The sequence below is a fragment of the Lissotriton vulgaris genome, unplaced genomic scaffold (assembly GCF_964263255.1).
Source record: "Lissotriton vulgaris unplaced genomic scaffold, aLisVul1.2 SCAFFOLD_211, whole genome shotgun sequence".
NCBI lineage: Eukaryota > Metazoa > Chordata > Amphibia > Caudata > Salamandridae > Lissotriton > Lissotriton vulgaris.
The window spans coordinates 1,203,491-1,347,669 of record NW_028251874.1 but is presented as its reverse complement, the minus strand read 5'-3'; the positions used below and the strand labels follow the sequence as shown (position 1 = coordinate 1,347,669).

General features: G+C 47.2%; 1 protein-coding gene across 1 annotated transcript; it reads right to left on the bottom strand.

Moving 5' to 3' along the window:
- Positions 1–35,636: 35,636 nt before the first annotated feature.
- LOC147662728 (uncharacterized) lies at positions 35,637–115,876 on the bottom strand. The gene is made up of 4 exons (XM_086950936.1): positions 115,775–115,876; positions 85,542–87,073; positions 35,751–35,809; positions 35,637–35,648 (listed from the first exon to the last, which is right to left on the bottom strand). Exons 2-4 carry the CDS (start codon positions 87,040–87,042, stop codon positions 35,637–35,639), a joined length of 1,572 nt encoding a protein of 523 aa, XP_086807062.1. The 5' UTR covers positions 87,043–87,073; positions 115,775–115,876.
- Between the last annotated feature and the right edge of the window lie 28,303 nt (positions 115,877–144,179).

The window sequence follows — 144,179 nt, the reverse complement described above, 5'->3', positions numbered from 1 at the left end:
AGACTTCACACTAATCAGGTGATATTGATTCCGTCACATTAGTTTACTTTACACTTGCATCTTAATCTTGTCTTTATTCCCTAGGCTATTGTATGTCTAATCCTTTTCTTTCAGCGGTGTGTTAAAGTTACTGCTAGTTATAGAGACCCCATAGTTTTGTATATGTGTACTTTATTATTGTTACAATAAACAACCCCCAGTTTGTAGTAAACTGAAAGGTGCCTTGTATTCTTGTTCAATCCAGGTAAATGTATCTCCTAGGTGATTATTAGTTATATGAATGGATGAGTAATCCCAATCAGGTAAGTGGTGATCACATAAATAGGGAGCGAGTGGACCTATGATGCCAAGAATAAGAGGTACATTATATTAATTGGCTAACTCCTAATATTGTAGTAGCAAGCCCTTAGTGAATAGGGAGAGAGAGACTTCCCAACATATAACTGAAGGTGCTCATAGGAATGTGGTCGTCGTTGATATACGGCGTTAGTGAGAGCGCTGGGGTGGATGACCAGCGTGTATACCCACAGGATTGTGGCTTGTGTAAGTGAGAGCGCCAGGGGGGATACTGGCGTGTAGGTTTGCCGGATTGTAAACCGTTTGGAAAAGAGAGCATTGGGTTCTGCAGGCCCATGTGTAGATGCACCGGATTGTGTGTCATATCTGCCCTGGGGTACATTAGTCTGGGTCTGAGTGGCCGCGAGACTATAAGGTATCCTTAGTAATCAGTGAGTATTCTTAGTATCCCTATAGATTTAGTGGTGTTTCTAATAATATGAGCTTGTATATTGCGAGTTCCCCATCCTCAGGTAGGTACCCAGGTGCCTGGATAGATGGTCCTGAGGAGGGAGGTGGTTATGTTCTGGCTGGGTTGGAGGGGCCCCTAGGGGCTGATCCCATCTAATCAGAAAATCCGGCCATTACAATTCACCACCGACATGAGTAGGGGATTTATTAAGATGAGATCAGTGGGATATAATGCACCCTGCCTTAGGGCTGTAAGGCCTAAAAGTAGGGGTGACTTACCTATACCTCATGCAATGTCTGTGGGCATGTAACAGAGGACAGTGTGCCATGTCAACTCTGCAGTTTTCTGTGCATCAAGACACGAAGCCTGTAATGGCAGTTTGCATGGTCTTGGTGAGGTGTCCCTAGGGCGGCACAATTTGTGCTGCAGCTCTAGTGGACCCTATGCAGTACCAATGCCCTAGGTTCCAGGGGTACCGTTTACTAGGGGCTTAGAGAGGATGCTGAAGGGTATACACCTGTTACAACGCAACTTTTACAACTACCTACCATTACAACGCAACTTTTACAACGCATACCATTACAACGCATTGCGCTGGGGGGCGCTCTAGGATAGGGAATAAGTTTAATTTACTATCCAACACCTTCCCTAGTGTCCACGGGGACTGGAGTTGGAATAGTAAATTATACTTACCACTATCCAGCACCTCTAAGCGCTATGAGTTGTAATGGTATGCGTTGTAATGGTCGCGTTGTAATGGTAGGTAGTTGTAATGGTATGCGTTGTAACGTCATACATCCTGCTGAAGTTGTGCTAATCATGGTGCAGTTTTAGGAAAGAAATCTGGCACTGGAATCCTCATTAGCAGGGACGTAGTGCAGCTGCATTCAAAATCACACCATGAATCAGGCAAAAAGTTGGGGCTAACTATGTCAAAAGCGGCCCTTCCCTACAAGTGCAATGGAGTGAGGGTGTGTGCTAAGATCGGTATATCCTGCTGCATGTTTATCTCAGGCAATGAACTGGAATAACATGACTGGGACTCTTGCTATCCAAGCTTTGCGACTTTTACAAAGAGACATGCGTGACGAGGGAGGTGTCACTGAGCAGGAGTGGTAAATGACTCTCTTTGCTCTCCTCGTGGCTGACTGGCCTGTGCATGTCATTGTTGACAATTTTCATATTTTCATTGTTTTTGTGTGGTTTCCTGCACTTTGGGGTTTCCAGCTGTAAAAATATGGTCATTAAATTGGGTGGAATGCAAGTAACTATGGAAGTAGTAATAGTCAAAACTGAAGAACAATCAGTTCCCAATAAATTGACACTGTCAAGAAGTATGGGATAGATAATGTAGCTGAAAATTCAACTAGAGGGGGAAATGTTAAAATTGATGCCAATGTTTGTAATGATACATTCGCTCATAAGAACAAAATTGCATTACTATTATCAAATTTTCCCGTCATACACTCAACCCGACTCAGAAGTACGTGATCAGGCAGGCCCTGCGACCTAGGCTTGAGGTTGCTGATTGACAAGTCACAGATAGCGTGGCACATAGCCGGAAGAGAAATGAGCCAACAGGAAACTCAGTCCATGCCCCAGATAAGCGTAGCAACACCACAATGGTCTAGGGAGATTGGCCCTAGTCAAGCACACATGGCCTGAGGCATATTCCCAAAACACCATATAGTCAGATGCCCCATGAAGTTAGGAATACACAGCCAATCGGGACACTACACACACACTGATCATGCGCCCCTCATGCAGGACATCTGGACACTTTACCCACTGGCCCACATTGTGTCCACGCAAGGTTGAGGTCCACCTGCATTTGTTATCTGGGGCCTTATTTATGACTGCACAGACAAGGCCTGCATTCTTTTACCAGACGATCTATAGAAGTACTTTATGATACCCAAAGAAATTTGTAAAATCCTGGTCAGATTGATTGTACTTTGAGATAGTCTTCAGACACGCTTCTGTAACTGTACTCCAAGCCGAAGTGTTTAATAAAATCAACTGTTCCTGTTTTGCCAAATGCCTCTTGTCTTTTGTTTTTTCAGGGTAAATTCATATTCGAGCAACAGCATAAACTTGCTACAGGCCCACTAATACCATTTAATTTACAGTCCCTGGGTACACGTAGTCTCACTTTACTAGGGACTTACAAGTAAATTAAATATGCCAGTTGGGGGTAAGCCAGTATTCACATGTTGAAAGGAGAGAGCACAAGCACTTTAGTACTGGTTAGCAGTGATAAAGTGCGCAGATTCCTAATGCCAACAACACTGAATTCATAAAACAGGAAGGGGGAAGGCAAAAAGTGTGGGTGTGACCCTGCAGAGAGGGACAACTAAAACAAATTATACAGTATTTAATTGCTATGTCACATTGTTTTGTACGTAAAAGGCGAAATTACTGAGGTTTCCACAAACCCCTTAGCTCCGAATCTGAAGGAAAGCCTCCCAGGATAGAATGACCAAGCGCAGCCTGTTTCGTCGAAGCGATCTCCACCAGGATTATTCAGTCTACCTCTATAAACATAGCTGGTGGGTCTGACAGTCTCCTGCCTAAGCAGAAACCTGTGCAGAGATTTCCAGGCTCTTTTCTCATCTTGGGGATGGAAAAGGGTGGGCGCAGATTTGGGACCTAAGGTACTGTTCCAGGGGTCTGAAAATGACGATTTATTCACAAGCAGAATCTCCTTTCTCCTCTGGGAGTAATGTACCACAAGACAGAAGAACAAAGTACAAGAAAACAAAACTACCAATAAAAAATGATGTTCTTCATTTGATTAGTTTTTTATTGTTTCTTGATGCAAAGGAATATGGACAATATTTTGGTTGAATGAATTTTTACATTAACATTTGATATTATACATCACTGTGGTTTATAGAGCACCCCGCGGGGGCCTGTGAAAAGTGTGTCGTTTTCAAACAGTTTCTGTTTGTGTTATATGTTATGTTACTGACGGGAGCCGATCAGGTCAAGCGACAGCACCTAGAAAATAGAAGCAAGAGAATACAGTTTAGAGTACTATATTCGCATTTTTAGAGTGCAGAGTGTCAATTTCAGACACATATTCTTTACCCCAGGGGCTCACTCCTGGCACTCAGCACCCACACATCATGGAGTTCGATGAAATTTCACATTTAACAACTAATCAAGCAGATGTAAAGGCATATTCAGCAGAGGAAGCAGAGAGTGTGTATGCACTGATAAAAGATGTCAGAGATTTTCAGGGAAAACCTGGGTCCACCCCACAAATGATAAAACAATTACAATACACATTAAGGAAACAAATTAACCAAAGGCTTCACGCCACTACGTTAATTCAATACCACAAAGTAAAGCGTATTCCACGCAGATTGCGTATATGCCTTAGACCACTACTTTTCAAATTCAACAAGCCGTTCATGTTAAGGTGGTATGCGATACTTAATAAGTGTTCTTTAGATTTGATTTTACTCATAGTGGAAGAGCTGTCCAACATTCTAAAAGAATTAGACACTGAGATACAAGAACTAAAGACGGAATTATCATCAAGGTTATCAGAGGAAGAATTGGCCACTACCCTTAAGAACATTAATGATCAATTGGAAGAACATACCAGGGAAGTACACGAACGTAAACTGCGCAAGTTTAAGCGCGATACAATAGACTATAAGCTAGACGAGGTCTATTCTTGGGCAGATCAGTATGCCCAAAGAAGAACTTACAAAAAACCCCAAGCTTCCTCTTCAGAAGAGAGTGTGGCAAACGAACAAGACACCTTACCCACCCGCACACCACCTGCAGCAACTCCTAGTACAAGTAGTGAGACAGGAGCTGAGGGAGGCCCGAACATTACCCCTGGGCAGGCTTTTTTAGAGGGGGGCAAAACATCCAACCACCCCCCCCCACGGAACAATCCCAGTCAAAACAAAACGGACAAGGAGGGGACAAGGTTCAACAAAAAAAGCAAAGAAACAGGAGGAACTTGTGATGAACATTTCAGACTACCAACTAAATCAAACAGAATTAAGGGTTTTGAACAAAGGCATGTCTTTTGTTCCGACGTACTCCACCAACAAATTGGAAACTGAGGTTTCATTATTTAAGTTCATGAGGAAACTTCAGTTACGGTGGTTTTTCCATACGATTAACTCAGAGTCTGCAATCTCAGCCACTACACCAGAAAAACCACAGGTCTTCAGACCCAAGAGTACCTTTATGGCTCCATTTTCACACAAGGCCTTGGATCTATTTGAAACTTTGGTAAGGAAAGATTTAGAACAGATCTCAATCACGAAGACTAGACAAAACAACTTGACCAAATTAGAACATCAAACTTTGGCAAAATTGGCACAGAACGACATGTTAAAGATCGTTCCGGCAGATAAAGGAGGAGCACTGGTTGTACTCAACCATTCTCATTACCTGGCAAAGGTCAATCAGCATGTTACCGATGAAGACACATATATCAAATTGGATACTGACCCCACAGTTCGTTTTCAAACCATTTTTAACACGATTCTTGAAAGAGCACAAGAGATGGGTTGGATAGATGAGCAAACCCGTAAATTTGTGACTGTCCAATACCCTAAGAGACCTCACATATATATGGTGCCCAAAATGCACAAGAATTCAGCAGACCCCCCATTCAGGCCAATTGTGGCGGGATGTGGGTCTCTGCATGAACCCCTAGGCAAGTTTTTAGATCATTACCTACGGGTCACTGACAGAATTTCGACCTCATAAATATCGACCTACAAGAATATCGAGTCAATAATATCGAGGGCAAAAATATCGACATCCTATCTATAACATGGTAAGTACAAAAATATCGAAAAAATAATATAAATGTAAAGAATATCGATGTTAAAAATATCGACTTTTTTTCTTTTAATATATAAATGTAAAATTAAGTATATAACACTAATAAATAATATATACATATTTAAAAATAACAAACTGACAACTGACAAACCTGCCTTGCTGTTTGGATTGCCCGTGGACTCCTTGCATCTCCACCAACGCCTCGCGGAACCCGCTGCGCGGGTCCCGCTTCGCAGAGGGGCGCTCTCCTTTGTGGGCTGTTAGCTGCTGCTGGGGTAAAACAGGGGCTGAGGGCTGCGAGCAAGAGGTCTGGGACTACATTTCCCAGGAGTTCCAGTAACCCCGCCCGTTCCACCTGGGCTGCTCTCCCTCCCCGCCCCGCCCCCAACGACCGGGTGATCAAATACCTGCCTGCCCTGCACTTCGTGGGACACCCTGACAAACCTGCCTTGCTGTTTGGATTGCCCGTGGACTGCTTGCATCTCCACCAACGCCTCGCGGAACCCGCTGCGCGGGTCCCGCTTCGCAGAGGGGCGCTCTCCTTTGTGGGCTGTTAGCTGCTGCTGGGGTAAAACAGGGACTGAGGGCTGCGAGCAAGAGGGCTGGGACTACATTTCCCAGGAGTCCCAGTAACCCCGCCCGTTCCACCTGGGCTGCTCTCCCTCCCCGCCCCGCCCCCAATGACCGGGTGATCAAATACCGGCCTGCCCTGCACTTCGTGGGACACCCTGACAAACCTGCCTTGCTGTTTGGATTGCCCGTGGACTCCTTGCATCTCCACCAACGCCTCGCGGAACCCGCTGCGCGGGTTCCGCTTTGCAGAGGGGCGCTCTCCTTTGTGGGCTGTTAGCTGCTGCTGGGGTAAAACAGGGGCTGAGGGCTGAGGGCTGCGAGCAAGAGGGCTGGGACTACATTTCCCAGGAGTCCCAGTAACCCTGCCCGTTCCACCTGGGCTGCTCTCCCTCCCCGCTCCGCCCCCAACGACCGGGTGATCAAATACCGGCCTGCCCTGCACTTCGTGGGACACCCTGACAAACCTGCCTTGCTGTTTGGATTGCCCGTGGACTCCTTGCATCTCCACCAACGCCTCGCGGAACCCGCTGCGCGGGTCCCGCTTCGCAGAGGGGCGCTCTCCTTTGTGGGCTGTTAGCTGCTGCTGGGGTAAAACAGGGGCTGAGGGCTGCGAGCAAGAGGGCTGGGACTATATTTCCCAGGAGTCCCAGTAACCCCGCCCGTTCCACCTGGGCTGCTCTCCCTCCCCGCCCCGCCCCCAACGACCGGGTGATCAAATACCGGCCTGCCCTGCACTTCGTGGGACACCCTGACAAACCTGCCTTGCTGTTTGGATTGCCCGTGGACTCCTTGCATCTCCACCAACGCCTCGCGGAACCCGCTGCGCGGGTCCCGCTTCGCAGAGGGGCGCTCTCCTTTGTGGGCTGTTAGCTGCTGCTGGGGTAAAACAGGGGCTGAGGGCTGCGAGCAAGAGGGTTGGGACTACATTTCCCAGGAGTCCCAGTAACCCCGCCCGTTCCACCTGGGCTGCTCTCCCTCCCCGCCCCACCCCCAACGACCGGGTGATCAAATACCGGCCTGCCCTGCACTTCGTGGGACACCCTGACAAACCTGCCTTGCTGTTTGGATTGCCCGTGGACTCCTTGCATCTCCACCAATGCCTCGCAGAACCCGCTGCGCGGGTCCCGCTTCGCAGAGGGGCGCTCTCCTTTGTGGGCTGTTAGCTGCTGCTGGGGTAAAACAGGGGCTGAGGGCTGCGAGCAAGAGGGCTGGGACTACATTTCCCAGGAGTCCCAGTAACCCCGCCTGTTCCACCTGGGCTGCTCTCCCTCCCCGCCCCGCCCCCGACAACCCGTCCATCACCATAACAGCCATAAAATAACGTGTGAATACCGCTGCGCGGGAGCTCGCCGGGAGAAGCCCGGGACAAGGGCGGGCCCTCTAAGGCCCTCGTAGGCCAGAGGAGGCCGGGCTGGGACACCTCCCTAACATCTGCTGCCCAGTGGCCCCTGACCTGCTTCATCGGATATGACGACAGAGGAGGATACCCCTGGAAAAAAAGGTAGATTACGCAATGGGTCATTGGAGAACTATTTTCAGAAGAAGAGTGAGGGCGAAAAGGACTCTATTCTAGCAGAGCGTAGGGCAGAGCGCCGTCGCTCTGTTGAGAGCATGAAGCATAGACCCCTCACGGATAGCTCCTTGCTTGTTATGACCCGGGAAGGAGGTTCAGTAGACTTGAGTGAGGACAATGCTAGTCTAGAAGGCGTCCCACTATTGTTCCGTGATTTTGTATCCACACCTTGTCTGCCTGTGGATAATATCACAATAGTTTCTCCTACCCCTAGTCCCAGTCGCATTAGGGCCACACCTAAACCTAGGAAACAGAAACTTAAGCCTCTACCCACGGCTCAGATTCATCGCCCACCACCTAGTAAAAAAAGGAGAAAACTTAGGGAGGCCCCAGGTAAAGCAAAAACCCCGCATACTGAGTTTGGTAAAAGGGCAAAACCCCCCATTGCAATTGAGATTACCCCAGCAGAGGTTCGGGATTCTACACCAGCAGTAGTACCATCATTGATTTGTACTTTACCTGAAGTAGCCATGCAGGTGGTGGCTTCTGACAGTAATATTAGAGATACAGCAGCTGATACTTTACCTCCCCCCACATTGATAGGAAACTTGGAGTTTTTGTTGAGATCTCTCCTTGTACCAATCAATGAGTCTATCAAAAAGGTGGAAATCAGACTTACCATATTGGAAGCAGCTATAACTAGTATGGCCACTCTGTCAAAAACCCAGGGGAGTGGGGGGGTGCATCCTACACCCCCGATAAGGCCCCCCCCTACCTCTGTCCAAAAGATCCCACCTGCCCCAGCTCAGTCGGCCAAGCAAACTATTCAGCCTCAGGGTAGAGCTGACCCTCCCTCCGAAAACCCACTGCCTCCTAAACATGTAAAGACACCAGTAGTTGAATCGGGTGGCGCCTCAAATAAATCTATTCCTAAGGTCCCGGCAAGCAACAACCAGGATGTACAAGAGGAAACTAGTAATAATAGAATACCACGCAAAAAGGTGCCACAAGTGGAGATTCCCCCTGAAGCAGTGCCCTTTGTGGTGGTCCTAACAGGGGTCCCTCAGCTAGCAGAAAATAAGAAGGAGGGATATGTTGACCTTAAGAATAAAATTATTCATTGGTTAAGGACGTATAGGCCGATAGCGCCCAACATAGATGGAGATATAGTCCATGTTAGACGGATTAACTGGCTGGGGAGTAGAACTAAAAATATGGAGGGGGATCTAGTGGTGGTCAATTTTAGAGACGCTCGGGCCGTTGATTATATCCTAAATTGGCCACCAGGAAACGGGGGAACTTGCATCATTCCTCGGGCCCTAACATACTTCTATCCTAGGCCAGAGGACACCCTATTTAGATATCCAAATAAACCTCATTCTTATAGACCACCCCTTACTTTGCCCTACAATAACAATTATACCCATTTTGGGCAACACTTTTCCTTGGTACCTGAACAGATCTCTGCCTGGTCTACTGTCCCTTATAGACATACGATGAACCATGGCACCAGGATGAATCATTTGAGGCCTTTTACCCCACTGGACACTTACAATCGGTTTTCCCAGCTTTCTGGGCTGGAAGATTGCGATTGAAGTTCAGCGCCTGGGGGGGAGGCAAGTGAACTTCTGGGTGGGGGGGCCCCAACAAGACCATGTGGTAGCATAGGTATAGGGGAAGGTAGTTCTTTTCCAGCTCAAACTATTAGTATTAATAACATTACAGAGGTTCCTTCCTTTGACGGGCCTATGACTAGCATGGTTGGTTGCCTCGTAACACCTATTCACCCGGCACAGGAGGGGGGGAGATGTAAGACCAGGCGGGTAATAAATTTCCTTTCTTGGAACATTGCGGGGCTAAAAAGGAAGTTAGACATTCCAGAGTGGCATACGTTCATTGAGGGGTTCGATGTTTGCCTATTTCAGGAAACTTGGAGCCTATCACCATTACACAAATCAGGGTATACAACCCATTTTCTGTCAGCAGTAAGTAAAGGAAAGGGTAGACCAGCGGGAGGTCTCATGGTCTGGATTAAATTTGGAGTGTAATGATATACTCCATCTCTCCTCCAGAGGAAAGTTAGAGGGTAGTAGGCTTGACATTTTCAATGTCTATGCTAGAGGGACACCTGGTGACTCTACCTCTCTGACTTTAACAGCCCTGGACTCCGCCTTAGCTAATTGCCCTTCAACAGCAAAAATTATTGTGGGGGGGGATTTTAATTGCACGTTTGAACCCCTCCTCGGAGATGACCCCTTGGGCATTGAAGAGGAGGATTCAAAATGGTCCATCCCAAGTTTATCCTTGCCCCCCATTAGGAGGTGGTCGGCTAGGGCTATTCAAATCAATACATTGACCAGGGTTCACAAGTTAAGAGCCCTCAATGGCAGGACTATATCCGACCAGGCAGGGGCATTGACCTTTAATAGGCTTACTGGGCCATCCCGAATTGACTATATCCTAATGGATATTAATTTTTGGGCAGAGCTTATTGACATGGAAGTCCTCCCAAGCCAGGATAGCGATCACAATCCCTTGTGCTGCAAGTTTTATTGGGGCACCCTTAAAGATAGGAGGATGAATGTCACCTTAAAAAAATCTAAAGAGATTATCCCCTATAATAACAACCGTAGATTAAAATGGGATAAGGCTAAACTCAAGGAGGAAGATTTAGGGGCGATAAAATTATTGGTTGAGGGCTTGTCTTCTGATCTGGAAGATTGGTGGGTGAAAATCAGACCAGCAGGGTCCCATACCCCTCCCTTGACTCAGCCTATAAAGCTAGAATTGATCATGTTGGCAAATTTTTCATCTCGAAAGGGAAAAGCAATAGGGATACTGTCAATCCCCCCTCTTCTAATAAACCTTGGTATACAGTCCTGTGTAAGGGCAAAAAGAAAAATCTGACAAAAGCCCTGATTTCTGGGGATCCTTTGCTGGTTAGAGCGGCCAGGAAGGAATACCTAAATGTATTATTATTGGCCAAGCGGGAGTGGGAGGAACAGCATTGGCAGGACTTATCCAATGCTGTAAGTAGTAGGAACCCGAACCTTTTCTGGGACCTGATCAATAGAACTAGGCAGAGGAAATCGCAACCATTGGCTGCACATATAACCAGCCAGCAATGGTTTGATAATTTCTCATCCCTTTATGGAGGTAATGAGGAAACAACTAGCCCTGGGGCAGATAGTTTGAGAGATGGAGTTTTCTCTGGGGTGGACGATCCTCCATTTACGACCATGGAAGTAGTGATGGCGATCAGGCACCTAACCCCAAAGAAAGCAGCTGGACAGGACGGGATTCCTGGAGACCTGTTGATAGCGGAGCCGCAGGCTTGGGCTAAATTAATCGCTACTATAATGAATTTGATCACCAGGGGTCACCAGGTGCGAGACTCCTGGAAAGGGGCAGAGGTAGTAACCGTGTTCAAGAAGGGGGTAAGAGACGACCCTGCGAACTACAGACCTATTAGTCTGAAAGACATAATTAAGAAAGTGGTCGGCAGGGTCATCATCTCAAGAGTAGGAGATTGGATGGAGGAGGCCAGTATTCTCTCTCACCTACAGGCGGGGTTCAGAAGAAAGGTAGGCACGATGGACCAGGTCTTTCGTTTTTTTGTTATCTATTGGAAGGCAGTTACCATCAAGAAAGGCAGTTTATATATGGCCTTCATAGATCTCAAGACGGCTTTTGACCTGGTCCCCCGGGCAAAATTATGGGAGATTCTAGGAGAGATGGGTTTCCCAAGTGGTCTCCTGAACCTTATCGTAAAGCTCCACGAGGGGAATTACGCGAAGGTTAGATGGGGACCCCAGGGACAATTGACAGAGAGGATCCCTGTGCGGAGAGGAGTACGTCAGGGATGTGTTATGGCTCCGACCCTCTTCTCCCTATTCGTGAATGGAGTGGTGGACCATCTGAAGGGGGAGGAGACGGATGCCCCATCCCTGGCGGGGGAAAGAATCCCCACTTTACTCTTCGCCAATGACACCATATTAATCTCCAAATCCCCAGTGGGTCTACAAAAACTCTTGAACCGGTTTAGCTCCTTCTGTACCGCCCGAGGCTTAACCATCAATACCTCAAAAACTAAATTGATGGCACTCTCCCCCTCTAAAAGATTCAAAAATAATTTCCTGCTTAATGGTGTCCCTTTGGAGCTGGTTGAGTCTTTTGACTACCTTGGTGTCCGGATAAACAGCCGAATGACCTGGAAGGATCACTTGGCCAAAATGTTACTCAGTCATCAAAGAGTCGATACTCTTTGATGACTGAGTAACATTTTGGTGATTCTGAGGGAAGTCCGTGAATCATGTAGTAAACCTGTCTCCCCGGCCATGGCCATATACGAGGGTCAGATTCTCCCAGCTGCATTATATGGCTCTGAACTTTGGGGGTTCGAAAATGTATCAGATCTATCGACAGCGGAAAATAATTTTCTAAGGAAGGTGGTGGCTCTTCCTGCTTCCACCCCACTAATTCCCCTGAGATTAGATCTGGGCAGAAGAGCATTTAAGGACTTGGTAAGTCTACGCCCGTTGCTCTTTTGGACCCGTTTAAGAAGAACGGAAGAGCTTGCAAAATATGCTGAGGGGCTGGACGATCTTCTTTTACTGGACACGGGAAAAAAAATTGGATGGTTGAATAAATTGAAAGACTTGGTTCTTAAGTTAGGGCTAAGAGATGCTTGGGAGTCACAATCGCCGCCACCAAAGGATGTGATCAAAAAGTTATACTGGGACTGGGTTCAGAGTAATGTGTTGAGGGCCACGGATGGGGGCTCACTCACGGACCAATTTTTGTTATTTAAATGTGTGAGGAAATTGGAACCCTTCCTCGACCTGATAACTAAACCCTTTGATCGCGCACTATACCTAAAACTGCGATATGGGACGCTTCCGGTGCATGACTTTATGGTGAGGTGGTCAAACTCTGGTGCCCCCCTGCGTTCATGCCCTGGCTGTGTAGCACCAACAGAGTCTGTGGCTCATCTATTTTTTGCCTGCCCAGCTTATAAAGGGGCGCGGAAATTTTGGCTGAAACCTTTCTGCAGGGAACTGGGGTTGAGGTGCCATAGACAGGCTCTTCGTGTACTCTCCACGGACTCATCATCTTCCTTTATGATTTGTGGGGTAGCAAAGTTCTTGGGAAGTGCATGGATGACGCGATCCCGCTTACTGAAACTGCAGTCGGGGGGCCCAACGGTCTGATGCCATATCTGCTGGTAGCAAATTGGTGATTGTGTTGCACCTTATTCTTTTACTGTATTTTAATATTTTATTGTGTATTGGAAATGTATTTTATATGTATTCTTTTATGGTGATCAAGTTGCCGAATAAAGATATTCAATATTTAAAAATATCTAATAATGTTTAAAATTAATAAATAATACATATATTAATAATACATTAATTAAATATATACACTAAATATATAATATATATGTACTGAACAATAAGTATTAATAATTATTTTACTAATTTATAAATTAATAAAATATATTCTATTTTACTAATACATTTACAAACATAAAACAATAACATAAATAAAATGTAAGTAATATAAAAATTTAAATAAACATTTAATTCTTTTACAATTAATTATATAAAACGTTGGATAGCGTAAGGGTAAAAATTACTATTCCTACTCCAGAGAGTGCAACAGTAGGGAAAGCGTTTGATAGCGTAGGGGTAAAATTACTATTCCCACTCCAGAGAGTGCAACAGTAGGGAAAGCGTTGGATAGCATAGGAGTAAAAATTACTATTCCCACTCCAGAGAGTGCAACAGTAGGGAAAGCGTTGGATAGCGTGTAGGTAAAAATTACTATTCCCACTCCAGAGAGTGCAACAGTAGGGAAAGTGTTGGATAGCGTAGGGGTAAAAATTACTATTCCCACTCCAGAGAGTGCAACAGTAGGGAAAGCGTTGGATAGCGTAGGGGTAAAAATTACTATTCCCACTCCACAGAGTGCAACAGTAGAGAAAGCGTTGGATAGCGTAGGGGTAAAAATTAATATTCCCACTCCAGAGAGTGGAACAGTAGGGAAAGTGTTGGATAGCGTTGGGGTAAAAATTACTATTCCCACTCCAGAGAGTGCAACAGTAGGGAAAGCGTTGGATAGCGAAGGGGTAAAAATTACTATTCCCACTCCAGAGAGTGCAACAGTAGAGAAAGCGTTGGATAGCGTAGAAGTAAAAATTACTATTCCCACTCCAGAGAGTGCAACAGTAGGGAAAGTGTTGGATAGCGAAGGGGTAAAAATTACTATTCCCACTCCAGAGAGTGCAACAGTAGAGAAAGCGTTGGATAGCGTAGGGGTACAAATTATTATTCCCACTCCAGAGAGTGCAACAGTAGGGAAAGCGTTGGATAGTGTAGGGGTAAAAATTACTATTCCCACTCCAGAGAGTACAACAGTAGGGAAAACGTTGGATAGCGTAGGGGTAAAAATTACTATTCCCACTCCAGAGAGTGCAACAGTAGGGAAAGCGTTGGATTGTGTAGGGGTAAAAATTACTATTCCCACTCCAGAGAGTCCAACAGTAGGGAAAGCGTTGGATAGCGTACGGGTAAAAATTACTATTCCCACTCCAGAGAGTGCAACAGTAGGGAAAGTGTTGGATAGCGTAGGGGTAAAAATTACTATTCCCACTCCAGAGAGTGCAACAGTAGGGAAAGTGTTGGATAGCGAAGGGGTAAAAATTACTATTCCCACTCCAGAGAGTGCAACAGTAGAGAAAGCGTTGGATAGCGTAGAAGTAAAAATTACTATTCCCACTCCAGAGAGTGCAACAGTAGGGAAAGTGTTGGATAGCGAAGGGGTAAAAATTACTATTCCCACTCCAGAGAGTGCAACAGTAGAGAAAGCGTTGGATAGCGTAGGGGTAAAAATTACTATTCCCACTCCAGAGAGTGCAACAGTAGGGAAGGCGTTGGATAGCGTAGGGGTAAAAATTACTATTCACACTCCAGAGAGTGCAACAGTAGGGAAAGCGTTGGATAGCGTAGGGGTAAAAAGTACTATTCCCACTCCAGATAGTGCAACAGTAGGGAAAGCGTTGGATAGCGTAGGGGTAAAAAAAACTATTCCAACTCCAGAGAGTGCAACAGTAGGGAAAGTGTTGGATAGTATAAGGGTTAAAATAACGCACTTATAAATAAACGACTTTTGTAATTATAAATAAATTAACTATTATATAATTTTAAACGATATACAATACCTATACTTAATTTTAAAACACATGCTTAGCAAAATATATTTTAACTAAAATTAATGTAAAATAATAACATTCAAAAATATTTAATTACCAATTAATAATTTATTAACAATTATATTATTAACAATACAATTAGTTTTAATACATTATTAATTAATTAAATTTACTATACTTCCCACCATATTTCCCTATAAAACCACTACCAATAATATAACACATTTATCCAATAATGAATTATTGATAAATAATTAGCAAATAATTCATATTAATTAACTTTTAATTAAAATTAATTACCAATTAATATAATTTATTTGATAATTGCTACTAATTATTAATTAATTAACCTTAATTAAATTACTCCCCACCCTATTCCCCTATAAACTCACACCCAGCTACAGAAAATATATATCAATTAATCAATTAATTTATTTTTTTCCAATTAATTATTAATAATTAGCAATTAATTATAATTAATTCATTAATCCTACTAATAATTAATCAACTCACCATAATTAAATTACTTCCCACCCTATTCCCCTATAAACCCACAACCCGCTACAGAACATATAGATCAATGCATAAATTAAATTAAATTATTTTCCTATTATTTTCTAATAATTACCAATTAATTATAATTTATTAATTAATCCTACTAATTAATAATCAATTTACCATAATTAAATTACTTCCCACCCTATTTCCCTATAAACCCACACCACCCGCTCCGGTACTAAAACATACAATTTTCTTATAAATTAATTTATTATTATATAAAATTAATACACATATAATAGTAATTATTTTAAATACTTAAATTAAACATATAACACATACATAAAAAAAACTATAAAATAAAACAAATATCGATATTAGTGTCATCGAAATTAGTAACATCGATATATATATGCTATCGATATTACTAACTTCGATATTACTGACATCGATATTAAGAATTTCGATATTACTTTCCTTGGGTCGATATTCTGTCCTACGATATTCTTGACTTCGATATTATGCTCCTTCGATATTTCAGACTCGATATTATGGTAGGTCGATATTACCAACTCTATATTTTGACTGTGTACCATTACCTACAACCATTAGTACAGCAATGGAGCACGTACATACAAGATACCACAGACTGTCTAAAAAGGATCAGTGAAGTGATTATAACACCAGAGGAAAATCTTTTGTTATGCACTGTGGATATATCAGCTTTATATACCTCCATCCCTCATCAGGAGGGTATAGAGGCGGTTGAATGGATGTTACTACAGCATGATTATGAGGAAGGCACTAATGTTTTTCTTCTAGAATTGTTGCATTTTTGTTTGTACCATGGATATTTCAGATGGCAAGACAGTTTTTACCTCCAAAGGACAGGTACCAGCATGGGTTTTACTGGGGCACCAACTTTTGCTAATATATTCATGGCAAAGTATGAGAATGAGAACATTTTGCAAAATTCCCAATGGTCACAACATCTTAAGCTTTATGTCAGGTACATAGACGACATTCTTATGGTGTGGGATGGTACACATGAGATGTTAGAGAACTTGTTGACAGAGTTGAATTGTTGCCATGACCAAATCAAGATCACATACTCTATTGATGACAAATCCATTAACTATTTGGATATACTCATAGAAAATAAGGGAGATGGCCTACATACAAGACTGTACAAAAAATCCACGGATCGCAATAGTGCATTACACTATAGCAGCTTTCACGCTCTATCTTTAAAAAATCACCTACCTTTTTCACAGTTTTTACGTGCACGCAGAATCTGTTCACAGGAGGAACAAGGTATTCAAGAGATGGAGGTTATGGTTCAGGCATACAAAGAGAGAGGCTATCCAGAAGAGGTATTACAACAGGCTAAACTTAAAGCCAGTCAGAAAGACAGACAAGAACTGCTCGCAAAAACAGTTAGACAACCACTCCAGAGGGAGGTATTTGTAATTAAACACTCCACATCGAGCAGATCCATCAAGAAAAGCATTCTGAAAAGATGGGAAGTGATTGAACAAGAGACTGATTTCAAAAATGTGTTTTTTGATAAACCATTGTTTGCACATACTAGATCTAAGAACATAAAAGAGATATTAAAACAATCCGAGATCAGTACAGGCAATGCTCGACATAGAGGCAGGGTAAAGTGCCACAACTGTGGCCACTGCGGCAACGCAATGACAGGGGATGTTTTTATACATCCACAGACAGGCAAGCATATACAACTAAGACACACGTCAGACTGCAACACCAGCATAGTAGTCTATGCCATTAAATGCCCTTGCGGGCTGGTATATGTGGGTAAAACCACAAGAAAGGTTATGGTCCGTATAACGGAGCATAAGAGCCTGATAAGAACGTGCAACCCCAAATCCAACTTAGCAATGCATTGGAAAGAGAGACAGCACACTATCCCACAATTGTGTTTCACAGTGTTAGAAAGTATAAATCAGGAGGTACATGCTGACACCAATCGCCAATTATCACAAAGGGAGACATACTGGATTTGCAGTTTGAATACGCTAGAACCGAATGGACTTAATGATAAAATTGAATTTGCATGTTTTCTGTAATAAGCATATGTATTGAGTACAACAATTGTTATTATCATTGACAGTTTGTAGAGCAACTTTGTCATAACCAGCACTCACTTAGTTGTAGATGCACGTACTAGCATCCCTTTCACATTTTTTATATATTTTGTTCACGTACTATTTTGTATATTTTTAATACATGTCCAATCTGTTTCACCACTTCTCCTGAATCCCCGATTACACGCACCATTGACTAGGTAAATATGGCGCCCGCTGCAGTGATTAGCTCATAGAGTCCGTTTATAGTGTTTACGCGGAAACGGCAGTTAACTTATAAGGATGGCGGAAAGATAGCGTCTTTGAACGCAAGACGAGAGATGTGACAAGTTCCCAGCAGCAAGGTAATGAGAGGCACGGATGCGGGTTAAGGGTGGGGAGATGACAGGACCCGTCAGCGGGACATTAATGGCACCGTGTGTGTGTTTTTTTCAGTTAAAGAAAACGAAAGGCAGGCCACATTGACGCTTAATTTCAATGGGAGAACGTTCACCGATATAGGTAGGCGGCAGTTAGTTTCTGTTTTTAGCGTTTTTCAAAAATGGTCAGCACAGATAGTAATCATCTTGTTTTAACCATTTAGGAATATCATACTTGTTACAGTACAGTCGTGAACTGCAACGAGTCAGGTACAAGGTTTTTACTATATTTTTTTGGACATGAATACAGCGTGTCACGTGGTGGTTTTCAAATTTTGCTTTTAGACACTTTGGTGAAGGCTAAGCTAAGCTGGTACTCGTTTTGACAAACTTGCATTAGAAGTGATATGCACATGAGGTGGAGTCTGGGGCTCCCTTATTTTCAATTCTGATTATTGTTACTGTGTTGATTTTGATTACAGTATTCCCCTGATGAAGGTATTGTTATACCGAAATGCATTGGGATTTACTGAAAAAGATGAATGGATGTACATGAAGTAATGTACCACAAGACAGAAGAACAAAGTACAAGAAAAGAAAACTACCAATAAAAAAGGATGTTCTTCATTTGATTAGTTTTTTATTGTTGATTGATGCAAAGGAATATGGACAATGTTTTGGTTGAATGAATTTTTACATTAACATTTGATATTATACATCACTGTGGTTTATAGAGCACCCCGCGAGGGCCTGTGAAAAGTGCGTAGTTTTCAAACAGTTTCTGTTTGTGTTATGCCTTAAAATGGTCGCCAGTGCTGAGTTGAGGTCAGCGGTCTAGTTGCCAGCCGCTATCACGGCGGAATCCAGGTGAGGCTAGCGCCTTGTCAGAACTGCGCACTTCACCAGGATTTTCACCGTGAGAGGAGCGTTTTGTGTCAGGAGCCTGAGTTTTAGTGTTATAGTTACCGAGTAAGTAAATGATTCCGAAATAGTTAAAGACATTCGGAAAGGTCTTGAGACGACGACTTTGGCATTCCAGAGGAAGGCAAATAACAAAACCTGAGAGAGCGAGAGTCAAGGTCAGCGAGGCTGAAAAGAATACTTACCCCAGTTCCAGAATAAACCGCGACAACATCATAGGTGCACCTAACGAAAAGAGAAGATAAAAGCTAAGTGATTTATAGACAAATAGTTGTTAAGCCAATGTAAATAAATGTAAATAGTATTGAGGAATATAACGCATACTTACCTGAGACCCAGCATCAAGAGAAGCAGTCAGCGTTCCTTGTGCCCATGCAAAATTAAAACCTGGGAACAAATAAAACCAAGAAGAAGAGTTAGTGAGAACAGGAAGAATGCAGAAGGAAGGAAAGGGTTAAAATAAAGTAAGTTAAGAAATAATACACAAGTAATTAGTAAGGTCAGAGAAGAGTTTTAGCGAGAGACTAATAAAACTATATGTGTTATAGGAAAGCCAGTAAAAGACAGGCAAAGAAGGACACAACGGAGCAATTGAAAATCCCAGAAGTGAGGATAACAGAGGGCGCAAAAGATAGAGAAGTGAGTAGGAATAAATAGAGAGAATTACAAGAGGAGAGGAATAACAGTGATTTTGATTATTTTTTGAATTACAGGAAGAGACTCTATCAGAGCCAGATAGCACTAAAACAAAAAGAAGAAGTTAGTGCGAAAAATAGAAGAGAAGCAAGTTCTTAGTATTAAAAGGGTAAGGAAGTCAGATGTTAAAAGTAAAAGATTAAAAGACAGAGTAAGGTTAGAATTGGTTGCTAATATTATTCATTGTCTCCAGGGTTTCGCCAATCGTCAGAGGTCTGCAGAAAAGACTTCAGGAGGAACCTACCAGAACAGTCTCTTCTCTTATTATTTGTTATTTTATCCACTTTCTCCCTTCCCCCCAAGGTAGCATATGCGGAGACTTGTGAATACCAAGCTCTGGGTTGCTGTCTAGGTGGATTTGGGATCTAGCATCTCTGTTCCTGTGTATATTATTACTAATTTTCGTAGAGTCTGACAGAGTGAAGTGCCCAAGTTGCATTTTACACCTGAACAGAGATGGCGGAGGGGATAGACTTACAAGGGCTAGGAACCATTTTAGACACAATCCAAAAGGAGTTAAGTGCAGTCAGAGAGGAGAACCAGAACCTTAGGCTAGAAGTAGTTAACTCCAGAAAAGAGACTGCAGAGTTAGCGCAAAGGCTTAGACAACCCTTTAGTACTGGGTCAGATGCTCAAAGCCCATTATCAGAAAGTGTCAATAGGATGACCACTCAGGTGATTCACTCCCTGTCACCAGGTATTCAATTGGCAGCACCGGAGCGTTTTAGCGGAGACCCACAGAAGGCGCAAATATTCATCACGCAGTGCTCATTACATTTCATGTGCCGCCCTTCAATTTTCCCGGATGCGCAATCTAGAGTAGCCTTTGTGTTGTCGTACTTGAGTGGGGATGCAGCGTCTTGGTCTTTGCCTTTGATTACCAAAGATGATCCAATATTACGAAATTACGAGAGTTTCAAAGAAGAGTTTCTTAGAATTTTTGACAGACGACGAATATCTCAAGCTGTGAACAATGAATTGCTTGACCTGAAACAGGGAAATCGAGATGTGGTCTCATATTTGACTCAGTTTAATAATAATCAGAGAGTAAGAGAGCCGCGGTATTCTACGGTGGGCTAAAGGGCGAACTAAAAGATGTGCTGGCTGGAATACCAAATAGACCGACAGACGTCTCCGCGTTAGTGGATTTAGTTTTAGAAATAGATTTCCGACAAGGGGAAAGAAAAGGCGAAAGAAGAAAAGATTTCAAATTGGTGGTTCCCAGATTTGATCGGGTCAGATCGGAAGGAGGACGAAGCTATGAAGGTCAACAAGGGACGGAACGCATGCAAATTGGAACCATCCGGGGTCCCCTCTCAAAAGAAGAGTAGGAAAAAAGAAGAAGCAGCAATCTGTGTATGTATTGTGGATCTGGAGGTCATTTTGTTAGGAATTGCCCAAAGAAACCAAAGACGAGTTTCAAGCCGAAGGAAAACTAACAGCACCATCTGTTGGAGGAGTTGAGCAGGTGGGTGCGATTTTAGACAAGACTCCATAAGAACATAGAGTGGCTAATACCTTACAATCCGCAGCACCGCATTTAATTCTATCAATGGAAGTAAGATTTAGACAAGTCACGCTGCCGGAAGTATCAGTGATGATAGATTCCGAGGCCACTGGAAACTTTTGCGATTTGAAGTTTGCAAGTAAAGTGGGAATCCAGGCTATCAAAAAACCCAAAAGTGAACCTGTGAGAGCGGTGGATGGGACCAATTTGTCTTCAGGTCCAATAGTGAGTCATACGGAACTAATTCATTTAATCTCTAATGATGGGCACGAGGAAAAGATCCAGTTTAATTTGATCAACGCTTCCCAATTCCAGCTAATACTCGGACTTCCTTGGCTCACCGAGCATAACCCAACAATTAACTGAAGTACACGAACCATTAAAATGGCATCTGATTATTGTTTGGAAAATAGTTTTGGAGGTCAGGAAATGGATCAAGAGGTTAATCCTGCGCATTCTCTGTGTCAGGCAGGAGAATTCATTTGTGTTATCCATGTCCAAGAAATACCAGAAGAATACTAGGATTTTGAAGATGTTTTTAATGAAGTGGAAGCGGAACAACTACCACCACACAGAGTCTACGACTGTAAGATAGAGATCGAACCTGGGTCGAATTTGCCTTGCAGTCGTGTATGTGCTCTAACAGAGAAAGAACACCAGCATTTACGGGAATATCTAGACAAGTACTTGGCCAATGGGTTCATTTGACCCTCACAATCCCCAGTATCTTCGCCCTTGTTTTTTGTGCCTAAGAAGGAGGGAGATTTGAGGGATTGTATCGACTACAGAGCCATCAATAAGATTACAAAGAAGAATCGCTATCCGCTACCATTAAAATCTGTCTTGCTAGATCAAGTAAAAGGAGCAAAAATATACACAAAATTAGATTTGAGAGGCGCGTACCATCTGGTAAGAATGAAGGAGGTAGACAAATGGAAAACTGCCTTTAGAACGAGATTCGGCCTGTTTGAATATCAGGTAATGCCCTATGGCCTTTGCAATGCCCCTGCTGCCTTTCAACATTTCATAAACGACGTCCTGAAGGAATTCATTGATTAGTGTGCAATTGTGTACATTGATGATATCCTTATTTACTCCGTGGATGAGGAAACGCATCAGGAACAAGTTAGAGGAGTTTTACAGTGATTGAGAGAAAACAGATTGTTTGTAAAACTAGAGAAATGCGCCTTCAACGTTACTCAAGTGGAGTTCTTGGGGTTTGTCATTTCACCAATGGGCATTCTCATGGATAAAAAGAAAATCGAGGCAGTGGTAAACTGGAAGTCCTCAGAGAGCGGAGGTTCATTAGTGAGTTTTCACACAAGATCCTACCACTCACTCGACTATTGAAGAAAGGTCTCAAATTTGAGTGGACAGCTGATGCAGAGGAGGCCTTTCAATCCCTAAAGAAAAAATTTACTACTGCCCCAATTCTACAACATGCTGATCCAAGTGAACCTTTCTTTGTAGAAACAGACGCCTCAGATCAGGCTGTGGGAGGAGTCTTGTCTCAACGGAATAAGTTAACGGGTCAGCTGCACCCAGTTGCTTATATGTCAAGGAAGTTAACTCCAGCAGAAGTCAATTATACTATCACGGAGAAGGAGTTATTGGTCATAAAAGACGCCTTCAAGGAGTGGCGACATCACTTGATGGGGGCACAACACCAAGTAACTGTATATACAGATCATCGGAACTTGAAATTCCTGAAGATGGCTAGAACTGTAACTCCGAGACAATTACGTTGGTCGCTGTATTTTGCAGACTACGACTTCTTCATAACTCATCGGCCAGGAGCGCAAAATGGAAAAGCGGATGCCTTGTCTAGAATCAACACAGAAAATCAGAAAGCTCCTTTGGAAAACCAACCAATAATCCCAAGTGAAAAAATAATTGGAGCAACAACTTCGATCAATCTTGAACATGGCATCATGGAAGTAATGGATTTGGAAACCATGCAAAGATGGTTGAAAGAGAAAGAATGTAGAAGAATTCATCACCAACTACCTTACTTTCAAGAAGCCTTGTACATACCCACCAGAGAATTGCAGCAGCAGATCATGAAAGAGTGTCATGATGCGAAATTAGCTGGACATAAAGGAGAGGCAAAGACCAAGGAACTGATAAAACAACACTTTTGGTGGCCCAAGATGGCTAAAGACATAGAGGAGTATGTCAAGACTTGTGAGATTTGCGCTCAAGGGAAATCTGAACGGCAGGCTCCAAAGGGATTGCTTTTGCCCTTGCCCACCCCACCTTCCCATGGTATACCGTTACATTAGATTATATCACTGACTTGCCGCTCAGTCAAGGTTACAACACCATTCTAGTAGTTGTAGACTCCCTTTCGAAAATGGCACATTTCACAGCCCTAAAAGGAGTGCCAACGGCTAAACAATTGGCAACTCATTTTAACACAGAGATAGTGAAAATACATGGAATCCCCAAAATCGTGATTTCTGACAGAGGCCCACAATTCATTTCACATTTCTGGAAGTCCTTTATGGAAGGGTTAGGTACTGAAGTTTGGTTTTCCACGAGTTATCACCCAGAAACTGACGGTCAAACCGAGAGGGTGAATCAAGAACTAGAACTGTACTTGAGATTGTGTTCTTTTGAAACAAGAAGGAAACTGGTCGGACCTTCTGTGGGCAGCAGAGTTCGCCCACAATAATGCCAAGAACGTTTCCACCGGGTTTTCCCCCTTTTATATCAATTATGGTAGGCATCCAAATTCAACAATCAGACAAACTGAAATTTCAGTTCCAGCAGTGGAGGAAATTGTGTCCCACTTAGAACAAGTACATAAGAGTGCGATCGAAAACCTAGAACTAGCCAAAGGAAAATATAAAATCTATGCAGACAGGAAAAGGCGAGTATGTCCCTGTTGGACTTGGCCCTTTTCCCCCAAACTTTTTTACTTTTTGCCCTCCTAATTTGAAATGTCTCCCCCATGGTAATAAACCTGTATAGGCCTTGTGTGGTGTGAGACACCTTGCTAATATGTAATGTCATGCAATGGTGTGATTGTAAAATGTACCCTGGTGAAATGTTGTGTTTTTAAAATGGCTGCCATGGCTGTGCGTTGTGCCACCTGACTGCAGGAGGTTAGCAGTCTAGTTGTTAGGTACCCAGCCACCCCTGCATTTGGAGGGAAAGCCTGGCACCCAGGGTGCTCTACTCCTCCCCCTGAGCCAGTTAGAACTAGTTTGCCTGTCTGAGGTGGGTTAGCGGTCTAGTTGTCTGGTTCCCAGCAATCCCAGCATTTGGAGGGACCTCCTAGAAGCTTCCGGCCTTTCTGGTATAAGGAGAGCAGTAGAGATGTGATGAGCAGAGACAGAGCTGGGACAGGAATGTGAGGGGACCTGCTGCCAGGGGATACCGCCACTTGGGCCTGTGTGCTGGACCCTGCACCCATCTAGGACCCCCCTACTGTCCCCAGGGCTTGTAAAGCCCCACTTCAGGAATTCAGGCTGCTGTGTGGGAGGAGGGCCTTGCTGCAGTGGGGATGGTGAAAGCCTACCACCCTGTTTTGATGATGCCCCCACTACCTGCTGACCTGGCCCAGTAGTGCTACTGCTCTGTCCCCTGGGTCCCTGAGGAAGGGGGGCCCCCCTAGGTCGCTGGAGCTGCTGGGACCCCGCGCTACGCAAGCGCTGCGCCAAGAAGCGCCAAGATGGGAAGGAGTGTTGTGGACTGGACCCCCCAGGAGGTGAGAAGAGTTCCCCTGGGACCCCTGGGCCTGTTACTGGGACTGTCCGACCCCCTTGTGCTGTGTGCCTGGAAGCGCTGGCCTGCAGAAGACTGCTTGTGTCCCCAGAGTGCTGTGACAAAGACTGCCCTGCTGATTGCCTGCCAAGCGTGATAATCTGGAAAGCGCTGTGCTGCAGAAGCGCTGTATGGGGAGGATTGTACCCCCAAGGAGCTGTGCTGTGAGGAGCTGCCTGTTAAGCACTATAACTTCAAAGCGCTGGAGAAGTGCTGTTGGTCCTTTGAGACCCAGGGCCCTGAAAGCTGTGTGGCCTGGGTGAGGCAAGTGTGGCCGTCCACAAGCCGTTCTGAACCCCCGGGCCCCCGTGAGGAGGAGGGGTCTGGGTGACGCCGCGGGAAGGAGGAGCCTTGAGGCACATTGCTGGTGCCTGCCCCTCTCCCTCTCGAAACTGCAGAGTGGCATAGGCCTGAGTGAGGCCTTGCGGGCCCCAAGTGACCGGTGCAGGTCTAAGGAGAGCCCTGCGACGAGAGTGCTGTGCAGCAGGGGCCTCGAGGCACTTTGTCGGTGCCTGGCCCCTACTGAGAGGGAGACCTCCCCAGAACCCCGGTGAGTGGGGCCTATGTTAAACTGTGTGGAGGGTAGAGTGGGCAACGGGGCACAGGGTCGGTGTCCGCCCCCCCCTATGACTTGCTGTCAGGATTGGCAGCAGCGCAAGTAATAGAAACGCCACTAACCTTCTTCCTATGCCCAGCGGAGACGATGTCAGATGCTAGATCCTTAAATCCCTTCCTGCACGACCCCCAACAGAGAATTGATATTACTCTGCCCGACTTCGTGCCCAGAAGGGAAAAAAGGAGAGAAGAAGCGTCGGAGGAGAACATAGATATAGCTGTACTTCTCTTCGTAACTCTCCAGGACGTACTGGTTCTAAGGGACGGTTCTGTGACCCCTTCAAGGTTATCTGAAAGGTGAATAAACATACAATTACCCTTAAGGTCTAATAAATACCTCCCTCTCCTTGTAACTAGGGTAATGCCACCACTCACCACGGTTTCTCCTAGTGCGGCTTTGGAGAAATGTAAACTCTCTGTTCCCATCCGCTTAAAGGGTCCAATGTCACAAAGGTTTTAGTCCCAAGGAATTTGACAGGAGACTCAACCACTAAATTAATAAACTTAACCAAAAGGAACTTAAATCATAGTCAAATGAAAATGTATCTTCTTCTCCTATTGTTGTTTAGAACACAACCTGGACTCCATTAACCATAAAGCCTTTCGTAAGGTGTAGGCAAATTGACTTCAATGATAGTTCACATCCATAACAAACGGACCTTGAATCAGGAATATCTTCTCGGCTCAGCCGCGCCGACTTCCTTGTCCTCTCTATCTATCAGCCCTTACCCTGAACGCGTCTGACTCCCAGACGCGCACAACATAAAAAGCTTCGTTTACTCACGTGTTGTCCAGTGCGTATTCGCACTGGAACAAACGCCGCGGCTATCCTTTCTGGCGAGACTCAACCCAGAGTTCAGGCAACAAGTTCACGAATAAAAGGAGGCGAGCCCGCGCTCCTTTCTTTTCACATCAAGGTTCGACTCGATAATCTCGGGCAATCCAAAAAGTCTCGAAAACAAGTACTTCTCCTCACGCTTGATTTCTTCTCGCTGGAATCCGGCGGGGAACACCATCCGCCATTCCTCTCTGATACTTCAGGATCAATTGACAAGCACCTTACTCACCTTACTCACGAGTCTCCCCCAAGGCAGTCTGGGAGTTGTAGTTCGCTGCAACATACCCGTTTTCGCAGCATTCCAGGAATGCAGCCCCCTTGTCCTCGTAATCGCTACAGAACCCCCTCTCGAGGACAGCCGTCCCGGCGGTCGACCGGGCTTACCAGGATATTGTACATGAAACAGATCAACCAACTCAGGACAATTTAGGTTGATCACAGGCTCCCAAGTCCTCTCTTCTGGGCCGTACCCCTTCCACTCAACCAAATACTGAATCCGCCCCCGAACCATACGGGAGTCAAGAATCACGTGCACCTCATACTCCTCCTGCCCATCAACATCGATTGGAAGAGGTCTATCCAACAGCCTAGTACTTGCAGGACAGGGTTGGAGTAGAGAAACATGAAAGACGGGATGAATCTTCCACGTACCAGGGAGCGACAGCCGCACCGCCACAGGGTTAATGATCTCCACGATGCTATATGGCCCTACATATCTAGGCTTCAACTTATTCTCCCCTTTCAGATGTAAATGTTTTGTGGAAAGCCACACCCTATTCCCCACCACATACCCGGGAGCAGAAGACCTTCTACTATCAGCAAAACGCTTTTGTGAAGACTAAGCGGTAACTAAACTGTGTCGTGCCTCAACTAGTACCGCCTTGAGATGTGCGTGGTGTTCATGTATGCTTGGCACCGGGGAGTGAACAGGAACCTCAAAAGGTAGTGCGTTAGGGTGATAGCCAAAAAGACAAAAAAAAGGTGAACAGCCCAAAGTGGAATGAATGGCGTTGTTATAAGCAAATTCCGCCATCCATATCAAAGTAGTCCACTCAGTATCATTTTGCAAGACAAAACAGCGCAGATATTGTTCTAACGTCTGATTTAGACGTTCCGTTTTTCCGTCCGTCTGGGGGTGGTAGGACGAAGAGAGTCGAGCATCAACATCCATGGTCTTACAGAGGGCTTTCCAAAAGCGAGAAGTGAATTGAGTACCTCTATCGGTTATAAGTACACAAGGTATCCCATGGGCTCGGACTATATGTTGCAGGAACACTTGCGCCAATTCCACAGATGTAGGCAGGCCTTTCAGGGGTATAAAGTGTCCCATCTTCGTTAAATGGTCTACGACCACCAAAATCACAGTCTTCCCTTCACAGGGTGGCATTTCAACAATAAAGTCCATTGACACTGTGTGCCAAGGTTTTGGAGGAATTGGTAGTGGTCTAAGGAGGCTAACAGGTTTAAAATGGATTGCCTTCCCTTGGACGCAAACAGCACAGTTCATGATATAGTGTCGCACTTTTTCTCTTAGTTTAGGCCACCAAAAAGTACGCTCCACACCAGCAATAGTCTTATAGATTCCCAGATGACCACCCAATGGGGAATCATGTATCCAGTTTAACACTTTCTGCTGCAGGACTTCAGTAGGGACATAGATAGCTGATCCCTGATAGGCGAGATCATCCTTTTCCGTTCGATGTTCAGGATCCTCCTGTACCCATTCCTGTAAGTCAATGTCTGCAAGAGCCACTCGAACATCATCCAAGAACTCTTGTGTGGATACCAAGGCGATCAAAGATGACTGTTTATCGGATTCTTGAAGGATAAGTGGAGGTGCCTCTTCTTTCTCAGCACTCTGCTCCTCTGTTTCTCCGATACGTGAAAGAGCATCAGCTTGCCATTTTGAGGCCCCGGTCTATATTTGATAATGAAGTCGAAATCCGAGAAGAACAGAGTCCACCTCAATTGCCGGGGAGTAAGCGCCTTTGCAGTTTTCAGAAACAACAGGTTTCTGTGATCGGTGTAGATTTCGACGGTATGAATGGCTCCCAGCAGATAATGACGCCACTCTTCACAGGCCCTTTTTATTGCAAGAAGTTCTTTATCCGTGACAGAATAGTTGATCTCGCAAGGTGTGAGTTTTCTCGAGAAATAAGCCACGGGATGCAATTGAACCGTTTCAGGGTGGCTTTGTGATAGAATTCCACCAATGGCATAATGAGAGGCGTCTGTTTCCAGTACAAAAGGTATCTGCGGATCTGGATGGCGTAAGATCGGAGCCTGTGTGAACTGTTCTTTAAGGTATTGAAATGAACTCTCCGCTTCCTGGTTCCATACAAACAAGGTGTTTTTTCTCAACAGACTAGATATGGGATGGATGATCCTGGAGAAATCTTTAATGAACCTGCGGTAGTAGTTGGCAAAACCAAGGAAACTCTGCACTGCCTTGACATTTTTGGGGGTACTCAATCCTACGATAGCCTTCACTTTACTTGAATCCATTTGGAAGCCTTGAGCTGAGATGATATAACCAAGGAAGGATACTTCCTTCACGTGAAAAAGACATTTTTCAAGTTTAGCATACAAAGAATGATGTCTTAATCTTTGAAGCACTGTTTTCACGTGGTCCACATGCTCAAGAAGTGTAGATTGAATAGATTAAAATGTCATCTATGTATACAATGCAGAATGTCTCCAAACAACCTCGCAGTACTTCATCCATGAAGTACTGGAAGGCGGCAGGAGCGTTACAGAGCCCGAAGGGCATCACACGATACTCGAACAATCCAAATTTTGTTCTAAACGCGGTCTTCCACTCATCCCCTCTCTGTACTCTAACCAGATGGTATGCCCCTCTGAGATCGAGTTTGGTAAAGAATCGGGCTCCCTTCAACTGGTCCATGAGTACAGGTATGAGCGGGAGAGGGTAGCGATTTTTTACCGTCATTCTATTGATGGCTCTGTAATCGATGCATGGTCTCAATGCCTCGCAATCCTTTTTCGGAATAAAAAACATCGGAGATGATGCAGGGGATGTTGAGTGTCGTATGAACCCAGTAGCCAGGTTTTCATCAAGGTAATTCCTCAAATACAGTCTCTTTTTCTGTTAAGGCATATACCCGGCTACAGGGAATATCAGCACCTGGAATGAGTTCAATTCTACAATCGTATACACGATGTGGAGGTAGATCGGTAGCCTTTTGTTTGTCGAACAAGGAACTGAACTCCTGGTATTCATCTGGGAGAGCGGTGGCACAACAATATTGTCCAATGGAGCATCCGGAAGCCAGACATACCGAAGGCGTAGGCTGCTGCACTTCGGGATTAGACAAGTTATGTCTACAATTCGCCTTACAGAATGCAGATGATAAGGTAATGGTGCGTGCCGCCCAACTAACCTGAGGATCGTGAAGGGTCAACCAAGGCATTCCCAATATAAGACGAAACTGGGGTGCATCTATCAAATCGAATTGTATTAGTTCTTGGTGATTCCGACTCGTCTACATCAACAAAGCTTGAGTATGATATGATACAGGGCCAGATGACAGGACTGTTCCATCCACTGCTTTGACCAGTTCAGGTTTATCCTTTTTCTCGCATACTATCTCAATTTTCATGGCGTATTCTTGGTCAATGTAGTTTCCAGTGGCACCTGAATCAAGCAGTGCGTCTATCTCCATGGCGTCACTTGAATTGACCCATAAGGTTACCTTCAGGTTCATGTGGGCCACGGCAGGATGTAAGGTATTCGCGAGCGTAGGTGAGATCATTAACGGTGAACAACCCAAGGCAGAGACCTCTTCCTGATTTGGGCGTGCTAGTTTTCCGCCGGTCTTCCTGCTTGTATGACCGCCTGATTAGGGGGCACCATGGTTCATCCAGGCAACGCATTCCGCGCTCTGTAGTCCTTTACGAAATGACCACCTTTCCCGCAATACAGACATTGTTTTAGTCTTCTTCTTTTTTCTTTCTCTTCCTTCGAAAGGGGGCCCCTCAGACCTCCTATCTGCATAGGTTCGACCCCTTCAGGCATTTTAGGATGGTCCTCGATGGTGCTCCGTGGACGAGGATAGAAAAAACGACTGTCGCCTCTACCGCGATCTCCCCGTCTTTCCAGGAGGCGATGATCCAATTGAACCGTTAAATCAATCAATTCCTCGCAGGAAGAGGGTAGTTGTACAACTTGTGCTAACACGTCCTTTAGTTCCCCTCGGAGACCCTGATAAAAGCTAGATATCCTCTTTGACGTAGGCCACTCTGTTTCGACCACAAGTCGATTGAAAGATGTAATATAAGATAACAAGTCTTGAGATCCTTGCCGCAAGGTTAACAATTCCCTATCCAGAGATAACATATGAAGTTTTCTATCAAACAGTCTTCGAAGTTCCAAACAAAAATCATCGAAAACGTGCAACACAGGATCGTTTCTCTCCAACAAGGGTATAGTCCAACTTGCTGCATTGCCTCCCATGTAGGACATCATGAACGCTGTCTTTGTTGAGTCATCTTGAAACACCCCAGGCTTGCACAAAAAGTGTAACCTACACTGATTCAAAAATGTTTCGAATTTACGGGGATCCCCGTAAAACCTTTCAGGGGGTGCCAAGGGAATCCCTGTGTTTTGTATGACTGGACAGTAGGAACTGAATCAGAAGAGGAAGGCATAGCGGGAGATGACAAAGAGAACCCACCCCCTTCAGCTCCCTGGGAAACAGGAGGTACCGTGGAGGAGGGAGGAGGTAGAGTGGCTGTTTTTATATACGAAGCCCCCCCTTGACCTTTTTGCGACAGCTCAGATACCTCTTTACTAAGGACACCCATTTCCTTATAAAGGACTTGACTCTCTGTTCGAGACGTGGTGACTTCCTGCTGCAGAGCCGCAAGGCTCTCCACCACGGAATTCAATATGCTTTCAATATTCATCGTCCAGGCCGGGCTTGTACACTTAGGCTTGTCAATCTGTCAGGATTGGCAGCAGCGCAAGTAATAGAAACGCCACTAACCTTCTTCCTATGCCCAGCGGAGACGATGTCAGATGCTAGATCCTTAAATCCCTTCCTACACGACCCCCAACAGAGAATTGATATTACTCTGCCCGACTTCGTGCCCAGAAGGGAAAAAAGGAGAGAAGAAGCGTCGGAGGAGAACGTAGATATAGCTGTACTTCTCTTCGTAACTCTCCAGGACGTACTGGTTCTAAGGGACGGTTCTGTGACCCCTTCAAGGTTATCTGAAAGGTGAATAAACATACAATTACCCTTAAGGTCTAATAAATACCTCCCTCTCCTTGTAACTAGGGTAATGCCACCACTCACCACGGTTTCTCCTAGTGCGGCTTTGGAGAAATGTAAACTCTAGGTTCCCATCCGCTTAAAGGGTCCAATGTCACAAAGGTTTTAGTCCCAAGGAATTTGACAGGAGACTCAACCACTAAATTAATAAACTTAACCAAAATAAACTTAAATCATAGTCAAATGAAAATGTATCTTCTTCTCCTATTGTTGTTTAGAACACAACCTGGACTCCATTAACCATAAAGCCTTTCGTAAGGTGTAGGCAAATTGACTTCAATGATAGTTCACATCCATAACAAACGGACCTTGAATCAGGAATATCTTCTCGGCGCAGCCGCGCCGACTTTCTTGTCCTCTCTATCTATCAGCCCTTACCCTGAACGCGTCTGACTCCCAGACGCGCACAACATAAAAAGCTTTGTTTACTCACGTGTTGTCCAGTGCGTATTCGCACTGGAACAAACGCCGCGGCTATCCTTTCTGGCGAGACTCAACCCAGAGTTCAGGCAACAAGTTCACGAATAAAAGGAGGCGAGCCCGCGCTCCTTTCTTTTCACATCAAGGTTCGACTCGATAATCTCGGGCAATCCAAAAAGTCTCGAAAACAAGTACTTCTCCTCACGCTTGATTTCTTCTCGCTGGAATCCGGCGGGGAACACCATCCGCCATTCCTCTCTGATACTTCAGGATCAATTGACAAGCACCTTACTCAGGGACAGGAGGGGCTTAGTACTCACGAGTCTCCCCCAGGGCAGTCTGGGAGTTGTAGTTCGCTGCAGTATACCGGTTTTCGCAGCATACCAGGAATGCAGCCCCCTTGTCCTCGTAATCGCTACACTTGCTTGGGATGGTAATCATACCCTGAACTGGGCGACGGCCTGAAGTGCCAACTGGTGTAGGCTGGAGGTCAAGGCTGTGCCCCTGGGTCCCCCAAGGAATTATTAAAGCCCCAAGAGCTAGGGCCAGGACTTGTGCTTTTGCTGAATTTCGCGCCCAGTGGGCTTATGGCCTAGTGTTATTGCCCCTGTTAATGGTAGGCACCCCCCATGTGTTAGTCGCCTGAGGAGATATTTAGGGTTTCCCTACTGAAATGTTTATTCCTGCACAAGTGGCCAGGTTAGAGGAAATGCTTGATTATCCCTGCCCATGAATGGTTGTGACCTGTTACTAATGTATATTGATGTTTCACGCCTGCTAAGTGATCCTACGCTGATTCCAGGCTGTTATACAACTAAGGTTGTGGGCCGATGCGGATGTTATTTACCTGCCTAAGTGAGCCTAATGTACGCACTGGTGAGGTGCGCAATGTGTTGGATACCCAGGGTATTGCTCAGGAAAAATGCGCCAGTGTTGATAGGCTTATGGTTAAATGCCTAATGTCACAGCGTAATGTGTATGCCTAAGGTTCTATTGCATACAAGGTGCCTACTACCCTGATGAGATGGTCATCTCCCTGGCATAAGGTGATGAGACTGATATCTAATGTTGATGTGCCCTTTTACTGCAGGTGTCCTGCCCCTCTGCTGGCCTGACGTGGCATTCCAGGCACTGGTTATATACCATGTTAATGAGAAAGCCTGCTGCTTGATTACAGGTGCTCCTGTCTGTTGGGATTTGCTGTGATGCCATGAGGTTTTTCCCTTACAGGGGTTGGGTTGGAGTTATAGTGCATGATGTGTACTTCTGCTAATATTGTATTTTGCAATTACAGCCTCCCACTGAAGATTAGAGCCTGAGTTGGCCCCGCCATAGTGACCCTAGGTTCAATGTTAATTTAATCACCTTCTTTATTTCAGCCATGGACTTACAGACTCAGCCCTTACTTCCCATGTAAATAATCCCCCTGATACACTTGGCTCTGGTGCCAGTTGGCGCCGGGTTGTGATACCACTGTTGATGCATTTTTGCCTTGCAGGTTGGAGATATACTAAACTACTTATTGATTTTCCAACTCAAACTGTTGTCCTGCTCTTTTGTGGTGTGCCTGGTGTGTCGTCTATGAGTACTGCGTGAGTGCTTCACATGTCCTCTGAAGTTTGGCCTGCCTGCTTGGTTCCGTGCTACCCCTTGGAGATCTGGTAACCCCATTTCTTACAGTCCTCATCTAGAAATAGGAGATTATGTTTGGGTAAGCACAAAGAACCTGAGGCTAAAAGGAAACCGGAAGTTCCAGCCGAGATTTATTGGGCCTTACCAGGTAGAAGGAAAGATAAACCCAGTAACGTACCAAATCAAATTACAACCCAAACTGAAGATCCACCCAGTCTTTCATATATCTTTGCTAAAGAAGGCTTCAGCAAATTTGCGAATTGACTCGCCACCAAAACCCCTTCAACTGGAGACAGGTACAGAATTTGAAGTTGAAGAGATATTAGACTCTAAGGGGCAAAAAGGGCAATTATACTATTTGGTGAACTGGCAGGGTTATGACCAGAAGAAAGGTCTTGGGAGCGGGACGAAGATGTCCATGCTCCAAGATTGATCAAGTAATTTCACCGGCGATTCCCAACAAAACCATGAAGGAGAGAATCTACCTTCTTGGGGGGGTACTGTCAGGACTCCAAGACTCCAAATCGGTGTAATAGCGCAGAGGAGAGAAGGTTGCAGTGCTACTCGAGTGAAGGGAGGTACCTGGACGGAGTCAACTCGGAAATGGCACCTTAAAATGGTATCAAAGGGGGCGTAGGAACATCCCACGCTGAATCTTGAGGAGCACCAATGGGCCTTGGCCTCTAAATTATCAAACGTTACTTCAATTTCAAGCTGAATGTATCTTTATTCCAATTATATCATCATTGTTGTATATTTGAACATCATATAATCAACCGTAGATTTGTCATTGGAGTCAACATTAACGTTTCAATCCTTCATGAATCCCATAATTAATCCCAATGCATTTCGGGACATGAAGTCCCTTCATCAGGGGATCTATTGAGGCGATAAACATCGTATTAGGGCGGACATAAGAAAAAGGCTCATCTAACACGCAAGTGAGTAAAGAAAAAAGGAAGTAAGTGCTCCGCGTAAAAGTTGTGATCCCTAATCGAGGTAGTGAAAACATGCAAGTGATTTAGAGCTCGAAAAATCAGAAGTTACAGGAATCTTAACACAAAAAGGAACGAAAAATCAGATGGAATCTAACAACAATCCCTGTTAAAATGCCACGGTGATAGTAAATGTAAAAACAAAGTCACGGACAGGGATAGTCGAGCGTGCAGGAACCTACACCGAATCAGTGACCAATATTGTCAGCGTGAATTCTGATTTTTCGAGCTCTAAATCACTTGCATGTTTTCACTACCTCGATTAGGGATCACAACTTTTACGCGGAGCACTTACTTCCTTTTTTCTTTACTCACTTGCGTGTTAGATGAGCCTTGTTCTTATGTCCGCCCTAATACGATGTTTATCTCCTCAATAGATCCCCTGATGAAGGGACTTCATGTCCCGAAATGCATTGGGATTAATTATGGGATTCATGAAGGATTGAAACGTTAATGTTGACTCCAATGACAAATCTACGGTTGATTATATGATGTTCAAATATACAACAATGATGATATAATTGGAATAAAGATACATTCAGCTTGAAATTGAAGTAACGTTTGATAATTTAGAGGCCAAGGCCCATTGGTGCTCCTCAAGATTCAGCGTGGGATGTTCCTACGCCCCCTTTGATATTGTTTCCAATTCGTTCTCTCACCGGCCGGGAGAGAAACATTCTTGAGGCGCCCAAAAAAGTTAAGAAAAAGCTTATTGCGCAATACTACAGGATTACACTTTAAACCCTTCGGTGTGCCACACCTCCATTCCGTTTGTAGACCTTAAAATGGTCGCCAGTGCTGAGTTGAGGTCAGCGGTCTAGTTGCCAGCCGCTATCACGGCGGAATCCAGGTGAGGCTAGCGCCTTGTCAGAACTGCGCACTTCACCAGGATTTTCACCGTGAGAGGAACGCTTTGTGTCAGGAGCCTGAGTTTTAGTGTTATAGTTACCGAGTGAGTAAATGATTCCGAAATAGTTAAAGACATTCGGAAAGGTCTTGAGACGACGACTTTGGCATTCCAGAGGAAGGCAAATATCAAAACCTGAGAGAGCGAGAGTCCAGGTCAGCGCGGCTGAAGAGAATACTTACCCCAGTTCCAGAATAAACCGCGACAACATCATAGGTACACCTAAAGAAAAGAGAAGATAAAGCTAAGTTATTTATAGACAAATAGTTGTTAAGCCAATGTAAATAAATGTAAATAGTATTGAGGAATATAACACATACTTACCTGAGACCCAGCGTCAAGAGAAGCAGTCAGCGTTCCTTGTGCGCATGCAAAATTAAAACCTGGGAACAAATAAAACCAAGAAGAAGAGTTAGTGAGAACAGGAAGAATACAGAAGGAAGGAAAAGGTTCAAATAAAGTAAGTTCAGAAATAATACACAAGTACTTAGTAAGGTCAGAGAAGAGTTTTAGCGAGAGACTAATAAAACTATATGTGTTGTAGGAAAGCCAGAAAAAGACAGGCAAAGAAAGACACAATGGAGCAATTGAAAATCCCAGAAGTGAGGATAACAGAGGGCGCAAAAGATAGAGAAGTGAATAGGAATAAATAGAGAGAATTACAAGAGGAGAGGAATAACAGTGATTTAGGATTATTTTCTGAATTACAGGAAGAGACTCTATCAGAGCCAGATAGCACTAAAACAAAAAGAAGAAGTTAGTGCGAAAAATAGAAGAGTAGCAAGTTCTGAGAATTAAAAGGGTAAGGAAGTCAGATGTTAAAAGTAAAAGATTAAAAGACAGAGTAAGGTTAGAATTGGTTGCTAATATTATTCATTGTCTCCAGGGTTTCGCCAATCGTCAGAGGTCTGCAGAAAAGACTTCAGGAGGAACCGACCAGAACAGTCTCTTCTCTTATTATTAGACTTGTGAATACCAAGCTCTGGGTTGCTGTCTAGGTGGATTCGGGATCTAGCATCTCTGTTCCTGTGTATATTATTACTAATTTTCGTAGAGTCTTACAGTTATATTGAGTCATCAAGACGTCTGGAACTGGATGCGCATTTCTTCACGTTCATTAACCTACCAAGTGAAGTGAGAACGCGGTATGAAACAAATGAATATTTGCTTTTCTCTGACATTACAATGTTTACAGCTGGTTGCCACATTCTCCTCACCTGACAGACGCAACTGTCACAACTGTCAACAAACAGCCAACCACCTTCGTCCAACTGTCTTCAACTGTCACTCAGCAACTGTGACGTTCGACCTCTACACGCATTTGGTGGCCATCTTTAATGTACTAATGTTGTTTCTATAGCGTTCCAAACCTCCGATCATCTCTGACGTAGCTATGAACGTCACGCAAACGACACCATTTTGTTTGTTTACTTCACCCATGGTCCTCACAAAACCTTCAGGTATCTACGAGGCATTTTCAACACCACTGTGTTTCTCACGTCTCATTGAGGACATCAAAGGCAATGAAGAGGAAGTACGTTTTCTTTCAATACGCCGATGCAGGCGTGCCTTTCTTCACTGATAGGCATAGCATGGTACAGCTCAGGTACATTCCATTTCTAATTAACATTCACAGTCCTGTGATGACATACACTGAATGGCATCATCTCAAAGTTCAACCTGGGGTCCACCTCCGCTTCTCCCACCTCGCTTCTCTCCCATCGCCTAGACACCATTATTGCTGCATTCGCCCTCCTAAAAAAAAATGGTTACCAGATACTTGATAAATTTGACACCCACTCAATCGTTTTTAGCTGCGGGAGGTAAACCACCCATCAAGTGGGACTTTCTGGATGATGAGGAGTGCAGAAAGGAAGTACAAGATAATCATGCATTATCAAGGGGCAGCTGTCATTAACATTTTTAAAATAATTAACAAGAAAGTAAGAGGAGTAGATGAGGGTGACATATTAAAAAAATGTTGATGATCTTAACAATTATTACAAGCCTACTGTTTTCCCTGCAGAGTGGGAGAAGGCGGTAGTAAAACCCCTGCTGAAAAAGCCCTCTCTGGATCCGGGGATCCTAAAAAACTTCCGGCCTATTTCCCTGCTCCCTGCTCCTGCGAAGATGCTTGAGACACACCTTAACAAGCATCTCGCTGCCTTTGTGGAAAGCACAGGATGCTTAGACTCCTCCCAGCATGGATTCAGGAAAGAATTTAGCACCGAGTCAGCCCTCACCATCGTGCTTGACAAGATCCGCACGACAGTAGATGAGGGCCAGACCTCTCTCCTGGTCCTGCTAGATCTAACTGCGGCTTTCGACACCCTCTCCCCCTCAGTACTTACATCGCGGCTGAGGGAGGTGGGGGTGAAGAACGCAGCTCTGGATCTCTTGACCTCCTTCCTCACGGGGAGGGAACAAAGAGTCAAGCTTGGGGAGTTTCTATCTCCATCCCGTCCTGTGCTATGTGGGGTTCCTCAAGGGTCAGCACTTAGCCCGACCCTCTTTAATATCTATGTTACCCCACTAGCCAAATGAATAAGATCATTCGCAATGGAGGTAGTCTCGTATGCAGACGACACTCAAATCCTCGTCTCTCTTCCCCATTCAGATGAACTAATCGCCTCCAAGTTTAGATCTTGTATGGAGGCGGTTGGTAACTGGATGATCCAGAACTCTCTGAAACTGAATGGGGAGAAGACGGAGGTGATGGTGTTTGGGGGGAAAGAAAACATCTGGTCAGCCAATTGGTGGCCTGACTCTCTTGGAACGTGCCCTTCCCCCACATCCTCTGCTAAAAATCTCGGGGTGCTAATAGATCCTGCCCTTGACTTAGGCAACCAGGTGAGCAGAACCATTTCCACCTGTTGGGGCCTGATTCACACCCTACGAAGGGTCAGGAAATATCTTTCCCTCCAGGCAAGAAAACAAATAGCTGTTGCTCTTATCGGCTCGCGTCTGGACTATTGCAATGCGCTGTATGCTGGACTTAATAAAGGACAGCTGCAGCGCTTACAGGTAGTCCAAAACGCCATAGCCAGATTTGTCCTGGATATCCCTAGACGCTCTTCGGCCACTGCAGCCAGGAAAACGCTGCACTGGCTGCCGGTAGAATATCGTATCCGGTTTAAGGTCCTATGTATGACCTACAGAGCCATCGCCAAAAAGAGCGACACTGGAATAGGATCCATCATCTCCCACTATGTCCCCCGAAGGAACCTGCGCTCCTCTGGAAAACTGCTTCTGGCAGCCCCCCGTGTACGAAGAGCCAAATGGGGTGGCAGAGCCTTCTCCACCCTTGCTCCTAAGTGGTGGAACGAACTTCCTCTGGATCTGAGATCTCTCCCGTCCCTACAGAACTTCCGTACTGCCTTAAAAACCCTTTTCTTCCGCCAAGCATATGTTTAGGGTCTTATGTTCTTTCCTGATCATTCTTTTATCTTTTGCTAGGTGCCTTGATACCTGCGGGTTATTGTTCTTGCGCATTATAAATTTTCTTTCAATTCAATTCTTTCTTTCAATTCAATACTGTTAGTGATGGGTGGACAGGTATAAGTTCTTCCATAGAAAGCAAGGGCATGAGGAATCCATTTATGACTATGTGGCAGTGCTAAGAAATGTAGGGGCATATCATTCGAGACACATATTGTCGCTTTTTTGGCACATAGCACAGAAAAAGAGGCGATTCTAATATCGCACAATCATCAAGGCGGCACTAACATGCATTAGTGCATGATAGCTGCCGTTTTACGAATGCCTCGCCTTGCATTACTGATTAGATGCAAAGTATGCGTTCCTCACATAGAATCCATGTAGAACATCGCTGACACAGCATCGCGATATTTACAAGATTGCCCCAGAGCCGTGAAGCGCCAATAATAGTTGCACTAATGCCCCTTAACGCTGGATCCTAACGTCTGGTATTTTCTTGACTACACTATGTGTACTATTGGAGGTGGATTCTAGGGTTGAAGACAAAATATGCGGCAAGTAGGGCACCATTCGCAAATTACATAAAGTCAGGAAAATTCCTTTCTCTATCAGAGAGGAAGTAAAGTCCCATTTAGAAAAATTACTCACGGATGACATAATTGAGATGGTGGAGTCATCCGAGTGGGTCACCACTTTGGTTGTGGTTAAACTAACCAATGGGAAATTGAGATTATGTATAGATCTACACAATCGCAAGAAAATGTCCTTGTGGATCAATATACCCTACCACGCATCAATGAGATGTTGGCAAATACCAAGGGTGCTAGGTATTTTTTCACCATAGACTTAAAGGCGGCGTACCATCAAGTTCCCTTACATCCTGAGAGCAAGAGCTTGACTACATTCATTACCACCTTTGGGGTTTTCCGCTTTAAAAGGGTTCCCTTTGACTTGGCATCAGCCGCTGCCATGTTCCAAAGGCTGGTCTCCAACTGTAGAACAGAGGCAGTTGTGTATTGAGCCTGGACGCGAAGAGGTCTATCACGCAAGGACCCCATTTGTTGTTGAGTTAGCAGACAATCCTGGGGTGAAGACGCCAGTCCCTGGATTCTCGAAGAAAACGAGAATTCCAATCCGCCACCACATTGGAGCTGCCTGGAATGTACTACGCTGTCACTGAAATGTGGTGGAGAAGGCAGTAATGCCAAAAATGCTTGGCTATTTCCACTAGTAGTCATGACCTGGTGCCCCTAGTCGATTGATATACCGTACTGTCGAGACATTGTCAATTCTCAAGAGAATGCAACAGCTCGCTTTCTGCGGGGACAGAGTCCTGATCGCAAAAGAGCCCGCCAGCAGCTCCAGACAATTTATGTTGAGACGCAGCTCCTGCAGGGACCATCTGCCTCCCGTCTCCACTGAACCACACTCCCCAGCCCCATCTGCTGGCATCCGATTCTATCACCACTTCTGGGACTGACGCAAAAATGGCCTTGCCATTCCACGCATCCATGTGCTCCAACCACCAAGACATTTCTGTCCTGGCCTCGTGACTCAACAGAATCTGTTCCGTGTAACTCAGGCCCTTGCGTAAGTGTAAGATCTTTAATCGTTGGAGTACCCTGTAATGAAGGGGACCCGGGAAAGTGGCCTGGATTGACAAGGCTAACAGGCCCATCACCCTGGCTAAAGTCCGTAATGATATCATTTGAGAGGACAGCGCTCTCCTCAATTCTCTCTTGATAACAACCCGTTTCTTCATTGGAAGTAAAAGCTGTGTCGTCACCGAGTTCACTTGTAACCCCAAAAACTCCATCGACTGAGCAGGAGTCATGATAGATTTGTCAGAATTGATGACAAACCCCAACTCTTGTAGGAGTTGTGTCGTCAATGCCAGATGTTGAAGAACTGTGCTCACACTCGGAGCCATTATCAGGATATCGTCTAAGTAGATGATAAGTAGATGATAAGCCTGACCCCTCGCTCCCTTAGGAATTGAATCACCGGTTTCAGGAGTTTGGTGAAATACCAAGGGGCCGACGATAGTCCGAATGGCAGAGCGGAAAATTTGTACCAATTGTTTCCCATTGGAACTGAAGAAATCACCTGTGGGGAAGACATATAGGGACAGCTAAGTAAGCGTCTTTGAGGTCAAACCTTACCAACCAATCCCCTTCCAAGAGCAAGTCTCAGAGTAAGTGTATGCTCTCCATCTTGAAGAGGCGATACACTACCCAAGAATTGAACTCTTTGAGATTTAATACCAGACGAAAGCCCTGATCTTTCTTCGGGACAAGAAACACTGTGCTTGTGAAACCCTGAGGGTGAAGTGTACTTTGTACAATTACCCCTCTCTGCATCAAAGATGCCACTTCGCTATCTATAAAAGACCTCTCTACTCGGGAAAAATGTAGTGGTTGTGGTCTGTATGTTTGTAAAGGTGTGGCATAAAAATCTATCTGAAAACTGACTACTGTCTGCAGTACCCATACGTTAGGGTGCTCCATTTGTGTAGAAACAAATCAATCCGATCCCCCACCTTGACACTCCCACACTGAGGCAGAATTACCTGAATAGGAGGATTCTCTGTTGCTACCCTGTCCTCAATAGCCTCCTTTCTGGAATCTGCTGTGACCCCCACGATTTCTGGTGGGTCAAAAGTTGGACATTTGGGTTCCTCTCTGCTCTGAACTTCTGGAGGCCTGATTGGTCCACGACCGGGCACTCGACCTCTGTAGCGACCGGCCCTGGTAAAAAGTCCAGCATTGAAAACCTTCTTAATATTGGCCTGGACCTTATCCAATGCATATAAAGTGGCGATGTATTTACCTAGTTCCTTCACAAACTTATCGCGAACAAAAGACCATTGGCCAAGGGACCAGCTTCCGTTGTGGCCATGTCTGCCAATGCGCATCAAGAATGACCACCTGCGCTCTGTTGAGATTGCGCAATTGGAATTACCCAAAAAACACAGGGCCCTCTGTGCCCATTCCAAAATTTCCATCACATCTAGCGGTGTGTTAGTATCTTTGGTGTGCACCGCAGCATCCAGGATCTTAGTAATGGGCAAGAGATATCTAATAATTTATCCTGGCACCCTCTCCAGGCTCCATCCAAACCCTTCTTTGGATCCTTAGAACATTTCTTTAGGAAAGAGGCCATGTTAGGGTCCAACTCGGGTGTGTCGGCCACTTTACCCAACAAGGCTGGTCTAGGACATTCCGAGCGTAAAGTGGCACGCACGGCATTCTCAAACCCCTGGCAAAAGTTCTCCAGGACATAATGTGGTACTTTCACACAAGGTACCCAGTCTGTGGAACGCTGGTGGGTGATATTTTTCAGGTCAAAAAGGAGATTTTTGGTAGGTGGAGGTGCGTTGACGTGGTGAGTTTTGCATTTTTTTTGTGCTGGTTTTAGGCGGTTCTATCGTGTCCTTGTCAGTGTCAGAGGTGTCTGGGGCAGGCGGAGATGACTCATCCATGTCCCCTGCCAACAGGGTGGAATTTTTGGCCGGGAAGGTTTCGCCGTAGGAACCATGATCAAGGACCGAAGACGCCACTTGTGCAAGGCTCCCCGCAGAGGAGTGTTGAGATGTGGTGCCTAAAGCCGCCTGCATCTGTCACTCTCCATAATTCTTCAGGGGTTCAGCATTTGGGTGTACAGCCTTAATTAACGCACTGTTCACAGAGCCCTGGACGTGGGTATCCAGGGCTTCGACCAACTGCTCCTCCAAATGGTGCCCTTGGGGCACCTCTTCATAGCCATCATAATAATCAGCCCACTAGTCAGTCTCCTCGGCGTAATATGTAATAGGAGATGTGGAGGAGCTTAAGGGGTTGGGAAGAACCCCAGGGTGATCATTGGCAGGAAGATAAAGAATAAACTTGCAAGCCAAAACCCTGACTACACTGTCCCTCAAAGTGAAAGTACCACACACTGGCCTAAGTCTAAGTAAAAGTACCAAAACTGCCAAAAGGTCTTTTATATCTTCGTGGAGGGAGCCATCCTTTGCTTCCCCTAAGGCAGAGCCTTTTAAACGCTTTTGCGCCCTATTGGGCGTTCAGGAGGCTGAGGGCTGAGCAGCTGCACTTGTTGATGCGTGAGAAGCCAATCGGGACTGAAATGTCCGATCCGGCATCTCGCGCATGCGCGAGCGTCGTAGCAATGAAAAGAGGACTGGATGCCCCTGCAGTGCGCATCGCGCGCATTGCGCGCATCACGCGTTACCACGCTCCCGCTCCTCTTCACAAACAAAAATGCCGATGCGCTCCGATTACCATAAACACAGCACAATGCATGAACAGAGCGCGCGGACAAGGTACAAAGCGCAATTAACCTCTTTCAAGCGCGCGTGAATACATCTACCAGAAATGAAAGAACACATGCAAAACACTTAACTCGCTGCTACAGCAGCAAAGAAAGAGGAAGTGGTTTTGCATGACGAACTATATATACGCTATGGACTGATAATGACTGGTGCATACTATGGAGGGAGTTGCACTTCCAGGGTATGCTTAAGCATACTCTGAGCAGCGAGAAGCATAATCTGAGCCTCCGTGGACTGACATAGAATAGGCATAGACATCATGGGACCTGGTATGGATCATGGGTGGTTACATTTCTTGATGAGGTTTTCATTAAGGAGGCGTTACCCAAATGTATTGTCAGTGACCACGGCCCCCAGTTTACCTCAGAGTTATTCCGCAACTACTTAGGATGGAACAATATAACACACAAAACCACGTCTGTGTATCGCCCTGACAGTAATGGGGCTGTTGAGCGCTTCAACAGGGTCCTTAAGGGCATTATAAAGCTATCCACATTTAACAATTTAGCATGGAAGAATGAAGTTTGCAAGACTTTATGGACATATCGCATTACACCATGCAACAGCACAGGACACAGCTCAGTCGAGCTCATGAGGGGCAGGACCCCCATGTCTAAAGACAATGTGTGCTGGCTAGCTGCCAACAAAAGAGTAGAAGGGTCGCCTGAACAAGTAAGACACAGTTTAGAAAAAACCCAAGAGGAATGCAAAGCACGTTATTACCCCAAACATAGCTGCAAACCCATGCATTTTGTGTGGGTGACATGGTACGAGTAAAAGTGAGTGGGTTCACATCAAAGAGTCATAATAGGTTTTCAAAACCTCTCAGGGTAGAAAAGGTGTTTTGCAGATGAGGCTGAAGTTAGCTACTTATTCGGCCAGCTTCTTATTCGCAGGCTGAAGTTAGCTACTTATTCGTCCAGCTTCTTATTCGCTGATTGAAGCTAGCATCTCATTTAGTCAGCATCTTATTCAGCCAGCATTTTATTTGCAGGCAACATTTTATATAAAATGCAATCGTAAATAATTCAATTAACTCCATTTTATGGGACTCTGCATTGCCATACAGTGAATATGTTGTTTTTGAAATACAAAGCATAACACTATGACGTCTATTAGTATTAAGTCTGACACTAGCAACCTTTCCACCAAAACATGGGACAACTTTGCCACAATCACAATTTAAGCAATGGACGACTCCTTTACAGAACCTGTTTGTAACTTGCCTGATCTGATCATAATTTGTGGCACCATATGGGTTGCCTTGACCTCAAGCCATCCCGGGCAGTTATATTCTAATAAGTAATCCTACTTTACCTATAAAAAAAATTCACATTCGATTACAATCATTTTAAAAACAATCCATCCTCCTACAAGCTCCAGAAGGACTAACACTGAGCCAAGCAATGTTAATACCTGTGCCCACTGTGCCACCCTCAAGCCAATGCATTCATAAGGAGTTATTGATGAATAATTAACCTACATTTCTCCCATCAAGATCAACTTGGCTCACTAATTTTCATATTGATCCTAACAAAGGAAGGCCCCCTCTATACTTCTGATATGTAAATTGCCTGAGCCAAGCTAAATTTGTCACCACAGGTGGCACCAAACTGGTTGCCTTCACCTCAATTTCTTCCTATACAGTTGCATGCAAATAAGTAATTGTTGTTGTCTTATAGGAAAAAAACATTGGCTCACAAATATGTATTTTGTTATTCAAACATACCACATCTGCCTACAAGCTCCATATGTATTTAGCCTGAGCCATGCCACGGTTCCACTTGTGCCCACTGTGCCACTTTCCAGCCAATGCTTTTCTAGGGAGTTATAAACGAATAAGTAACCATCCTTTCTCCCATGAAGATCAACTTGGCTCACTAATTTTCATATTGATAATAACAAAGGAAGGTCCCCTCTATACTTCTGATATGTAAATGGCCTGAGCCAAGCTTAATTTGTCACCACAGGTGGCACAAACTGGTTGCCCTCACTTCAATGCAATCCTATACAGTTGCATGCAAACAAGTAATTGTGGTTGTCTTATAGGAAAAACACATTGGCTCACAAATACGTATTTTGTTATTCAAACATACCACATCCCCCTACAAGCTCCAAATGTATTTAGAGTGAGCCATGCCACGGTTCCACTTGTGCCCACTGTGCCACTTTCCAGCCAATGCTTTCCTATGGAGTTATAAACGAAAAGGTAACCATCCTTTCTCCCATGAAGATCAACTTGGCTCACTAATTTAGATATAGATCCTAACAAAGGAAGGCCCCCTCTATACTTCCGATATGTAAATTGCCTGAGCCAAGCTAAATTTGTCACCACAGATGACATCAAACTGGTTGCCCTCACCTCAATGCATTCCTATACAGTTGCATGCAAATAAGAAATTGTGGATCTCTTATAGGAAAAACACATTGGCTCACAAATATGTATTTTGTTTTTCAAACATACCACATCCACCTACAAACTCCATATGTATTTAGCCTGAGCCACGCCACGGTTTCACTTGTGCCCACTGTGCCACTTTCAATCACAATGCTATCCTATGGAGTTATAAACGAATAAGTAACCATTCTGTCTCCCATGAAGATCAACTTGGCTCACTAATTTTCATATTGATCCAAATAAAGGAAGGCCCCCTCTATACTTCTGATATGTAAATTGCCTGAGCCAAGCTAAATTTGTCACCACAGGTGGCATCAAACTGGTTGCCCTCACGTCAATGCATCCCTTTATAGTTGCATGCAAATAAGTAATTGTGGATCTCTTATAGGAAAAACACATTGGCTCACAAATATGTATTTTGTTTTTCAAACATACCACATCCCCCTACAAGCTCCATAAGAATTTAACCTGAGCCATGCCATGGTTCCACTTGCGCCCACTGTGCCACATTCCAGGAAAGTGCCTCAGAGCTGCTACTAAGGGCATCGGAAGCCACGGGTTCTGGAGGCCCCACTTCGACCCCTGACCCTGCTTGCAGGTTAGGCCGCTCCCCACGCCGCACAGCTGCGCCTGTGTGTGCTTGCCTCTGTGCCCACTGCTGCCGCTCCATAAGTGTGCCGCCCCCTCTTCCCTGCGTGTATTCTTCTGCATTGCGCTATATCCTTTGTGTTGACTTGTTGACTGTTTTGTGCCGCTTTAAATTACTTTCGGTTGCCCCTTTGTTAATTGCTTTTTGGTGCCCCTTCCCCCGTTACCCCTTTGCCTTCTCTTCCCGCTGTGCCTCCCTGCGGCCCACCCCCTCGCTCACCCATTCGCCACCCCGCTCCCGCCTCCCAGCTGCTCCTCCCTCCCACCTCCCCTTATATGGCGGCCACAGCATGGCCGTGGGCAGAGGGAACGCCGAAGGCGCGCCTACGCTAAGCCCATCTGCGCCCGCCCGTGCCTGGCCCATGCCCAGCACCAGAACCCCTGGCCCCCTTGAACGCCACGACGACCGTCTCCCCTACAACTCCAGCACCCTCCACGCACCACGCACTCAACGCCGGACGACCACGCACCTGCTGCCTGGCTGCCCCAAAGCTCACCCAAGGACTAGGCCTGGGTGGTCAATTGCATTCCGCTCCCGGAATTTGCGGAATTTGGATAATTTTGCGTTCCGCGGAGAACGCGAAATTGCCCAAAATTCTACCTTCCACGACTTTGCTAAATTTTTGCTTGTTTGCGTTCTCAAAATGCGTATTCGCCTGTCAAGCGGACACCAGTTTGGACAAACAGGAACAGGGCTCGGAGAAGGTGAACCCGCCAGACACGTTCGGAGAGCCGCACACGGCCTGGTGTCCGCTTGACAGGAACCACAACCGGTATCCTCTGACAAGACTTACATAGCACTCGTTTCGAAAACGGAACATCACACAACTTTGTGAAATATATCGGGTGACCTCCGAGCCCTACTTATACTTCATGTTACCAACAAACATAAACAAAGATTATAACCGTTGCTGGATACACTCACACCGAGTGCCACTGGTCAAGGGCCCGGCTGGGTCGGAATTATCACCAGCTGAGCGACCTTTTGACATTGATACGGCCATCTAGCCCTGAGGAATCGCGAAGGCGATGAAACACGTGTCGGCTGGCTGTATTCTGCATTAAAGACTCCAAGATTCACTCATCTGTTGGAGTTTTTGTCACTTCTGTCAATTGGTGTTTGAATTGTTGTGAATTTGTTACCGAACAATCTATATACTCAATTCAGAGTGCATCGGCAATCCATGTATTAGACAGTAGTAGTTTTTCTACTCAAGGGAGTGGTTCAGGTTTGTCCACTCGCCGATTAGCACCTAGGACACTCATTGTTTCTATAATTGTATGCGTATGAACTGGCAGTGCACCCACCAATAACTGATCTAAAAACCTTCTGTTTCCCTTCCAACACCCCAGGCATCGCCTTCCTGACGGAGACCTGGCTGAACCCCTCTTCGGCACCCGACCTCGCCATAGCGATCCCAGAAGGCTATAAGATCACCGCACCAAGGGAGTAGGAGGAGGAATCGCCATCGTCCACAGGAACACTCTCAAAGTCTCGACAAACACCGATGACACCCTCAGCACTGCCGAACACCTGCACTTCGAGATGCGCACAGACCCAAACACCACCCTCAGAGGAACCCTCAAGATAGTGGGAGAAGGGGCCCTTATTGCAATTTCCTCTGTGGATAACAAAATATGCAGGGACAAAAGAGACAATCTTTCTAAACAAGTGCTCAAGCTGGTTTGCATTCACAAGAGGACAGGCCTCCATGGGTCTGGCGTCAGCTGGAAGCTGCGCGATCACAGCTAGCTAACCTGGACATGGACAGAGCGGAGTACGCTGCCCAGCCACAGAGACATTCCTTGTACGTGGGGGGGAACAGATGCGGATGGCTTCTAGCTATCAAACTATGGGCGCAAACCCAGGAGGTCACTGTTCAAACGGTGGGGTACGAGACTGGCTCTGAACACACTGATGTCTTGTACATAACACAGACGTTCCGTGATTCCTAAGCTGATCTCTACACAGCACAACTTCCTGGGGAGGGATTATTGGCATACCTCTAAGGGGTGACCCTAGCCAAATTGACCTCAGACCAGACGCCCAGACTGGACAGCCCGATTCGTATAGATGATGTGATTTCTACTATTGCCCGTCTCAAACCTCTTAAAACTCCAGGCCTAGACGTGTTTTTGGCCACATTTTACAAAACCTTTTGTAATATCATAGCACCAATATTAACTAAACTATATAACGCAATTGCCGACTCCGCTGACGTCCCACCCATGATGCTCCTGGCTTCCATAGTTGTGATCCTGAAACCTGGCAGGGATAGAAAGCAATGTGCCTCCTACCGACCAATATCCTTCATAAACGTGGATCTGAAGCTCTTCACCGGGAACTTGGCGGCAAGTTTAGGCCCAATGCTGCCAGGACTGGTGGACCCAGACCAGGCGGGCTTTGTTGCAACCCGACAAAATTGCGATAACACGCAAAGACTGATTCATCTCATAGATAAGGCCCAAAATCAGGATTTGGAACGCACATTGCTATCTATCGATGCCATGGAGGCGTTCAATAGGGTACACTGGCAATACTTAGAAGCCACCATCAAATACTTTGGAATGGGGGACCGATTTAGAAAATGGATATTCAGCAACTATACCCGCCCATCAGCAGTAGTGTGGGGAAATGGACACATGTCAGCCCCCTTTCCGATCACCAGAGGGATGAGGCAGAGGTGTCCACTCTCACCCCTCCTATTCGCTCTTTAGATGTAGCCCATGGCACAAAGGGTACAGGAGAATCCCCTGATTAGAGGGGTTTAGTATCTGAAAGAAACATGTTAGTTATAGATTCTTTAACTTAGAATTACCCCCATGCGTCAGACTGGATCCGGAAAGTTTTTTCGTCAGCAGTACCTCTGCGCGTCGGAAGGTGGCGTCGGTCAGCTCCGCGTTCGTCATCGTGGTCGCTGGGAGGACGTCGCGGCAGCTACGTAGATTCCGCCCTCGCGTGCTGATGTCAGTTCTTTCTTTTTCCGCGCCAGCCAGCGCAGATCCAGGAAGAGCGGTACCTCAGTAACTTTTTGACTATCTTTTTCTTGACTTTTGTCAACGTCTTTTTGAGTCTTTGACTCCGTAAGGTGCATGAGGGATGTCCGGTTTTAAGGCCTGCGGATCCTGCCTTTGCATGATGTCGGTGACGGATCCGCACCACGTGTGTCTTTTCTGCCTGGAGTGCGACCATGACCCCAAGTTGTACTCCGACTGCCAGTTGTTGATGCCAAAGGCTTTGTGGGAGCGGTCTTGAAAGCTGCTCGTACACTGGCAGTCAGTTCTGCACCGATCAAGGTCCTGTTCCAGAGGTAGGCCGAGGGACCCATCGCAGAACCATCGTCATTCCGGCGCGAAGTCATCCAAGACTTCGCACTCAGAGGCGGGTAAGTCGAAGCATAAGAAGAAGTTGAAGAAGCATTGTTGCTCTTCGACTTCTCCTCGTTGATCAGCCGATCTGAAGAGGCACGCGGATGGTGCCACTCCCACGGCTCCACGCGCGGAGCCTGAAGGGTTTGTTGTGTTTTGATTTAGATACCCGTACATAGGTTTCCCGAATCATGCCCTTATATAGGCACAACTCTTATTTGCCCTTATTTAGGCATAGAATTCCAGTCCTTATCTAAGCATTGCCAATGCAAACCAAATACAGGCATGGTCACTTACATCCGTCCATCCCACGTCACAACGAGTTCTTGGAAAACCAGACTCTTAAGCCTTTAGAACTTCCCCTGCTTGGATTATTGATTTCTCCAAGAACTCATTTATTATGCATGAACAACTATTCCTTAGGGGTTCATTCATGACGTTCCTCTGCCCAACTTTTACGTCAATGCTAGCATTCCTAAATACCTTCAAGGTATAAATATACCTGCACTTACCCTGGCAAACCACGGCTCGGGTACACAGCTGGATACGGCTTGTCACGGCAAGATCAGAAGGAATCTGAGTCCCTGCGTGACTCACTGACCAGATGCTGTCATCCTCCTCGCAGAGAATCCAGCTCCAGTGTTTCTGACTCCCTTCGCTGGGTTAGAGATCGAGACCCGGAAAGAGATTCCAACCTCTCTCATTCTAAGGTATGGAGCAGACTAAAACCTAGAGGGACTCTTGGCAATACTAACTATAGCTAAACTAGACTATAGTAAAACAGCACCTACTTCTTACCTCAAACTACACTTAGGTTAGGTACACTGGGGTAGAAATAGCTAGAAGCACCAGACAAGTATTCACATTTTAGCCTGTGTTATTTATGTATGTATTTATGAATATATATCATAGCTAAAATCCATGCTATTGCAGTATTATTTTATCTTACTGCTAACGCTGTACGTATTCTATTTCGCATTGTGTCTTACGATTGCAGCAGTTCATATCTCTTGCACGAGAAATAAGACTGTTCAATAAATCCTTTTTATTGAAAGGCCGTCTATCTATTTCTGTATAACTCTGCAGAAAGGAAGCATGCACGATTGACTGAGAAAAACTGTTATCTATTGTTTCCACGATTCTGAGAACTGTTCCGATTCTAAGGGAAAAAAAGTTGTCATGTTTATGCGGTTGTCAGAAATGTATCCCTTCTTGTTCATTTCAGAAGTTTCTAGTGAGTTTTCTGGCACACACAAGTAATTAAGTTTAATGTACTCAATAGAGGCATATTGACCTCAGTCCTATGCCAAAACTATAGTGTATATTATTCTAATGCCCAGAGCCTATAAGGGAAATAGGAACTACACTACAGGTTGACTCCGAGCTTCCCTCCCTTTCCGGGACCCGGAGCGACCCCCACCCAGCTTCGTACGTTCTATGAGGCGATGCACGCCATCTTTGGGCAGACCGAAGGACTTGAGGTAATATGAATTTTTATGGTCAATTGTGTCCCCTATCGTAGACCCCACCGGCTCCATGTACGTGCTTTAAGTACATGTATGTTCCCTCCACTTCCAGCTATGAAGACACAAATGCATTTGCGTCCAACGTTAACATGTCCTCTTTCAGATCCACCATGAATGGGTCAGATATTCCGTTCCTAAGTGTGCCTTGCCAACGTCTTTACATGGTGCACTTTTCATGTTTCACTAGCTCTGGCGAGTTAGGCCCTGATTCCTGCCATCGAGCCCTTTCTGCCTTCTGTTTCTGAAAGCTACAGTCTGCTGCTTCCTGACCTCTGCCTTACTCCCTGTGCGGCGAGCGGTGCTTGGCTCGGCCTGTTTGCCTGCCAAGACTGTATTCAGCCTTCAAGTTATCTGCTCCGCTCCTCGAAAATACATTCCTGTCTAGTAGTTTAGGAAAACATCTTCCCAGCTGCAGAGCAAAGGGCCCGGCCTCACTGTCTCCATGCAAGTAATTCATAGCTCCCGTTACCATGGTAGGCCCATGGCCCCCTTGCTTTACACGTAGACACGTAGACGCATATGCACTCACTAGCAGTCAGTGTAGAATAGCCTCTGCCCGAGAGACCTTTCCTTCTAGATAATACAGTTCCTCAAACACCAGATATTAGATATGATTTGGGATTAGGTTGTTCTGACACCCCAGACTTCTGTCTCCTCATGTAGGGCTAAATGTCAAGTCCCCTTCACCCTCCAATTCTACGTCAATCACACGTCATGCTGCTGCGCGCGCATCTCTGCCACATGTTTCTGCTGACACTGCAGGATTCTTCTAGGGATCCACCCACTTGTGACACCTCTATGTGACATTTCTAGCACACACCTTCGTGTACGCCCTCATGCACGCCTTCTGTTACGTACATATGTCTTTATCTCGTTTTTCTCAGCTGTTACGCCTCCTGCATCTATCTCTACTGTAATGCATTGACTATATATATGATGTTCTGTTATTAAAGTATTGTACATGTCCATTGCAATTCCCTTCCTGAACCCTTGTGGTGATGGAACATGATACCTGGTTCGAACCAATTCCTTTTTAAGGAATAAAACCCCTTTTAAAACCTCAAATACCACGGATTCTGTCTCTCATTTTTGACTGAGTTATTCTTATTTAACTTTACCGCATAAATTAAGTATAGGTAATTTAAATTTACCACATAATTGGCGCCCGAACAGGGACCCCTCCCCCACCCCACGCGCCGGCGGTGCGTTGCAGGCACGGTCCCCTGCCACAGCCGGACGGACAACTACGCGTACCCGCAGGATTTCCTGTATCTCCCTCAGGCCAATGGAGGTGACTGAGGCTGCGATCGACACCCAGACGAGGCGGTGAGAAGTGCGGAGGATCCCGACCAGAGCCTAGCTGAGAGAGCAAAGTCCGAGGTATTCAGAGGCCCACCAGTTCCGAAGTTCCGAAGTACCTACGTCACGAGTCGAGTCGAGTCTGGTCCAGTCCAGTATCAAGTTTCCGAGGCCTTCTGTTCCGTGCTTCCCGGTGAGTACCGTTGCTGGGGACGCATCTAGACGAGTGCATTAGTTTGTGCTCGGTCAAGACGGGTTTGGGTACACAGACCCGGTCTGCACTGTTTTAGCGGTGTATCTGTACTGTTTAGCAGTATATCCGGTCTGCACTGTTTAGCGGTGTATCTGTACTGTTTAGCAGTATATCGAGTATGCAGGTAGCTAGTTTTATTCTAGTTATTGTTGTTCGTTTTCAAAATGTTTCAATGTGTTTTAATGTCGTGGTATGAGTGATTGTTCGATCTACATTATTGTGTATATTGTATTAATTGTGTCCAAGTCTGAGTAAGTATCAAGTACCAAATAGCACGGCTGAAACATGCCGCTGTTCTCCAAACTAAGACAGATAGGAACTAGAAAAGGGATACTAGAGGAAGCTGTTCCCGTTCCACCTAGGGACACACCAGGGTACTTTATGTACCACAAACACGGCCTAGATGCTGTATTATATCTTGATTTATGGGTGGATTACACCAAAGATTTAGCAGAGAATCAGAGATGGCCCGCTGCTGGGACATGGGATGCCGATTGCATCATGAGAGTAGAAGAAGCATTATGGAAAAAGAAAGCCAGACAGTCACAGAAAGATGCCATTGAGTTATGGCGGAAAGAATCACACAGACGGACAGAGAAAGCACTCAGGAAAGCAGAGAAAAGTAGAGAGGATTCAGACAAAGCCCGAGAAAACGTATTAGTAGAGGAGGGGATACGAGTAAAAGCAGAACAAGTAGACCGACAACGAAACACTCTTATGAATGGTATGTATCCTCTTCTGGCCGAGGGTTTACCTAAGGCCACTCCGGAAATACCGAAGAATCTGCCCCCTCCGTTGCTCCCGACTAAAGTACGTCACAAGACCACAAAAGATATATTCCTTTCTTCCTATTTAGACGATGTAGCCCCCGAATATGTTAATATTCCGCCGCCACGCACACCACCTGCTGACGGCATTCCACCCCGAGATAATCTACCCCCACTACCGCAACAACAAACTCCTCCTCCCGTTCCACATCCTGCGCCTATTCTCCCAGCCCTTCCGGCACCTATTCTCCCTATTATTAACCCACTAAACCCTTTTGGACCTGGCACCTCGGGAGGTGCAGCAGGAGGTTTTCAAACACCGCCACAAGCACATCGATTAACTTATAGGGATCTAGCACAACAACGTACACCTCAAACAGCGAATTATGACATACTTAAGGAACCTCTTACAGATTGTAGATATGATCCAGTACCCGGGAAAGACGACAGAATGATGTTATCATCAGTACGTCTACGACGAGTTGCAAACTGTTTAATGTTACTACCAGGAATGATTGATCACCTGGACAGAATATATCATTTTGTCCAAACGGGGGAAGGCCCTGAAAGTATTGGCGAGGCCATGGCATACCAGAAAGTTGACACTCAAAAAAATGATATTACGTTTCTTCATAAACTGCTTGATAAGAGACCAAGATAGGCCTGGCGTAGACCAGGAAGAAATGAAAGCACTTAATAGATGGGGTCAGAATATAGCAGACGGAAAACATGATAAACAGAGTAGTATAGAAAATATGTACCGAAGGATCCGAAAAGCAGTAGAACAAATACATGAAAGAAGACAGTCAGAAAGAGAAATAGATGCAGACAAGAGTGAATACTCGGAGGAGGAGGAACAACTAGAAACGACTACGGGAACATTGCAATTACCAGCTAGAGAAACGATAGCCTATGTAGGTAAGGGAAGACCTTTTAATAATTCAATACGTCCGGTACGTCCCGAAAGCAAAAGACTTTTTCAAGCTGCCATGTCAAACCCGAAATCCCCTGAACATCTATTTCAGGCTACTGATAAAATACTTCAAGAACGAATGGGGTACCATTTACTCGATTCCATGGATGAACAAGAATTAGCCAGGTCAGCAGTACAATGGGCTGACAGTTCTGATAAATATAGTGATGATGGCTTAGTGCAGACCTTTTTGAACCTTTCCCCTGACGAACAGAAATTAGCTTGAATATACATGATTCAGCATCTCATTACGTTGTTCAAAGGCCAACATTCTGATCCAGGCCCCCTACCTGATATTTTAATAGAGCTACTCTCGAATAGATGGAGAGATCTAGGTACCGACTTAATTAAAGTAATTCTAGAACATCGACACAGGTATAGTGTTTTTCTGAATACACAGTTTGTTCCAGCTCCACCCGTAGAAAGAAAAATGTATTACATAGACAGACAGAACCCCTTGCGAGAAGTACATCCAGTTAGGAATGATGATAATACCTTTAGACGCGTGTTTGTGTACACGCCCATAACTAAAATGGAACTGTTAGAAATGAAGAAACTAGTGCCCAGTCACGATAAAGACCCTGCAGGTTTCCACCGTGAAATAAAAGACATGTTACTCATGGGTGATTATACCTATCCCGACATTATGAAAATCCTGAAAGTATTATTACCTGCCGGTATTTACGAGAAACTGAAAGAAAAAGAATTGGAGGTGGGAGAGCAAAAGATTGAGTAGGCTGCATTAGAGAACGAAGAAAATACTCGTACCCCAGGCCTAGGGCTTGGGGACAAAACTAAAGCGTTACCAGGATTGTTAGTACAAGTATTGCCACGTTTGTTAGCAACGAAAAAGGAGGACTGGGATGCAATCTCAGCCTGTAAACAGAAACCCGATGAAGACACTAGTGATTTTTATTCCCGATTCGAGAAATGTTTTGTTATTAATAGTGGCCTGAAACCAAATAGTAAGTCATACCCACACCTTTTTGTATCCAAACTGGTCGAAAATTCCTTGCCCCAGGTTAAGAATCGTGTTCTGAAAGTCGAGAGCACATGGCAAGCTAACACGCCTTCCCAAATGTTACAAATGTTACAGTACCACCAGAACAGAATTAGAGAAGAACATGATCACGAACAAAGACGTATGAAAGACACGAAAATGAAAATGTTAGTTGCTCAGTCAGTTCCAGCTGACGGTCAGAAAAAGGGCATGACACAGTCCAATAATTCAGCAGCTCCTGTTAAAGGGATATGCAACTATTGTAAACAGCCAGGTCACTATATAAACGATTGTGCAGTTTTGAAACATAACATAGCTACAGGTAAAACTAAAGAAAGACCGCGTCCTCCTAGACAGGACCAAGTCCAACAACAAGTACCACAGAATATCCAGCATATGCAAGCTTCACAACAGACAGTACAGACCGTAGCGGTATCACAGCCACAGCCCATTGCCGCAACACAACATGCAACGCAACAGATGTACCAGTATGCACAAACAGATTATCCCGATTATCAGCGATACACATGAAATAGCCTAGAGAGGGAAGTTGGCTTGCCCCTTATTGAGGTTCCTGTAGATCAAGAGGGTCCTTACGTACATAGTCAAGTGTTAGGAAAAGATAGAAAGTTTTTGATTGATACAGGGGCAAGCAGAACAACTATAAGTCATGACGAGGTTCCAGGGGCACCCCTCTCAGGCTCACAGAATGTTTCCCTTGCATTTTCAGGCAAACCTATTGTAAATGAAGTATCGCAACCACTTCCCCTCGCAGTTGGTCCATTGACTCGTACTACAGATTTGTTATTAACGAAATCATGTCCAGAAAACTTGTTAGGTATCAAGACACTGAAGGCTCTAGGAGCTGTTATCTGCTGTTCTCCGGAAGGAGTAAGACTGTTTTTACGTGACTTTAAGGGTCACTATGTATTGAGAGATATTGATCCCAGATTACAGAATGTTCCTGCACATTTATGGGCGCAAGGCCCCACTGATGTAGGTTGTATGCACATTACACCGTATCGAGTCACACTCAGACCAGGAGTAATATTACCACGAATCCGACAATACAAGTTACCTCCAGATGCTGTAGTGGCTTTACTGAAAATCATTGACGAGCTCATTGCACAAGGAGTGGTTGTAGAAACCGACTCGAATCTATGTAACTCCCCTATCATTCCAATTCTTAAACGTACTGATCCAAATGCACCCCCAGTCTATCGATTGGTTATCGATTTGCGCGAATTGAATAAATGCATTGTACCACAGTATCCCGTGGTCCCAGATATCTCGTCTCTATTGACTGCCATTGATTCCGAAGCAACGTTCTTTACTGTAATCGATCTGAAGAACGCCTTCTTTAGCGTCCCCATTGATTCGGAAAGCCAATACCTTTTCGGATTCTGTTTAAATGGTCGAAGCTTCAAATTTGCACGCGCACCTCAAGGATTCACAGAAAGCCCCAGCATCTATAGCCAAGCACTGAAAAGACAATTAGACAGTATACACATGCCTGACAACACTGCTCTGTTACAGTACGTCGATGATCTACTGATCACCGCCCGCAGCGAACCTGAATGTGAGCATGCGTCACTGACGGTTTTGCATTTCCTGGCTGACAAGGGACACAAGGTGTCCCCTTCGAAGCTGCAATTCTGTGTTCAGCAAGTGGTTTACCTTGGGCACTTGCTGTCCAAAGGGGGGAGACAGCTAACACCTGACCGCATCCAGTTAATTGTAAACATGTCACAACCCAAGACACAAAAGGAGGTATGAGCCTTTATAGGCCTCACTTCTTACTGTAGACAATGGATCCCTCAGTATGCATTTTTAGCCAAGCCACTCATACAGTTGACAACCCAGGAGGCAGAGTCTTCGACTGTCCTCCCATGGACTCAGGAACATACACAAGCTTTTGATGACTTAAAGAAAGCCTTATGTCAAGCACCAGTTTTAGCGACACCATGTTACAGCAAGCCTTTTACACTTTTTGTCACAGAACGTGAAGGTACTGCATTGTCAGTACTCACTCAAGACCAAGCAGGTTCACACAAACCGTGTGCTTATTTTTCTAGTACATTGGATCCAGTAGCCCAGGCTCTGCCTGCGTGCTTGAAATCAGTAGCAGCAACAGCTCTAGCAAGTCAAGTCAAAAAGTGCTTTATTCGAGTTGTTACTCATAAAAGCATATTATACACAATAATTTAAAAACAAATTAAATTTACAATCCAGCACAATGACGCAACACTATAGATTACATATAAAAATTCATTCAGTTAAACGAAGAATTAAAACATTTGATAAAAATACTTTCCAAGATGAGAAACGCTGGAGTCTAAAAGCAATTATACAAATGCAAAAAAAACAATTATCAAGACAGAGAATAGTTGATTAACTAGCAGTCTCTATCTTGATACATGGTCCATGATAGATAAAAAGCAGTAATGTCAAATTCATGAGGGCTAATTTGTCACACAGAGAATAGTTATTTAACTAGCAGTCTCTGTCTAAATTATCGGGCAGAGAATAGTTATTTAACTAGCAGTCTCTGCCTGAGCATCCATGCCCAACCCAGGTATTTTGCTGTAGCTATCAGGATCCAAGAAACTTGAGTCGTACAAATAATTCGCATAGCTACTGAACTACTTGATGTCCCAAGGTTCCTGCACATAGGAGCTAACCATACTCGTCTTGGAATAGCATATGATCCGCATGAAAACAGAAAGTGACCCAGAGACTCATCCCCCACCCCACAAGCTGGGCAGGTGCTACTTCCACCTGAACCCCATTTAGCTGTCAATATTTTTATAGGAAGTGCACCAGCTCTCAGTTGGAATAGGAGCTTCCTGTCACCTGGTTTGGAGATGGTATCCCAATATGGTTCCAAGACTGGATACATTTTAGCTTCAAGAAAATGCGAAGACATGGACCCAGAGCTTGAAGCATTTAAAGTTTTAGTAGCAATCCATTCCCAAAAAATATCTTTTAAGACACGCTTAGAAGGGAAAGATGTCCCAGCAGGGTCCTGCCATAAAGAACTCAACCCCAGCTCAAACAATATAGATTTCAATGATTTAAGCTAGCTTATCTTGTGAAAGCCGTCAGCTTTGATCACATCCACAAAACCCGCGGCATAATGTGAGAGCTCAGGAGTGGTCCAGAGTCTGCGCCAATACAAGATCGGGCGTAATCTGGCCAAGTCCTTGATTTGTTTCCTTCCTAGATCGTATCGGAGAGGCAACAACGGAGTACTTTTAGGTGTACCGGTAAGAGTTCTTAAGAATTTATTTTCAGAGGCTTGCAGAGAAGTAAGATTTTCAAAGCCCCACATTTCAGCGCCGTAAAGTGCAGACCCAATAGCCTTTGCTTCGTATACCAATAAGGCTGGTTTAACAGGTTTGGTTAGCGATTTCCTGTGTTCAGAATTAATTGTGCCAGCTATTTGTTTGTGTCGCAAAATAGCAATATTTAAATGCTGGCTCCACCTATGGTCATCAGTTATTTGGATACCTAGGTATGTGAATGATTTAACTAACTCTAAAGGCCCTCCACTCATCATAATTTTGGACTTAAAGCTACGCTGCGGCTTGAAGCTCATTAGTTTAGTTTTCATAGTATTCACCTCCAATCCATGTTCCCCACAAAAGTTCTCAAAAATTGTCAGAGCACGCTGTAGTCCACTAGGGGTTTTTGATAGAATTAGCGTGTCATCCGCAAACATTAGTATGGGGATTATTAGTCCAGCAAGAGAAGGAGCATCAACATTCGCGGTTACCAATCGAGAAACTACCCCGTTTATAAACAATGTAAATAGAGTAGGAGCCATTGAGCACCCTTGTCTGACCCCTTTTTCAACACGGAAATCAGGAGTGACCATCCCGTGACCGCCCCACTGAATTTTTGCATAATTAGACTCGTGGAGGCGCAGTATCAGGGTTAGCAACTCATCCGAAACCCCCAAACTATGCAAGACCTGCCACAGTTTTGCACGTGGGACCAGGTCGAATGCAGCCCGCAAGTCGACAAATGCCGCAAACAGGCTACACCCCCCCAGAACCACGGTTTTCCACTGCAATAATTGGAAGCGGAACACTTGATCGATCGTGCTTGTTGCCCTTCTAAAACCTGCTTGGAATGGAGATAGAATATTAAAATCCTCAGCCCAGTCGAGAAGCCTATTGACCACCACGCGACCCACGATTTTTTGCACAGTGTCAATGAGGCTAATAGGCCTATAGTTACAGGGCTGAGCTCGGTCCCCCTTTTTATACACGGGGATAATAACTGCACCCCTCCATGAATCAGGGACATCTGCTCCTTGGGCAATTGAGTTTATAAGCAAATGTATATATTTGCTCCAGCGTTCACTATCATTTAAGAATATATCAGCGGGTACTCCATCTTGTCCAGGAGCTCGCCCGCGCTTTACTGTACAGATTGCAGACATAATCTCTTTAAAAGTAAAATTGTCATCTTCAAAAAACTTCATGGTTATACTGTCATCAACTGAGACCCGGGTATTAAGAGTGTATTGCAAACTAAAGAATTCAACCCATGCCTCCTGTGAGACGTTATTACTTGGTGACGCTTCAGCTCTCTCAGAACCCCATTTTACAATATTCCAGAATACTCTGGAATCCTTCCTGTCACTGGCCATTTTCAGTTTGCACCAGTGTTGCTCGTCCCAATCCTTCTTAGCTTTAGCAATGCATACTTTATATTCTTTCCTGGCTAGAGAAACAGACGCACAGTCTCGCTTCTTGATTGCCCGGCCAAGGTCTAGTCTTGCCTTCCTACAATCAGAGTTATACCATCTAGCATCTTTTCTGGTAGTAACCCCCTTATGTTTATCAGGTCTTAGAAAATACGCCTTGATCTTACCAAAGAGGGTATCGTGTATTTTGACCACTTCACCCAGATCCTTAGGAGAGGCATTAGCCAGTTCCATAGCAAGAATGGCTTGATCAGTTTCACTATTAATAATGTCAATATCCTGCTGATTTCTCGCTACAGTGTCCCAACGTAGCCTACGCATATTGTTCTTGGGGACAATGGGCGGAGGGACGAATTCATTCATACAGCTAGAGTTTGATTCAGCAGGCCACCATTTGTGAGTCACACTTAGGGGGTTATGGTCACTCTCAGATCTTATGATGACTTCCATATCACAAAGGGCAGGCCACAAATGCAAACTGCAGATCACAAAGTCAATTCGACTTTTGTGCCTCCCATTGTCGAATGTTGGTGAGCCAATTCTATCCCCAGCTGTTCTCCCGTTCATAGCTCTCAAGCCTTTTTCAAGACACAGTGCATTAATAGCTATAATGTCCTCTGTCCAACGGGAGACTGGTTTCAGTTGTAATTCAGGGATGCCCCAGAAGGAATCCTCATCAGCACCAGTGAAAGCATCACCCACAACCAATGGCTCAAACGTCCTATTAAGGTCTCCTGCTATAACAATGTTAATTTTAATGGAGTGCTCCTCGATGAGGTCGGCCAAGGTTAGTAATGATTCAGACCGACCTTTAGAACCCCTAATATAAATATTGTAAATATCAAGTGACCCAGTACTGTCATTTGAAATCCTAATAAGCTGGATATCATTGTGTCCAGTAGCTATATTTTTAACTGAGAAATTTATTGCTTGTCGAATCCAGATAGTAAGCCCCCCCATAGGTCTACCTTTCGGACCCTTGACAGCTGGCACATAAAAATTCAGATAGCTTAAAACAAAGACAGGGTCGCAGGCCCAAGTTTCCTGGAATATACAAATATCAAATTGGGTAACAAAGTCAAGCCAGTCCCCACAATCGAGCTTGGATGTCAGACCAGCTATATTCCAGCAAAGTAGGTTAGGAACTCCAGACAAACGACCCTGGCGTAATCCAGGAAAAGAATTTAGTACACAGGCCTCACCCTCTGGTTGGACAACCAAGTTATTTGTCAAATCATTGGTAAGGCAATTAACATTCTGGGTAGATAAGCTATCCGAATTTTGATCCCCATTTGCTAGTGGTACTTGACTTAGATTTATAGAGAGTCAATCACAGGCATCAAGATTGGAAAGTGCTGAAAATCTATTCTCTAGATTTAGACTCCTCTCTGGTTGCCTCGCTTCCCTCCGCCCTTTTGTTGGGACCACGTTCCACTTAGTTTTTAGCATTGTTTTATTAGAGACCCTCCCACTACACTGATAGAAAAAGTCTAAAGTGAGTGGAATGATTTCAGTCGATCTCCGCTGCGGAGGTAGAAGGTTGGGTAGAATATTGGCCAAAACCTCTGGGTCAGAAAAATGTAGGATGACGCAGTCACCCATAAACTTCTTTGTACTATTACCTATCCATCTCACCCTTCTAGCCTTTACTATTTCGTCAGCCAATTGGTGCCTACCCCTAGGAGTTATTACCATGTTATTTGTTAACCAATAAAGTGCTTTAGACAATAGGGATGAGGTAGATTCTTCCTGACCAGCCTGCAAAAGAGGGACATTGGCTAAGACCAAGACCAATGGAGAGGCCTCAACTATCAACTCTACCGAGCCATTTGCAGATTCTGGGGCGGAGGATGCATCCGAGGGAACATCTTTATTCTCTGCACTATCTAAAATGGATATCAAGGGAGCCACCGGAGGAACTGGTAGTGAAGAACCCCCGCCCCCCACCAAAGAAGAAGAGACCTTACTGGACTCAACCCTACTAGAAACAGCATCTGGTAGTTTGCCTACTTCAGATAAAGTTTGATTCAGCAAACCCCCAAGGCGATTCACTTCCTTAGTAAGTTTATCAATTCTACCTAACAGCGGATTAACAATGTCCTTTATCTTAGTGTCTAACATACTCAGTAAGTTCTTAAATTGACCACTAGTAAGAGACATAGAAACGTCATCCAGGGTGACATCTTCTTCCCTTGCTGATTTGCTAGGGGGCGATGCAATCTTTTTGCGGCTTGATCTGAGCCCAAAACGTTTCGGCTGTGGCTGTGGCTTTTTAGCCCCTCTGGTGGATCGTGGAGCAGGCACCGGAGTGGGGGCTTTGTCCTCGGGTAGTTGTTGCTCTGTCTCCACCTCACTCTCGCTGTCTAACTCAATCAGGACCGACCGGTTCATCACAGCGATATCAGCTTGGTCAGATTCACTTACAGGTGGACAGCAGGAGGTGGGTTGCTCCGTGGATTCGGCAAAAGCTGAAGCCGGCGAAGTTGGTGAACCCAGGGCAGACGGTGAACTCAGGCCAAGCGAAGATCTCCTGTCGCTATTAATTTTGGCAACTACCTGAAAGATATAGTTGTCCATAGTGTTTTTTGCAGGGGATAGCTTTTTGCCGGGCATAATTCACTAACAGACGATGCTTTTCATAAGCACGGGGTAAACAGGTGCTCCAAGAGTCAACAATTCAATAAATAACCCCCAGCTATAACACAGGCTCACCTCCTTGAATCAGGTTTTTTTTGCAGAGTAACGGGCCCAACCCAACCTTGTCCAGCCTCGGACGGCCTCAGACGGCCCGCCCTTTGTCCGGGCTTCGTCCGGGCGTCCCGCTCGCGTCCCGCGACGCGGAGGGAGCAGCGCTTCTCTAGCGCCTCAGGGCGCGATGACCCCGCTGGAGTGGATCCGGGTCGCTGGGCAGGCTGGGAGTTGTAGTCTCCCTCCTCTCGGCGGCCGCTAAGGTGACAACAGCGGCGGCGGGAGGGAGACCGGGCACAGCAGAGCAAGAAGAAAGGTCGAGTCTGGGGCGACCAGCAGCGTAGAAGTCTCCTCTTCAAGGTCAGGACACCCGCTCTGCCGAGGGAGCAGCGCTTTTCTAGCGCCTCAGGGCACGATGACCCCGCTGGAGTGGATCCGGGTCGCTGGGCAGGCTGGGAGTTGTAGTCTCCCTCCTCTCGGCGGCCGCTAAGGTGACAACAGCGGCGGCGGGAGGGAGACCGGGCACAGCAGAGCAAGAAGAAAGGTCGAGTCTGGGGCGACCAGCAGCGTAGAAGTCTCCTCTTCAAGGTCAGGACACCCGCTCTGCCGAGGGAGCAGCGCTTTTCTAGCGCCTCAGGGCGCGATGACCCCGCTGGAGTGGATCCGGGTCGCTGGGCAGGCTGGGAGTTGTAGTCTCCCTCCTCTCGGCGGCCGCTAAGGTGACAACAGCGGCGGCGGGAGGGAGACCGGGCACAGCAGAGCAAGAAGAAAGGTCGAGTCTGGGGCGACCAGCAGCGTAGAAGTCTCCTCTTCAAGGTCAGGACACCCGCTCTGCCGAGGGAGCAGCGCTTTTCTAGCGCCTCAGGGCGCGATGACCCCGCTGGAGTGGATCCGGGTCGCTGGGCAGGCTGGGAGTTGTAGTCTCCCTCCTCTCGGCGGCCGCTAAGGTGACAACAGCGGCGGCGGGAGGGAGACCGGGCACAGCAGAGCAAGAAGAAAGGTCGAGTCTGGGGCGACCAGCAGCGTAGAAGTCTCCTCTTCAAGGTCAGGACACCCGCTCTGCCGAGGGAGCAGCGCTTTTCTAGCGCCTCAGGGCGCGATGACCCCGCTGGAGTGGATCCGGGTCGCTGGGCAGGCTGGGAGTTGTAGTCTCCCTCCTCTCGGCGGCCGCTAAGGTGACAACAGCGGCGGCGGGAGGGAGACCGGGCACAGCAGAGCAAGAAGAAAGGTCGAGTCTGGGGCGACCAGCAGCGTAGAAGTCTCCTCTTCAAGGTCAGGACACCCGCTCTGCCGAGGGAGCAGCGCTTTTCTAGCGCCTCAGGGCGCGATGACCCCGCTGGAGTGGATCCGGGTCGCTGGGCAGGCTGGGAGTTGTAGTCTCCCTCCTCTCGGCGGCCGCTAAGGTGACAACAGCGGCGGCGGGAGGGAGACCGGGCACAGCAGAGCAAGAAGAAAGGTCGAGTCTGGGGCGACCAGCAGCGTAGAAGTCTCCTCTTCAAGGTCAGGACACCCGCTCTGCCGAGGGAGCAGCGCTTTTCTAGCGCCTCAGGGCGCGATGACCCCGCTGGAGTGGATCCGGGTCGCTGGGCAGGCTGGGAGTTGTAGTCTCCCTCCTCTCGGCGGCCGCTAAGGTGACAACAGCGGCGGCGGGAGGGAGACCGGGCACAGCAGAGCAAGAAGAAAGGTCGAGTCTGGGGCGACCAGCAGCGTAGAAGTCTCCTCTTCAAGGTCAGGACCAATAGGCTGTAAGGCTGTGATCTTCCCCGGCTGAGAGTAGTGCTGGTGTGTCAGACTAAGGTAAGCCATAAGGTCCCTAGGTATATGCGCCCAGTGATGCAACCACCAATCACAGACAGCCACTAGAGGTCCCTGGCTTAGCACAATGGCCGCCGTCCAAAACACCCGAATCCAGAAACAAGATGTCAGCCTCCGACATAGTAAAATCTTCATGGTCACCGTGGTGACGCTGTTTGTCTCCCTCATCCTGTCTATCCTTGGTTGGCTGTTACTAATCTACCATCCTGTTACCTCACTAACTCCTACCCCGACTCCTGCAGAACACCAGTATTACACGTTACCAGCCCACAAATTACCCCGCCGTGCAGAATTCTTCTACAACACCTTCATCATCACCAGCTGATCATGAACACTTCCAACTGCTGGGTGTGTGGACTGATGCCGCATTCCATGATACACCCTGTCCCATTCTTTCCCTACCCCTTTTCCATCTCTGGGTCTTGTTTTGCATGGTGGATGTTGATGCAGGAGGCCTACACTGTCAATGGTACTGCCAATTCTGCCCTTGGAACATTTCGGGATGACTTCTGGCGGAGCAGATCCGGCCATGCCAGTGCTCCTTTCTGCCCGACCAGCTCATCCACAACGCTAGTATCACCAGATGGACTCGGTGAGATGGTAGTATTCAACTCAACTAATCAACAAACATTTTCCAGATTCTGCACAAGAAGGATACTGCCTGATGAACGAGACACTGTGAATGTCATAAATGTGCAAGACCGTGTCTGCATTCTTGGCCTAGGCACTAAGAAAGTTGGTACCAGTACGTGTGATATCACAAAAACTTTAAACTCTACATCTCCTCCGAAGCTGGTGGCATACCCCAACACCTATTTCATCTGTGGCACTGCCGCCTACACTTGGCTCCCCGGTAACTGGTCTGGTATCTGCTATCTGGCCTTCCTCCTTCCACCAATGTATTCCACCCATGGAGGTTACCACCTGTCAATGAAGGGTGCTCTGTGCCGCTCACGTAGGGGCGTCATATCAGCCGAGGATACAGCAGGCCAGGAAACCGGAGACTTCTTTAAAGGTTTCCATCCTTTCTGGGTCCCCATGGCCAACAGACGGGCTGTACAAGGACTGACCAGGGTCCTTGAAACCACCATCACAGTAACAGCTGGTGCCCTCTCCAACATCACTGCAGAGCTGCGGCGGACCGCCTCATAACGTTCCAGACAGAATGGTCCTGGATCTCATCCTTGCTGGTCGTGGTGGTGTGTGTAAATTAATCGGCTCCAGCTGCTGCGGGTACATCCCAGACAACGCACCTACAGTGTACGATGCAATCCAACGTCTGCATCGCCTTTCTTTCAATCTGGATGAAGGCAACTGGTCCCTCACAGGCTGGATCTGGGGCCTCCTTTCCCAGTGATGGTGGAATATCCTCATCTTCCTTGCCTTGGGAGTAACTGTCCTGGTCTCCTGCTGTTTATGCTTTCATTGTCTGCCAGTGCTCTGTACAATGTGTGTCCAGGCCATCAAGCCTCCACCCTCTAACATTCACAACACCAATATGATGATGATGCCCCAACATGAAGCCGATGGCTTATGAACATTGACATTTCTTAAAGTATTTGCCACTCAATGGAAAAAGGAGGGTCTGAGAAAAAGTGTTCTTCTGATCGGCATCATTTGTACCGGGACTCCATTGTTTTTTCATTGCCATCTCGTGTCAAACACTTCCACACAACCCACCTGGTCGTTTCTGCTGATGCCTGAGGAAAATCTAACTAACACGACAACAGCCATCTTGCAGCCTGCATTTCGGCCCAGGAACTGTCGTACACCCAACCCCCTCTGTTCTTTGCAGTTCAACTGAAAGCCACGAGACACTCACACCCTGATTAAATGATTTGTTTTCCATCTCCTGCTCCCAGCCTGGTAAACATCCCTGACACCATGATCAGGTTATCTGGACAATGGTCTGACTGCTTGGCCTTGATGAGGGTGATTAAACAATGATATGAAAGACCAGGCTTTGATCAAGTTGAGTGAACAATGATTTGTGTACCAAGCCTTGACCAGGTCACCACCTACAAACATCATCTGGATCTGGTTATCAACTGCAATCACTGCCCTGATTGAACAATGAACTAACAGCCAAAAGATCAGAATGAAAAAGTATAAAAGGCTTGTAAGCAGCAGCCTCCTCTGTCTTGTTTCTGACGAGGTTGGGACTCTGTTCCATAGCCCGGGCTATTTGAATAAATCTGGGTTCCTCCTGCAGACGAAGGCTTCTTTGTCTCCTTTTACTACGTATGAAGGGTATGGAAGACTTGGGCGATTCCCCCGCAGCCGAGAACCAGTAAGTGGGTTATTCCGGTTTTTCAGAACGCTGCACTGTAGGCCCATGGTGCACTGTCCTGTAATGCACAAAGTTTTACCTTGGTGCAGAAGGGAGCACTGGGGACATGCTACAGCTTCTAAAATGGGTTTGCCCAGCAGACATTTCAGAGAAAAGAGGCAGCAAGGCCTTTGATGGCCCTGAGATCTCGAGAGAACGGGAGCAAGCAAAGAACCCCTTGGAGAGCACTTCCGGGTACAAAAGGAGGTGGCAGGCTACAGACAGCACATACGGTTAGGTTGCAAATTGGCAGTCCGTCCTGCAGCCCAGCAGCAGCAGGTCAACGCAACAAGGCAGTTAGTCGAAATGGGTGATTGCTCCTGGCAGCACAGCAGTCCTCATGGCAATGAGCAGTTTGTAGAGCCAACAGTGTCTGGCTACAAGTCCCAAGCAGCGTCTAAAAACATGGGATCAGAGCTCCAGTACATTTAATCAAAAATGTCATTGATGAATGGGTGACTTCAAATGAACCCTCAGAAGTGTGGAACAGTCCCTTGCAGCCCATTCCAGGCTCCAGACGATCAGTGGGGCGTAAATCAGCCCTTTGAGAGAGGAGAGGAAACACCCTATTCAAATGTAAGTGTAAATCACCTCTCTCCCAGCCGAAGACGACTATCAGCATGCAGATGAATGCAGATGTATCCCCTGTCACACCCAGCCCCTCCCATTGGGAAAGCTTGGTTGGCATGACTCTTCCAAACATGATAGTTGCAGGGGTTTCCTCTGTGGTTGAGTGAGGGGGTCAAACGGTAACCTCAAAGAATAGTGTTCAAAACACCTTTGAGGTCAAGCTTCCCCAATGCAGAATGCTGAACAGCTTTCTTTAGAGTACTCACGAGGCGTTCTACCAGACCAATGGCCTGGGATCAAAGGGGAGTGCTTTTTTTGATTCTTTATCTTGAGGTGATTTAGAACGTTTTTGAATTCTTGACTATTAAAAGGTGGGTCGTTGTCAGATTTTAAGTTTGCAGGTACAAGTCAGGTCGCAAAGATGCCATCTAGGTTTTGAATAACCCTGCTTGTTAGAAATGGGATCTCTGGTTGGCTAATGCTTGCGCCAAAGCCAGGCAGAGACCACCACTCTAGTCAGGGCAAGTGAGGTACACGCCAAGATAACCCCTGCTCACCCCCTTGGTAGCTGGCACAAGCAGTCAGGCTTATACCAGAGGCAATGTGTAAAGCGTTTGCACAACACACACACACACAGCAGCAACACACTAGGCACACCTCAAAAAGGAACTCCACACAAGGTTATATATAAAAACAGCCTTTGTATTACCATAAACACATTAGATCATAATCACACATATGCACTGTGCCAACTGGCACTAGGTAGTATTTACAGGGGATTATTTACACATGACAAGGCCACGTGGGCCACTGTCAGAATCAGCACTTAGTGTAAATAGTAGATGTAGCACATAGAATAACTGTAGCGTAAAATAACAATTGTAGAACACCACCAGTAACCACTGGTAACAGGTAGGAACACACTACGCAATACTAATCATCCTAGGCATAGATCACGCAGGAAAACATAAACTGACTAGCATAAACTATACTAGGCATAACAACCTCCTAGTCATGAAAACACAGTTAGAGGTATAACGTAGGATGCATAAATACATTACACATAAATCACATTAGGCAATTATCATCATGAACACAGTAAGCAACCACCTTGCGCAAGAATCCCTGAGGTTACTGACCCCAGGCCAACTGGCCTTCCATGGGGATCAAACGCTCCTTGTCCCAAAAGTCAGGGCTGGCTGCGCACGCAGCCAAAAGCAACAACGCAAGAGATCATAAACCTCTCATCTCTATTCTCGGGTCTGGGACAAGCAAATGCTGCTCACCCAGGATCCTGCGTATGGTATCTCGCCTCATGTACTATCAGTTTGATGTTGTTCATATATCTGGAGGCAAGAATGTCAGGGCATACTATCTTTCACGTTTTCCTAATGACAACAACAAGGAAGTAACATTTTCTTCTGATGTTGGGGAGGAAGATTCAGATGATTGCCTGGTAGCGTCACTCGACGCACCAGAACATAGGCTCGATACTGCTGACAGTTGGATTAAAGCTCTTTCTGGAGATGAGATCTTACAACGTGTATGCGGTTTTGTTAAGACAGCTTGGCCCAGAGAGCGTGCTCTTCCCCAATGCATACAGCCTTTCTGGAAAGTGGAATCTGAGATTTCATTGGAAGACAGTGTTTTAGTATGTGGAGATAAACGTATTGCACCACATAGTCTCGGGAAGGACATTATTATCAAGGCCCATGAGGGTCACTTAGGATCCACACTCACTAAGGGACGAGTCCGCAAATTCTTTAGGTGGCCCACGATGGACAGCGATATTAATGATCTCTTTGATTCATGTTCCATCTGCAGTTCTTCAGATAAAAGTTTAAGTTTCTTGTCCACCTCTCCTTCCCATTGAATAATCTACCGGACCTTGGTCCAAAGTTGGTGTTGACGTCATGGGACCATTGGATATTTTACCAGGTGGATGTCATTTTGTTTTTGTGTTAATTGCTTATGTCTCAAAATGGCATGAAATGAAATTGGTCAAAGAGGCTTCAACCAGCTACATCATTCTTTTTCTTAAAGATGTTTTTCTAAGGGAGGGTCTCCTGACACCATGGTGACTGATAATGGGACCCAATTTACGAGTACAGAATTTGAATCCTTTTTGAAATTATGTAACATTCAACATGTCCAAAGCTCACTTTATCACCCTTAATCCAATGGGCTTCTCGAGCGAATGTATAGGGTTGTGGGGGATTGTATTAAGTGGCTAAGGGTCAGATGTAGTTAGCCAAATACCGGTCGGTAACAGACGAAATTCTGTATTTTCGGCCGTTATCGACCGGTATTTGGAAAATGAGATGTAGGTGGCCATTTTCCTGATTCGGTAATTTACCGAATCGGTATTTTAAGAAATCGGTAAATTACCGATTTCTTGAAATACCGAATCAGTAAATTACCAAATTTGCTATGTAGGGAGCACTCAAATGATGCTTTTCCCCTTTTAGGATTCGTTATTTACCACCAACTACAAGTTGGTGTTAAATAATGAAAACTTTTGAAAAAGCATTTTTTTTGCTTTTCCAACAGTGCCATGTTGCAGACATACATGCCCTTAGGGCATGTATGTCTGCAACATGTGCACCCATACACAATTGAGGGGTGCAACAGGGTGTCAAAGTGACACCCTGCCACCCTTCAATGCTTCGCCATTTTACCGAATCGGTAAATACCGTTTCGGTAATTGGCATTCATTCCTATGGGCCCCCAGGCCCATAGGAATGAATGGTAATTACTGAATCGGTATTTACCGAATCTTACCGATTCGGTAATTTTTTCAGTAAAATTACCTACATCCCATTTGCCTGTTCTTAAATACCGAATCGGTAAGATTCGGTATTTAAGAATCAGTAATGTGGAATTACCTACATCTGGCCCCATGTCTTCTAACTGCGATATTGTCAACTGTCTCAACAGCAGGTTGTGGTTCTACAGAACCAACCCTCACTCTACAACTAAAGTTTCCCCTTTTGATTTGGTAGAAATTCTGTACAAGTTGAAGGGGCAAAATGATGGAATGTTGTAAAAGTTAAGAATGTCCATACACATTCTGCTTTTACTTCTCATGATCCAGAGATCAGTGCATCTTCAGATTAATCCCTCAGAAGGAGTTCAAGATCTAGGATGATTTCTAAGAGATACCGCATATAAAATGTTTATTTTCCATGCTTTGTATTTCCTCATTTATATATTGTGAATTGTTCTAGACTGATTGTACTCTCTTTGAACATTATTAGCATGTTTTCTTTTAGCGTTGAGGTAAACTTTGTTTTTCTTACTTTTCTTTTGTTTTTGTTTTTTCTTTAGTTTAATGAGGCAGGAAGATATGTTATATTCTCTGTATTTACATTTGCATCTGTGTTTAGTTCTACTATCCTTTCCCTGCTTCATTCCATAGAGTGTTGCCTGGTTGTACTTGTTGCCGGGCGATAGTTTGAAGGTTAATCTGCAGAGAGTCATTGGAGTTGGATATACCTGCCTGCGCTCTATGGTCTGCTGTGTAGCTTCTCCACAATAAACTTGAAGTTAACTCTACTGAGTCTGTGAGTCAAATACTACACTTACTTTCCTTGTTTGACTTTTCCCCACCTATGAAATAATGAAGGAAATTGACTTACAATTTCACGATTAGCATTCATATTGTGGTTCACCCATATACACTTGGCTCTTCAAAGGGTATCCTTCAGGATCACAACGGTGTTCTTCTTGTTCTATCTGGTGGTGGTGACTTAACAACTGCATTTCTTATCCCTATGTCATTGAAACAATTGTGTAAGATACTTTGTATATCCTCTTGCAGCCTTGAAAACGTCTCTATGACAAAACACGTGACGGCTGCCTGTCTGTAATGGATTTTATGTCTCGGACGCAAGAAAGGTGAATAATTGTGGAAACAATAAATCACAACAAACATCTCTGATCTTGCAGTACTTCTTTACGGGCAACAAGGCATGGCCATTGGACTTCGCTGAGTGCTTCAGTATTCCTCTGCTCATTTGGAAGCGAGGTGCTGGCAGGATAGGCCTCTTTGACTTAACGAGGGAGAGGAGATGTCACTTATCACAGTTGCACATCACAAAGGCTCTGCACGAACACTCTCACAAAGGAGTTATCACTGGTCTTTTGTGACTCCAGAAAAGCTGGACCCAGGGCAAGGAGGAAGCGGATGCCTGACACGTCATGGCGGTGGAAGCCTCTAGAAACTCCTAATAGTGGGTGCCAGGTATAAATATTGGACTCCAGACCGGAAAAGAATAAAAGAGGTCCCAGTGCCACCCACTGTCCCTTCTAATACTTCATGCCAGTAAAAAAAACTCTCAACAAAGTCCCACAAAATTATAGTATCAGAGACAATTTACATCAATGACACCTAGTGACCCCTCCTAACATATCTCACCATTAAAATGAACTCTCAACGAAGTTCCATAATGCTAAAGTGCAAGATGCTATCTTGCGAGTATACTGTGTCTTTATATTGACACTGTTATTCTAAGTGTGCATGGAGATTGTTTTGCCCATCTTATTCCAATATTATCTCGTGCATATACTGTCATCTCAAGTTGATGCTGCTTCCTATCCTACCATGTGCCTATAGCAGTGACCCATCCTTTGTGATGTCTACTAGTCTATGCTGATATTGATATACTACCTGTCATGTGGGTGTATAACTTGTATATATGCCCTCGAATATAAAGGACGTTTCTGCAGACTGACCAATAAACTCCATCACAACCACCAGCTCTTAGATACCATGACCACTAAGAACCCAGTGACATCAACAAGCCCTAGGCGCTTTTCGGCATTCAAGGCCCCCTTTTCCTCAAAGGGATCCTACCAGATCGCCTTGGTGACCTTTTTCACATGCCTCTGACACTCGCATCCCACTCTTCCAAAGAAGTGCCCACCAACCGTCCACTGAAGGGCCCAATGTTACAATCAGGCGGTCATCTCAGCTTTCGGAGGCCACCTCTTGACCACTATGCACACCTCCGAAGGCTTCTCCTGAAGTCTAACTTTGGTTATCCTCAGAAACAATTTCTGAGTATCACTTCAACTTCAGGAGCGTGGAAAGATACGCCCCCAACTCATTTCTGCAAAACCTCTCCAAACATGCTGCTAAAATGTACAAACACAAAATGCTTAAAAAACACCCAGAGACACTGATAACAGACATCTTCTACAATCCAACACACAAACGTCTTAAAATGGACTTCATCTTCTACACTACGAAACCCGCCAAAAGGAGAGAAAACGTCATTCAACACCTTCATGTAACTAATGCTACCAAGTTCCCTTATGGATCTAAACAAACTATATCCCTATCCCAGAACTTTAGCAGAGATCGGTGCATAACTATATACAGAAAAAGGAACATCCTAATCCAAGCCACTGCACAACATTATCTATTTTACACTTTCTGGCTCTCTGCGCTCCCACCACCACTCCTCCACCCTCTCCCATGCACGCCCTCATCAACTAGCTGAACCTTTTACTCCCAAACCCCCTCGCACTGCCCCCATCTCTACCTCCCCTACAGCATCTATGATCCCCTGATGCACTGAAGCTTCTGTTTCGATACCAAAATTACTTGCCCCCTCTGCATTGCACACCTCCACTGCCCAGCTTGACTTATCTATCACACCGGAATCATCTCAGTCCTCGAACCACAGCAGGCTCGATTCTACATTAGCCCAGGAGCGGTCTGTGCAGGTAAGAGTGGTCGGGGGCCGGGGGAATGCGACAGATGACGACAAGGGAAAATTAAATAAATCATTTTCCCCTCGTTGTCGTCTATTGAATCAACCCCACCCGGCCCCACCGCTCTTACCTGCACGGGCCGCTCCTGCATTACCTCCGCGCCAAACTCTGCTAAGCGCCATCGTACTCCACTTCCTACCACTAACCCAACCACCACTCAACTGATCCCTACAACAGCCCAGCCTGACCTCACAATCAACACTATTCTGGGTGAAATTCGTCACTACGTAAGAACACAAATATTACCTACTTCACGCATCTTCATCGAACACTGATCCTGCCACAAACATACACTCTGATCCCCTATCCTTTACCCCAAGACAAACTATCCCCTATATCCATCACCAACTCAATCATAGATGCACCACGACTGAAATCACGCAATGGAAAGCTGAAATGCTGAGCAACACGTATGACAGTGCTCCGAGCAAGCCTTGCCACCGCAAGATCCCGGTCATCCTTGGCACGAGTAGAACCCTGAACACCACTCACCCTCCCAGGCGGCCTACCCAAATAACAACCATCCAACCCTGTAAGCCTGGTCCAAGATCACTACCTATGCGTTGCTGCATGCTACTAAACTGTCAGTCAGCAGTCAAGCATGCCACTCAAATAGCTGAAACCATCCTAGGACACAAAATTGACTTCTGCTTTCCAACTGAAACCCGCTGAACGACCACAATTATCAATTTCCTCCCACAGGGTTTCTCAATCATCCGTACGACCGCTAGGATCGTATTGGTGGTGGATTAACCAGTATACACACAAAAACTATCTATGCTTAACTTCATTCCTCAACACGAAATACCCTACCCTTGAATATGTAGGAGTTCAACTCTCGTCCAAAGGCCCCAACTCTATCAAAATTCATGTCATCTATCACCCTCCAGGTGAAAAATTACAAATCTTTGGAGGACTAAACAAACCTATTAACGCAAAACTACCTTAAAGTCAGCGCAGAAGTTCTACTAGGAGACCTGAACCTGCACTTGAACAATGCCGATGATCCAACAGTACACGCCCTATCCACCCTCATGGAAGCAAACGATCTCACCTAACACTGCAATAAACAAACTCATACCAAGGGCTCTACCCATGATGCAATCATCTCTAAGCAGAATACCTTATTCCTCCGTTCTATCCTACCCACAGACTGGACCCCCTAATTCTTTTCAATCTCAATGACATCCAACCAAAGGCCCACCCCCAATGTTGCCGGTACATGCACTGGGCGGGGAACATACATGGAATCTCCCAGGCAGAGTTAGAAACGTTAGTCAGTTCCCAAATTCCAAGGTGATTATCTCACCACCCACTACAACAGAAAAATGGGAGAACAATTTGACATAGACGATCCTTTGAAACTCAAGAAATCAAGAAGTAACCCTTCCAGATCTTGGTTTAACAAAGACCTTAACAAAGAGGCAACAACTCCGGTTGGCTGAAAGAAACTGGAGACAACAACTCTTGTTAACACATCTTGCGATACCGCGAGCTAAACGCATAAAATACAAAAAAAATATCTTCAGAGAAGAATCCCCCTTCTTCTGAGCCCAACTTGACCCTTCTAGGAACCTAAAGACCTTCTCAATATAATTAAACAGCAAACCTTCTCTTTCCATCAACACTCAATAAATGACTCTACCATGCGCAGCGAAGAGTTTGCAACATTCTTCTCTGAAAAAAAAACTAACATTTAAATCTCTCTTGACTCACGCATCTCTCCGTCCTACACCAAAGATGTCCCCCTTAGCAAAGAGTGTCTACCCAAGGCCCTACCTCCAACTAATGGTCGTCTCGCCAAACTCACCCTATGCCAGTTGGACTGAATTTGACTATGTACTTTAAGAAGAAGTGCTCAAATTACTCGCTTGCATGAAACCAACATCGCACATTTCTGATCCCCTCCCTCCTGAGCGTGTCAAGAATCTCAGTCACATCAAATCACACCTGCATGGACCAAAATCATCAACTCCTCCTTTTCGAGAAGCTCCATGCCGACCTCCCTCAAACTCGGCCAAGTCAACCCCCTCATCAAACAACGCAGACGCCGAAAAGTCACCCCCCTCATCAAACAACACAGACGCCGACTAGAACAACCTTAACAATTACAGACCTATATTTATTCTCATTTACCTTCAGAAGCAAGTCTCATAAAAGCACAAGAGTGCCTGACGAACTTAGAAGTCCATACGCTGGTACTTTTCAGACTGGATTATTGTAACTCTTTCCTGTCTGTCCTTCCCCGAGAAGGCCTCACTGAGAGAAATGCTTCCTACAGTTATCCACTTTGTGACAGGTCACAACATTTTTTAATCACATTTCTTCTATACTTTGCATCCTACAATGGCTTCCAATTGAAGCAACAGACCAATGTAACACTGAATGCATCACCCACAAAGCCCTCCACAACTCCACATCCTCCTACGGGGTTGAAAAACTCAAAATCTCTGGATCTGAACAAGGATAGAGAATTCGTAAAGTCCTCCTGCTGGAACAAGCAACATTCAGGCAAGAACGCTTTATAAAGCTCGCCTTCTCTGTCTTCGCTACAAGGATCTGGAACTCCCTCCCACAACCACCTTGAACAACCACACGTCTTGCCACAATTAAAAACAAACTCAACGTCCTCCTATTTAAGAGAGCTGTAAATAATAAATCTGTGATCGCTTTTCTTCATCCACTTTTCCCCAATGGGGATTCAAAGGACGCTGGACAACATTAGTGCCTTCTGCAAGCATCGGGCCTGGAAATTAATCTGCAAAAGACCAAATATATGTCCTTCGATACTGTCAATACTACTCGCCCAAATCCGATTTTAGATGGGCAGTTACTAGAAAAGGTCAACATCTTTGATTATTTGGGTATTACATTAACAGAGGGAATAGATTGGGGTCCCCAGATTACCAAAGCTCTCTTGAAACCTTCCCAGGTAGCAGGAGGCATTCAACATTTTTACAGGAATGCTGCAGTCGAGTTGTCAGCCCTGCATTAGAGTTATATAAAGTACAGGCAGGGAGTGCCTCTTTATAGGGGGCAGAAATATGGGCCCATTGTGTCTTAAATAGGTTAACGTGTACCGAAAATAGCTTTATTAGACTCTTGATGCTTCCATCCAGCACCCCTTTAGTTCCTCTGCTTATGGACCTTGGTGTTAGACCCATCGCAGAGGAAGCTTCCTTACGATCATTATTGTATTGGCGGCGTTTGTGGAGCTCCTTAGAGTTAGTGCATTATAGGGAGGAGCTTTCAGAACTAATGGGGCTTCCGGGTGCTCAAAAACTTGCTTGGCTCAAACACATAAAATCCATGTGTGAGGCACTCGGTAGGTCCATCCTCTGGAGCAACCCTGAAGTAAGTTCCATGATGATAACCAAGAAAGATTTGGCTAAGAGGTTTAGAGATTTTAAGCGTATGGGTCTTTACACAAGCACCTCTCTGGGTCAATTAACATCTGAATTCTTATTACTGAAGGATGTTTATTCCACAGAATTGGTATTAGATGACATCCAGCCATTCCTGGCAAAGAAACTTTATTTACAGTTCAGATATGGGGTACTGCCATTATGTACATTTACAAAGAAATGGGCAAGCTCTGAATCTGAGAATTGCCCTGTGTTTAATACTGCAGTAGAAACGGTCCTACATGTGCTATTCTTTTGTCAAGCATACAAACGCCATAGATCCCGTTGGTTAAAACACCTTATAATAAATTTGGGATCTGGCCATTGCAGCGAGGTATTTCGGATTCTCAAATCTGATACGCAATTGCCGATTGTTTTCTCTGTATCACGATTTTTGTTCTCCATGTGGTGTACCCGTAATGCTATTCTCAAAAAGGGCCTCTGATAAGTTCAAACTAATGATATTGTATTTTAGTTAATCAATTTTTTAACTCCCCAGTGACCAAAATTAGATTGGTTTTCTTTGTGTCCATAGAAAGGATGGGGTTTCCTGTGATCTGTTTTTATTTGTATGTAAATTTGTTAGAACTAATATATGATCAATGCATTGTATTTGTATTTTAACTCAACGGTCAATCAGGCATTGCCTTTTTTATCTGTGTTTCTATACGGAAGTTATGATGTATTTTATACATTGTAAAAGAATGCAACTATTTATTTTATTTGTATGTAAACAATTTTATGCTATATTCTAAACAATGCTTTTATGGCTGTTCGCCGAAATAAAGTTTTGCAGGCAAGCAAGCATCCACTTCTCCAATGTATCCGGATAGTGACTTTTGAACTCTCTCCCCTGACTTGATCTGTGGGATTAGTCTATTGCTTATCTGTTATTTGATGACACATCTAATCTGCATTTTGGTCTTTCTTCTTTAGAAAAGTGCTTCAATGCCCTTCAGCCAAGATTGTACTATATAAAACCACAAAAAGAAACGCATTTGGTATGACAGAGAGAAACCAGAAAAAACATATTTTTGAAAAGTTTGTGCAGATTTGTCAAAAGATTCCAAAGTTATTAGCAAAGAAATAATTGCTTTTCAATAGAAACTCTTATAACCACAAAGGGAAGGACGGAAGAGCGGAAGAGAGAGAGAGAGAGAGAGAAAGAGAAATAGAAAGAGAGAGAGAGAGTGAGAGAGAGAAAGAGAGAGAGACAAAGATAGTAAGAAAGAGAGAGAGAGAAGGAGAGAAAGAGAGAGAGAGAGAGAGAGAGAGAGAGAGAGAATATGGTTTAAGTGAGTTTCAAATAATTTTTAAACATAAATTAAGATGTTAAAAGCAATCCCAATAATAACTTTATTGTGACCTTTGTGTTTTTGATCCAAGACTGCCAGACAGCACTAAAGACATTGTGGGGATATTCAGAAAGCATCCCTGGGAATACATTCCTCACATCCGTCCCTCCTGTTGCCCAAAACTTGTTTACTGTATTCTTCCACAAACACGCTTTATGTAAAAAGACCTTTAAATCTTGTTTTTATCCGGTCACATTTGCTGTCCATTCAAAGACAGAGGTCAAATGTCAAGCTCTCTCTTTGAGGGAGCTTGGTGTTTACCTTTCTTCCTAGGACTTCAAAATGAGAGAATTTATGTGAGTATCCATACAAGAGGAGAAGGTGTAAGATTGTTTTCCTAGCACACAACAAAAAACAAGCACTGGCAAAGCCAATTGGTCTTGCCTTGCGAACCTACTGACTTTGCAAATGACTTATAGCAGTGTCCCACACCATCAGTCGAAAAAGAAATATCCTACTGCATTTTGCCGGGTTACAAAGATTGACACGTAGTTACTGAGGCCTACCCTTTGAATTTCAATCAAATGTGGTGGATATGATTAATAAAAATAGAAAGCCGGGAACGGAGAGTTATTACTGTGCCATCAATAAGCTTCTTAGGTGCCGCACCTAAAAATGTTGATTTTTTTTTTTTGAACCCCGGGAAAGGGGACTATTAGTCTCATAAGAAGCTAAATATGGTTGCTCTCTGTTGCAGGAAATCCCAGCCCACAATCAGAGCCTGAGAAGTCTCTCCCCAGTGTGAGTATGTTATTTTTTTAAAGTAGTTTGGCCACGCTGCGGTACTTTATTTGACTAATTTCCTCAAGATACCACTAGCAAAGCGCCCAATAATTTCCAAATCAGCCTACGGGCTTGCCATCTTTCACGGTATTGGGTGTAAATGCCTGAGATGTCCTGATAGTTTTCTGCTTCAATATGGCCACCACGCAGGCAGCATCGAGGGCCCTGGCCTTGCAGGGCGTGAAGGTAATTTTTCAGCCCTCACACACCTTCTTCACAGCAGGCACCAGGTGTGGGGGGTCTCCCTGCACTCAGGTGTGTTATTCATTTATTAATTCAGTGTTTTATATAGTGTTAACATGGCCCAACTGCGTATCAGAGTGCTTCACAATTCTATAGCATTGTATTTCTGACATTTGGTTTGATTAGTTCTTTAAACAAACTACCAAGTATATATATTTAATTTTAAGTGGAAAACATTTCTACTTTACAAATAATACATGCCCTAAACATTACTAGAGATCAACTTGGATTACAATAGTATGTGTCCTAAACATTACTAGAGATCAACTTGCATTACAATAGTATGTGTCCTAAAGATTACTAGAGATCATCTTGCATTACAATAGTATGTGTCCTAAACATTACTAGAGATCAACTTGCATTACAATAGTATGTGTCCTAAACATTACTAGAGATCAACTTGCATTACAATAGTATGTGTCCTAAAGATTACTAGAGATCAACTTGCATTACAATAGTATGTGTCCTAAACATTACAACAATTGACATTTTAGAAATACATGTAATAAGAAGACCTCATATCATTTAGTACAGTGGATTGTACGTAGCAAACAGACTGGTTACAGAATATATAGCTATTATCTTATACTGCTTTCGGCCCGGAAACATTGTACAGATGTGGCAGGGTCGCGTCATGATGCTGCTGGTGAGAGCAAAAGAAGAAAGAAGAAAAAGAAGCAGAGAGCAGACAATAAAAGGACATCTTAAAAGGACATTCCAAATAGATGCGTTTTTAGAAGCTTACGGAAGGACATCAAATTACGGTTCTCTCACATAGCTCGAGGAAGAGAGTTCCACAATTTGGGCGCAGTGCATGAGAACGAACGTCCTCCCCATCTTGACTTCCTGATTTTCTTAGTGGTGGCAAGGTGTAAGGTGCTGGAGCGAAGGGATATCGGCGGCAGGTAAGGCGTTAGCAGAGAAAGGAGGATGGCCGGGCCCGTTTTCCACATGGCTTTTTGAGCCATGCACATAGCCTTACATTGTATCCTGCCAGCCACAGGTAGCCAGTGAAGCTGTCGGAGGGCAGGCCATGCTGATTGTCTCCTTGGGACCTGCATGAGCATCCTTGCTGCGCTATTCTGGACAACTTGCAGTTTGTTTACTATGGCCAACGGTGCTCCTAAATACAGCACGTTACCATAGTCCAGCCGAGACAGTATCAAGGCCTGGACCATTATACTACGCGCTTCAAACGGGAGGAGGGGAAAAATTTTGCGGTTTTGAGTAATTTTGTGATGAGAGAGACAGTGAGGAACTGGCTCTCTTACTTTGAAGTCAGAGAAAGAACATGCTGTTTAGGGGAAACATCATCTGACACTTGATCTCAGTCTGTGAATGAACAGCAAATGTGACGAGATATGAACAAGAATTACAGACGTTTTACAAAAAAGCTTGGAGCGAGTAAAAAAAGTGCTCATATGAAGTGCTCTTAGAAAAAGTGCTAAAGCAGTTGACACTATGGGACCATTGCAAGGATACAAGTATCGGGACGGTGCTCCATGGGAGGGAACAATTTACGAAAAGGAGGGACAAGTAGGAAAGATTAGCCATTTGGAAGCAAGGCTGTTTAAAGGAGATTCGAAGAAACAAATAAAAAAGCAATGGGTGTGTAGTACGCCCACAGAGTTAAGTGCTAAAAAAAAGAACTGTGCTGATGTTTCATAATATATAAGAATTAGTACAAATGAAGCACATTTGTTTTGTATTACTGAAGTGTGGAGAAAAATATTTGAATAAGATTGAAACACATTAATACATTTGTAAACATTACCCAATCTACCCTACCCCACTCCACCCCAAACGTACCTATCCCAATCTACCCCATCCAAACTACCCCACTCAAATCTACTCCAATCAATCCCACCACACTCTACCCCACCCCAAGCCAATCTACCCTACACCACTCTATATAACTCCACTCCATTCTACTCCAGTCCAATGTACCGCAATCCAAACTACCCCAATATACTGCACTATAATCTACTCCACTCCAGTCTTCCCCACTCTACTCCAATCTACCTCATTCCACCCCACTCTTCTAATCTATCCCACTCCAATCCACCCCAATCCATCCTACTCCATCTCAATCTACTCCACTCTACCCAAATCTACCCCAATTCAATCTACCCTATTTGACTCCAACCTACCCCATTCCACTCTACCCCAATTTATCCCCCTTCTAGCTACCCCACCCGACCTTGTGCCACTAACTTCTAGCCATGCCGACCAGCAGTCACACTGGTGTACATAATGGTTAAAACTCGTTGCCAAAGCCAATAGCTTTCGGATAGGAGACACCTATTTGTTTTGCCAATGCTTGTTTTCAGTGTTTTCTTTCATCATATACACACTCAACAGTTACCTGCAGCCAATTCCAAGGAGGCACATGTGTTCAACGGTGCCTGGGCACAGCAGGGGATTCCCTACAGGGCCTGGCTTATGTTTTTTTATTTATTTATTTTTATTTTTAAGGGTTCCTGGACACTTTCTTGGGGTTCCTGGACCCCTGCAAACTTGTGTATCCTTATTGGACATCGATAGGGTTTCAGACCGAGCAGCAGGTCTCCGAACATCACAAATGTCCACCAACGTACAAGGCCTATTACGGTGCCTGCGCAGACTCCTGCCTAAGGTTTCCGGACTTCAAGGGTCATGATGTGGAATTCAACTTCTGTCTCAAAATCAGCAATTTCTTTCTACATTTTAACATTAGGCAGCCCCTGTGCCAGGGAGAGACAGGATGGCACCACAGCTCTTTATGGCTTCTTTAGTATTCTTACAGGATGCGGGGAACAAGTCTCTTCATCATGTGATGGTTCAAGATGTAGCCAGCCAATCAGGAACTTCAGGTCCGCAGACCCAACTTTGGGTTTACGTATCCGAAATGGATGGGCGAAAAAGCTTCCTCATCCAATCGGATCCAATATATTTTTTCCATTTGGGACCGCGAGCCCAGATGCACGGACCATTCGTGGGTTAAATGACCAGTGGCTTAATTTGAGGACCACGAAAAAACACTGCATGAAACTAGCCATGCCAATCCCAAATAGTTATGTGCAGATTCATTGAACTGTGCCAAAGTTATTATATGTATATATAAACATATATATATCTATATCTATACTAATATAATAAAGAGAGAGCCCAAACCTTTGAGGCGGGTAATCTCAGGAACCACAGCACCAATCACAACACCCAATACAGCGTTGGAAAGGGCAGTTGCAGCAGAAGGACATAGGCTATGCAGACGCCCACCATATACATTTAAAAGGTAAAAGAATCGTGCCAGCAAAGTAGTCCCTTGTGGGCGTGTCTGTGTTGTGCTGTGGGCGTGTGCTGGGGGTGTGACAAACGCTGGGGGCGTGTGGTATGTTCCGCCCTTCATGCCATGTCTCATATCGTGTGCTGTGGGCGTGTGCTGGGGGTGTGGGCGTGTGTGGGGCGCGGGATTACGGAAAAAAAGGTGAGCGTTGTGCCCAATATTTCATTGTTTTTTCTTCCCAGGTTCTGTACATTCCAGCTCCGGGTGTCCACCCTGCTCCCTTTAAATACCCTTGCACCCCATAATCATAACCCACCCTTACTCCTTAAAATACCCCAACACCCTTAAACACTAACCCATCTTAACCCTATAAATATACCCTGTACCCCAAAACCCAAACCTATCCCTAAACCCTAAAAATACCCCTGTACCCCAAACCTAGCCCTGAACCCTATAAATACCCCTGTACCTCAAAACCCAAACCTGCCCCTGAACCCTAAAAATACCTCTGTACCCCAAAACCCAAACCTAGCCCTGAACCCTAAAAATACCCCAAAACCCAAACCTATCCCTAAACCCTAAAAATACCCCTGTACCCCAAACCTAGCCCTGAACCCTATAAATACCCCTGTACCTCAAAACCCAAACCTACCCCTGAACCCTAAAAATACCTCTGTACCCCAAAACCCAAACCTAGCCCTGAACCCTAAAAATACCCCAAAACCCAAACCTAGCCCTGAACCCTAAAAATACCCTGGTACCCCAAAACCCATACCTATCCCTAAACCCTAAACCTACCCCTGTACCCCATAACCCAAAACTATATCTGAACCCTTCAAATACCCAAACACCCCAAAACATATACCTCAGTACCCCGAAACATATAGCCCTATACCCATACTTACCGTATCCAAACATTTAAAAAAACATGCTTTTACCATTCATGCATTTACAACGAATTTCGTTGTAAATGTATGCGTGGTAAAAGCATATAAAATGTAATGCCATGCGTTATAATGGCATTGCGGAGTCATGGTACTTTCGTAATGAAAGTATGCGGAGTGATGATATCCGGAAAGAAAGTTGCAGAATAATGGGTGTTTACCCTCCATCGGTAAGTACATTGGAGGCACGACGGCCCACATCTCCAGCAACATACTCATATTTTTTCACCACCATATTTGAAAAATGCACAGGTCTCTCTCATTGATGGCCAGCACCGACATACACGTTTAGACACACCTCCCGCCACAAGTTCTGGATTTGCGAACTTTAGAGCTGGGGAGCTACGTTCGAATCTCGGCATCAGCTCAACATCCTGTGATTCCAGGCAAATTGTTTTGTCTCCCCGTGCCTATCACAAATGAATGTGTTCTTCTGTAATGTAAATTGTGCTCATGCCATGTTGTCGAGTTTGCGCTATAAAATATTGCACGGAAAAATTAAGTAGGGAAACTCGAGTTCACACACTACTGAACGCCCACTCTTAAGTGCATCAGCAGTGCACTGTGAATCGAAGCGTTTCACAGGCCTGTCACAGATAAGAAATGCTATCAAAACGAAATCCTACAAAACAACATACTACTGGCTGGCAGCAATTCATACCCGGAAAAGGTCAGGACGGGCTGCTAGTATAATTATATTACGTGGGATTCTGTAATCCCTGTATAAATAGCAGTCTCTAATTTATTTATAATCAGGAATTTGTGACGCACCAAGTCAGTGATTATGAAGAAGAGACCTCAGAACTCGGCTTTTATAAGTTATTACAGTCGAGTTCTGAGGGCACAATGCCTGCTGCCAGTGCCAGCAGCTGATGTGAAAGGAAGGTCAAGTCACGAAGCATAATTGAAGCAGCTGTTTAAAGCAACAGACAGAACTTTGCTTTTATTACTTCTGCTGTGTGTTACTAGCTTACTATGAGAAGCAGGGTGAATATGTTTATTAGTTTCCTTAGATAAAGGGTGGAATCTTTCTGCATGTTTCTACATGTTCCGAGCTACTGCAGCTTTTTTTTTTTAAAATGGACTTTTATTGAACTATTGATCTTTTTGCAACAAATATATAACAGTTTTTATTTTTACTTTTGCACAAGAGGTTGTAAATTTATTTTTCATGTTGGCAAACATGTTAGCCGCTGCATATGTAGGAGCTATGCACCAAGGTTTGTGAGAAAGGTGATGGTGTGACCATGTATTATACAGGATAAAGTACCACCTGGTGCATATAATAAGATTATTGCAAGTCACCTCAGAGTTTCAAAACCTTTGTGTATCTGTCTATCATGAGATGGTGTGCACTCCTGGAGAACCCTGCAGTGAAAACAACATCTCTGGTCAGCCCTGCTGTTGAGGCCGAATACAGACTAGGGTTTTTATATCAGGAACTGGAGACAACTGCGTCTTACCCAATGTAACTGTGCAACTAGAAACACAGTTCCCTCTCTAGACTGCACATGTCTGCTATTCTCAATGAACACCACATCACTTGCATCCGACTATTACGTGTGGTTCTGGTCAGTAATTCCTCCCATGAATAGCGCTATTTCCAGTTCCTCAGCGTGGAATGGGGACGAACAAGGAACGACAAGAGCTACAGGCCTATTTGTCTCATGCAACATCCCATTGCCAGGCCTGTTTCTGCACAAGAAGGATGCAGTCCTGTGTGGAACCAGAGGAGGGGAATGTAGGGAAACGGATGTACGGCTTTACGACGCGTACTTTTACAACGCGTGCCGTTACAATGCGGTTTTTTCAACACAAGTCGTTACCACGACTTGCGCTGGAGGGGGTGCGGACTTAGGAATTTTTTAATTTACTATTCCAACACCAGCCTACGTACAGTAGGGAAGGTGTTGGATAGTAAATTAAAAAATTCCTTGTCTTGCAGCGCCCTCCAGCGCAAGTCGTGGTAATGACTTGCGTTGAAAACACTGCGTTGAAGACTGCGTTGTAACGGCACGGCGGTGTAACAGCCGCGTCGTAAAGTCTGTTCACATAGGGAAACATCTCCACCCTGTGTACTCGTACTCTGGTGGTCAGTATTGCTCAGTGGGTTCCACACAGATCATAATCCTCCCCTCAGAGATTTTCTAAAATCTGCCCATACACTTTTTGAAGAGGTTACATGTGTTAGTATGCACTCCGAGAGTCCATTTATAGTAAAACACATACCTGGGGTAGCTTGGAACAGCAATAAATGTGATTTTGTATTTCCTCTCTCCATTGAGTCTTCATCTGCAGTATTTGTATCCAGTCCTAGGAATGATGGAGGTACAGACTGACCCCGCTCGTCAGGACAGAGCAGTTCTGCCTTGCAGTTCTGATGTTGATGCTGTGAATCATGGTGCAGTGGTTTGAGTATGCTGCTCTGATTTGAACCCTCTGCATCAGTACAGGGAGGTTCTAGCTTGTACTTTTGATCTGAACCATGTTCATCTGCACAGGTCTGTTCGAGCTCGTCGTTCTGATCTGGTTCCTGTGCTTCACGGCGCATAGATTCCAGGTCGTAGTTCACGTTTGGTTCCGGTGCATGAGGAAGTTCCTGCTTCAAGCATAGGTGTTGCTGTAGGCACTGGGTTTGTTGTGACCCCAACTCATCAAAGGACAACAGCCCAGACTCTAAGTGTTCGTGTGATGACATCCCATCAGGTGACACAGGTTGTAGTCTGCGGTTCTCCTGGGGATCTTGGAAATCAAAACACATCAATTCTTCCTCCAAAAGATCACCAGCTTCCTTCCCATCTGGTAGCGTGGGTTGTACACAGTGGTTTTGCTGTGGTTTGTGTCCTTCAGGAAATAGTGGGTGTGGGCAGAGGATCTGCTGCTGGTCCCAGCTATTAGCAGACAATGGGGATGGTTCTTGCGTCAGGGGCTCATCTGGCTCCCACTCTTCTGGGATGGCTGACTGTATGCTGTGGTCTTGCTCTGGTGTCTGCCCATCAACAAATTCTGAGTGAAGACACTGCTTTGCCTCCAGTGATCTGCCTGGAGGATCTGTCTGAGGGCACCGGGATAGAGGACAATCCTGCTGTACTACATTTCCATCTGGAAACCCAGGATGCATGCACTCATCATGCTGCGACTCGTTTACATCTGGAAACCCAGGTTGCATGCACTGGTCCTGCTGTGTGTCACATCGATGTAGAAACATTGGCTGTAGACAAAGGTTTGGCTCCTCTGGACGCCCTTGAACATCGGTCGGAGGAGAGAGCGTACAGTCCTGCTTTGGTGCATGACCATCAGAAAACACTGTCTGAAGACACAAGCTCGGTTCCACTGGCCTGTACAGTTGAGGTGTCGCAGGAAACCGGCTTACAGCACAATCTCTAATGCTCGCCGGACAGACCACCTTCAACGTCACTCCAGCATTATCTAGGGAACCTTGATCCTTTTCTATCCAGATTTTCTTAATCAGCCCAGCGACTTTAGAAGGTACGTCTTCCACAGTATTTAGCAAGTTATCCAGTTTGGCTTCCAACTCCTCCAGCATGGATAAAAGGATAATGTGCAGCAGGTTCTCTGAAAGCGGTTCCAGGTCCTGGTCCCTCGTAGCATCATTTTGCGATCCTGAAGCGGAGACGTTATGGAGAGGTAAAGATGGGGCTGTGGCACTTACGGATTCACGTGAACACTGCACTGTCACTTTCTTTCCTGGAGCCCGTCTTCTCCCCATTCCGGTAAATTGATGTTCAAGTCTCAAGTGTCTGCAGAACAGAGGAAATGAAAAAAGACAACACGTTATCACAGGACAGTTAGGTCAAAATACTCATTCCTGGCTCACCAACCCCAGTGTGATCAGAGAACATCACTCATTTCTAAAACCAGAAAAAAATTCATTATTAAAATTTCACAATACCCGCAACATAGTTCATATATTATGAAAGGCACGGATTTGAAATGTGTTTCCAACACTATGTCTCTTCCTTGGTCTGCTCAAATTGTACACTGTGCAACCACAAAAAGAGAATATTTTAACTGCCTTGCAGCAATCGAAGGATTATAATACCCTGGCAGACAAGACTGCGCTATCATCCTCACTTGCACTGTACAGCTCTCTTTTGCAGTATTCAGTTCAGTGACTGAAGGACGCAACAACATACCAAACCTCTACAGGATCTACAAAACGCTTGTTATGTCATTGCATATATAGAGAGCATGTTCAACCTGGGGTTTCTTGGAACTGAATCAGAAATACATAAAAGAGGAGAAAACTAACCAGACCAGGGAAGAATCTAATATGAATAGGCTTGTGGGTTGTCAGAGTTCTGGATGAAAGGAACTTGTACCAAAGCCGACATCCACCTGATCTGATCTTCTATAATTTTGCAATAGCAAGTAAATTCAAGTGAGGAGCTCTCTGGTTTTGTACGGATGTATGCATTTCCACCTGGTTTGCAATGAAGTGAGGGGCTACACCTCTCACCCCTTTAGGGCTGAGGCAGAGGGTCTTGGAGTGGATTTGTTATTTCAATATAGGTGTGCCCACCTCTGAAGATGATGTAGTAAACAAGCTGCGTCACTGTGAATTACTTGTAGTCCATGGATGGTGATACTGGGACAGGACTGCGGCGACCACTATTGATTTTCTCGTCTAAAGTGGGAGGAGTGGGATTAGTTTCTGAAGCAGTTTCAGCAGAAATCTGCATTTAGATCCTACTGCTCCAGCCTGCTGGATCTTGCTAAGATTGCTATTGATTATCACTCAGAGGCTTTTAGCTGTCGGTTTAGGCTCCGGTAACAATCTTATTTTTGTTGGAGAGTAAAGTTGGATCCAAACGTTGGTCTTATTCTTTCAAATTAAAATCTCAGTTTGGTCAATATTCAGTTTTAGCTGATTCAACCTCATCAAGTAATCATCAAATTGCATCATATTTTGAGACTGGAGTGGTGAGGCGGACATTCCATTGATAAGAATTATCTGAGAGCTGGAGTAGTTATAAAGCCTGGAACCTCTTGAAAATAGTTCTCTGACCAATAGTTTTTGCAGGTTAAGGGAGCAGAGGTATTGCCCTATAATTCTTGGTTATATCCGGGACTTCTCCCTGGTTTTTCAGTATCGTGAGCTCTACAGCATTTTGAAACGTGCTTGGAGCGATAGCTTGAGCTGCTGAATTGATGAAAACGCTCTGCAGGGGATTGCTCAAGACCTGGATTTTCGACAGAGACGCAGCACCCGCAGCGCCCAGATACCCTTGGGGTCTGCCTTATAAATGCTGATTGATTGATTGATGAGGTCAGAGATTCCATGACTGCTGGAGGGCAAAGGTCAGTTGGTGACCCAGATTTGACCTTGATCATTAAATTCATGAAGCCCGTTTATTTCTTCAAACATGGATAAGGTGGTTGAGTTTTTTCAGACTCAACTTCAGAATTACTGCTGCTGCATTTGTTTATACTATCTTTAAAGAATGTTTTTGTTAAGTATTTAGATTGTCACAGAATGCCTCCATAGGGGTCAGGTAAGTTCTCATTTCATCTGGGGGCGACAAATCATTCAGGATATCATATATATATTTGCTTCTAAGATTTGTTTTGCATATTAAGAGGACTTTGCATGGAACAGGGTTTGCCTTTATATTCTTCAAGCTCAATTTAAAATGTGATTTTGCTCTCTTCAGCATCACTTTCCTGCCAGTGTCGACGCAATGCAGGTTTCGCCTCCTTTAACTCTGGCTTGCACCAGGGCACTGGTCTGGTGCGGTTTATAACACGTTGTTGGATTCTGTTTTCCCAGCTCCGAGGACGTTCTAACACCTTGAATCTGTTGTCACTGTCTATTACGTAGAGGTGTGTCACATAATATTGTATAAATACTGTGATTTGCACTCGTACTTGTGAACAAGGAGGTTGGCTCCGAAATGCGCCGAGTGACTTGGCTTCAAATAAAAACACGCTGAAAAGGAATACTTGTGGCCCTGGCATCGTTTGTGGGAAACCGGCGAAACGATTGCTGTTGAGATTTGGGGTTCGCGACCCCGCCAAGGCCCGCCACTGAAAGCGGCTCGGGTTTAGCTGTAGGTTTACACATATATAGAAGTTGAGATGGTCAAGGCAGGGGAAGAGAAATAAAGAGAAAGTTATTCGATTTTCACAAATGCGATGGCGAAAATCCTCAGAGCAGTGCTTTGATTTTTCGTTGCTGCAGCAGGAATGCCAATGGTGAAAGGGGATTGATTAGTAATTACAAATATTCAGCAACTAAAGCTATACTTTCAAGTGTTATATGTATGTCTTTTTATTGTAATTTTATGCACTAGTCCACTAAACTTAGAATACATAACCCATAACAGGATTTCCTGCAATGGGAGTAACAAGCTGACTGGACAGCCACATAAAACATTATTGCAAGAAAAAATCTAGACTCAAACGCGAAACGAAATACCTTTATCAATGTGTGTTCAAGCTTCTTTTGATAGTACTTGGCTGGTGGACTATAGCCAGCTTGGGCTTTTAGATGCTTTTGCCGGCCCCGGTTTCTCAAGGTTTAACATGATGGAATCTTTTTTTGGACATCACACGGACTTCAATGACTCTAAAAGCGGCAATAAATTCAAATGTATTCCAAATTGGGAGCCCCAAATATGTGTTGGCCGGGCCCCACAAATCATTAAGTATATCAATGAACTAGAAGTCAGCTTCATATGCTAGTTATGAATAAAACAACCACCTTACTTTAGGGAACAAAGTGCGGATATCAAAGGGTTCAATGTACAGAACTGTGGACAAAGGTGCTTAATAAAGACATTCTGAGAGAAGAAACTAATATTGCTCAGTAAAAATATGCTTTTGTTTCCTCCTAGCATACCTCTTAATCCATTGCAGAGATAACCTCCCACTGAATACAAACATCAAAAAACAAGGTCTGAGCAGGTATTCGTGAAAATAAGTAACAACTCCAAACGGACCCATTCTGGACGAATGTATGACGTTACAACGCATATATTTACAATGCATGCACTTACAACGCAGTTTTTACATCACAAAATCAACTACACCGCATTCCATTACATCGCATGACACTACATCGCATTTTAAAAAACTACCTTTACAACGCATTCCATTACATCGCATACTACCTTTATAACGCAAACCATTACATTGCATTTAAGGTAAGTATTGGATAGTATGGGGATACAAATTACTATTCCAACTCCAGGGGGCGCAACAGTAGGGTAAGTGTTGGATAGTGTAGGGGTAAAAATTATTATTCTAACTCCAATGGTATGCGTTGTAATGGTATGCGCTGTATGGCCTGCGTAGTAGTGAATTGTGATGTAGTATCATGCGTTGTAGTGCCATGCCTTGTAAAGGATGTTGCGATGTAATGCCTGCGTTGTAAGTGTATAAAGGAGTTAAGACCACACACTGAGGCCACACTAATTCTCTGATGTATTATAACAAGGTCACAAAGTGACCCCCTTGCGCAGTACACCTCAAGTCATGAATTTCAGCAAGGATACATAGCATTCGGGGACATGTAGCTTCGATCTAAACACTGTTAATATGGGTGTTTAAATTTCATAATGCAATGTTCTTTAAAGAGCCCTGGCTAAATGAAGGGATTCATATATAACAGTGAGCCAGGTAGCCTCACAATAATTAAACATTACACATACACCTGCCGCTGCATCCCATGATGATAGTGTGAGACCCGTATATCTGCAGGCTGCAACCCCTGATGATGGTGTGAGGTCAGTACACCTGCCCACTGCACCCCCTGATGATGGTGTGAGGCCAGTACACCTGCCCCCACATCCCCTGATGATGATGTGAGGTCAGTACACCTCAGGCTGCACCCCTGATTATGGTGTGAGGTCAGTGCACCTCAGGCTGCACCCCCTGATGATAGTGTGTGGCTAGTACACCTGACGCCTACACCCCTTGATGATGGTGTGAGGTCAGTTCACCTGCCCCCTCTCCCCTGATGATTGTGTGAGGCCAGTACACCTGCCCCCTGCACCCCCAGATGATGGTGTGAGGTCAGTACACCTGCCCCCTGCACTCCCTGATGATGGTGTGAGGTCAGGACACCTGCCTCCCGATGATGGTGTGAGTCCAGTACACCTGCCCCCTGCATCCCCTGATGATGGTGTGAGGTCAGTATACCTGCCCTCTGCATCCCCTGATGATGGTGTGAGGCCAGTACACCTGCCCCCTGCACTCCTTGATGATGATGTGAGGTCAGTACACCTGCCCCCCCCCCGATGATGGTGTGAGGTCAGTACACCTGCCCACCTATGATGGTGTGAGGCCAATACACCTGTTCCCTGCACCCCCTGATGATAGTGTGAGGTCAGTACACCTGTCCCCTGCATCCCCTGATGATAGTGTGAGGTCAGTACACCTTCCCTCCCAGATGACGGTGTGAAGCCAGTACACCTGTCCCCTGCATCCCCTGATGATGGTGTGAGGTCAGTACAACTGCCCCCCAGATGATGGTGTGAAGCCAGTACACCTGCCCCCTGCATCCCCCGATGATGGTGTGAGGCCAGTACACCTGACCTCTGCACCCCCTGATGATAGTGTGGGGTCAGTACACCTGCCCCCTGCATCCCCTGCTGATGGTATGAGGTCAGTACACCTGTCCCTTGCATCCCCCGATGATGGTGTGAGCCCAGTACATCTGCCCCTTGCATCCCCCGATGATGGTGTGAGGCCAGTACATCTGCCCCTTGCATCCCCCGATGATGGTGTGAGGCCAGTACACCTGCCCCCTGCACCCCCTGATGATGGTGTGAGGTCAGTTCACCTGCCTGCTGCAGCCCTGATGATGGTGTGAGGTCAGTACACCTGCCCCCTGCACCCCTGATGATGGTGTGAGGCCAGTACACCTTCCCCTGCACCCCCTGATGATTGCATGAGACCAGTGCACCTGCCCCCTGTACACCTTGATGATGGTGTGAGGTTTGTACACCTGCCCCCCGATGATGGTGTGAGGTCAGTACACCTGGCCCCTGCACCCCTTAATGATGGTGTGAGGTCAGTACACCTGTCCCCTGCACCCCCTGATGATGGTGTGAGGTCAGTACACCTGCCCCCCCCCCCCCATGATGGTGTGAGTGCCCCCTGTACTCCCTGATGATGGTGTGAAGTCAGTACACCTGCCCCCTGCACCCCTGATGATGGTGTGAGGTCAGTACACCTGCCCCCCCCCATGATGGTGTGAATGCCCCCTGTACTCCCTGATGATAGTGTGAGGTCAGTACACCTGCCCCCTGCACTCCCTGATGATGGTGTGAGGTCAGTACACCTGTCCCCCAATGATGGTGTGAGGCCAGTACACCTGCACCCTGCACCCCTGATGATTGTGTGAGGCCAGTACACCTGCCCCCCGATGATGGTGTGAGGTCAGTACACCTGCCTCCCTATGATGGTGTGAGGCCAGTACACCTGTCCCCTGCACCCCCTGATGATGGTGTGAGGTCAGTACACCTGTCCCCTGCATCCCCTGATGATGGTGTGAGGTCAGTACACCTGCCCTCCCAGATGACGGTGTGAGGTAAGTACTCTTGCCCCCCAGATGATGGTGTGAAGCCAGTACACCTGCCCCCTGCATCTCCTGATGATGGTGTGAGGTCAGTACACCTTCCCCCTGCATCCCCTGATGATAGTGTGAGGTCAGTACACCTGCCCCCTATGATGGTGTGAGGCCAGTACACCTGCCCCCTGCATCCCCCGATGATGGTGTGAGGCCAGTACACCTGCCCCCTGCATCCCCTGATGATGGTGTGAGGCCAGTACGCCTGCCCCCTGCACTCCTGATTGTGTGAGGCCAGTACACCTGCCCCCTGCACCCCTTGATGATGGTGTGAGGTCAGTACACCTGCCCCCCGATGATAGTGTGAGGTCAGTACACCTGCCCCCCTATGATGGTGTGAGGCCAGTACACCTGTCCCCTGCACCCCCTGATGATGGTGTGAGGTCAGTACACCTGTCCCCTGCATCCCCTGATGATGGTGTGAGGTCAGTACACCTGCCCTCCCAGATGACGGTGTGAGGTCAGTACACCTGCCCCCTAGCCCCTGATGATGGTGTGAGGCCAGTACACCTGCCCTCTGCACCCCCTGATGATAGTGTGAGGTTAGTACACCTGCCCCCTGCTTCCCCTGCTGATGGTATGAGGTCAGTACACCTGTCCCTTTATCCCCCGATGATGGTGTGAGCCCAGTACATCTGCCCCTTGCATCCCCCGATGATGGTGTGAGGCCCCCTGCACCCCCTGATGATGGTGTGAGGTCAGCACACCTGCCCCCTGCATCCCTGATGATGGTGTGAGGTCAGTACACCTGCCCCCTGCAGTCCTGATGATGGTGTGAGGTCAGTACACCTGCCCCCTGCACCCCCTGATGATGGTGTGAGGCCAGTACACCTGCCCCCTGCACCCCCCGATGATGGTGTGAGGCCAGTACACCTGCCCCCTGCACCCCCTGATGATGGAGTGAGGCCAGTACACCTGCCCCTTGCACCCTTGATGATCGTGTGAGGCCAGTACACCTGCCCCTGCACCCCCTGATGATTGCGTGAGGCCAGTACACCTGCCCCCTGGATGTAATGCCTCGATTCTCGAGCCAGTCCCCTCTCCTATATAAACAGCAATATTGCCTGTGCACTTTGCTCAGCGTTCTAGATTCTAGCCCCGGTTCTGTCCTATTGTCTCTTTGCCTGACTTCCGCTTTCGTCATTTCCTGTGTTTTGGGCGTCTCCGTGTGTGGACGTTGTCCTCCGTACGCTTGGTATTGTGCTGAGGTGTGCCGGTGTCTGGTACTCGTCTCAAATTCCCTTCCTTGGTGCTCCGCTGTCGGGTTGGAGCTTCTCTCGACCCCGCAGCCGGGCGCTGCCTTGCACACATCCATTTCCCTTCCCTGGTGCTCCGCTGTCTGGTTGGAGTTCTCCCGCCATGCAGCCGGGCACTGCTGTCATATTGCCCTGTTCTCTGCCTGGTGCTTTGTTGGGTGGCCGGATTTTGTCCCGTTGCCCAGCGGGTGTTGCCTACCATTTTATTACTTTTGAGTTTCGGTCCCCATTGTTCTGTGGGGTAACCGGAATAGTTCCTGCTGCTTGGCTTGGCATTACTAGGTATTCACTTTGGCGGCTGAAGTCGCTCCTCGGCTACACTCTGATTCCTGAGAATATTGTACCTGGGAGTATTTACGTGGACCACACCCCTGTGCAGTGTGTATTCACCACTCTTATCTTCTGAATCACGGTAACAGTGTATTTACGCTATCTTTTGATTACTTTTCAATTGTGTTGGTTTATTTCCAATAAATTACAGTCTGACCATATTACTAACACGAGTGCTACACACACACCTCAGGAACAAACAGATATGTATGAAGAAAAGATCCTATAGGCTGTAGACTACTTGCCCTTCCTGGTGGCTCTCGCAGAACCCATCGGTGAGCCTCTTAATTCCTCATTCAGAATTGTGAGTAAATAGGTTGGAATATATATATATATATATATACATATATATATATATATATATATATATATATATATATATATATGCTTTGTTTGTCTGTTATACAGGTGTTACAAGAAAACTTACTATTACACTGACCTGACATATAGCAGCCAAGTAGTACTACTCTGCATGCATCTCTCTATGTCTGTTACTAGCCGAGTATATCAAAGTGGTAGGTTAAATATTGGTACTGCCATCATATGTCTTATAACGTTAAGTCGCTAGTGCAGAAATAATCGTGTCCTTTCTTTACAGCCTGTTCAACTCACAAAGATCCATTACAGTGGTGCCATCGTCGGAGAACTGTTTTCTATTACCCCAACCTTTCCTTGTTTTGTTTCCCTGTTTTCCCCTGGCGTGCCACTCGATGCTCTAGAGTCTGATAGAGTCGAGAGGCCGTAGGGGAAGGCTGAGGACTATTCATCTGATTCCTGACGCTCCTGTGGAACGATCCAGCAAACCATTATACTGGACCCCTTGATGATGGTGTGAGGTTTGTACACCTGCCCCCTGTACTCCCTGATGATGGTGTGAGGCCAGTACACCTGCAGACTGCACCCTCCAATGATGGTGAGAGGTTAGTACACCTGCACCCCCTGATGATGGTGTGAGGCCAGTACACCTGCCCCCTGCACCCCCTGATGATGGTGTGAGGTCAGTATACCTGCCCCCTGCATCCCCCGATGATAGTGTGAGGTCAGTACACCTGCAGGATGCAACCCCGATGATGGTGTGAGGTCAGTACACCAGCCCCCTGCCCCCCCTGATGATGGTGAGAGGTTAGTACACCTGCACCCCCTGATGATGGTGTGAGACCAGTACACCTGCCCCCTGCACCCCCTGATGATGGTGTGAGGTCAGTACCCCCCAGGCTGTACCCCCTGATGATGGTGTGAGGTCAGTACACCTGCCCCCAGCACCCCCTGATGATGGTGTGAGGTCAGTACACCTGCCCCCTGCACCCCCTGATGATGGTGTAAGGTCAGTACACCTGCCCCCTTCACCCCCTGATGATGGTGTGAGGTCAGTACCCCCAGGCTGCACCCTCTGATGATGGTGTGAGGTCAGTACACCTGCCCCCTGCACCCCCTGATGATGGTGTGTTGGACAGGCCACATGAAGGGCTCGCTCCCTCCCCGCTTGACAGGGCCCGGACACCGGCCCTCCAGGTGCTACCCACAGAAGCAACCCGCTCCCCGTCCCCTATGGGACTCCTGCCCCCGGACATCTCTGTATCATTGGGCCGGGCCACTGTCAGCTCCATTGTCCGGCCCGGCCGCCATCTTGGACACTGCACCACGAGGCCGCATGGCCTCAACTCGACCCTAACCCTGGGCCTGACCAGGCCCCGACATCCCGGCACCACCATCCACCCAGGAGGTGAACAAACCACTTGGCGGGTCAATGGGAGAAAGAAGTGTCGATGGCTCTCCCCCGTCAGGTGCCGATCGCCCCCAGCTTCCCCGGGCGCTGGCTCCACCCCCCTGCTGGGTGTCTGGACTCCCTCATCCCGGACCCCCCGACCTCCAAGTGCGAGGGTCCGGACTTCAAAGGGCGCCAGACCTATAACTGGGGCAGCTCCAGAGCAGGAAGGCAGTTGTATCCTGGAGTCGAGAGACACCGTGAAGAACTCATCCTTGACGGACTACTGGCGCTGCCGTAGCCCTGCCTTGTGAACTGTCGTCCTGCCCGCTGGCGCTGCCGCGGCTCTCTGCAGCCTTCATCCTCGTCGGGACCTGCTGGCGCTGCCGCGGCCCGTTGTAACTTCCAACTTCGTCGGGACCTGCTGGCGCTGCCACGGACCGTTGCCACCTACGATCTCCTCGGGACCTGCTGGCCCGTCCACCTAGAACACCAAGCTCGAGGATTGTGAGCTACCCATCATCGGAACTACCGATTGGTAACAAGACTGTCCCGCTACCCCCTTTCCCTAACCGAGACTCTATAATCGAGGGGACCCCTGAGTCCTGACCTCCTTGTACCATCCTATCGTACTTCAAGTTTGCTTATAAAGAACGTTGAACTTTATCTTTGTGTGGTGTCCATCTGTGGGGGGGAAGTTACTTGTCTGTACGATTGCTGGAGACGGCCCTCACCGGAGGCCTCTCCCCTTGTCCTCGGCCGACCCTCCAGGTCCCGTCTAACATTGGTGGCCAGCGGCGCGATCCGAATCAACGCGTACGTACAGAAAGTGACTCACCCCACGACTAAACCACAATGACAACCAAAGAGAGCACAGAAAAATTCCAGATGGAGAAATTGGAAGAGTACAACCATCGTGAGTTAAAACAATTTTGCATCGAACTAGGCATTGCTACCACCGGTCTGAGCATGAAAGACGATTTCAAGCACGCCATTGAGTCTTGGGCGGAAACCGGGGCTGCCAGACCCCCGGACCAAGACCGTGCAGCATCAGAGATCAACACCACTGCTCCCGAAGAGCGGAGAACGGGTCTCTCACAGGAAGAGATCCAAGAAAGAGAAAGAAACAGACTACACGAACTAGAGATGGCACGACTCCAGATGGACGATGAACTAAAGCTAGCGGAACAAAAACTGAACTTGGAACACCTACGGCTCAGAGAAGAGCGGGAAGAAAAACAAAGACAAAGAGAACTCGAAGAAAAGAGACTAGCGTACGAACACAAGCGCAAACTGGCAGAGATAGAATTACGGAAGCAAAACAAAGACCTGGGGGTGCCCGAGCAACCGCGCACCCCAGGAGCTACAGAACCAAAGGTCCACATCCCCAAGGATGTCGTCCGAGAGTATTTCCGAAACGACGACATACAACAGTCGTTCAAGGCCTACGAGATCGCCATGACCTCCCACCGGATCGATCGAAATGACTGGGGAGCCGGTCTATGGGGGAGGTTCGTCAATGAAGGCCGCGATCCCTGTTACAGCTGCCAGACCATCAAATGACGTCCTATGATCACATGAAGGCCGCCCTCCTCGCTCGATATGGACTCACGCCCGAGATGTACCGCCAGAGGTTCCGCGACTGCACCCGGATCCCGGGTACAACTTGGGTAGAATATGTGAACTATTTTAGCCGAGCCTTCGAAGGGTGGATCAAAGGTAGCCGAGTCACCACCTACGAGCAACTCTTCAATCTCATTATATGGGAGCACCTCTCCAACAACTGCTTCGTCGAGCTCAGGCAGCACCTCCTCGACAGTAAATTGACTGATCCACGGCAGCTCGCCGCCGAGGCTGACCGTTGGGAGAGCACCCGAGTGGGCCGGAGTGGATCGAACGAACAGAACCGAAACAACCAAGGTCAGCACCGTCCCCGAGGAGGAGGAGGATGCCAGGGCCGGGGGAGAGACACCGTCCCGGCCGCTCCCGCTACCAGCACCCCGCCCCCGGCCAACCGGGGCAACCCCCCGATGCTCCTGGGGTTCCGAGCCAATGTCACTTGTCACCGATGCCAGCGAGTCGGCCACTACGCCAATGATCCGAACTGCCCAAAGAACCAGACTCCGGGGCCCCGCCAGGTAGCTGCCGCCGCCCTAGGAGAGGAGCAAATCTCCGAAGAACATGAAGAATACGAACAGGAACAACAAGAATGGGAACCGGCCGCCATGGTTCTGGCGTGCCTAGGGGGAAGAGACATGATCCCGCGGGCTCCCCTACCCGCCAACACCAGAAAATACAGTCAGTGGGTGAACATAAATGGGCGCAGGGCTGAAGCCTTACGTGACACGGGGGCCAGTGTGATGGCCGTCCGCTGTCACCTGGTGACCCCAGAACAAATCCTGCCGAACGTTCTCTGCCCCGTCCGTTCAGCCGACAATTCTGAGAGCCTGTGTCGGATGGCCTGCGTCCCATTCGAGTGGGGAGGAGTATCCGGCATGCTGAAGGTGACGGTCCGAGATGATGCCCCCGTGGACTGTCTCCTGGGGAACGATCTCGAGAGTTCCCCGTGGGCCGCTGTGGAAAGAAGAGAGCACCTGGGGATGTTGGGCCTCCCGGACTGGGCGTGCGTAACCACCCGGTCCATGGCCGCCCGTGCCATCCCCCGACCTGAAGAACCCGAATGGCCGGCACCTCCTCCCCCGATCGCTCCAGTGGAGGACACCGACCAGACTGACCCCCCAGAACCGACCCCAGAAGGGCCCGCTCAGCCCCAGGACCTTCCAGACCTGGCTCAGTGGCGACAAGAAGGGGGACCCACCTGTGAGAAGTTGGCCCGATATGCAGCGTTCGCTATTCTAGCGACCGCTATGTATCTTCCCAAACGACCCTTATGGTGATTGGTTGTAAGTCAACCTATAGACCAGCTATCCTAGTAGCGTGGATACGAGCAGTCTAAGGCTAAAGACTCGAGAGGGCGTGTTAAGCCAGCTGTTTACCACACATGTACCCCTTGAACACCAAGTGAAAGGACACCACACAAGTGTTATGAAAATAAACAGTTATTTATTAAAGATCACAACAGCCCTGGACTCTTTATGAGGACAGGGTACTAAGCACAAACCAAATCTCTTAGGAAAATACTTCAAGTGCACAATTAAAACAAGTGTCCGAGGACACGGAAAGTTTAGTGGTCTCGGGCGGACCCGATAAGGCAAGTCGGAAGCGAGGGACTCGGGACCCTAGAGTAAGGAGGCTATGCAGGCACCGAAATGCCGAGTTTACCTAGCCACGAGGGCTGCGGCTGCACAAGTCTTACAGGCGTCGGGGTCTTCGCTGACGAGCCAGGAGCCGGAAGAAAAGGAGTTGCTGGCTGGCGACCAGTGATGAATAGTTCGTAGAGATCCAAGCCTGGATCAGAGATCGTTGACACCTGAAAGCAGAGGGGACCAAGTTCGTACTACTAGCCAGTAGTCAGAGGGTACCAGGAGGGCACCGGTTGGCCGTCACCGCGACCAGGTGAGTGGGCGACGCTAGGCTCTGCAGTCTCACGGACCAGGAGGCGTTGTCGGCGACCAGGATGGAGGTGCGAGCTGTCCCACGAAGGATGATGCTGTCAGCGTCGCTGGGCCCAGGATTGGGGCAACAAGCCTTGGCAGATTTCAGGGCCACGTGGTGGGCCTAAAATGGCGTCTTGAGTGGACCAGGAGGGTCCGGGGTGCTTCTGTCACAGATGGAAGCAAAGGCCAGTCTGGAGCAACCAGACCAGCAGCGTTGGTTGTCGGATGTCGTCACAGGAGGGCACAAGCCAGCGGCTAGTGACCGGACAACGTGCTGAGCAGCGAGCAGAAGGGCCCCACGCAGATCGTGGAGATGCTGGGAGACTGCACTTCGGTGCTGGAGCGGCTCAGGGTCGGGGCTTCTCGGACCCCAGAGCACTCGCCAGAGAATTACTTCGATGGTCGTGCTGATTAAGAAAGCGTGCAGGTTTTGATGATGGCCGGTCCCTCGAGGTCTCGTCGCACCCACAGATCACAGCTGAGCTGATGACGTGGGTAGAGGTCAGAGGTGCCAGGGAAGCCGGTTCTCGTCGAGCTGGGCCGTCGGATTCCTTGAGGAAGGACTTGCAGCAAACCGCAGAGTTCTTAGATGGTGCCCGCGGATGCAGGGTGACTACTCCTTAGTCACAAGGGAGAAATCTTGAGAAGAGTCTCGAATGTCCTTTCGTAGAAAGTAGTTCTTGATTCAAAGATGATCTAATTTGGAAGGGTCCCCGCTCCGGCCTTTATCCTAAAGAAAGAGGTGGGTACATGACTAGGTCCTGCCCTAAGGGTGGGACCAGGAAGGGGGGTAGTTACACCCCTCTCCTCTGCCGGACTTTCCCCAGGCCAGGGCTAGCGCCCCTGGAACTGGTTCTGACCGGCAGATGCGTAGTGAGCACCGGGGTGCCACTCCGCAGTCACCTTCTCGCAAAAGCCCTACCTACCCAGAATACACAAACCCTGTCTGGGACGGTGCGAACACCGCCCTCGACAGGAAACCCTTTGTCCAAGCGCTCCTCGCTGGAAGGACTCCCAGCAGCAGGAGGTCAGACTCGTGTCTGTGGTGGCAGCATCCATTTTGTGGAGCTGAGGCTTTAGTTAACTTTAACCGGGGTTCACAGTTACGTACATGTCGTGTCCCTCTAGAAGGGCGGAATGCTAACCTCGTCGCCAGAATTGGTGAGGGGGCAGCATCCCGATTCGTATGACACCTTACTCGACATGTCTTGATAACGCGATACCGAAGTTACCGATGTGGTACGCGTTATCATGGAACAGCCATTGGGTCTTGATTCCGCAAGCTGCAACCGTCTCGGCTCGGGCCAGAACCCAGTTCACACGAGCCTACGCACTCTGCCTTCAGGATTGTCAAGGCCTGCCATAGGAGTGACTGATAGGAACTCGGGTGTCCATTGTAGGGTTAGATATAGAGCTACTATACCTAAAGCAAAGGGCGATTACACGACTTTGCCCCAGCTGTCATGCAGCCAGTTGTGTCAAATTTAGGAGGCCAGCCAGGGGTGGCATAATACATGCTGCAGCCCCTGGCGGCCCTGGGTACACCTATGCCCTGAGTTACAGGGTCTGATAAGGTGGCCCAGTACCAATTGGTAAATGCACCTAGGGTACATGTCGTAATTTAGAAAGAGAACAGCCAGGCTGTGGGTCTGATTGGCAGGCCCACAGCCAGAGAAAGTCGTAAACCAGTGAAACAAAAGCAAAAAATCTGGGTGATCATAGGATTGCAGACCCTACTCTCCTACATGACCCCCCCCCAAACGTTGGGCCAATAAGCTAACCTTGACCAGGTGAGTCTTCTTGTTCTAAGTGGAAATATCTGGAGAGCCCATCGGCATTGCCATGATCAGTACCAGGTCTATGTTCCACTGTAAAGTCCATCCCCTGTAGGGAAATGGACCACCTTAGCAGTTTGGGGTTTTCACCCTTCATCTGATTTAGCCACAAGAGGGGCTTATGGTCGGTCTGAATCTTGAAGTGAGTGCCAAACAAGTATGGCCTCAGCTTCTTCAGGGCCCAAACCACAGCAAAGGCCTCCCTCTCGATAGCTGACCAATTCTTCTCTCTAGGGGTCAGCCTTCTGCTTATAAAAGCAATGGGCTGGTCTTGACCATCAAAATTCAGTTGAGAAAGAACAGCTCCCACACCCAACTCAGAAGCGTCTGTTTGGACAATGAATGGTTTGGAGTAGTCTGGACTCTTAAGGATAGGCGCTGTGCACATGGCCTGCTTTAGGTCATCGAATGCTTTTTGACAGCTCGCTGTCCACTGAACCTTTTTTGGCATTTTCTTACTTGTCAGTTCATTTAATGGTGTCACAATGGAACCATAGTTCCTGACAAACTTTCTGTAGTATCCAGTCAGGCCCAAGAAAGCTCGAACCTGAGTCTGGGTGGTTGGAGGAGCCCAGTCCCTGATTGACTGTATTTTGCTCTCCAGTGGCTGAACCTGGCCTCCACCTACAAGGTGGCCCAGGTATACAACCTGTGTCTGCCCTATCTGGCACTTGGTGGCCTTGATAGTGAGGCCTGCTGCTTGCAGGGCCTCTAACACTTTCCTCAGGTGGACCAGGTGATCCTCCCAGGTGGAGCTAAAGACAGCAATATCATCTAGATATGCTGCACAGAAGTCATCCAGCCCAGTAAGGACTTGATTCACCAACCTTTGGAAGGTGGCAGGTGCATTTTTCAGACCAAAGGGCATCACCACGAACTGATAATGCCCACCAGGGGTAGAAAATGCGGTCTTAGGCTTGGCGTCCTCAGCTAACCTGATTTGCCAATACCCGGCTGTCAGGTCAAACGTACTTAAGTAGTTGGCCGAAGCCAATCTATCGATAAGCTCGTCTGCCCTTGGTATTGGGTGGGCGTCAGTCTTAGTGACTGCATTGAGACCCCTGTAGTCTACGCAGAACCTCATCTCTTTCTTACCGCCCGGGGTGTGAGGTTTCGGCACTAGAACTACGGGACTAGCCCAAGGGCTATCCGAGGGTTCAATGACTCCCAGCTCCAACATTTTCTGCACTTCACTCTTGATGCAGTCTCTAACGTGATCAGGCTGCCGGTAGATTTTACTCTTGACGGGCAAGCTGTCACCAGTGTCAACCTCATGGGTGCACCAATTGGTCTGACTGGGTGTTAGAGAGAACATATGCCGGAAGGATTGAAGAACCTGTTTACAATCCTCCTGTTGATGTTCGGAGAGGCTGCCACAAAAGACAACACCATCTACCGATCCATCGTCAGGATTTTGAGTGAGCAGGTCGGGGAGAGGGTCACACTCCTCCTCCTGTCCCTCATCTATGGCCATGAGCAAACTCATGTCCTTCCTGTCGACATATGCCTTGAGCCTGTTGACATGAAGCACCCTGTGGGGGCTCCGGGGAGTTCCCAGGTCGACCAGGTAGGTGACCTCTCCCTTTTTCTCCAGGATGGTGTAGGGCCCGGACCATTTGTCCTTGAGTGCTGCTGTGGCCACTGGCTCCAACACCCACACCTTCTGTCCGGGCTGGTAAACAGTCAAGACAGCCTTTTCGTCATGCCAAGCTTTTTGGAGTTCTTGGCTGGCCTTAAGGTTTTCGGATGCCTTCTCCATGTATTCAGCCATCCGCGAGCGGAGGCCAAGCACATAGTCCACTATGTTGGTTGCAGGCTTTTTGAGAGGTCTCTCCCATCCTTCCTTCACCAAACACAGGGGTCCTCTTACAGGATGCCCGTACAAAAGTTCAAAAGGGCTGTAGCCAACCCCCTTCTGTGGGACTTCTCTGTAAGCGAATAAAAGGCAGGGGATCAGGACGTCCCATCTACGCCGAAGCTTTTCAGGTAGTCCATGAATCATCCCTTTCAGGGTCCTGTTGAATCTCTCAACAAGCCCATTGCATTGTGGATGATAGGGTGTAGTGAACTTGTAGTTGACACCACATTCCTTCCACATAGCAGTTAAGTAGCTCGACATAAAGTTTGCACCTCTGTCGGAGACGACCTCCTTAGGAAAGCCCACTCTGGAGAATACTCCAACTAGGGCTCTTGCCACAACAGGGGCTGTAGTGGTCCTAAGGGGAATAGCTTCAGGATACCTGGTGGCATGATCCACTACCACCAGTATAAACTTGTGCCATGATGCTGTTGGTGGTTCCATGGGACCGACGATGTCAATCCCCACCCGTTCAAAGGGCACCCCCACCACAGGCATTGGTATAAGGGGGGCCTTTGTCGTGCCACCTGACTTACCACTGGCTTGGCAAGTGACACAGGAGCGGCAAAACTCCTTGGTATCTTCGTTCATATGAGGCCAGTGAAAGTGTGAGACAAGCCTGTCCCACGTCTTCGTCTGGCCTAAGTGACCTGCTAAGGGAATCTCGTGGGCCAAGGTAAGTAGGAAACCTCGCTGAGACAAGGGTACAACCAGCCTCCTGGTCATGCCAGGCTTGGGGTCTCTTGACTCAGTGTACAGGAGTCCATCTTCCCAGTATACCTTGTGGGTACCTGTGGCGTTCCCAGCAGCCTCAGCAGCAGCCTGCTGTCTGAGGGGTTCAAGAGAAGGGCAGTCTAACTGGTCCTTCCCCAGGTCTTCCCTTGAGGGTCCCCCTGAACCCAAGAATTCAACTTGATCAAGTTCGAACTCTCTAGGCTCAGTTTCCCTCAATTCCTGTAGGTCAGCCTCCTCTGAGACTTGATCCACGACCTGGGGCAAGGGGGAAGGCACAGCCTTAACCCTACTGCTCTTTTTCTTGGGTGGTGTCTGGTCCATTGTTCCAGGATCCAGCACCTGTTCAGTGGGGCATTTCCTGACCTGTGACCTGGTCACAGCGAACACATGTGCTGGCAAACCTAACATTTCCATGTGAGTCCGGTGCTCCACTTCTGCCCATTGTGATGGCTCCAAATCATTGCCCAACAAACAATCCACTGGGAGGTCTGAACTAACTACAACCTTCTTTTGGCCAGTTACCCCTCCCCAGGAGAAAGCTACAATTGCCATACTGTGATTGGTAGTGACATTGCTTGCATTGGTCACCAGGAATTCTGTACCTGGCATGATCTGTCCAGGGTCCACAAAGTTAGGTGTCACCATGGTGACACTGGCACAAGTGTCCCTATAGGCCTGAGCCATTTTTCCATTTATGAAAGGTGTCTGTCTGTATTTGCCCAAAGTATTGGGACTTACGTCAGGGGACATATCCACATCCCCTGTACTGACAAGGACAGCCTGAGTGAGTGTACCAACTAAGTTGTCACACCCCTCAGAACCCAGGGTTAACCCTACTAAACCCTTGGGAGGTGCACTACCACTGCTGGCTGTACTAGGGGGCACAGGTGCCTTAGGGGCTGCAGTGGCAGGAGTCTGCCCTCCTCCTTTCTTGGTGCACTCACTAAACCAGTGAGTTTTACTTTTGCAGTATTGGCACCACCTTTTAGATTGGCCTTCTTTCTTCTTTTGGGGAGCCTGACCCCCACCCTCTTTGGGTTGTTGGGGACCTGTCGAAGACTTCTGGTCATTTTGTTCCCCCTGAGAATCTTTACCCTTCTGGTCTGCTTTCTTCTGACCACCTTGATTCTGGCCCTGGTTCTGTTTAACTCTTGTTCGAACCCATCTGTCTGCCTTCTTTCCCAATTCTTGGGGAGAGGTCAGATCCGAGTCGACAAGATGCTGATGCAACAACTGGTTCTGACAATTGTTTAAAATTTGTTCTCTCATCATCAAATTATACAATCCTTTGTAATCAGTAACCTTACTGCCCAGCAACCAGCCTTCAAAAGCCTTAGTGGCACAATCGACAAAGTCAGACCAATCTTGAGACTGCGTTTTCTGGGTATCCCTGAACAGCACCCTGTACTGCTCAGTGGTTAGGCCAAACCCTTCAACCAGTGTATTCTTCAAGACTTGGTAATTGTTAGCCTCCTCTACCCTTGTGGTGAGGAGCTTGTCTCTACCTTTACCTTCAAAGGAGAGGCACAAGATAGCTGCCCACTGACTCTGGGGAACACCTTGCACAGTGCAGGCCCTCTCCAAAGCAGTAATCCATTTGTGGATGTCGTCCCCTTGTTTAAAGGGGGGCACTATCTTACCAAGGTGTTTTGTATCAAAACTCCTTTCCCTATTGCTAGGTACAATGCTGCCACCAGTGGGGACTACGCCACTTAACTGTTGCTCTCTAGCAAAGGCAAGCCTTTCTTTGGCCAGGGCAAGTTCTTCCCTTTCAATCCTCAGATTAGCTGCCCTTTCCTTAGCTTCGTACACTCTCCTCTGAGGGGATGTCATCCCTCTTTGAGAAGAGTTGTGAGAGCCATTGGTTTGAAGGGATCTGCCAGAGCCTCTTGACAGAGATCTGGCTCGTCCATTCCCAATGTTAAGCTGACCTGACAGTAGCCCTGGGGGTCCCCCAGTACCACTATCATGTTTGCTTAAGTTGGACCGGGTTAGTCTACCGACTTCTACCTGTCCCTTGTCTGCCTCATCCCCAGAGGGATCCTCATCCTCATCCTCCTCCACATTCTCATTCTCGGCTGAGAGGAGGATTAGGTCAGGGTCACCTCTGGTTCCCTCGAGGGGAGGCATGTCTCCTTCTGGATTAGAAGGGCTAAGAAGCTTCTCAGCCTTTCTGGCATCATAAGTCTCTAGGAGACCAATCAGAAAGGAGGTGGTGGGGTTAGCCCCTTGCTTAATCTTCCTAGAGGTACATACTTGTCGTAACTCATGGAAGTTAAGCGCAGTATATCTTGAAGAGATGACCTGTGGAGGGTCAACTGACACAAGGGGAGACTCAGAGTTTCCTCCTTTGTCCGACATACTGTTTCTAGTGTGGTGTAAGTGGTGCACCTACCTACACTATGTGTTTACCTACTGATCCCTTGCTAAGAGTTGCAGCCAAGGTGTGCTAAGCCTTGCGGAGCTGCAACAGCTGGTTCAGTAGAACTCAGAGTATTCTAAGCTTAGTTATATGTACTAACAGTACTTATGTGATCTTTCAACAAGATATTCTTAGGATACGCGTGGTAAAACAACAGCAAGCTCAAATCCCAACCGCTGCTCACCAATGTGAGAAGTTGGCCCGATATGCAGCGTTCGCTATTCTAGCGACCGCTATGTATCGTCCCAAACGACCCTTATGGTGATTGGTTGTAAGTCATCCTATAGACCAGCTATCCTAGTAGCGTGGATACGAGCAGTCTAAGGCTAAAGACTCGAGAGGGCGTGTTAAGCCAGCTGTTTACCACACATGTACCCCTTGAACACCAAGTGAAAGGACACCACACAAGTGTTATGAAAATAAACAGTTATTTATTAAAGATCACAACAGCCCTGGACTCTTTATGAGGACAGGGTACTAAGCACAAACCAAATCTCTTAGGAAAATACTTCAAGTGCACAATTAAAACAAGTGTCCGAGGACACGGAAAGTTTAGTGGTCTCGGGCGGACCCGATAAGGCAAGTCGGAAGCGAGGGACTCGGGACACTAGAGTAAGGAGGCTATGCAGGCACCGAAATGCCGAGTTTACCTAGCCACGAGGGCTGCGGCTGCACAAGTCTTACAGGCGTCGGGGTCTTCGCTGACGAGCCAGGAGCCGGAAGAAAAGGAGTTGCTGGCCGGCGACCAGTGATGAATAGTTCGTAGAGATCCAAGCCTGGATCAGAGATCGTTGACACCTGAAAGCAGAGGGGACCAAGTTCGTACTACTAGCCAGTAGTCAGAGGGTACCAGGAGGGCACCGGTTGGCCGTCACCTCGACCAGGTGAGTGGGCGACGCTAGGCTCTGCAGTCTCACGGACCAGGAGGCGTTGTCGGCGACCAGGATGGAGGTGCGAGCTGTCCCACGAAGGATGATGCTGTCGGCGTCGCTGGGCCCAGGATTGGGGCAACAAGCCTTGGCAGATTTCAGGGCCACGTGGTGGGCCTAAAATGGTGTCTTGAGTGGACCAGGAGGGTCCGGGGTGCTTCTCTCACAGATGGAAGCAAAGGCCAGTCTGGAGCAACCAGACCAGCAGCGTTGGTTGTCGGATGTCGTCACAGGAGGTCACAAGCCAGCGGCTAGTGACCGGACAACGTGCTGAGCAGCGAGCAGAAGGGCCCCACGCAGATCGTGGAGATGCTGGGAGACTGCACTTCGGTGCTGGAGCGGCTCAGGGTCGGGGCTTCTCGGACCCCAGAGCACTCGCCAGAGAATTACTTCGATGGTCATAAAGTCATAAAGTCATAAAGTCATAAAATTTATACAGCGCACTACATACCCAGAGGGTTTCAAGGCGCTTAGGAAGGGGAGGAGGATTATTTGTCAAATATCCACGTTTTAAGCTGCTTTCTGAACGCTAGGTGATTCTGGGTGAGGAGAAGGTAAGCGGGGAGTGAGTTCCATGTTTTGGCAGCCAGGTATGAGAAGGATCTGCCTCCCATGGTGGTCTTGTTGATGCGAGGTACAGTGGCGAAGGCTTGGCTGGAAGAGCGAAGTTGGCGGGAGGGGGTGTAGAAGGACAGTCGAGAGTTGAGGCAATCTGGTCCGATGTCGTAGAGTGATTTGTGTGCGTGGGTAAGCAGTCGGAAAGTAATCCTCTTATTGACGGGTAACCAGTGGAGGTCTTTAAGGTGACCAGAGATGTGTTCGTTGCGTGGGATGTCTAATATGAGCCTGGCTGAGGCGTTTTGGATTCGTTGTAGTTTCTTCTGGAGTTTAGCGGTGGTACCTGCGTAGAGGGTGTTTCCGTAGTCCAGTCGGCTCGTGACTAGAGCGTGGGTGACTGTTTTCCTTGTTTCGGTGGGGATCCAGCAAAATGTTTTTCTGAGCATGCGAAGAATGTTAAAGCAGGAAGAGGATACGGCGCTGACTTGTCTGTTCATTGAGAGTGAAGAATCCAGGATGACGCCAAGTTTCCGTGCGTGGTTTGTCGGGATGGGTGCATTTCCGAGGGCTTCCGGCCACCAGGAGTCGTCCCAGGCAGAGGGGGATTTACCTAAGATGAGGACTTCTGTTTTGTCTGAGTTCAGTTTCAGACGGCTTTGTTTCATCCATTCGGCGACTTCTTTCATTCCTTCGTGTAGGTTAGTTTTGGTGGTGCTGGGGTCATTGGTGAGAGAAAGGATCAGTTGAGTGTCATCCGCATAAGAGATGATGTTGAGGTTGTGTTGGCGTGCGATGGCCGCGAGGGGGCTCATGTATACGTTGAAGAGGGTGGGACTGAGTGAGGATCCTTGTGGTACGCCGCAGATGATTTCAGAGGCCTCGGACTTGAATGGTGGGAGGCGGACTCTCTGGGTTCTTCTGGTGAGGAACGAGGTGATCCATTCCAGTGCCTTTCCTTGGATTCCGATGTTTCTGAGGCGTTGTAAAAGGTCAGAGGTGCCAGGGAAGCCGGTTCTCGTCGAGCTGGGCCGTCGGATTCCTTGAGGAAGGACTTGCAGCAAACCGCAGAGTTCTTAGATGGTGCCCGCGGATGCAGGGTGACTACTCCTTAGTCACAAGGGAGAAATCTTGAGAAGAGTCTCGAATGTCCTTTCGTAGAAAGTAGTTCTTGATTCAAAGATGATCTAATTTGGAAGGGTCCCCGCTCCGGCCTTTATCCTAAAGAAAGGGGTGGGTACATGACTAGGTCCTGCCCTAAGGGTGGAACCAGGAAGGGGGGTAGTTACACCCCTCTCCCCTGCCGGACTTTCCCCAGGCCAGGGCTGGCGCCCCTGGAACTGGTTCTGACCGGCAGATGCGTAGTGAGCACCGGGGTGCCACTCCGCAGTCACCTTCTCGCAAAAGCCCTACCTACCCAGAATACACAAACCCTGTCTGGGACCGTGCGAACACCGCCCTCGACAGGAAACCCTTTGTCCAAGCGCTCCTCGCTGGAAGGACTCCCAGCAGCAGGAGGTCAGACTCGTGTCTGTGGTGGCAGCATCCATTTTGTGGAGCTGAGGCTTTAGTTAACTTTAACCGGGGTTCACAGTTACGTACATGTCGTGTCCCTCTAGAAGGGCGGAATGCTAACCTCGTCGCCAGAATTGGTGAGGGGGCAGCATCCCGATTCGTATGACACCTTACTCGACATGTCTTGATAACGCGATACCGAAGTTACCGATGTGGTACGCGTTATCATGGAACAGCCATTGGGTCTTGATTCCGCAAGCTGCAACCGGGCTCGGCTTGGGCCAGAACCCAGTTCACACGAGCCCACGCACTCTGCCTTCAGGATTGTCAAGGCCTGCCATAGGAGTGACTGATAGGAACTCGGGTGTCCATTGTAGGGTTAGATATAGAGCTACTATACCTAAAGCAAAGGGCGATTACACGACTTTGCCCCAGCTGTCATGCAGCCAGTTGTGTCCAATTTAGGAGGCCAGCCAGGGGTGGCATAATACATGCTGCAGCCCCTGGCGGCCCTGGGTACACCTATGCCCTGAGTTACAGGGTCTGATAAGGTGGCCCAGTACCAATTGGTAAATGCACCTAGGGTACATGTCGTAATTTAGAAAGAGAACAGCCAGGCTGTGGGTCTGATTGGCAGGCCCACAGCCAGAGAAAGTCGTAAACCAGTGAAACAAAAGCAAAAAATCTGGGTGATCATAGGATTGCAGACCCTACTCTCCTACACCACCCAGGAACAGTTCCGCCAAGAGCAAAAGACCTGTCCCTCCCTCGAGGGACTACGTCAGCAAGCACTCGCCCAGAGCGCGGGAGATACCGCCGGGGCCCACTGGATCTATTGGGACAATGATCTGTTGTATAGCGAACAAAGAATCGCGAAGTTAGGGGCCAGTCGAGTGTTGGTGGTGCCCCTCCGCTTTAGAGACTTCCTGTTGAAATTGGCCCACGATGTCCCCCTGGCTGGACACTTAGGACAGGACAAAACCTACAACCGCCTGGTGACCCACTTTTACTGGCCAAGAATGAGAAACGACGTCCTCAACCACTGCCGGTCCTGCCCCACTTGCCAGGCCAGCGGGAAGAGCGGCCGCAAACTCAAGGCACCCCTGCAACCATTCCCGGTTGTTACCACCCCGTTCGAAAAGGTGGGAATAGACATTGTGGGGCCCCTGGACCCCCGAACAGCACAAGGACATCGATTCATCCTGGTACTGGTGGACCACGCCACCCGTTATCCCGAGGCTGTTCCCCTGCGAACGGTAACAGCCCCGGTGGTCGGCCGAGCCTTAATGGGGATCTTCTCCCGGGTGGGCTTCCCCCGGGAAGTCGTCAGCGACAGAGGCACGAACTTTATTTCAAAATATATGAAATCCCTCTGGCAGCAGTGCGGGGTCACCTACCGATTCACGACCCCCTATCACCCTCAAGGAAACGGACTGGCCGAGCGGTTCAACCGCACACTCAAAGGAATGATTATGGGGTTGGAAGAGCCCCTCCGCCGCCAGTGGGATGTGCTACTCCCGTGCCTCCTCTTCGCCTACCGAGAAGTCCCCCAGAAGTCCCTCGGCTTCAGCCCCTTCGAACTCTTGTACGGACACCCTGTTCGAGGGCCCCTCAGCCTAGTCAAAGAAGGTTGGGAGATGGCCCCCCTGAAAACCCCTCCAGACGTCTACAAGTACATCCTGACCCTACGCAATCAAACCAGACGGTTCAGAGAAATAGCAAAACGCGAATCTTGAAGCCAGTCAGGAGGACATGAAAAAATGGTACGATCAGAATGCCTCCTCCATAGAGTTCGAACCTGGCCAGCAAGTATGGGTGATGTCCCCCACAGAACCTTGTGCCTTGCAGGACAAATGGACAGGACCCTTAAAGGTAATCGAGCGCAAGAGCCCCGCCACCTATCTCATCGATATGGAATCTCCTCGGAACCCCCTCCGGGTCCTCCACGCCAATAGACTCAAGCCCCACTTTGTGCGCTCGGAGCTCAGCCTACTGATGGCTACAGACAGTGGAGCGGAAGAAGACTCCGAGCCCCTCCCTGACCTACTGAGGACCCGTGAAAAAGATGGTTCAGTGGACGGGGTCCGACTCTCAGAGGCCCTAACCCCGGAACAGCGCCAAGACTGTCGGGCCTCCTGCTGCAATTTGCGACCCTGTTGTCCCTCACCCCAGGGGTCACCCCCTGGTGCTTGCACGACGTGGATACTGGGGACAGTCACCCTATCAGACATCGGGCGTACCGCGTACCAGATCGGGTACGTGCCTGCATCCAAGAAGAAGTGTCAAAAATGCTCGCCCTCGGGGTCATCGAGCCCTCGGACAGCCCCTGGGCCAGCCCCGTCGTGCTGGTCCCCAAAGCTGCTGCCCCGGGCACCACCCCTGAGCTCCGATTCTGCGTCGACTATCGAGGTCTGAACGCCGTCACCAGAACCGACGCTCATCCTATCCCCCGAGCAGATGAACTGATCGACCACATGGGGGCTGCCCGCTACCTCAGCATCTTCTACCTGACAGCGGGCTACTGGCAGATCGGCCTCACCCCCCGAGCCCAAGAACGATCCGCTTTCTCCACCCCCGATGGCCACTACCATTTCAAAGTCATGCCATTCGGCATGAAGAACGCTCCAGCCACTTTTCAGAGACTAGTGAACCAGGTATTGGTGGGTCTCGAAGAGTTCAGCGCCGCCTACCTGGACGATATCGCTGTGTACAGCCACCACTGGTCAGACCACCTCCGCCACCTCCGAGCGGTCCTGCAGGCCCTCCAACAGGCCGGCCTCACAATCAAGGCCAGCAAGTGCCAAATCGGCCAGAGGTCCGTGACTTACCTCGGACACCAAGTGGGGAGCGGTCTGGTGGCCCCCCTTCAGCTCAATATCGCTGCCATCCAGTCCTGGCAGCCTCCCGTCACGCAAACCGAGGTCCGAGCCTTCTTGGGGCTCACCGGATACTACCGAAGGTTTGTGAAAGACTATGGCAGCATTGTGGGCCCCCTTACAGAGCTCACATCAAAGAAACACCCGAAAATGGTCAACTGGACTCCAGACTGTCAGGCGGCTTTCGAGAAACTGAAGGCCGCCATGTGCACCGCCCCTGTGCTCCAGGCTCCCGACTACAGCTGGGAATTCATCGTACAGACTGATGCCTCTGACCATGGCATCGGGGCGGTCCTCTCCCAGCTGAACCCCGATGGACTCGACCAACCAGTGGCCTTCATCAGCAGACGCCTACTGGCCCGACAACAGCGCTGGAGCACCATCGAGAGGGAGGCCTTCGCAGTAGTGTGGGCCCTCAAGAAGCTCCGGCCCTACCTCTTCGGTACCCACTTTCGGGTGCAAACAGATCATCGCCCCCTGCAATGGCTAATGCCGATGCGGGGGGAAAATCCCAAACTATTGCGCTGGTCCATCTCCCTGCAGGGGATGGACTTCACTGTGGAGCACTGGCCTGGCCAGGATCACGCCAATGCGGATGGCCTGTCACGCTTCTTCCGCCTCGACGAAGAGAGTCCCCAAGAAGATGGGTGACTCTCCCCGCCTTCAGCTGGGGGGGACGCATGTTGGACAGGCCACCTGAAGGGCTCGCTCCCTCCCCGCATGACAGGGCCCGGACACCGGCCCTCCAGGTGCTACCCACAGAAGCAACCCGCTCCCCGTCCCCTACAGGACTCCTGCCCCCGGACATCTCTGTATCATTGGGCCGGGCCACTGTCAGCTCCATTGTCCGGCCCGGCCGCCATCTTGGACACTGCACCACGAGGCCGCATGGCCTCAACTCGACCCTAACCCTGGGCCTGACCAGGCCCCGACATCCCGGCACCACCATCCACCCAGGAGGTGAACGAACCACTTGGCGGGTCAATGGGAGAAAGAAGTGCCGATGGCTCTCCCCCGCCAGGTGCCGATCGCCCCCAGCTTCCCCGGGCGCTGGCTCCACCCCCCTGCTGGGTGTCTGGACTCCCTCATCCCGGACCCCCCGACCTCCAAGTGCGAGGGTCCGGACTTCAAAGGGCGCCAGACCTATAACTGGGGCAGCTCCAGAGCAGGAAGGCAGTTGTATCCTGGAGTCGAGAGACACCGTGAAGAACTCATCCTTGACGGACTACTGGCGCTGCCGTAGCCCTGCCTTGTGAACTGTCGTCCTGCCCGCTGGCGCTGCCGCGGCTCTCTGCAACCTTCATCCTCGTCGGGACCTGCTGGCGCTGCCGCGGCCCGTTGTAACTTCCAACTTCGTCGGGACCTGCTGGCGCTGCCGCGGACAGTTGCCACCTACAATCTCCTCGGGACCTGCTGGCGCTGCCGCGGCCCGTCCACCTAGAACACCAAGCTCGAGGATTGTGAGCTACCCATCATCGGAACTACCGATTGGTAACAAGACTGTCCCGCTACCCCCTTTCCCTAACCGAGACTCTATAATCGAGGGGACCCCTGAGTCCTGACCTCCTTGTACCATCCTATCGTACTTCAAGTTTGCTTATAAAGAACGTTGAACTTTATCTTTGTGTGGTGTCCATCTGTGGGGGGGAAGTTACTTGTCTGTACGATCGCTGGAGACGGCTCTCACCGGAGGCCTCTCCCCTTGTCCTCGGCCGACCCTCCAGGTCCCGTCTAACATGGTGTGAGGTCAGTACCCCTGCTCCCTGCATCCCCTGATGTTGGTGTGAGGTCAGTGCCCCCCAGGCGGCACCCCTGATCATGGTGTGAGGCCAGTACACCTGCCCCATGCACCCCCTGATGATGGTGTGAGGTCAGTACACCTGCCCCCTGCACCCCCTGATGATGGTGTGAGGTCAGTACACCTGCCCCCTGCACCCCCGATGATGGTGTGAGGTCAGTACACCTCAGGCTGCACCCCCTGATGAAGGTGTGAGGTCAGTACACCGGCCCCCTGCACCCCCCGATGATGGTGTGAGGTCAGTACACATGCCCCCTGCATTCCCCGGTGATGGTGTGAGGTCAGTGCACCTCAGGCTGCATCCCCTGATGATGATGGTGTGAGGTCAGTACACCTCAGGCTGCACCCCCTGATGATGGTGTGAGGTCAGTACACCTGCCCCTTGCACCCCCTGATGATGGTGTGAGGCCAGTAAACCTCAGGCTGCACCCCCTGATGATGGTGTGAGGTCAGTAAACCTGACCCCTGCACCCCCTGATGATGGTGTGAGGTCAATACACCTGGCCCCCGATGATGATGGTGGGAGGTCAGTACACCTGCCCCACGATGATGATGGTGGGAGGTCAGTACACCTGCCCCCCGATGATGATGGTGGGAGGTCAGTACACCTGGCCCCCGATGATGATGGGAGGTCAGTACACCTGCCCCCCGATGATGATGGTGGGAGGTCAGTACACCTGGCCCCCGATGATGATGGTGGGAGGTCAATACACCTGCCCCCTGCACCCCCTGATGATGACGTGAGGTCAGTACACCTGCACCCCCTGATGATGGTGTGAGGTCAGTACACCTGCACCCCCTGATGATTGTGCGAGGTTAGTACCCCTGGCCCCTGCATCCCCTGATGATGGTGTGAGGTCAGTGCCCCCAGGTTGCACCCCTGATGATGGTGGGAGGTCAGTACACTTGCCTCATGCACCCCTGATGATGGTGTGAGGTCAGTACACCTGCCCCCTGCATCCCCTGATGATGGTGTGAGCTCAGTACACCTGCCCCCTGCACCCCCGATGATGGTGTGAGGTCAGTACACCTCAGGCTGCACCCCCTGATGATGGTGTGAGGTCAGTACACCGGCCCCCTGCACCCCCCGATGACGGTGTGAGGTCAGTACACTTGCCCCCTGCATCCCCCGATGATGGTGTGAGGTCAGTGCACCTCAGGCTGTATCCCCCGATGATGATGGTGTGAGGTCAGTACACCTCAGCCTGCATCCTCCGATGATGATGGTGTGAGGTCAGTACCCCTGCTCCCTGCATCCCCTGATGTTGGTGTGAGGTCAGTGCCCCCCAGGCGGCACCCCTGATTATGATGTGAGGCCAGTATACCTGCCCCTTGCACCCCCTGATGATGGTGTGAGGTCAGTACACTGGCCCCTTGCACCCCCTGATGATGGTGTGAGGACAGTACACCTGCCTCCTGCAACTCCTGATGATGGTGTGGGGTCAGTGCACCTCAGGCTGTATTCACACCTCTTGGTTGTGAGAGGTCTCACTTACCCCTGATGAAACTGAAGGTAACTGCAGCCAGGGCTCCGCTTTCCACCGGACAGACAGACAGACCCTCAGGGCTCCTCTCCTCTGCAGGAGGCTTGGTCTCACTGCAAGTGCTGACTCTGTCCCCGCTGACCGGGAAACTATCACACTCACAAGCCTGAAGAGAGCTCGGCAACACCGATACTGACACTGACTCTGCCCCCGCTGACCCGGATACTATCACACGCTCAAGCCTGAGGAGGGCTCAACAGCATCTGGTACTGACGTTGACTCGGAGAGGGAGGGGCGGGGCTTATGTTCTCCTGCGAGGAGGCTTCTTTCCGCCTCTGCTGCATGTGTTGACGCTTCCCCCATGACCCGGACGCTGTTCTCCTCACAGGCCTGAGGGGAGCTTCTTCGGCTCCGTTGTTTCTGCCAACTCTGCCCCGGGTGACCCGGAAGTGAAACTGTTTATTTGTTTCCAGCAGCGAAGAAGAAGAGAAGAGACCCTGAGAGAGGGTGAGACTGAGAAGGAGAGGAGGTGGAAGGGGGACCCTTGAAAGAGGAGAGAGGGTGAGACTGAGAGGGGGGGAGAGGGAGTGAGGAGACGGGGGAGAGGGGGAGGAGGAGACGGGGGAGAGGGGGAGGAGGAGAGGGAGAGGGGGAGAGGAGGGGGAGGGGGAGGGGAGGTGAGGGGGAGAAGAGGGGTGGTGAGTCCAGGGTGTAGTGGGGAGGTGAGTCCAGGGTTGTAGAGGGGAGGTGAGTCCAGGGAGGTGGGGGGTGAGTCTGGGGTGGGAGAGGGGAGGTGAGTCCAGGGGTGTCGAGAGGGGAGGTGAGTCCAGGGGTGTAGAGGGGAGCTGAGTCCAGGGGTGTAGAGAGGGGAGCTGAGTCCAGGGGTGGGAGAGGGGAGGTGAGTCCAGGGGTGTCGAGAGGGGAGCTGAGTCCAGGGGTGTAGAGAGGGGAGCTGAGTCCAGGGGTGTAGAGATGGGAGCTGAGTCCAGGGGTGTCGAGATGGGAGCTGAGTCCAGGGGTGGGAGAGGGGACGTGAGTCCAGGGGTGTCGAGAGGGGAGCTGAGTCCAGGGGTGTCGAGAGGGGAGCTGAGTCCAGGGGTGTCGAGAGGGGAGCTGAGTCCAGGGGTGTCGAGAGGGGAGCTGAGTCCAGGGGTGTCGAGATGGGAGCTGAGTCCAGGGGTGGGAGAGGGGAGGTGAGTCCAGGGGTGGGAGAGGGGAGGTGAGTCCAGGGGTGTGGATGGGAGGTGAGTCCAGGGGTGTAGAGAGGGGAGCTGAGTCCAGGGGTGTAGAGAGGGGAGCTGAGTCCAGGGGTGTAGAGAGGGGAGGAGTCCAGGGGTGTAGAGAGGGGAGGTGAGTCCAGGGGTGTAGAGGGGAGGTGAGTCCAGGGGAGTAGAGGGGAGTTGAGGCTAGAGGGTAGCTCTATTGACTTAATTAACTAAAAGGCAGACGGGTTGAGAAAAGCCCAGATTGTGAAACAACTGTTGTTCCGACTGACGATGCTTGTATGCTGGATGTCCTGTAGCAGATCTTTGGTTATAAGAGCTTAAGATCTAAGAGGTATTTTCACCTGAAGGGACGTCTTTCCACATTTCTAGACAGAATATCACCTTTCCTAAATGTTTCATATTTAGGTTTTCCTAATGACCCTACATTTTGTGTTGTACAATGTTTGAAAGCGTATGAGCTTTGCTTGATGGGATTCAAGCAAGATGCTGAAGGCCATTTGTTGATTGCCAAAAGCCATATGGTCCTGTCAGATCAGCTGATCTGGTCAGATGGGTTGGGCATTTTATGGCAGAAGACGGGGTTGACATGAGTAAATTTGGGCACACTCAGGGGCTCAGTAGTGCCCAAAACATTTTTATTATGTGCCAGGTTAAATGATCTAATGATTGTATAGATTGGTCATCTGATTTTACTTTCAAGACATTTCATTATAAACCAATATCCAACGTGCCATCTGTGCTCATTGACTAGCTTCAAACAAGCCTAATCTCAGCCTCCGTTCCTGACATAGAATAAAAAATGATCTAGCTCCTGCATCAAGAATTTTCAATTCTATTAAGGGCACAGGATGAGGATTATCCCAATGTTAGTCAACATGTGCGTTAGATGCGAATTAGGTCCTCAATATTATGTTGGTGTTGGGTATACTCCATCACAACAGTGACAGAATGTACATACCGCCAACATTAGGGTCCATCTGCTTGATTTAAATGCAGGTGGGCCTTCAGTGTGTCCATAATGTGACTACTTTGTCGCCGCCGTGGCATAACTTCTCCAACAGCCCTCAGGAGTAAGGGCCATTGCAGAAATGGCTACATGCCCGTCCAGTTAAGCTCCTGGGCATGTAGTAATTTTGTGCTGTTTCTTACTGCCAGAAGGAACAATAAAAGCATTATAATGCTCCACTCACCATGGGAGAAGACTCTCATGGTGAAAGGAGCATTATATTTTTTGTTTACAAAAAGAAAATCTAGTTTCAGGATTTTCTTTTTGCAAACAATAAACAATAACTCCATGCTACAGGGCTGCGTCCTGCTGGCACAGCCCTGTAGAAGAGAGTAATATACATTGCCAGGAACCGCCGTCATATTTTGATAAATGACTGCCAAGCAGGCTGTCCACCATGGGTATGAAGTAATATATTCTGTTCCATTGGCAAAACTGCAGGCCATCCTCCAAGTAATAAATCAAGCCCATAATATTATATTCCATAATTGTGTCTTGTTTGAATATGTTCATTTGAAGTCCCTCTCTATTCTTTGAATGTTCTGTTTTGGGTTGGACGTTACCTTGTTTGATGTACTGAGCAGAAGCGCAGGAAAGGCCTCGTTAGGAAGTGGCCAGGTCTTTTAGGCATTGCGCCATTCACAGGTTGGATCTGTGATTCATCTGGAGTTGCTGTCTTTAGTGACAAAAGTTTCACTTCCATGACCTCCTGTAGGGTTCTACTCTATAGTGGAATTCCGGATCGTTACAATTCTGTTTGATTACAGTGACTTATTGTTCTTCTGGAAGTGAAGTTCCAAGTTGTTGATCTTTTGGTCAATAGAGCAAAGAGAGAGGAATAGTTTTGGTGCCTCTGATTGATAAAGGGACATGTATGCACTGATTATTCATTGAATTGATGGTAAATGTAGTTTTTGTGTTTGACTGTCTTAATGGCCGCTGTGAATATTGCAGCAAAGACTGAGAAGCATAATCCTCACCTCTGTATAGTTAATAGAATTGCTAGTTCTTGACACAAAACTTGCTATACCTTTTTATCCTTCAAAATCTTCTGTTACGTTGTACACTCCAGTGCACATGAACAGTTTCAAATCACAGAAAGCCCTTTAAATGTTCAATTATGGCATACACTCCAGTGAGCGTGACCAGCTTCCTGTTTAAGATGCATGTATGATACCCCTACATCTCTAGGACTCTCTGAGACCACATATCATGTGTTGCTATCTACTGCAGGAGTGGGATTAGTTTATAACATTCTTCAGCCAGACAACCGTCATCGCAAATGTACTATAAAAAGTTCCCATGCTTCTCTGTTTAAAAAAAAACATATTTTATAGATTTTTATGCTTAACAATCCAGCGAGAGAGCGAATCATATGTAACAAAATGCATATATGAGTTTCCTACTGTAATCAGAGGGCGATCATTTCAACGTACTAATATTCTGTAAAGAGGTGTTAGCACCATAGAAGATGCAGTGACAGTGTTGTAACTCGTAGTAGCAGTGCTGGAGTCACTGATATATTAATTCATTCTACATCAACTTAACCTAGCCCCGCCTTCCTGTAAATTACAACTAAACATTCCCACCCCCTCCCTTCCCTAGACTCTCTTCTGTCCTCCCATAAGCTGATAAATGATTGGTTTAGTTCCTGTTTGTATGTATATTTCAAATTAATTGCTTTACAGCTGTGCGTGTATCTGGTTTGTTCATGTCTGGGGGGATCTGCTTTTGGTTTTCTACGTTTTGTATTGGTGGGTGAGTATCTAAACGACAGCATCTTAATGTAATGAAGCTTCAGAGGATATAAAGAGTTCAAGCCCTGCGTTCCATTCTAGTGAAATAGGGGTCTTTCTTAATCCCCTGGTTTCCTTACTCCTTATTGCCATGCTTTCGGCCCTTCCCCATCTGACTACTTCTCCATGCCAGGTGAGCATTGCAGGGGGCAATGCGGATTTCCACCTCATAGTAATTGAGGGTTTTTCCAATATTAGGGCTAAGTTCGCAAATCGGGTTGCACTGTTTGTTTCTTGCGTTTACGGCGCAGTCCTAGTATACAGTATTCTGCAGTGTGTGTCCCTATTATGTTCGTAACAGTTCCTTAGACCGTCATCACATTTGCCCAGAAGGGACCAATCGAGGACAAGCCCATAACATATATAGCAGATCAGCAGTCTGTGCAAAGCATTGGGGACAGTGATCTCCCACCTCCGGTTACATCTTTTTTTAATCGGTGAGGTGTAAGGTAGGCCCTTTGTAACACCATGTGTTGAATACGTTTTAATGTGGCATTGCAGGGTACTTTCTTGGGGTATTCTAATGTGATGTCCCATTCTTTGTCAATTGTTTCTTTACCTATTTCAGTGCTCCACTTTTCTCTGAGCGCCTCCAGTGAAACTGCGCGTGGGAGTGAATTCCCTTGTACAACCATAGGGTTAAATGCCTTCCATTGCCTATAAGGTGTAATGTATGTACTAAATTGTGTGTGGGGGCTCTCTGCTATCTGGTGCCCAGTTCCGTCTAATGTACCTACTGATGCTCGAATGTAGAATGTAAAGTGAATTTGGTACCCCTTGCTTTCTAACAAAGTTCGCATGGTCTAATAAAAACACTGTCAGCGAACAGCATCCCAACAGTGTTCACACCTCCTCATGTCCATCCGGAGATGCTTCTAGTTTTTATTACTCTTGTTTGTGTGGGGTTCCTAACAATGGAACATTAGGGGCGCAGGGGAGAAACCTCTTAGTGTATTGGGTTGATACCTGAGGGCTGTTTTCAGCAAAGGGGGAGCCGCTGTTGGGGTCCTTCCTCCAGGCAATAACAGGGTATGGAGGGTCCTCTGCTCTGGTGTCTGTTGCGTCATCCCTGTCTCATGGAGGGTCCTCAGGTCTGGTGTCTGTTGCGCCATCCCTGTCTCCGGGTGGTTTTGACCTGCAGTTCAGTGGGATAGCCATTGAAGTTGACTCGCACAGCAGTGCGCCTCAAAGTCCGGGACCCCCAAGCCTCCCTGGTCAGTACTCAGCTGAATTTTCAAGAGCCCCACTCTCCTGCGGCCCCAACCCCATATTAATTCTGAAAGCAGCATGTTCAAGGTTTTGAAGATGGTTTTTGGTACTACTACTATGGGCAGATTTGTGAAATAACAGCAGTCTTGGGAGCATAACCATTTTTGAAATGGCAACTCTCCCCGCCACCGAAAGTGGTAATGAGGTCCAGAATGTGATCTGATTTTAAGTGCCGTGGTTGCACATAATAGGTTACCGTCCAGTAGTTCCTGCGTTCCACTATATATTTGTATGCCGAGGTATTTGAAAGTAGTAGGCTCAACTGGGAATGCCCAGGGGCCAAAGCGGGTCGGCTCTACCCTTGCTGTGTCATTGAAATAGTAGGCATACGATTTGGACTCATTCATGTAACGGCCTGAAAGACTTTGGAAGGGAACAAATATACTTGGGATAGGCTCGAGATCACCCTGTAGGTTGTTTAAATAAAGTATAATGTAATCAGCATATGATGAGAGAATATGGGTGGTATTTCCGATCTTAATACCCTTTTCTGTTGCAACAGAACGTAGTTTGATGGCTAATGGTTCGAGTGCTAATACGAACAAAATCGGAGACAGTGGGCCTCACTAATGCGTGCCATGGGCTACCGGGTAGGACTGTGAAATGTGGGCACCCGTGCAGGCCCATGCAGTAGGTGGCGTTTATAATAAGTTAATTCATCTCACAAACTCCAGCGGGATAACACATTTTGAAAGCCTCTTGTACGGCCGGTTCCTTTGAGGTCTCAGTGATTGCTGTCTGCTCCAGTCTACTTTCTATTTCTTTTAGCTCTCTATTAATCGTTTGTTGGGCTCCCAATATTGTGCTGATAGCTACACCTCTAGTAACTGTCTCAAATGCCTTCCCATTCTACTTGTCGTGATTCTGTAGTATCTGCTTTTTCGGAGAAATAATTCGAAATAGCTGTGGCTAGGGTGTTGCGAAATACAGTGTTCTAGTGTTTGGGGCTGCAGTCTCCATGTTGGAATTGGAGCAGAATTTTCCCCCAGGAAAATGTTACTTCTAGGGGGTTGGGGTCCAATAGAGCTTTCCCGAAGTATGCGGTTTGGGCAATTTATGCAACCAGGGGCAAAGAGCAAAATATCCTATCTATTCGTGTATGTAACATATATGGGGGGGAGTGAAATGAATACTCCCAGCCGCTCTGATTTTTAGTGCGCCAAGCATCAGTTAGTGCCCATCCCTTTGCCCTTCTATGCAGAGGTCTGCTTGTTTCTTGGCGCTTGCTCCCTGCAATGGAGGGTGAGAGCGACCGAGGTCTATATCATGGACTGCATTGTAATCCCCTCCCAGAAGCCAAGGGTATTCTACCCTATCAGCTAGGATATTGTTACGGGTACCTAAGAATGTATCCTGCTCTGTGGGGCGCATATGCTGCCAATAACTATATGCATATTGTCTAGTGTACCGTGGATCAATACATATCTACCGTTCACAGCCACTCTTTGGTCTAATGCAACAGAGGGAGTGCCGTTTCTGATCCATATAGCCGCTCCCCTTGCAAAGGCAGAGTATGTTGTATGGTATATTTGACCCCTCCATTTTTTCTGTAGCTTCGTGGCCTCTGAGTTAGTGAGGTGTATCTTCTGCATTAAAACAATATGTGACTTCCACCTATTCAATTGGGCTTATATTTTGTGACGCTTAATCAATCAATCATGGCATTTATAAAGCGCACTACATACCTGTGAGCGTCTCAAGGTGCTGGGGGGGGGCACTGCTACTGTTCGAAGAGCCAGGTCTTGAGGAGTCTCCTGAAGGATAGGAGGTCTCTGGTCTGCCGCAGGCGGGTGGGAAGGGTGTTCCGTGTCTTGGCGGCGAGGTGGGAGAATGATCTGCTGCCGGTGGTCACTCTTCGGATGCAGGGGATGGTGGCGAGGGAGCAGTCTGCGGAGAGGAGCTGGCGGGTTGGGGTGTAGAGGCTGAGTCAGCTGTTGAGGTACGCTGGTCCGGTGTTGTGGAGTGCCTTGTGTGCGTGGGTGAGGAGTCTGAAGGTTATCCTTTTGCTGATGGGGAGCCAGTGCAGGTCTCTCAGGTGGGTGTGATGTGGCTGTGGTGTGGGATGTTGAGGATCAGGCGTGCGGAGTCATTCTGGATGCGTTGGAGCCGTTTCAGGAGTTTGGCCGGGGCTCCTGCGTAGAGTAGTGTGTTGCCGTAGTCCAGTCTACTGCTGACGACGGCCTGGGTGACCATCCTTCTAGTTTCGGTGGGGAGCATGCGGAGGGTGTTGAAGCTGGAGGAGGAGACGGCGTTGACCTGTTTAGTCATGGAGAGGGTGGAGTCGAGGATGACCCCTAGGTTGCATGCATGGTTGGTGGGTGTGGGGGTTGCTCCTAGTGCAGTCTGCCACCCGGAGTCATCCCAGGCCGAGAGGGTGGATCCAAGGATGAGAACCTCCATCTTGTCTGAGTTCAGCTTCAGTTGGTTGTTTCTCATCCAGTTGGCGACGGCCTTTATTCCTTCGTGAAGGTTGGTTTTGGCAGTGTGGGGGTCTTGGGTGAGGGAGAGGATCAGCTGGGTGTCGTCGGCGTAGGAGATGATGTTGAGGTCGTGCCATCGTGCGACGTGGGCGAGTGGTGCCATCTAGACGTTAAACAGTGTTGGGCTGAGGGATGAACCTTGGAGTACGCCGCAGATGATCTCAGTGGCTTCGGAGCGGAAGGGGGGGAGGCGGACGCTTTGTGTTCTGCCGGAGAGGAAGGAGGTGGTCCAGTCCAGGGCTTTCTCTTGGATTCCGGCATCATGAAAGCGTGTTTGTAGTGTGTGGTGGCTTATGCACAGATCCCTTTCATGTAACATTCCAGGTTATTATTGTGTACTTTCCTAACGTAGCCGTGTGTGTATGTTTTGTCTTATGACTTGTCATTCGTTGACAGCTTGTATACACGGTGGATTTACCTAGGAATGAGTCAACTGTATGAGTACCCTTAAAATTACCCAATACAAGGTCTGTCCGAAGAACTATGGTGGACCAAACTACAAAACAAGGGTTTCTATAATTCAACTTGAACTTTGGTGCAGTCACAATGGGGGAGATGGGTTCCATAGGCGGAGTTTTCTCAGCTGCCATACAGCTGGCCGGGCGCAAGCCTTTTGTAATGTTGTGAATATATTGCAAGGCCAAGAGGGCATATAGCTCAGTGTCTCGTCTACCTTAGGGTATTTTTCTAAGGCCGGATTGACCTCGAGTCAAGGTATTCATCCAAGGTAATCGTTTACTAATTGTGGGGTGATGGATGGGAAAAGAGCCATACTGTTCTCAGAGTCTGAATGCAGGTTAGTATCTTCGGATGATTCGATTGACTCAGCCAGGGAGAGAGTATCAAGTGCTGCTATTAGTCCTGATTTTAGGCTTTCTATTACTTGTTCTGGAGATTGATTTGGCTTTTGTCTGTATGAAATGAAATTGTTTTCTGTGGCCTGATCTTTCTTAACGTGATTTATGCGACTTTTGTGATTTCTGTTTGGGGGACTGTGCCGACCCCTGCAATGTGTCGGGAGCCAATGTAACCTACGTCCATTCCACAGCCTCCTCTGAGTTTTCAAAGAAATAAGAATTCTGTTTGTATATCACTTTTAGTCAGGCCGGGAAAAGGAGGGCATATTTGAAATTGTGAGCTCTGAGCGTCTTTTTGACCTCCTTGAAGGAGGCTCTTTGGTGCTGAACTGCCAACGTAAACTCTGGATATAGCGAGATTTGTCTGTTCTCAAATTGAATTGAGGCCTGCTCCCTGGCAGCTCTAAGTAAAGTGTCCCGATTTTTATAATTAAGTATTCACACAATTATTGGCCTGGGTGGTGCCCCGGCTATCGGTGGTCTCTTGGGGATTCGTGTGCCCTTTCCACACTGAAGGATTCGTTTAGTCGCTCCGGGCGATTGTGTTTTTTGCACTGGGTTTGTTCCTTCGCTTCGTTCTGGAAGCCCCACTATTCTCACATTATTCTCCCGTGAACCGCCTTCGGCGTCGTTCACCCTATCTTGCAGGCTGGACATCTAGCACCGCAGTTGTTCTATCTGTTCTGCGCGGGCTTTGTGTTGTGGTACCATTTCAGTGAGGAACATTTTATTGTTTTTCACAGTCGTAGCCGTTTTGTCATGATCGGCCATTAGGATCGTGAAGCCTGTTAGTGTGCTCATTTGTTGCTCAATCACCTTCCTTGTTGTATTTGAAAGGTTTTATATAGCGCTGGCTTGACCCGGAGGTATCAGAGCGCTTTACATGACTATCAGATCATAGTTGCAGGTTACATCGTTGCAAAGGTTACACAGTTATTAGAGCATAGCTATATAATTACATGTTAGGTCGAGACAAACAATAAGGACATATGCGTAAAGGAAAAAGCAGGCAAGGGGAAAGATTCAGGGGAGAGGGGTTAGGAGCAGGGGAAGTTGCAGCAAATGTAGGAGGGAAAGAGTAGGGGGAGGGTGAGAGACACAGCATGAAAGTAGAGTGGGCACAAACCGGTAGACGAGTAATAGTTACATCCAAAGTCCAGCAAGCTGTGATCCCAGGGGAAGTGGTATCATTCCCCCAACTCCGTTGTGAGAGGCTCCCTTAACACAGTGGACTCTCTCAGAGGGGTCTCTGAGACTCCAAGGCCTATCTACTGGATCCTTCCCCTAAAAGGGGAGAGGGAGTGCTTTGGCAAGGGGCGCCATACCATACCTCAACTGTGAGTGGCTCCCTTGGCGCTGTGGACTCTCTCAGAGGGGTCACTGAGACTCCAGAGTATAAGTAATTGGATCTTTCCCCAACAAGGGGAGAAGGAGTGCATAGTTAAAGGGCACAAGGGACTGGGGCTAGGCGGCGTAGCAGGCACGGGGAGAGATTAAGGGGGAAGGGGATAAGAGATGGGGAAGTAGACAAAGAATGAAAGCGGTAGGATAATATCTAGTTTATCTTCAGGGTCTTAGGTGGCTGTTGCGGAAGGCAGTCTGGAGCAGGTACCTGGACTGCGCCGTCTCGCTCGTTATGTTCTGCTCCCCCGATGAGAGTGGGTCTGGTTGTTTCCCCCTGTACGGACCATCTTTGGTTATGCAAGGGCTTTATTGAAAAGGTGATTATCTTTTAGGTCAGTGTCACCTTCTTTCACATGTAATTCTCAGCGTCTTTGCACCTTGCAAGCAGTGTGAGGTAACTTGACGGATAGTCCCCAGAAAAAAAGCAAAAAGGTCTCTATAGGGTGGTGGAGCCTTACTCACGAGTCACCACTACTTTTGGAGTGCGCTGGTGCCAATTCTGTGGTGTATACCCAGGGGGTTCCTTTATTTTGTACCCGTATTTTTTTGGGCAGGTGCAGTTCTAGGTATGGGCTCCCAGCACAATACACAGCCTTACAGACGCGCTGCATTCACTGCTTATCGGGGGTCTGATGAGGATCAGGTGATGAGTGGCACTCCTTTCTTGTTCAGGGCCCGCTGGTAGTCAGATTCCAGGGCTAGCCCAGGCCTCTAGGGATCGGGTCTGCATGCTTGTTCGAGTTCGGTCTGCCCACCTGGTACCTGAGTGGAGAGGCCCAGAGCCCGGGGTGCACTCCACATTCACAGTTCTCTTATTTGCTCCTACTGTAAAGGGGCTCCAGTGGATTTGGGCCAACGTTAGATCGCGGCACAGCCAGGGCACGGTGAGGCCGCTGCGCCCGTGTTTGATCAAGGCCCCTTTTGTTTTTCGATCCCTTGATAATGACCAGGTGGAGACCATGCCACATGGGCCTGTTTACATCGAGACTGGATCACCTGTTCCTTGGTTTTTAAGCTGCAGACCAGACCCTTTAGCAGAGGCAACTGATGTGCTCTGTCAAGACTGGAGGCAGGTGCTCAATTATGCATGTCCCCTGTTCTCCATGATCGTGAAGCTTGTGGCACAGGTCAGGAGACAGAAGATGAACCTGTTGGTATGGACACTGGTTTGGAGATTGCAAGCCGGGTTTCCAATTCTTCTTGACCTTTCTTTGGATTCTCCAATCCGTGTTCCCCAGACTCAAAACATTCTAAGGGATGTCCAAGGAAACTGCCACCTCTTGGTAGAGAAGGTCATTCTCCACTTCATGGCAAGGAACGTTACAGGGAACGCATCCTCTTGTATGTAGACTTCTCAGAGAAATCAGACTTTCACTTCCTCCCCTAACATAGATATTCACAATTGTAGGACATGAATGTGGCTCTGCACTTGAGGAAATATAAATTTTTGGTCAAGTTATGTTCCCTATCGTGTACCCCACCGTCTCCATGTACCAGCTTAAAGTGCATGTAACTTCCCTCCTGTGCCAGTTATGAAGACGCAAATACATTTGCGTCCAACGTTAACATGTCCTCTTTCAGACCCGCCATGAACGGGTTGAATATTCAGTTTCTAAGTATGCCATGTCAACGTCTTTTTGTGGTGTACTTTACACGTTTTTCAGCTCTGGCAAAGTAGGCCCTGAATTCTGCCATCGAGCCTTTTTCCTGCCTCCTGACTCTGAAAGCCTCAGCCCAGGCTGCCTCTGTACCCGTGAACTCTGCCTTACCTCCAGCGCGGCCCACCGCGCTTAGCTCAGCCTGCTGCCTGCCAAGACTGAATTCAACCTTCGAATTATCTGGTCCGCTCCTCGAAAATGCATTCCTGCCTACTAGTTTAAGTAAACATCCCCCCAGCTGCAGAGCAAAGGGCTCGGCCTCACTGTCTCACTGTCTCCGTGCAAGTAATTCATAGCCTCTGTTACCATGCTCCCATGGAAGGCCCCATGCCCCCACGCTTCTCATGCAGACACTTAGGCGCTTATACACGCACTCACAGTCAGTATAGAATAGCTTCTGCCCCAGAGACCTTTCCGCCCAGATAGCTCAGTTCCTAAACATCAGATATCAGATATGATAGAAGCACAAGTTGATCTGACATGCCAGACGTCTGTCTCTTTCCGTTAGTGTAAATGTCAAGCACCCTGCACCCTTCAGCTTCACGTCAATCACACGTCATGCAGCTGCGCGCGCATCCAGGCCTCAGATTTCTGCTGACATTGCAAGATTCTGCTTTTTGTTGACACCCCTTTATGACACTTACATGTGACGTTTCTAGCACACACCTCTATGTTCACGCCTAGTACGCCTTCTAATTACGTATCAGTACCACGTGTGTGTTTTATCTTGTTTCTCTCAGCTGTTACGCCTACTGTATTGGTTTCTATAATGTAACTTAAGTATATAAGCTATGTATTGTCAATAAAATATGGCTCTATCCCTTCCTGCACCCCCAGTGGTGGCAGGAACCAGATATCCGGTCATGACCATTCCTTTTTAAGGAATAAAACCCCTAAGAACTCTAACACCACGGACTCTGCGTCTTTCTTCCCGATTGAGTTATTATTGATTAAGTACCTACCTGCATAGAAATTAAGACGGTAAATCAAATATTTACCACATTATTCTGGCGCCCGAATAGGGACCCCTCCCCCACCCCACGCGCCGGTTGGTGCGTTGCAAACTCTGTCCCCTGCCATCAGTTAGACGGAAACTACGCGTACCGGCAGGATTTCCTGTATCTCCCTCTGGCCCACGGAGGTGACGAAGACTGCAATCAGCACCCAGACGAGGCGGTGAGGAGTGCGGAGGATCCCGACCAGAGCCTAGCCGAAAGAAGCAAGGTCCGAGGTGTCAAGAGGCCCACCAGTTTCCGAAGTATCCACGTGTCGAGTCGAGTCGAGTCCGGTCCAGTCCAGTCGAGTTTTCCGAGGCCTTCTGTTTCCGTGCTTCCCGGTGAGTACCATTGCTGGGACGTATCTAGACGGGTTTGGGTACACAAGTCCGGTCTGCACTGTTTTAGACAGTGTATCTGTACTGTTTAGCAGTATATCCGATGATTCAAGTTCTTGCACTGTTCTCAGCAGTGTATCTGTGCTGTTTAGCAGTACATCCAGTATAGGGGGTAGTCATATGTGTTTTTAAATGTTTCTTTTATGTGGTTAATGTCGTTGTATGAGTGACTGTTTTTAAATGTGCATTATTGTGTTCTTGTGTAACTAGTTGTGTCTAGAGTCAAGCAGTAAGGATTGAGCATTCAGTACTGAGTAAACAAAATGCCGTTTTTCAATAAATTAAAGCAGATAGGAACTAGGAAAGGGATACTAGAGGAAGAAATTCCTATCCCCCCTAGGGACACGCCTGGAAATTTCATGTATCAGAAACATGGCATAGATGCCATATTGTATCTAGATTTGTGGGCCGATTATACTAAGCGTCTAGACGAAAGACACAGATGGCCCGTTACCGGGACATGGGGTGCCGAGTGCATCATGAAGGTAGAAGAAGCACTATGGAAAAAGAAAGCTAGACAATCGCAGAAAGACGCCATAGAATTCTGGCGTAAGGAATCACATAAACGTACAGAAAAAGAACTCCGTAGAGAAGACAGACATAGAGAAGAGTCAGATAAAACCCGAGAAAACGAATTAGTTGCTGAAGGGATTCGAGTAAAATCAGAACAAGTAGACTGCGCACGAAATAACCTCGTAAATGGCATGTACCTTGTGGCCAAGGGTTCGCCTGAAGCCACTTCAGAAATACCGAAAAATCTGCCGCCACCATTGGTTCCAACTAAAGTAACTCACAGGACCACTAAAGACATATTTCTGAATTCCTATCTAGAGGATGTAGCTCCCGCTTACACCAATCTACCTGTCCGCGTCCCGCCTACCGACGGTGACGGAGGTGGTAACCCGCCCCAAGATCGCATCCCGCCAGTACCACAACAAGGTTCCCCCGTCCGACAGGTTCCCCCTGTTCCACCACCTCCACCACTTCCCACACCTAAACTTAATATACCAAATCCGCTTGCGATAGATCCTACTAAAAGACAAATTCAAATACCGATACAGACTCCACAAAGAGATAATGCTCAAGCTTCAGCCTCAGGAGGTGCGTCCGGGGGTTACCAGACCCCGCCACCAACACATAGATTACACTTGCAGAAGCCCTTTACGCTCCACTCACCCCGTCTCGACCCACTTAAAGAACCGCTTCAAGTTTGCAGATACGATCCAGTACCCGGTAAGGACGATAGGATGTTTATAGCATCACTACGCTTACGACAAGCTACAGATTACCTACTGTACTTCTCAGGAATGAAAGAGTACCTAGATAGAATATATAATTTTGTCCGAACTGGGGAAGACCCTGACAATATTAAGGAGGCCATGGCACATCAGAAAGTTGACACTCAAGCATATATACTACGCTTTTTCATAAATTGCTTAATAAGAGAACGAGACAGGCCTGGGACAGAACAGGACGAGCTGGACGGCCTAAATAAGTGGGGTCAGAATATATCCGAAGGAAGACATGATAAAGGCGGTTGCATAGCTAGTATGTACAAGAAAATAAGAAAAGCAGTAATAGAGATACACGAAAAAGAAAAAGAAAAAGAGAATGCCTCCTCCGAGGAGGAGGAAGAACCTGAAGAACCAGAAAAGACTACAGAAACGATAGCGTATGTAGGTAAGGGAACTTACCTTAGGAAAGGCAATCGTCCAGAAAGCAAGAGAGTCTTCCTCTCTGGCATAACAAAACCGAATTCTCCTGAACATCAGTTTCAAGAGACTGACAAAATGCTCCGAGAACGAATGGGGTACCATGTACTCAATTCTATGGATGAACAAGAACTAGCCCGGTCAGCAGTACTGTGGGCTGACAATCCTAATATATACAATGATGACACAGTAGCACAGACATTTCTGAACCTTTCCCCAGACGAGCAGAAGTTAGCAGGTGTATACATGATTCAGCACCTCCTCACGTTATTCAGATATCAACACGCTGACCCAGGTCCCTTACACGATACATTAGAAGCACTACTCATGGATAGATGGAGAGGCTTAAATACCAAATTAATTCAAATAATTCTAGAACAACGGCACAGATATAACACTTTCCTAGGTTCACAATATATTCCCGCTCCGCCCCCAGAAAGAAAAATGTATCATATGGAGCGCCTGCATGGCATTGAAAGTCAGAACCCCTTACGAGAAGTACATCCAGTCATGGGTACCGATCATAATCTGAAACGTGTGTATGTACACACACCTCTGACCAAGTTAGAACTATTGGAAATGAAGAAACTAGTACCCTGTCATGATAAAGACCCTGCAGGTTTTCATAGAGAACTTAAAGACATGTTACTGATGGGGGATTACACATATGAAGATATCATGAAAATGTTAAAGGTATTGCTGCCCACGGGCATCTACGAGAAACTCAAGGAAAAAGAATGGGAAGTGGGAGACAAAAAGATTGTATGGGCAGAAATAGAAGACGAGGAGGAAAAACGTACCCCAGGGCTAGGCCTTGGGGAGAAAACAAAAGCATTACCAGGTTTAATAGTACAGGTTCTGCCAAGATTACTGACAACTAGAAAGGAAGATTGGGACGCCATCTCGTCCTGTAAACAGAAACACGATGAAGATACTAGTGACTTCTATTCAAGATTCGAGAAATGTTTCATTATTAATAGTGGCCTTAAACCAAGTAGCGAGTCGTACCCGCATCTTTTTGTATCAAAATTAGTCGAGAACTCCCTGCCATTAGTTAAGAACCGCGTGTACAAAGTTGAAAGTACTTGGCAGGCAAATACGCCATCCCAGATGTTACAAATGTTACAATACCATCAGAACAGAATTAGAGAAGAACAGGATCAGGAACAGAAACGCATGAAAGACACGAAAATGAAAATGTTAGTGGCCCAATCGGTTCCAGCCGACGGCCAGAGAAAGGGTACGACCCAGACAGGTCACGCCACAGCTCCCGTTAAAGGGACATGCAACTATTGCAAGCAGCCAGGTCACTACGTACATGAATGCCCAGTTCTGAAACATAATATATCGACAGGTAAAACTAAAGAAAGACCGCATCCGCCTAGACAAGATCATAGTCAGCATCAGTCTTCACAGAATATACAGCCCATGCAGAATACACAGCCTATGCATGGTCCATCACATACAGCACAGACAGTAGCGGTACCTCAGAGACAGTCACAGTCACAGCCACAGCCCATTGCCGCGACTCAGCAAGTTTCACAGCAAATGTACCAGTATGCCCAATCCGATTACCCCGATTATCCACGATACACATGAAACAGCCTAGAGAGGGAAGGTGGCTTGCCTCTTATTGAGATTCCTGTAGATCAAGAGGGTCCTTATGTACACAGTCAAGTATTGGGAAAAGACAGAAAGTTTTTAATTGACACAGGGGCAAGTCGCACCACAATTAGCCATGATGAAGTTCCAGGGGCACCCCTCTCAGGCTCACAGAATGTTTCCCTTGGTTTTTCAGGACAGCCTATTGTAAATGAGGTATCGAAACCCGTCCCCCTGGCTGTGGGTCCATTATCACGTGTTACAGACCTGTTACTCACGAAATCATGTCCAGAAAACTTGTTAGGAATAAAGACATTGAAGGCTCTAGGAGCTGTTATATGTTGCTCTCCGGAAGGAGTTAGACTTTTCTTAAGAGACTTTAAGGGTCATTATGTGTTACGAGAGTTTGATGTCAGATTGAAAAATGTACCAGATCACTTGTGGGCAAAAGGCCCAACTGATGTAGGTTGTATGCACATTACACCATACCGTGTCACACTCAAACCAGGTGTTGTTTTACCCAGAATCAGACAATACAAGTTACCACCTGATGCTGTAGTGGCTTTACTGGAAATCATTGAAGAGCTCATTGCCCAAGGAGTGGTCGTAGAAACCGACTCCAATATCTGTAATTCCCCTATCATTCCGATTCTTAAACGTACTGATCCCAATGCACCGCCAGTATATCGGCTGGTGATTGATTTAAGAGAGCTAAATAAATGCATTGTTCCACAGTACCCTGTGGTTCCCGACATCTCATCCTTATTGACTGCTATTGATTCAGAAGCAACGTTCTTTACTGTAATTGACCTCAAGAACGCCTTCTTCAGTGTACCTATTGATCCGGAGAGCCAATATCTCTTCGGATTCAGTTTAAATGGACGAAGTTTCAAATTTTCACGCGCACCTCAAGGATTCACAGAAAGCCCCAGCATCTATAGTCAAGCACTGAAAAGACAACTTGATTGTATCATAATGCCAGTTAACACCGCTTTACTGCAATACGTCGATGATCTACTGATCACCGCACGAAGTGAACCCGAATGTGAACAAGCATCACTGACAGTTTTACATTTTCTGGCCGACAAGGGACACAAGGTGTCTCCTTCGAAGCTACAATTCTGTGTTCAGCAAGTTGTGTACTTGGGTCACTTGCTGTCCAAAGTGGGGAGACAGCTCACTCCCGATCGCATTCAGTTAATTGTAAATATGCCACAACCCCAGACACAAAAGGAAGTGCGGGCCTTTATAGGCCTCACCTCGTACTGCAGACAATGGATTCCCCAGTATGCATTTCTAGCCAAACCACTCATCCAGTTAACAACACAGGAGGCAGCGACATCGAATGCCCTTCCTTGGACTCAGGAACATACACAGGCTTTTGAAGAATTAAAGAAATCTTTATGCCAAGCACCAGTTCTAGCGACACCATGTTACAGCAAACCTTTTACACTTTTTGTTACCAAACGTGATGGTACAGCGTTGTCTGTCCTCACTCAAGACCAAGCAGGTTCACATAAGCCTTGCGCTTATTTTTCTAGTACATTGGATTCAGTAGCCCAGGCACTCCCTGCGTGCTTGAAGTCAGTAGCAGCAACAGCGCTAGCAATCAGACAGAGCGACTCAATTGTTTTAGGACATCCATTAACAGTTCAAATTCCACACTCTGTAGAGGTTCTTTTAAACAGAACCCAGACTCAGCACTTGACTATAGCACGACTGACAGGTTATGAATTGACGCTCTTCCAGCCACACATAGAAATCAGACGCTGTAGCATTCTGAACCCCGCAACACTGTTACCTACAATTATGACAGATCCAGCCCCGCATGATTGCATAGAGATCATTAATGCAGTAACAAAACCTCGACGAGACTTAACAGATGTTCCACTGACAAATCCAGACCTGACACTTTATGTGGACGGTTCATGCATGAGAACAAGTACAGGAGAATTAGTGGCCGCGTATGCAGTGACCACTGAAACTGAAGTTAAAGAAACACATCGTATTGACACACTGTCTGCTCAAGCGGCGGAGCTCATCGCTCTGACCCGAGCTTGTATACTAGCCAAGAACAGAAATGTTAATATATACACTGATTCCCGTTATGCGTTCGGAGTCGTACACGACTTCGGCATGTTATGGCAAGAACGAGGTTTCTTGACCTCTCATGGTGCCAAGATCCAACACGGTCCCCTCATTCAAGCACTGTTAGAAGCAATACATTTGCCCTCGGGCATATCAGTCATGAAGTGTAAAGCACATACTAAAGTTACAGATTCTGTTTCCCAGGGTAACGACCTGGCAGACCAGACAGCAAAACATACAGCATTGACTCACACCCAGACTACTGATGTGACAAAGACAATAGTACCGACACAGTGTATGTCAGTCAGGGATCCCACCCTAGATGTAATTGATATCCAGACGCATGCCACTTCAGATGAAATAAAGAAATGGACTGAACTAGGAGGGATTCAGACGGATCAAGGATGGGTCACGAAGGGAAAATCTACATGGTTTCTCCCTGACTCAATGGTTCAAATCATGATAAATACAGCACATAGTCCGGCACATCTAGGAGAGAAAGCTATGTTAGACAGTTTACAGAATCTCTGGTATAACAAACACTTACGAGCAGCAGCAAAACAGAAAGTGCGTACTTGCATGATCTGTTGTCAGTTCAATCCAGGTAAAAGCGTCCCTGTAGAGCAAGGTGGATTCCATCCTCCCGATCACCCTTTTGAAGTCCTCCAGATGGATTATATCCAGATGGACCATTGTCGGGGATTCAAATATGTCCTCGTAGTTGTTTGTGCACTTTCCCGTTGGACCGAAGCATATCCAGTCTCAGATTACACTGCCCCGACCACTGCCAGGCAGCTGGTTCGAGAATTCTTCCCACGATACGGCTTGCCTCGTGTCGTGTACTCAGATAACGGACAGCCGTTCTCATCCGAACTCATGAAGCATGTCTCCCTTCTGCTAGGATATCAGTGGAGATTCCATTGTGTCCGACATTCCGAAGCCGCAGGCCTTGTAGAAAGGCATAACCAGACACTAAAGACCCGCCTTGCCAAAGTTTGTAAAGAGAAAGGGGTCGACTGGATAGTCGCCCTTCCAGTTGCATTATTCTACATGAGAATGGTTGCCCATTCGAGATCAGGACTATCCCCGTACGAAGTGGTCTTTGGCAGACCACCGAATATGTGGGGGACGCCCATGCCTAAGAAAATTACTGATGTCGATTGTAATATGCTGACAGATTACCTTGCCTCCTTGATGTCTGCACTCCAATCATGTCGTTCACAGGTTGCCGCAGCCTTCCCTGACAACACTGATGTAAAGCCGCATGATGTCCGTCCTGGTGACACAGTCCTAATAAGGAACTTTGACAGGAAAAGTCCGCTGGAGCCCCGCTGGAAAGAGCCGAAGACCGTCCTTCTTACTACGAGGACAGCAATAAAGGTGGAAGGCAGAAAGGGGTGGATACATACGAGTCATGTTAAAAAATGCAATGAACTGAAACCAGACCCAGACTCGTCCACCCCCTCCAAAGACTGTATTGAACCTAGTGACTTTAAAGTTCCCGAACGAGAGAAAACTCCCCAAGAGGAGTATAAACTGAAGCTTCGATCTAGCAAGTCAGACAGTTTAATTGTTTAAGTCCTCCCCTAGGTGAATCGGTTAAATAGTTTCTGACATGTATCCCCTAGATCGAGATAGAGAGAGAGAGAGAGACAATTCAAGAAACGTGCATATTGCAAATCACTCCGCAGCCACTGTATAGTGACATTATTGATTATGTTTTTCCTAAGTTTTCTGATTATCGTAGCAAGTATATTGCTTCCTATATACTACCCTATCTTCAAGCGTGAACAATCTGCTTACAATGTTTCTGCTGAACATTCTTTTAGTACATTACCGCCTCACGAACTGTCTTACAGACTCGCGCTGCGCAACAATACATTCATTAGTATGTTACATCACTCTCATCAGACTAGCAATGCTACCAACTGCTTGATATGTGGCCGACTCCCTCCCCATCAGAAATACCAGGGAGCTCTGCCTCTCTTTCCGTATCCGTTCTCTCACAATGGCTCCTGTGGTGCATGGAGTAGATTGATCAATTCTATAGATTCTGATATTGCTGTTACCAGCGAGGGGGGCTGGATTTGGGGAAACCTGAATTCAGTTCTGTTCGACGTCTGTTACCCTGATGGAAGTGGACAATCCGTTAGAATAGGAACTGATCTAGAAAACGAAGTATATGGATTAGGTAATTACACAGTTAACCTTATGATTCTTACTATTGAGTCCGAAGCTGCACCCATTCTCCCCGCTATGTCAGTATTACCAGTCACTGGTCACCTTTGTGTTAGAAAGAAGGGTTCAGTACACTTAGGTCATAGTAAATGTACTACTGTGGTCGAATTCACTGATGAGGGTAGATCCTCATTTCGAGCTACACGTCATTCCTACTTTGTTTGTGGCCATACCGCATACATACGTTTACCTCCAGATTGGGATGGTACCTGTTACATTGCCTTCCTTCTGCCCCCTGTTTTCCTAGCTCCTCCTGATTATCATAGAAATACAAATCTAGTAAACGGTAGATTCCGAAGAGACCTCCCGATTGTCGACTATACTGAAACGGCATGGGAGCAATACACAGATTTCAATAAAGGATTCTTTTTCTTCACAGGCCCCGTCCAAAACAGTAAATTAATACGTAGATTAACTAGAACACTTGAAGCAGTAGTACATGAAACTGCCTCCGCCCTAGGTAACTTAACAGAGGAGCAGTCTGCTATGCGGATTGTTGTCCTTCAAAATCGTCTTGTTATTGACGTCATCTTGGCAGATAGAGGTGGAGCTTGTAAGGTCATCGGGTCAAGTTGCTGTGTTTTCATTCCAGAAAACGCACCATCTGTATACAAAGCTATTACACGTCTTCATAAGATCGCAAGTTTGATACATCAGAATCCAGGCACCTGGACTTGGTCCGGTTGGTTCTGGACAACGTTGACCGCTTGGGGATGGAAGATCCTATCCTTCCTAGGCATTGGCCTTGTCATAGTATTCAGTTGCTGCCTGTGCCTACAGTGTGGGCCGGCGATTTGTGGACTGTGTGCCACATCATGCATTGAACATTCCAGTTTCCTCTCAAACCGTCAAAGAAAGAAAGACGAGCACATGATGTTACAAGAACAGACTGATCGATTCATGAGGATCGAGATATCATGAAGGGTCCGTAGGGAACAAGGAGGGAATGAGGAAATATAAATTTTTGGTCAAGTTATGTTCCCTATCGTGTACCCCACCGTCTCCATGTACCAGCTTAAAGTGCATGTAACTTCCCTCCTGTGCCAGTTATGAAGACGCAAATACATTTGCGTCCAACGTTAACATGTCCTCTTTCAGACCCGCCATGAACGGGTTGAATATTCAGTTTCTAAGTATGCCATGCCAACGTCTTTTTGTGGTGTACTTTACACGTTTTTCAGCTCTTGCAAAGTAGGCCCTGAATTCTGCCATCGAGCCTTTTTCCTGCCTCCTGACTCTGAAAGCCTCAGCCCAGGCTGCCTCTGTACCCGTGAACTCTGCCTTACCTCCAGCGCGGCCCACCGCGCTTAGCTCAGCCTGCTGCCTGCTGCCTGCCAAGACTGAATTCAACCTTCGAATTATCTGGTCCGCTCCTCGAAAATGCATTCCTGCCTACTAGTTTAAGTAAACATCCCCCCAGCTGCAGAGCAAAGGGCTCGGCCTCACTGTCTCACTGTCTCCGTGCAAGTAATTCATAGCCTCTGTTACCATGCTCCCATGGAAGGCCCCATGCCCCCACGCTTCTCATGCAGACACTTAGGCGCTTATACACGCACTCACAGTCAGTATAGAATAGCTTCTGCCCCAGAGACCTTTCCGCCCAGATAGCTCAGTTCCTAAACATCAGATATCAGATATGATAGAAGCACAAGTTGATCTGACATGCCAGACTTCTGTCTCTTTCCGTTAGTGTAAATGTCAAGCACCCTGCACCCTTCAGCTTCACGTCAATCACACGTCATGCAGCTGCGCGCGCATCCAGGCCTCAGATTTCTGCTGACATTGCAAGATTCTGCTTTTTGTTGACACCCCTTTATGACACTTACATGTGACGTTTCTAGCACACACCTCTATGTTCACGCCTAGTACGCCTTCTAATTACGTATCAGTACCACGTGTGTGTTTTATCTTGTTTCTCTCAGCTGTTACGCCTACTGTATTGGTTTCTATAATGTAACTTAAGTATATAAGCTATGTATTGTCAATAAAATATGGCTCTATCCCTTCCTGCACCCCCAGTGGTGGCAGGAAGCAGATATCCGGTCATGACCATTCCTTTTTAAGGAATAAAACCCCTAAGAACTCTAACACCACGGACTCTGCGTCTTTCTTCCCGATTGAGTTATTATTGATTAAGTACCTACCTGCATAGAAATTAAGACGGTAAATCAAATATTTACCACACACTCTTGGAATCTTGGCAGGACAAACAAATTCTTTCCAGAAAGGAATTGGTGAGTAAAATAGCTAGTTTGTCATGTCTTATTTTAGGTAAATGGGTCTCTGATGTCAGAGCCCTGGATATTTCTTTCAGAGTGCACACACTGGAAGTGCTTACCTTCACAGTGTCAATAAATTCCAAATTGCACACTAGGATAGTTTAATATCTGGCATTGCCAGGCAATCCTAAATTGTGCGTAACTTGTGCATAGTAAGTTATTTACGAGGTTATGAGACCATAACACTGGAGGTGAGACTCCCTGGGACAAAACAGCTGCTCACTGCAATCAAGAAACCATTCAAGCCGGTTCCCCCAGCAACAAATGCACAATGGTTTTGGTGGATTATGGCCAAGGATGGAATCGGTGTCTCCATCTTTTGGTTGCACTCGGTGAGGGGTTCAATGGCATCAAAGGCCTATACCTTGGGTAACCGTCTTGAGGATAGTTTGAGGGCGGCAGCCTGGTCCTTGGACTCCACCTTAAAGGAATTCTGCTTCAAACCAGTGATGGTGGTGGCACCACTGGTGGTTAATAAGCATGAAACTTGCATAATCAGAGTCTACGGTCCTAACAAAGAATGTAATTATTGCTCGCAGCATGTAACTGACGTGCAGGACTGCCCGGTTGCAGGAAGCTGTGCTGTTTTAACTTGTGTGTGTGTGTGACCTTGAGTGCTTTTTAAATCTATGGCATCAGAGTCTGTGCTTGACCTGTATTTTCTCGCTGCCATAATCTGTCTTTTAAAAACGTACGCAAATTGCACAAATTACTCGCTGGTTACTCTTTATCTGCACTCACCGTATCTGGGACTTAAAATCCAGCAATCCACTGGTCCACCACCAGTCATTAGCGGGCTGTGTGTGTGGAGTGAGTTGAGTGTGGCGGATACCCACTTCCGGTGTGTAGCACTCCTCTGCCATTTTGGGTGAGGAGACAGTCTAGTTGCTCAAAACTTGGCACCAGCCCAGTAAAAAGGGGCCGATGGTGCAGAAGCACACAGCAGGCGCCCAAAAGGCGCGCCAAAGGCAAGGCTGTCTGTGCCCGTCCACCCCAGCTCGACGCAGACATGCTGCCTCCCCCACTAGAGATAGGCTCTTCTACGCTCAGAATGACCTCCTAAAAATCAGGAACTCGTGAGCAATTGTAGACAGTCCTATGGGGACGCCATTGAGGGCCCGTTCTGCTGTATACAGTGCGGCTTCAGTACTGTACTAGCCCCGTTCTGGCGCTGCTACCTCCCCATCCCAGTAAGCATCCTAGCATCCTCAATCTGAACTGTCGCTCGCTCCTTAGCCAAACACTTCGCTGATGTCCATGACCTATTAGAGGACACCTCCCCTGACGTGCTCTTCCTTACCGTGAAGTGGCTCTCTGATGCCATGATAGCCGAGCCAGGCCTTTCGTTCCCTTCTGGCTACTGCATCCTTACTTTAAATAGGGAGTCCAGAGGTGGAGGCATCGCGATCATTTTTAAATCTTGCTACACGTGTACTTTTGTAAAACAGGTCGTCGCCAGATGCAAATGTGCACACTTTAAGATCTCACTGAGCCCCAACTACACGATGTCGGGGCTCCTGGAATAGCGGCCCCCTGGGCCTCCACTGACTTTAGGACTACCCTCATGGAGATGGTTAGTGTATTAGCAGTTAACTTCGCTAGCTTTACCGCCCATGGGGATTTGAACCTCCATCTGGATAATTATGATGACATAGACATAGCTAACTTTGTAGCTGATCTGGCGGCTTGTTAGCTTGTGAAATTGGTATCGGGTCCAACGCACATTGGCGGCCACCTGTTAGACCCAGGCTTCACGAACATACCCTAACTTACAATGCACACCCCATCCCCATGGTACGGAGTACGGATCGTTCGTTCTCCCTCAAATGTCCATGGCACAAATTGAACTGGGAACAATTCGACGCATACCTCTCTGTTAAATGCCCAAGGCTGCGGGTTGACGCCAACAAGGCATACAGGGTATTCTCTGTTAGACAGCCTAATCCCTGAGAAATGGTATATTAACCGCAAATATAAAACTAGACCATGGTACAAAGGCGACTTGGCCAATATGCGCAAGAGTTGCAAGCGGCTGGAGCGTATTTGGAGAAGGGATTTCAATCCCGCCGTGAAGGGCATTTACTGGGCGGCGATTAAGAGGTACCACAAGGTCATTCAATTGGCCCGAGCGGCATTTTACGCCAATAAAATCTGCGAAAGGGATACTCCTGCAAAGAGCGTGTTCTCAATACTCTCTAGCCTTCAATCCCAGCAGACTGCCGCTGGGCCAACTATAAAGTCCAATGAGCAGTGTGAGGACCTTGCCACCTTCTTTGTTAGGAAGGTGGATAACATCTGTAGGTCCTTCCCAACAACACATTGTAGCAAGCAAGCAGCACGGGGCCCTAAAAAGGCGAATACCTTAGACATCTTTCCACCTATCCCCGCCGACCAGCTGCGAACACTGTGTAATAAAGTCAAGTTTGGATTTCCAGCAGACCAGTTCAAACCAGTCCAATTCAGGAAAGTGCTTAGTACTATCTTATCCTCCATGGGTCAGGTGATAAACGGGTCGCTTGCCACGGCCACTGTTCCCAGGGCATGGAAACAGGCCAAAGTGATACCCCTGCTTTAAAAACCTTCCCTCGACCCTGCCAATATAGTATTAGGACAAGGCAAAGGACAGGATTGATGACCTAAATGTAGACGAGCTCAATCACTCATTACAAGTGCCCACCATGCGTGAACAACGGAGATAAAAACACTTCGCCTTCTCCTAATACGATATTCAATACAACTAGTGTCCATAAACCTCACTCTATGTTCTCCATTTCACAGATGTCCCACATTCCCCCAGTCCTGACAAGACCCCACATCCTTCCCAGGGTCGAAACGCCGTCGACGCCCCCCTGAAAACGAACCTTACAAACAGTGCCTATGATTTTAGATAGTCACTGTGACATTTATTGCTGTCATTATTACCGTCTCAATGGTCGTTTTCTTTCCCTTGAAGAAACCGTGTATATTGCACTTGGTGTCATGTTGCTATATTCTTATTTACTTCTTGGTTACATGTATGAAATGCTTATCAACTGCTGATGAAATACAATACAAATGATGGTTGAAATATAAGTGTGAAGAGTATTGTTTTTCCCTCTGACATCCCCTTAAATTCCTATAAGTGGTATTGACTAACATTGTTGTAGTGATTATCAATCATACATTAAATGCTCCACTGGAACCATTGTTTCTGATATATAGTATGCACCCTGGTTCCGCAGTGAGTAGGGTTCCCTTGTTTTCCTTGTGTGTCCGACCAGGTCAGAGCATGGATTCTGCTCTGCTGGCTGTGACAGAACATCTCTGGTCCGCACTAGACGCTGGTCAAACGTCGGCGCTGTTCCTGCTGGATCTGAGCGCCGCGTTTGACATGGTGTCCCATGCCATACTGCTGCACCGCCTGGAGGAGGCAGGAATCACTGGTCTGGCACTGGAGTGGCTTGCCTCTTTTCTTCATGAGAGGTCGTTCGTGGTAACAGTCCCTCCATATGCCTCAGGTGAACACCCCATCAAACAAGGGGTGCCACATGGTTCCTCCCTCAGCCTCCTGCTATTCAATCTTTACTTCCAACCCCTGGCCACAGTAGCTAAGAGCAGAGGACTGACCATGGTCTCCTAGGCCGACGATACACAGTTGGTGGTGGCGCTCTCGGATAACACTGTGCGGGATGCCCTCAATTTTCAGGACAACCTAGCAGCGGTTGCTGAATGGATGACCACCAACTGGCTCCAGCCGAATGACAGCATGTCGGAAGTACTGCTGGTGGGCAAGGACCATGGTCAGTGGAGTGAACGCTGGTGGCCCTCAAGCCTTTATAGTGCCCCCCCCCCCACCAAGCAGGTTGTGAAAAATCTAGGGGTGTGGATAGACTCATCTCTCAACTTCCAAGCCCAAACAAAAAAGTGGCAGGTGCCTGCTTTGTACTGCTTCGGGGGCTTCGACCCCTATTGGGTTTCTTCAATGCACCCACACCACAGATCATCATTCAGGCATCTATAATTTCAAGACTGGCCTATGCCTGCTCTCTGCATCCAGGGTCCAATAAGGCTGAAATTCTGAGACTACAAAGGGCACAGAACGCGGCAGCAGGGACCCTGCTAGGTCTGCGCAGGTCCTGCCCGGTTTCCAACGCCAACTGGCGCCTTCACTGGTTGCCTGTAGCCAGGCGAATTAAATTCAAGGCTTTATGCATTGCCTTCAAAGCCTTGAAACTGTCTTCCCCTAATATCTTGGCCAGCCTCCTCTTGCCTTATGTTCCCTCATGCCATCGGCTCTCACAGAGTCAGCACCTGGTAGTGATCCCCGAACAGAGAAAGTCTGCGCTGGAGGCCGCTCTTTTCGCAGCAGAGCGGCCCTCCTCTGGAATGCACTTCCAGCTCACATCCGCGGCCTTAACAACTATCTAGAATTCAGGAAGGCCATTAAAACTCACCTCTTCCCGACACCATAGTCCTTACCTCAGTTCCACCCATACATGTCAGTTGCTCTGCTGTCAACGGCGGGATGCCCCTTCGCTGGGGCAGCTGTTGTCTTTCCGAGCTGTCATGAAAGAAAATTAAACTCTATTAATGTCACTGAGGTGAGGATTTTCCCACCCTAGATACAACTAATACTGCACCCACTCAAGAAGGAGAATGGAAGCTCGTTGAGGATAGGCCTTTTTTAGTATTGAAAGATCTTGACAAATATGCTCCCATTCGACTTGATGATTGTAAGAAATACTTTGAGCAATGTGGACGATTCTACGGTGGCACAGGGTCAACTCTAAAGGGGTTTTCCTTTCAAGCTCTGACCAGAAACATTATTACCAGCGGAGGAATGACAAAGGAGAGGGGATTTTGCACAAATAAAGAGGAAGTGCTTCGCCTTGTGCCTGTTTAACTTGGAAAGCAAGGGCTGTTTTTTTCTGAGCATGGGACTCATTGGATAATACGAAGAGAGAAATGCGTACTCCTTACATCTGTGTCCTTAATAGGATAGAAACCTTTCTGCACAATAGATAAGAAATCTCTGCTCTTTCTATTAGGGTACCGTTAAAAGGTCCTTTCCCCATGATGATAAGCAGTTGTCTCCAGCCGTTCATAATGTCATAGCTTGGTCATTCCCAGGACTTTTCATCTCTAGTCTAGGACTGTATGCAACATTTCTCTAACATGTTTACATGTGTCTTCACCTTCTTCACGCATATTTACTCCTTGATCCTGATGTTATTCCTTCAGGACCTCTTCTCTAAGTCCTCATCCTTTACTGAAATATATTTTTTTCCCCCAACTAAGTTATGTGGCAGGGTTATTGCTCTAGCTCAGAGAATCTGTTTCTTTGTCACCTCCTACAATGACTTCATCTTGTCATCCAACTCATCCGTGTCCCTTTGTATGTCGGCTTCACAGAAACTTTCAATTTATAAT

Excerpts from the sequence above, each read along its gene's own strand:
- LOC147662728 (XM_086950936.1), bottom strand. The coding sequence starts at position 87,042 with ATGGGGAGAAGACGGGCTCCAGGAAAGAAAGTGACAGTGCAGTGTTCA. Across the intron at positions 35,810-85,541 it reads GCTGTTCCAAGCTACCCCAG|GTTTTAATTTTGCATGCGCA; the intron begins GTATGTGTTTTA and ends ATTTGTTCCCAG.